The 144,179-nt window shown below is 40.1% G+C and overlaps 2 protein-coding genes across 5 annotated transcripts; one reads left to right on the top strand and one right to left on the bottom strand.

Annotated features, from left to right (window-relative positions):
* The first annotated feature begins 3,058 nt into the window (after positions 1–3,058).
* On the top strand, positions 3,059–8,587 carry LOC104589684 (nucleotide-sugar uncharacterized transporter 2-like). The gene is made up of 7 exons (XM_010248085.3): positions 3,059–3,489; positions 5,484–5,635; positions 5,733–5,941; positions 6,024–6,117; positions 6,924–7,090; positions 7,200–7,370; positions 7,935–8,587. Exons 1-7 carry the CDS (start codon positions 3,399–3,401, stop codon positions 8,218–8,220), a joined length of 1,170 nt encoding a protein of 389 aa, XP_010246387.1. The 5' UTR covers positions 3,059–3,398; the 3' UTR covers positions 8,221–8,587.
* A 35,413-nt stretch (positions 8,588–44,000) lies between these two features.
* LOC104589683 (P-loop containing nucleoside triphosphate hydrolases superfamily protein) lies at positions 44,001–108,159 on the bottom strand. Of its 4 annotated transcripts, none has more exons than XM_010248080.3 (9): positions 107,744–108,159; positions 97,873–98,196; positions 97,558–97,662; positions 97,081–97,158; positions 91,283–91,424; positions 91,088–91,158; positions 65,898–65,994; positions 60,216–60,433; positions 44,001–44,477 (listed from the first exon to the last, which is right to left on the bottom strand). In XM_010248080.3, the coding sequence occupies exons 2-9, from the start codon at positions 98,035–98,037 to the stop codon at positions 44,220–44,222; spliced, it is 1,134 nt and encodes a 377-aa protein (XP_010246382.1). In that variant the 5' UTR covers positions 98,038–98,196; positions 107,744–108,159; the 3' UTR covers positions 44,001–44,219. The 4 variants fall into 4 exon arrangements, with proteins under 4 accessions (XP_010246382.1, XP_088749205.1, XP_088749204.1 ...); XM_088893079.1 differs by having other exon boundaries at positions 97,873–98,263; positions 107,744–108,146; XM_088893078.1 differs by having other exon boundaries at positions 107,792–108,146.
* Between the last annotated feature and the right edge of the window lie 36,020 nt (positions 108,160–144,179).

Raw genomic sequence — 144,179 nt, 5'->3', positions numbered from 1 at the left:
TTCCAGTTTTGCCCATCTATCTCCAAGGTCCAGGGCAATACTGGAATTCTGGTCCGGTTCAGGATTTCAAGAAAACCCACACTGCATGTACCTCAGGTCTCACCTTGGAAGTTGAGACAAGCCACCCCAAACCAACTTGGCGGCACATCAGTGTCAGCCTTGGCAGGATAAATCTCCCCAAATCTATCCAACGGCTGTAAAGATTCTAAACTAACACAAATCTCATATGTGTACAGTTTAAGGGTATTACACAGAAACACACCATAATAACATGAATCAAATATGTACTTTATTCATTTACATTAAATGTCATAATGTACATCATTTTGATTGGAGCTAAGGGCATACACTGTCTAACAGTTACTATTGAAGTTGGTTTCTCTAGGAAAAAAAAGAAAACAATACATACTTTATAAAACAAAAAAAGAAAAGGAGGATTTAAAGTTGCAATTATCTTTGAGCAATTGATATTGAAGGGCAAATTTGAAAAAAGAAAAAGAAAATAATACAAACTTTATACAACAAAAAAAAGAAAAGGAGGATTTAAAGTTGCAATTACCTTTGAGCAATTGATATTGAAAGGCAAATTTGAATAAAAAAAGCAATTTCAGAAAAGTGATTGGAAGGGGTTGGGGTAGTGATTCATATATAGAGAAAACTTAGAAAATAAACATTTTTATCAGAGTAACTGTGTGGGTATTTTGGACATTTTCATGTCTCTTTTTAGAGGATTCTAAAAGAGGGGATCTACTTGCAACTATGTCAAAAAATTCAAGGTAGGTGATTACCAAACTTCCAGGGGAGGTTTTAATAATTTACCCTAATTAATAAAAGGGTAAATTACAAAAACCCCTTTGTACTGTGGGATCAGTGACAAAGACCCCCATGTACTTTTTTTTGCGACTAACACCCCCCTGAACTTTAGCCGTTAGACAAAGACCCCCTCCGTTAGCATTCAGTCAATTAACTTCGAAAAAGATTCTCATCCGATTGTTTTAAGTTTTTTTAAATGCCCAAACTACCCTTTTCTTTTATTTATGCACTTGCACTATTCATTCTCTTCTCAACTAAAGTTAACTAAAATGCGATTGGTAAAGACAAGCCCAATTTAGTTTTCTATACATTTAGAACCTCCAAACTCCATAGCCCAATTCAGTTTTTTGAGATAACAAATCTGTTCATTCTTGTTCCTTTATTGCCTCCTCAAGTTCCACGAGCAACACGTCTTCCAACAATGAACCATGGAACCTGTTCTGTCACTGCTTTAGGGCCATTTCATGTTCTTCCTCTTCCAACAATAAATCACCTTTGGTAGATTCTTTTCGTTTGCAACACGAAGAATTACAATTTTTGGAAACTGCTGGTGCTACAGATAAAGCTTGTTCTCACAATTTAAATCATTTGGGGGGCACTGAGGGTAGAAAGAAGATGGTCTCCCCCACCAACACCACTCATCAAAGGTGACCAAAGACATAAATTTTGTTTTGTTTTCTTCATTAAACGAACTAAAACGCAAATTTTCTTCTGATAGACAAATCCATTATGGTTCCTTAAACACATACTATAGGTGTGGTGGTCAAGCTACGTTCGAGGGGTCTTCTTGAAGGACGAAGGAAGACCGGGTGCAGGTTGGGGGTTTGGAGATTAGGGTAAACGGAAGTGATAAGGGAGCATGGTAGGAAGATTGGATGATTCGAATGATGATCTCTTGTCATGGGATGGACTCTCATTTATAAGGAGGGATCCCAAGGTCCCGAAAGGAAGGCATTGAAAGAGTTTGATTCCCATTAGAAAAGGGAATATTAGATTTATTGTCGGTCATTAAGGAGCATTGTTAGGGTTTCACCTCGTGTCTTATGAGATCTCTTAAGGACTAATTTTCCTTTTGTCTGAGGATTCTCATAATCCACGTATGCTACTTCTTTTCGTGACCTACTTAACAGATGTGGCGCTAGTGACGTCACTATCTAACAAGTGTATTTTATTAAACTTTCATGGCGCCTAATCACGCGCATGACTTAAAATTGCACGTGCGATCAATATTTAATTCCAGTTCACAATGATCCGTGGTTTTGTAATAGTCTTGGGTTCATCACAAAACTCCGCTTGACCGAAGTTCATCATGGAACTATACACATCCGAGGTTTATCATAGAACCGCACACGTCTAAACTTCATCATAGGTCCTCATTATCCATCGTTTATTCTTACTTTTGTCGAGTACAAGTTTATCGCGATCATTCAATGAGTTATAAGCTCATAACAGGTAATCGATGGGTTATGAACTCATTGCAAGAGTCCATGTGGTATCAATTTGGTGTCTTTTGTACTTTGATGGTATGAGCGAGCACTATGTACCTATACATACTTGTACAATGGTTTTTCCTTTTTCGGTGAGATTTTTTTCTTTACAGGTAATTTCACATGTGAGATAACAAAAGTATTTCCTGATGACAAGCAATGAAGGTATTTTTGGATTAGTTATGTTTTAAGAGAAAATGGCAATAAAAAGAAAATAGAGAAGTTTAACATGGTATTTTGATAATTTAATGCGTGACTTAACGGCTGGGGGAGTATTTGTGTAGGAGGTCTTTGTAATTTATCCTTAATAAAATTCTGATTTTTAAAATTTAATTTTATAATCAAATTATAAATAATTATAGAAATATATTATAGCAAATATTTAAAAGATATTATACTATATATAAAATATTTATCATATTTGGTAAAAGAATATTTTCCATTTCTATATAAGATTTCTAAACCGGGCCGGGCCGGGCCATAAATGAACATCCCTTGACACAATGGCCAAAGAAAGGAAAACAGAGGAAAGACAAGTTTGTTTGATGGTATATTGATACAATAAATAAAGTGGTCCCACCGATTTCGCTTATGATCCAAGGACAACGAGAAGACATGGCCCACCAAGATTTTGGAATTTCCAAGATTAAATAAAGCGGAAGCGTAGCCTACTCGGAGGCGTACTCTACACTTCAACAACGAGTCCAAGTTTAAAAGTGAAAGAAAAAATAAACCTTAATTAACGGAAAATTTCTCTTGTCGCTTTTCTCTTTCCGTTTTCTCACACAGAAGAATGCCAGTACACGCGCATTCCCTTCTCTCTCTTACAAGTTACAAGAAGCATCCAGTCATCCACCCAACTGTCGGCGGGTGTGCTCGTGATTCTCCCTCAATCTCTCCGTCTTTCCTCGCTCTCCGACAATTTTAGTTTCTTCCATCATCGCTCTCTAAACAACGCGTGGCACCCAGATCTTATGTCTCGAAACACATTCTCTGAGTTTTGAGTGCTATTTTGATCCTTTCAATTGCTACTGCCTCTTCTTCTGTTTGGGAAGACTGCTGGGTCTAAGTGTTGGAGCAATCCGGGGGGAGAGAGGAATGCTGTGTAGCCGGAAAATGTTTAGCCTTTTTATAAAGAAAGATGTGAGGAAGATACTGAAACGTAAGGACAGTGATGCCGGAGAAAAAGGTAACTACTCTCTTCTTTCCCTTTTCTGTTAACTATAGATTTGCTTGAGTTACGGATGTGGGTATTTGATTTTGGAGTTTTTTAGTTGCTTTTCTATTGTCGGCATTTTGTTTTGTGGTTAGAGTTCTGGGGTTACGTTGATTTGATTTAGAATGCAGTTTTACATTTGAAAAAGGAAGACAAAAAAGAGGTTCCTTTTTACTTGGTGAACTTAGAATTTTTCGTGCTCTCTCCCCTAATCTGTAGTTAGGGTTGATGGGCTTTGGTAGATTCGGTCTAGGAATGGAAGTGTTAGTTGAAAGAACAGTTGCGATGAATCAGAGAGATGGGTCCTTTCACTATGGGGGGAATGCGGTTTTATTTTGTTCTTGGGTTATGGGCTTTCTTTCATTCTTTTTCCTAGTTTATTTGCATTCGGGGTCATAATTTTATTGTAATCATTTTTTACCCTTATCATCTCTAGAGAATGCGATAAGGCGTGCCCTATGATAAGTTAATATCATCACCACCATCTTGGGGGAGGGGGAGGGGGAGGGGGTTCAGTAGGTCTATCTGAATTGAACATTGCAATCTATTTATTAATAGTAGGTAGGTAGATTTCTTTTGAGAGATAAGGCTGGGCAGTTTGTAAACTGAACCTAAGAGTACGAATTTACATTTGGGTGGTGAATTGCATTCTGAACATAAGCTACCTATCATTGAAGGTTAAAATTAACTTAGTTAAGAGTGACTATGAACTTGGATTTTTAGTTTTTTTTGTCAAATTTTCAATTGTCGAAGCCAATCTTTTATATTAACTTTCAAAGAGCTATATGTTCTGTTATTTAGCTCCTAATGTACTGAGTTGGGCTATTTCAAATAAAATGTGTTGTGTTTTTCTTTTTAATTTTCATTTATTGTTATCAAAGTTCTTTTTATGGCCTTAACTTTCAATCTGTTTGAGTACTGAATTTGAATTTGCAAAATGTGATTGAGTTCTTTGGATGGAAAAGTCACCTACTTTCTATATTCTTCTTCAATTGGTCACTTAAATTTTGGGTTCATTAAAATCATAGAATTATTTGGTTATCATGAAAAGAATGTCAACCAACCTCATACTTGTTACAATCTGCTTAACTTAGTAGTTTAGGCTGAATTCTTAAAACAATAGGAAGTACCGGAGTATATATATTTACCATTGCATCATGGACATTACTAATAGGATGTTAGGACGTTAACCCTAATGTTTTAGGAATGAAAGTGATTTATTTGTGAAAAGATTCAGGGAGTGACTTGGGAGAAGATAGAGTTGTAAGTTTCATCGTGCAAACAATCAGGAAACAACCTGGAAGTGATGTGAAAGCATAATTTTGGTAGATATAATAATCCCTTGGGGTAATGGCCTAGCTTGAGATAGAAATTAATGGAGTGGTTTAAAAGATTAAGAAAATAAGGGCAGATAAATAGAAGGGAAATATCTTATCTAATCATCGTTAAATGTGGAGCAAAGAAAATAAAACTTCTTTTTTATATAAGCTGCACCCTTTTCCATGTAGAAGGGGTGGGAAACAAAGTTGTGGTCATAAAAGAAGCAGAAGTGTAACTAATGGATGAGATAAGTTTCTGCCTTTTTATGAACAAACAGATCCATGAAGAAAGAAACAACAGATAAAAAAGACCATCATGGAAACAGGAGCCTTTTATTAGGGAACATAAAATATAATAAAGATATATTACATCACCTAGAGACTCGTAGAAACCTGTTTGTTGAAGCTTAACACCCATTTCAAGAAGATTTTTTGAGCTTAACTTGTTGCTTCTGTTCTATTTGCCTTTTGATTTTGGATTTCCGATCTGATGACTGTCAACGAGTTAATTGTATTTTGTGTAGTTTAAATTATTCAGCAATTTCTTTTCAGGTAATACTTTGGAGAGAATCTTCATGTCATCATTTTCCCTTTCTGTCTCTTCGTATATGCATTTTCTAACTTTTTCTTACTGTCCAATCAATTCAGGAAGAGCCTTGGAAGATCTTCGTGCTTCATTGTATAATGAGCTGCGTTCTTCTGAAGGTGCAAAGCGTCAGCAACAACGAATATGTGGTCCAACCATAGCACTTACATTCAATTTCTTGGTTTCTGTTGGGATAATATTGATGAACAAATTGGTCTGTCTTTTTTACCTTACTATTTAATTTGATTCAATAACACTTGAGTGTTTTAATAGGTTATAACGGACTCGATGCTTTTTTGTTTTATTATTAGGTCCTTGGCAAAGTTGGATTCAATTATCCTATCTTCCTAACATTCATCCACTATGTATTGAGCTGGTTTTTAATGGCTATTCTCAATGCCCTTTCACTGCTTCCTGCATCCCCACCCTCCAAATCGACCCCATTCTCTTCTCTTTTGGCTCTTGGCATTGTTATGTCTCTCTCCAATGGCCTTGCTAATGTCAGCTTGAAGTACAATAGGTGAGATATTGCATTTTTTTTTGTGTTTTTATAACTTTATATTATGTTGACATTTTCTAAGTCATTGCACATATGTTTTCAGTGTGGGTTTTTATCAGATGGCTAAGATTGCTGTAACCCCAACAATTGTTCTAGCAGAATTTTTGCTTTTTCAGAAGACAGTTTCATGCCAGAAGGTAACTAAACTACTAGCATTAACAAATTCAAGCGATATTTGTTTTTTAGATTGTATGGATTCAACTTGGTTGTTGTCCTGGACATGGCTGTAGCTGTCTCACAGGGAGACATTTAGCTAAATAATAAATGAATGTTAAATTGTGCTTGGTGTCTATTTGGCAATGGATGTAATCATTGAGCTAGTAATTGAAATACAACTCAGCAAATATAGACAAATAAAAACAGAAAAATATGGACAACAATAACTTTCTTTCTTATTTTACTATAATTGTTCGTCAAGATAATTAATTACTTTCTAGCTCATTGGAACCAGTATGGTTACTTTATTTATGTTAATTGGATTAAACTATATTTATGACTGAACTAACATAACTTGGAACTGTACACGTGGTTAGACGAATAAAGACAGGAAATGTTTTGTGTGGGTGGAATGTGGAGAATAATTATATATAGGGGTTCTCCTGGTCCTGGATCTCCTATTTGTGGGGCACCACACAGATTAACTGTAACTAACATCATCCCGGATCCTAGCTCTTTAATTAATGTTATTCTATTCCTTGATTTGATCTTAGGCAATTAGATATCTCTTTCATATGGTTATGATCATCCCAGAAGTCCATATTTGGCAAATGGTCCATCTAGCCATGCATATGATGCTAACAAGTATAGAAAATATAAGAGAGCTCCTTGTTCGTGATGCATTTTATTTGTCAGTTTCCTTGCTACTATTATCATCACCTTAAGAAGGAAGTGTCTCCTATCTCCATGAATGTGTGATTAGGGCTGTATTCACTGAATCTTGCAGGTTTTAGCACTTACTGTAGTATCTATCGGTGTTGCTGTGGCTACTGTTACAGATCTCCAATTCCACCTCTTTGGTGCTTGTGTAGCATTGGCATGGATAATACCCAGTGCAGTCAATAAGATCCTATGGTCAAATCTACAACAGCAGGAAAACTGGACTGCTTTGGCGTAAGTTGTCTATTCCATCAAAGTTGTCTTAATATGTTTTTCACTCTGATGCTTATCCTTTCCAACAGAAAATTAATTATATCTTTCCTAATGTGCAACCATTGAGCAGGTTAATGTGGAAGACCACACCAATCACTTTGTTCTTTTTGGTGACTTTAATGCCATGGCTCGACCCCCCAGGTGTTTTATCCTTTAATTGGACCTCTAGTAGCACAGTGACAATCCTTATGTCAGCAGTCCTTGGATTCTTGCTTCAGTGGTCAGGTGCTTTAGCATTGGGGTAAGTCTGTGTTATTTAGTCTGTTTTTATATGATGATAATATCTTTGTCTCTACAGTAGATACTGGGTTATCCAATCAATTAAAGAATGGGTTTAAAGAAAATTGCTGTCTTATGATCAATATAACAAATTCCTGTTCGAAACTGGCCAAATCAACTAAAAACTGAATGGTGGTATGGCCTTGTCCTATCCAAAGATAGAGTTAATGGAAGCATGCACGCAGTTCATATTTGGATAAACTTTGCTCAACTCGGTAACTTGATTCAAGCTTTAAAAAGGCCATTACTGAATATTGTTACCAATTATCTGCAGTCTTATGAGGGGTGAACTGGATATGGACTTTACCCCTGGCATTTTTAGCATGAAGTAGCCACTCCTAGACTCAAATCCTGCCTGATATTCTCATGCTTAACCGAAGTTATATGTTTGTATTTATTTATTATTTAAAAAAAAAAATTATCAATACTACTTGCTAGACTAATCAGGCCTATCTTGCCTCTTTCCCTTAATTTTTCTCTCCTCATGTACTGGTTTTGAAGATCTCTCCCTGAACACTTTTTGCAGGGCAACTTCTGCTACCACTCATGTTGTTCTTGGGCAGTTTAAGACATGTGTCATACTTCTTGGAGGCTTCCTTCTCTTTGGTTCTAATCCTGGCATAACAAGTATATGTGGTGCAGTTACAGCCTTGGCTGGTATGTCTGTATATACTTATCTTAATCTTCTCGGTTCACACCAGCAACCAAACAAGACATCTCCTAGACAAGCATCCTTCTCTTTGGTAAAATCTAAATTGAGCAAAGAAAATGGTGAGATGCATGATGGAGATATTGATGGGGAATCTGTATGAAGTGGACTTGGAAATCTGATTCTGGTGAGGCTGACTTAAACATGATAAGATAAATTAGTTACTAACCCTCTTCTCTGATGTTTATATTACTGTCCTTCACCTTTTCTTTCAGTCTGGAAAATGCAACGACATATGATGTAGATCAATTACCCTTGTTGGGCATATTAGGTTTACCAACATATTAAGGGTCTTCAGTCTTCACAAGGGAAAACCCTTCCAAGTTTTCCAACTTAGGCTTCAAATAGTTATACCTTTTTTTTTGTCTTCGTACCTCAGGTTACAATTGTTTATCTTACATATATATAATTGAATTCAGAGCTTGTGAATACAAAATTCATTTGATTTGCTATTGACACTTTTCCGATTATTCCATCCCATTTCTAGTTGATTATTTAAAGTAGCAGAATTCTTCTGTGATTTGAATTGTTCTGGATGATTTCCATATAAACATCTAAATTCTCATTCAATTGCCATCCACTGGTGGAGCGTGGTAGCCTCAATTCTCATTAAATTGCAGATCAACCGACTCCTTGTACCCTTATTAAGTAGGGCCTCAGTTACAGAATACACATCAAACCATCAGTTTGTTTTGAGGCAGATTAATATCAATTGTGCTGCACTCGATCTATCTCAATCGGTAATTAATTTGTGGTACAATAATGATTCCAAGGCGGGGGCAGAATAGATGGATGGCTATCCATCAATCCATGTGCTTCTGGGGCTGACGCTATAAATTCTCATTACTGCATTTGTTTCATCTGAGGGACATGGTAGAACAAAATCCATGGATTGCAGGTTCCACGCTGGGCCTCTTTGGCGAAATGCTTCCTCAGGGTCGCTTTCTTGCCCAACTAGCAGCACCCTGTTGGATATTGTCTTCAATGTTTTGGTCGTGGTGTAATTGCATGGGGCCCTTGGTGTTTTCACAAAGACAAATCTCGAAGTTATGATCTAGAGTATTGGTCCAAGATTGTCGTCACCCAACCCAATGGTTCAAATACAGGAAGGAGTTCTGGGTTCTGGACTCCTGGGCACTCCAGGCCAAGATTTGTCTTGTCCAATTTGAGTTCTTCACTCGTTCAATGAACGACCAATGCATCCTTTCGCGTGTCCTTGATTCAAATCAGCAGATGTGCCACATCAAGGTGGTGTTTGATAAGTATTTCTGGAAAGAACAGAAGACGTATGCATAGAAAGACCCAAAAATGCCAAATTTTGGAAGTTTCAAATGAAGAAGCATCCCAGTCTTTGTAAATGATAAATAGCCAGACTAAGCTCTTTTGGTCACCTGGGCTGTTGAAAGATCTTTCTAAAAAGACTTGTCAAATCACACCTTGGTAAAACTTAAAAAGAGGACTGGTTTAATTAACAGAGTTCATTGTTAATCTCTGGCATTTCACCTCTAGCTCTCCAAATCTTCTCAACCCATGCTTGTAAATGAGAACGGGTGGCAGTGCCGCAGTGTATTTCTTAATATGTATGATCTCTTTTCCCCATTTCCAATCCTTCTTTCTCTTCCCCTTTTCAGATTCATTAATTATCACGAGGCAGTGCTCAAGGAGGGAGAGCTCAGATTATACAAGTGGGTACGCTGAAATGGAATTGGAATAAGAAGAGACAGAATGAGAAAAAAATGCTAATCTGGGTTCGATTGGATCATATAGAAATGCATTTTTTTATCCGAAATCCGAAATGGAATTGAAATAGGACGAAAGAGAAGGGAAAAAATGGTAATCTGGGTTTGATTGAGATTAGTTTACGGGGAATCCCGACTATGGCATCCCAACTGCTGGCCCCTCTACCTTCCTTGCTTGTCATTCCCTCGATTTGATATGCAGATGTTGCGAGATGGTTTCTGACCATGAATGCAATCCTATCTCCATTGCACACACAAAGTAAGCAATAACAAGAAGATTCAAGAAAAACAGGAATGCTGGAGTTCTAATCACTGAACCTCTTATGAAGGGAAAGGCTGTTTGGTTGGTCAGTTTGGAGGTGATCAAATGAAAGAATTTATAACACACAAAGCACTCTTTTTTGTGTTTAAAATGAGCCCAGATTTCCTACTCACTTTTCCTACCCACTCTCTACCCGCCGTGAATTGCAGCCACATCTCTCAATTCATAATAAAAATGTGTGGCTCCAATTCACAGCGGGTAGAGAGTGGGTAGGAAATCCTGAGTGGTTTAAAATGCCATTTGGGGCTAGAGATCAAATGTAGGGGATAACAATGAAATATGTTCAAGGGTTGGTTGGGCCTAGAGGTGTCAATTGGACTGGATTTGGTCCAACCTGGTCCAGTCCAATGTGAGTCCACTTACAAATGGATTGGACCTAATCCAGTCCAAATCCAATACAAATCCAATCCATTAAAATATAAATGGACTGGATTGGATCCAATCCAAACCGAATGAAATATCAAAATTATATAAAAAACAAAACATATAAAAATTACAAAAAATATTAAAATGAAGAAAATCTAAAGATTACAAAAATATACCCTTTGGCATTGAAAAATCACTTTTGTAAAAGTGCTTTCATAAACGTACTTTAATAAAAGTACTTTCATTAAAGTGCTTTTACAAAAGCACTTTTATGAAAGTATTTTCATATAAGAGCTTTTGATTTGTAAAAGTACTTCCGTAGAAGTGCTTTTATAAAAGTGCTTTTGTAAAAAAGCTTTCATAAAAGTACTTTTAAAACTACTTTCACAAAAGTGTTTTTATAAAAGTGCTTTCGTAAAAGTCCTTTCATAAGAGTGTTTTTATAAAAGTACTTCTGCAAAAGTGCTTTCGTAAAAGTACTTTTATAAAAGTACTTCGTAAAAGTGCTTTTACAAAAGTACTTTCTTAAAAATTCTTTTGTAAAAGTGCTTTCGTGTAAAAGTATTTTTGTAAAAGTGCTTTTATAAAGCTGCTTCTGTAAAAGTATTTTTGTAAAAGCTCATTTTGGAAAGAGTACAAATGCAAATATGTACAACGTAAATATATACAAAATGATACAAAATATAAGGTTTTGCACTACATATTTGCATTTGTACTCCTTCCAAACTCAGCCAAAGTACTTTTCATAAAATTACTTTTATAAAAGTGCTTTTGTAAAAGTATTTTTGTAAAATTACTTTCATAAAAGCGATTTTGATGGCTTCAGTTTTGGTCGGTTTCAAATTGGACAAGGGTTTGGACTCATGATCGCATTATTGGAAATTTGGTTTAGGTCCAATTCAGACCAATAAAAATATGGACCAATTTTTTTTTGGATTGACCCAATCCAATAATTGTAATGGACTGTCCAAATTCAATTTGATAAGGTTTGGATTGGATTGGATCCAATCCAAAACCGGCCGATTGACACCCCCATTCATTTTAAAAAATTAAAGGGTAAATTATAAAGACTCCCCTTGTATTATGGGGTCAGTGACAAAGACCCCTTTGTACTTTAATTTGAGACAAAGACCCCCCTGAACTTTTACTTTGTGACAAATACCCCCTCGGCCATTAAGTCAAATGACAAAAGGCATTAAATAACCAATATACCCCATTAAAGTTTCTCTATTTTCTTTCTCTTGCCTATTTTCTCATAAAACCTAATTGAAGGATTTGTAGGTATCTGTGTTTATGTGCATTGCCTTGCAATGATTAGCAGCTATGGTATTTCTATACTTGTTCACTAATTGATTGCTTGCTCCTCTCTCTTTCTCTCTCTCCATCATTCCTTGCAAACATTAGCCTGGAATAGCAGAAGAGGGCCACTTAGAGTTTCCCAAAATTGCAAGCAGGGCCTGTAGTAATGAGTATTCATCTATCTAGATGCATGATCTTCAAACTAAAATTGCCAAACTCAATGCTTTGTTGATGAGATCAGTAAGGTTGTTAGATGTCCCGATCACTGGAGATTGATTAGCATTTGAGGAATTGTCAATCCATTCCTAGGTTGACAGAAGATACGAGTAGTACTACCATCAATATGAGCTTCCTTGGGTTAATAAGGTGAATGGCCAAAATATAATTCTGATGGAATCTATGTTTATTAAGCAACGTCATCTTATGCCTTCTTTTCCTTCTCAACAGTGTCTAAGCTCATGGTTATAAATGTATAACAGGATTGTTCCATCAACTAGAAGTTAAAAGTTTTCCTAAAGGAAGAGAGATAATGTCAGAGGTTGTGGTCAGCTTTCTTCTCAACAAGTTGGACAGTTATCTTACAGTGGAAGTGAAACTATTGAAAGGAATGAGAGGAGAATTGAGGCAGGGTTGAATTAGAAATCATAAATGCCTTTCTTAGATATGTTGATTCAAGGCAAAAGAGTGACCAAGCAATGAAGGTTTGGGTAGGGCAAATGCATGATGTGGATTATGATATCAAAGATATCCTCAACAAGTTTGTCCTTGGAAAAGAACAACAATCTGACAACAATGACTGCTTTGTTTTACTACATAAATTTGGTTGTAGGAGATACCAGTTTAACAACTCAATTAATCGCCTCCAAGAATACAAAAGATAATAGAAAGAAGTGAGAGATACCATGCCAACATCTCAAAGGGAGACTTAAGTTCTAAGGATGTCTGGTATGATCCATGGGTGGATTGTCTTTTGCATGAGGATACAAGGTTCGTCATGAGCAGAAATGGGTGTTAGGAAAGTTTTAAATGAAAAAATGGTGGAAATGAGAATCTTTTATTCTCTAAGTTATCTGGGAACTCTAATGGAGGGGGCCTTTGTCGCAAATTAAAATACAAGGGGTCTTTGTCACTAACCCCATAATACAAGGGGGTTTTGTAATTTATCCAAATTTAAAATACTATTATCAATAAATTGGGGTGTGAACCGTCCCTGTCCACACTATTTTGTAGATGGGGTGGTCCACCCAAAACCAAACACACCGTTCTATTGTGGACAGGACCAAAGAGATGTAATCCTCTTTTACTAGTGTGGCACATCCATTGACTTGGATAGTTAGACCAATAAGGGTGCATGAAAACAAGGTTCAAAGTATCAACACAGGTCGATATGCCAGTAGGGTGTATCGACCCGTATTGGTACTTTTTTTATGTTTTATTTTATTTTTCAAAACCGGTTCAAAGGGGCCAATTTAAGCCCCGACTACCCTTTGAATGGTCTAACTTGATACAACCGCTATAGGGGTGTATCGGGAAGCTATCAGCCGATACAGGCTGAAAGGTATCGATACTTTGAACCCTGCATGAAAGAGAACATTAATTTGTCCATTGAAGGAGCAAACAACTCCTCCAATTTTATGGTCCAAACCATACTCAGCTAAAGCCTTATATAAATTACAATTTCCGGTTGGGAGGTGATGAGGGATAATTTGGCCCGACTTGTGATATGATAACACGTGGAGTGACCCATTGACCTTGTGACATCTCAGCATCCTTGGACACCTCAACAGCCCAAGTCACCTCGAACACCTCGGGTCACTTAGCTAAAACCGAGGCCCGAGCAACTCATCACACACACTGACCTGCCGAGGTGCCACGTAGCCTTCTTCTAGAAGCGAGCTAGTTGTCTCCGATCTCTTCGGGATCACGTCGCACGCCAATGGATCTTATCGCTATCCTGTCCAAATCGGATGGACTTCGATCAGCCTTATTAGCTTACACGGATCCCATCTTCAGGTGCAAAACAGACTCCGAAGTGCGCAGGCCAAATCTCGGACACGTTTTGTGAGGCCCATGGCAGCTCGCCTATATAAGGGCATTACCTCCAGCCTCACAAGGTATGCACGATTTAGCTCTCTTACTAGCATTCTAAGTTCTCAACTCTCTCAAAAGCCTCCTACGCTAACTTAAGCATCGAAGTGACCACACCGGGTAAAGTACCCTAGGACCTCTATTCTACTTGTCTTGTAGTTCGAACAGACTACACAATAGACTGACGTTCAAGCTACCTTCTAGTAGGGAGCAACCAGATTGTGCTACATCAATTGGCACCATCTATGGTAATGCAACATAGTTCGTTCTCATTACCTAGTTTTCTCACTTTTACTGATCAATGGCTTCCTCAAGCAACAACTAGTTCACCAATGTTAACAACCAAGTCACAGGGGGGCAAGAATAGCCCGTAGTAAACCCTAAAGTCTAGTCTGTGACCATAGGGCAGTTCATAGTGCCCCTGACCCTGCTAGGAGTACCAACAGTGCCAAACCCGACCTTCCCTCTACACCAGGTGAATGCCCCTCCCTTTGGTTGACCCCTTAATGGTTCCCATAGGGATCGATGTGTGGCAATTCCATGAACTGGTGCAATACGTCCGTGGTATGAACCTTCAGATGCAGACTTGGGAGGAATGGTTTGTCGCCCTAGTGCAGTAGCAACCACAGCTGTAGCAACCACCACATCAGTAATAGAACGCAAATCTAAACAACCAACAACAGCAGAACGTGAACCAGAACAACTAGAACCAGCAACATCAGCATTCAGGCGACTAGCAACCCAACGTTATGAATTAGGACTAAGCCCTAGATCCACCTCGCCGCACTAACGACTGAAACCAAGTCCTAGTGGAGGAGCATAGTAGAGGCACGACACCGATCGGAATAGAAGGAAATAGTACCACCGTGGTGTCAAGGAGGAGATGCCGCCGATGCTCACGTCATAACACTAGGAGAAGCCACCTTGCTCCCACCAACAACGAGGAGGCAGAGAAGAAAGAAGAAGTTAGCCAGGTCATCACGTAGCCAGCATCACCATGCATGACCCAAACTTCATCACTGGCACCAAAGATCTTGACAGCCCCATGGCCTAAGGACTTCAAAGCCCCAAGCTAGGAGTCATATGATGGTACGATAGACCCTATAGACCACATTAATAGATTCCACTCCCTGATGCAGCTTCATGGGGTGAATGATGCGAGCCTCTGCATGGCCTACCCGATGACGTTCCGAGGAACAACTCGGATGTGGTACTCGAGATTGGTCTTGGGCTCGATCAAGAGCTAGAACTAGTTCCCAGACCTATTCACTACACACTTCGCCACCAGCAAGAGGTGTCCTAAGTCCGCAACCTACTTGTTGAATGTCATTTGGTGCACCCAGGATGCGTCGTCAAACACCCGGGACACAAGTTTAATAATTTATATTTTTCCAATCCTCAAAACTAAATAAAGAACGTAGTTTAGTGGTGAGGAAGGGGTCGAATCCTTAGGGAAGCAAGGTTAAAAATTATTATTTTGTTCTAGACAAATAAGAAAAAGAAAACAAAATTGGGATTTGCAGAAAATAAGAAAATAAAATTTATTAAAGCTGAAATTTAATATTTAGAATTGAAAAAGACAAAAAATAAAATTCAGAAATTAAATAAAACTGAAATTAACAAGAAAATAAATAAAAATATGCTGAAATTCGGATCCAGTGGTGATAGCTTTCCGGGAAGACAAACTGTAAGGCGTTCCTCCTTCGTTCAACCCTCGAACCCCTCGAGACACCTTAGCCTTGAGCTGGGCAAATTCAAGTATGCAAAAGACAAAGAAAAACAGAAATTAAATCAAACCAAAATTGAAAATTGCAGAAATTAAATTGCTAGAAAAACTGAATAACAAAATGAAAGAAAATAAAACAAAATAAAAATGGTGGATCTGCTCCAGGGGCGGCACTTGTAGGTTGGACGAACTGCTTGCAGGAATCCCTCTTGACAAGAACTAGGCGTCCTCCTTCTTGTAACCCTTGAACCCCCCAAGAAGCCTTGGCCTTGTGAACTGGGCTAACCAACCCCTTCTCAAGGGCCCCTGGGGTCCTTTTTATAGAGAAGGGTGGACAAAACTGGGATTAGAGAGAAAGAGAGGGGCAACTAGGGGACTTATGTAGAAAATGGGCGCCCCTAGGGTTTAGGAATGGAGGGTTAGGATTAAACTAGCAAGATCCTACGACTAGAGTGAAAAGGAGAGGGCACCTATACGTATGGATGGCTGGAATTTAAGCTCCTAGGATTGAATGGTGGAGATTTGGGTGCCTAGAGCTGAAAGGTGGAGATTAAAAGGAGTGGTTGGTGCCTTAGGGTTAGGTTGCTAAAGAGATGGCACCCTAAAATGGAGGGTGGAGATTGCAAAGTGAAGATTTAAGGGTATGAGAGGTTGCTAAGGCTTGGATGGTAGAGATTAGATGTTAGGGAGGAGTGGAAGGTGAAGATTTAGTAGTTAGGGGCGGCTAGGGTTTGTTAGAGGTGAAAAGAATTAGTGGGGAGGTGCCCTAGGGTTTGCTAAGGAGAGGGGAGTATGCTAATACAGTAGGAGGGGCGCCTTTCTGGGTTTAGCAGGTAGGAGGCGCCCTCTTGTGCTCAGTTTTCACAGAAACACTCCCTCTCTCAATTGGATTCTCACTAGCTTCCCAAAATTTGCAGAAAACTTTGTAAAATTCTTAGTTTTTACCTAGAATTTGCACAAAGACCCTCATAGGTCACAACATTGAACTTAACCGGAAAAAGGGTATAGATTAGTCAATCTAAGGTCTAACATACCCCTAAATTGATGCCCTTAAGGCATCAAAATATAGAGTTATGACACCCCCAACTTAACCATTGCTAGTCCCTTACCAATGCAACCTTAAAATTACACTGAGTAAAGAGATCATTCTTATTGCAAGATCATCTATGAAAAAATTAGCCAAATATCCTGATTAAAGAATTCTCAAACTTTGTATAGATCAGTATTGGCTTTAAGGGGTAAAACCATCATGCTTTGTTTAAAACCATCATGCTTTGTTTAAGGTGGAAGGTCATTGCTAGTCCCTTACCAATGCAACCTCAAACTTTGTATAGATCAGTATTGGCTTTAAGGGATTAAAGAATTCTCAAACTTTGTATAGATCAGTATTCACACACATTTTTATTGCTACCTTCCACCTTTAACGCAAATATCGACACTTGACTTAGGTGAAGAGACCCGATTACTAAGTCTAGGGTGTCAATTGACCTTTTATTCTCCCTGTTTTCTTTTTTTCAAATTGTTCAGGGTAGTTCCACTGTCTCTAATGACTTAAAGATTTTTTGTCTGATTTATCAATCTTTCTCTTCTTATCTTTACAAGGGAAAACTTGGGAGTATTTTCAATTTCTAAATGACTTCGACAACATTCAAACAAGACCAATTTAACTATTGTCACTTGCTACCAATCTCTACAAAATTCAGTATTCTTTTATTAGTTTCCTCAACTTTTTCTTATCTTTACAAGGGCAAACTTGGGAGTATTTTCAATTTCTAAATGGCTTCGACAACATTCAAACAAGACCAATTTAACTATTGTCACTTGCTACCAATCTCTACAAAATTCAATATTCTTTTATTAGTTTCCTCAACTTTTTCTTATCTTTACAAGGGCAAACTTGGGAGTATTTTCAATTTCTAAATGGCTTCAACAACATTCAAACAAGACCAATTTAACTATTGTCACTTGCTACCAATCTCTACAAAATTCAATATTCTTTTATTAGTTTCCTCCACTTTTTCTGTTCGGGAATCTCTTTTAATGGAAAAAGTTTTAAATTTTTTAGTGAAATTTTAATTCTACATATTTAAAGGCTTAGCTTCTCAATTTTTTTTTTAAAAAAAAATTTCTCTCAATTTTTCAAAATTTTCTCTCTTTCCTTACTCCCGAACTTAAATGCCATTGTCTTCAATGGCATGACTAGAATGATGTAAAAGGGACTTGGGCCAAAGGGAACAATAAAGAGATAAGGATTCAATAGGGGTTCAGGATTTGCCAACTGAATTCTAAAACTTATTCAAAAGAAAAGATAAACTCTAACAAGACAACTAAGATAAAACTTTGTTGGGTTGCCTCCAATCAGCGCTAAGTTTAACGTCTTCAACCAAACACATTCACTCACTTCTCACATCTACACTTCCAAACTCGCTTTCTTCTTTACATAGACAGGGCTCAGATTGGGTTAAACAAAGGATAGACAGGGCATCTACAAGGTCGTCCACTACATCTACCTTGAACTCATCTTCCCCTAGGTTTGGAAACTTAGTGGCACTAAATACATTTAATCGGACTTTCTGCTCCCCAAATGAAATGTCCATTTCTCCCGATTTACAATTGATGTTTGCATTGGCAATTGCTAGAAATGGACATCCTAAGATTATCGGGTTATGGTTCAGTTCCTCGGTTGGGGTCATGTCTAGGACGATAAAATCCACTAGGAAGTAACAATCATCTACTTTGACAATGACGTCCTCAATAACACCTCGAGGAGTCTTGATTGACCAATCAACGAGTTGTAAAATTATCGGGGTAGGTTTTAACTCGTCGATCCTAAACCTTTCATAGATAATAGAAGGGAGCAGATTTACATTGCTCCCAGGATCCAATAGGGCCCGATTGAAAGTGATTCCAGAGATGACACAACTTATTAGAGGAGCATCGGGGTCTTTCATTTTCTAGGGGAGTTGGTTTAGGAATACCGTACTAACATCTGTCGAGAGCATCACTTTTTGTGGGGCCGATCGTGGCTCCCTCTTTTGAGTACACAACTCTTTCAAGAACTTGGCGTAGGCTGGGACATGTTGGATCGCATCGATGAGAGGGATGTTAATATAAACTTGCTTGAATAACTCTCTGATCTCCTCGTTGCAAGTCTCTTTCGTCTTTCGCAATGGCCAACCTGTGAGTGCGGTTGGAAAGGTAACTACAGGTCGGTTAACTATAGGTTTCTCGTCTAAATTTTTCTTTCCTTTTTCTTCCCCCCCAATTATGGTCTTCTTGCTCCTTTTCTTATTCACTAATGTTTTCAAATTTCCTTTTCTCATACAGGTCCTCTAAATTCCTCCCACTCCTTAAGTTCGTAATAGTCTTGGTATTTTCAAACTAAGGGTTCTTAGGAGGTGGTTGAATCTGCTATGGAGGAAAACCCAGTGGTTTATTTCTAAGATTCACAACTGGTTGACTTAGTAGTTGTCCTACTTCTCTCCTCGCATTAGCTTTGGCTAGTTGTCGTATTCAGCTCTCTAATCTAACGATGGATGCTACTGAGTTAGAATCAGCTGCATGAATTTGTCATCAACTGTACTGGTCTAAGGAGGTTGTGGGTAAACCTGATAAGGTTGGACTGGCTGGTTCCTAGGGTAAGTCTGCTGGAATTGGCTTTGCACTTGTGGCCTCCGAAATTGGTGGGCCATGGAGTCAGATGGATGGTACTGTTGGGACTGTGTGTTAGGTTGATGTGTCCTCCAAGAAAAGTTAAGGTGATTTCTCCACCCAAGGTTGTAAGTATTTGAAAATGGGTCATTATTAGGCCTCAAGAAACTCTGGGTTGTTTGAACCTGTTCTTGGATAAACGGTGGAAACTAGGCCACCATTGGACAATCATCAACTTGGTGGGCCAGACTGGCACAAATGGAAAAAACTTTAGGATAAGGTGTAGATGGGCCCGGTTGCTGGTTATAGGTGAAGAATTGATCAAGCTTTTGGGCTAGAAGATCTACCTTGTCCAATTTTCTAGAGATTGCATTCAGGTTCATTCTTGCCTCGGGCTCTATATTGTTCTTAACTTCATAGAGCCTCGCCCTCTTTGAGGGTCCCACCAACCTCTGATAGGAATATAATGATGCATTGTTGATGGAATTTTCACTTAATGTTTCGAAAAGAGCATATGCTTCATCCTCACTTTTACTCATAAATGCCCCCCCAAAGGATGCATCTACCATTTGCCTATATTGATCAGTCAAACCTTCATAGAAGGCTTGGACAATTTGCCACTTGGACAGGCCATGGTGTGGGCACTTTCTCAACAAATCTTTCATTCTCGCCCAAGACTCATGAATTTGTTCACCCAGTGTTTGGGTGAATCCAATGATGGCTCTTCTCATGGTGTTGGTTCATCCTATAGGGTAGAACTTTCTAAGGAATTCTTGTTGCATTTCTGCCCAAGTTCTAATAGGTCTCCCTATAGTTCCCAAGCAGTGCTTGGCCTTGTTTTTCAATGAGAAGGGGAAAAGAGTTAATCTAAGGGAATTGTCATTAAAGTTTTGGATCCTTACAATGGAAAAGATTTCCAGAAACTCATCTATGTGTTTGTATGGGTCCTCACTCAGGTTTCCGTAGAAAGAGGGGAGCATCTGGATTGTGCTTGATTTAATCTCATACTACAAGGCTTGGGTATCCGACAACTGTATGTAGGATGAAGGGTCATACTAGGTCGGAGTGAAATACTCCTTCAGCTTTTTGGGCTGTTCATCATCAATCCCGGCCATTTGGTTGCATTGCTAGTGATGGAGGTATCTCTTTATCTCAAGTATGGGTTCTACTATTTCTCTTCTCAGAGATCTCCTTCCCAACATACAACTCAGAAGTCCCTTTTTCTTCTTTTTTTGAAATTTGAAATTTAAATTTTGAATTTTAATTTTAAATTTAGATTTTGAAATTTAAATTCTGAAATTTAAACACAATTTTGAATTTTTAAATTATTGATTTTCTCTTTTTTTATTTGAAATCTGAAATTTAAATTCAAATTTAGATTTTGAAATTTAGATTCAAATTTAGATTTTGAAATTTAAATTCAAATTTGAATTTTTAAATTTAAAAAAAATGCAAGCATTTCACACACGGCCTTGGGGCTGACTTAAGGTTTCCTAAACTAGTGGTTCAACCAATATGAATCCTCTTAGGTTCACATGGAATTACACCACTTCCTTTGGTTAGCTAGGTAAGTGGTGGGGATGTGAGAGGCTCCCCTTGCTCTCGCAAGGACCTAATTAAGTAACCACAAAAACCCGCTTAGGCTTAGTCGGTTAACCTCTTTCCTTAGACACCAACCGCCGGTTATGGAACGTAAATACAAGCTTCCCTAAATTCAGTACACTTTTGAACCAAATGTGTGGAGCCTCCTAAAGGATCTTGCTATTCAAATTTTAAATTAAGGTTTAGGGTGAACCGTACGTGAAAGGGTGGTGGTTTTTGGGCCAAGAAAGGGTGATGAAATCCCCATCTTATCTTATTTAAATTAGATTGCCCTTAAATGGATTAACGGAAAAACACAATAAACAAAATAAATGCAACTAATTACAATGCATGAACAGTAATCTCTAATATGCAATTCAGCAATAAAATAAAAAAACAAATTAATTCAGAAAAGAGAGCAATTAAAAAAAATGAAAAACCCTAACACATTAACAACTAACAAGATGATTTCAGCAATTAAATAATCCTATATGATGCATGCTCTTGAACATATCAAACCCTAAACGTTGGAATGAAAATGCAAAAAAATTTAAAATATTATTTTTTTGAAATTCGAAACTTGAAATTTAAATTCAAAATTCAATTGTTGAAATTTAAACACAAACTCAAAATTTAGAATAATTTCCTAATTAACAATTAATTACTCAATTAAATAACTAATTAGATCTAAAGACGAAACAAAAGAAAAAAAATAATCCTAAAAAAAATATAGCCGAATCTATTAAGAAATAAAAATAAAAATAAATAACCAATGATTCGATAACACTAATCTACCAAGATAAATTCGAAAATAAAAAGAAAAATCAGAAATAAGTGAAAGAATGGTAGGATCCATTGTATGGACGCTAAAAGGGTTGCGGAATGGGTGGGCGAATTTCAAAAATTTCCTACCTTTCTTCCTACTGGGAATCGTATTCCCTGATTTTAGAATCAAAATTCAAGGATCCTACTTGAACCAAACCAAACCATATTATAACCAAAAGAGAAGGGAGGGGTTATACTTGATCCAGAGAAGCAGTATATCCCAACGTTGGTGTTCACGCCCAAAGAAGATTTCAAGATCAGCTCCCACTGAAGATGACACAGTGATGATGGAGCCGAACCAGCAGCGTTCATCCCACGAACCAGGTTTTTCTAAATGTGAGCACCACACAAACAATCAACAACCTTTTTTGATCTTCTCTAACTGAGAACTCGAACTGCCAGAAAAGGTGGTGGCGGCTACTAGAGGAGAATGCTAGAGAAGAAGGTGGAAAACTTCTATTTTCTTCACTAGAGTTATCTGAGATCCTATCTCAAGAATGCAGAGAGTGTTATGCTAAAACACCTAGGGTTCGAATTCAAATAATTTGAATTAGGGTTTCCTCCTCTTTCTTTTAGATTAAGAAACCTCCTAATCATATTAGGAGTTGCCCTTATCCAAATCTGTATTTGGATTAGGACTCCTCTTAATCCTATCTGTAGATTAGATCAGCATTTGGGCTTAACCTAATCACAGATCCGCCCCTTTAAGTGACTGATCAAATCAGCCCAGATTGAAATGAGCTTTAGGCCCAATATGTATTAAGTGCTCAATAATCTTCCAAACTGCTGCCCAGTTGAGCTTCTTTGTATGGCGTGGGACCCAAGCATTGATCTACACATCAGCCACATGGGTTCGGCCCAGCCTTTATTACAAGGACTAGCCGAATTCACTGGAAAGCCCAGTGAACCCCCTGAGCCCATCACATGGACCCTATGGGCCCAACACTTACACTAAGTGGTCCCTAGGCCAAGTCATCTTATAAAAACCCAAGGACTGTGGGCAGATGCAAGATTAGCCCATCAGGTATTATCCCAAAATGCCTTACACTTAACCTCTCAGTCCATAATGATCAAGCACTGCCCGACAAGAGAGAACCTCTCCCTCGACTGCAAGGAACAGTGCAGCACTCTCTACTCACATGGATCCCAGGAATTAAAACCATTTGCAAACATTTTGAAGCCATATATAAGTATATATCATATATATAAATTTTTCAAAACAAAATTCCAACGATTGAAATCAACTGTCGGCAGTTTGGTTTCCATCAGAGAGAGTGCATCCCCGATCATTACCTTTATCCGACAAAGGGGCTGATCCCGTCACTATGATCACCCACTCAGATGAATTCTCAGACTGTCCCAACATACCCAGGTTTTGACCCTTGCTAAGGATCTCACTGATTGGCATATCAAAGACATCCCAATCCGACACCCAGTGCAGTACCATAATCGGGTCTAGGGGTTAGGTGTAACATTCCAGTTTTGCCCATCAATCTCCAAGGTCCAGGGCAACACTGGAAATCTGGTCTAGTTCAAGGGTTCAAGTAATCCTACACTACGTGTGCCTTGGGTCTCACCCTAGTGGTTAAGACAAGCCACCCCAACATTTGGCAGCACATCAGTGTCAGCCTTGGTAGGATAAATCTCCCCAGACTTATTCAATGGCAGTGAACATTTAAAACTAACACAAGTCTCAATAAGTGTCCAGTTTTAGGGTCTTACACAGAAGCATACCACACAACATGAATCAAACATGTACTTTATTTATTAACACTAAATATCAAAAGTACATCAAAACTGATTGGAGGTAAGGGCATACAAAACTGTCTAACAACTCCCACTTGCAATTAGGATCAATCTGGTACAAGCCGGAGTCCCATACTTTCCACGTATTTCTCAAACACTTTCTATGTGAGTGGCTTAGTTAATGGGTCTGCCACATTATCCGCTAATGCTACCTTTTGAATCAGGACATCCCCTCTACCAACGATCTCCCGCAGTACATGGTACTTCCTCTCGATGTGCTTTGACTTTGAGTGGGCACGAGGCTCTTTAGCATGGGCGATTGCTCCATTGTTGTCACACAACAATGGGATGGGTGATGTGTTGGACGGAACCACTCCTAATTCGTGAACAAACTTCTTCATCCACACGGCTTCCTTGGCAGCTTCTCTTGTAGCAATGTACTCGACTTCGGTTGTGGAGTCTGTCGTAGATCCCTATTTGCTGCTTTTCTAGCAAACAGCACACGATCCCATCGTGAAATCATACCCAGATGTAGACTTTCTATCATCTGGATCCGACTGGAAATCGGCATTAGTATACCCCAGAATTTGTAGTGAACTACCATCGAATACCAAACAAAACTCTTTTGTCCTCTGAAGGTATTTGAGTATGTTCTTCACAGCAGTCTAATGCTCCTGCCCTGGGTTGGCCTAGAATCTGCTTACCACACTCACCGCCTGAGCAATGTCAGGGCGAGTGCACAGCATGTCATACATGATGCTCCCCACGACTGAGGCATAGGGAACGTCTTTCATGCCCTCAATCTCCTTAGAAGTCTTGCGAGACATCTTCTTGGAGAGAGTGACTCCGTGCCTGAAAGGAACATTTTTTTTCTTGGAGTTCTCCATGCTGTACCTTTTGACTATTTTGTCAATGTAAGCAACCTGGGATAATCCAATTATCCGCTTCGATCTATCTCTATAGAGTCGAAGACTCAGTATATAGGAGGCTTCTCCAAGATCTTTCATGGAGAATTGCTGTGAAAGCCATACCTTGACCAAAGACAACATTCCTACATCATTCCCAATGAGTAGGATATCGTCCACATACAACACCAAAAAGGTGACCTTATCCCCACTGGACTTCCTGTAAACACAGGGCTTATCCGGATTCTGCTTGATGTCAAACGATTTGACGACAGAGTCAAAACGAATGTTCCAACTCCTAGAAGCCTGCTTAAGTCCATATATGGATCTATTAAGTTTACACACCATGTGTTCCTGACCAGCAGCAATGAAGCCTTGCGGCTACTGCATGTAGATATCTTCACTAAGATCTCCATTCAGGAACGCGGTTTTGACATCCATTTGCCAAATCTCGTAGTCATGGTATGCTGCTACAGCTACAAGGATCCTAATGGATTTAAGCATGGCCACGGGCGAAAAGGTTTCCTCATAGTCGATGCCTTCTTTCTGAGTATACCCTTTCGCCACCAAACAATCTTTGTAGGTCTCAATCTTGCCATATGGGCCCTTCTTCTTCCTATAGATCCATTTAAAACCAATTGCTTTTACCCCGGAGGGCGGATCTACTAGAGTCCAGACTCCATTGGCCTCCATCGAGTCCATCTCAACTCTCATGAACTCCACCCACTTCTGGGATTCTATGTCCAACATAGCTTCCGCGTAAGTCACGGGATCCTCCTCACTATTCAAGGCTTCCACCAGGTAACTATCTTGGTCATAACTGTAATGGACTGGTGGCTTGGATACCTGGGTGGATTTTCTAGGATGGTCACTACCTGAAACTTGTGGGACATCTCCCACTGCTCCTGAGCTCTCCTCATCAAGAACTATTTCCTGACGAAGGGTGTCCAAGATGTAATCAGTCTCTAAGAACTGGGCATTTCGGCTGTAGAACACTTTTTGCTCACCTGGGTCATAGAAAAGATAGCCCACCGAATCCTTTGGGTAGCCTACAAATAGGCAACATCTAGTCTTGGATTCCAACTTGTCCGCACTCGTTCTTTTAACGTGCGCAAGACAACCCCAAATCTTCAAGTGTCTGACACTTGGTTTCTTTCCGGTCCAAAGTTCGTATGGAGTTTTTGGAACCGATTTGGTTAGAACCCGATTCGGCACGTAGATAGCAGTCTCTAATGCATATCCCCAAAAGGATGTGGGTAATTTCGAGCGTGTGAGAAGTGACAAGACCATGTCTTATTCCTCCTCTCTGAAACACCGTTAAGCTGCGGTGTTGTAGGAGGAGCCAACTGTGATATTATCCCATTGGCCTTCAAGTAGTCCCTGAATTCGTCAGAGAGATACTCGCCACCTCGATCCGATTGAAGGGCTTTAATTTCTCTCCCTAACTGTTTCTCGACTTCTTGTCTGAACTCCTTGAACTTTTCAAAGGATTAGGACTTCTGTCTCATCAGGTACACGTAACCATATCATGAGTAATCATCGGTGAAGGTGATGAAATACACGTGTTGGTTATGAGTCCTAACACTCAGGGGACCACATACATCAGTATGTATAAGGTCACGTGTGCCTGTACATCTTTCAGGCTTACCGTTAAATGGCCATTTTGTCATCTTGCCTCAGAGGCAAGGCTCACAAGTGGGAAGATCTTCTACGGTTAGAAAATCCAAAGTACCATCCTTTACCAGTCTTGTGATTCGGTCAATACCGATATGGCCAAGTCGGTAATGCCACAGGCACGTGGGACTAACTATATCACGAGTCCTTTTCTTAGGGATTTCGACCGACATAGTTTCGGTAAAGTTAGCTTCTAGAGAAGGATGTAGAACATAGAGATCGTTCTCCAGTTCCCCGCACTCCGCCTTCTGCTTTGAACCCCTACAGTGAATTACATGCATGAGTTGAAGCCCCAGAGTCAACACACCAGGACACATAAGTGACTAACAAATTAGTCTCAATGACACAAGTTTCGAAAGTACCTTTCTTAGATTCTAGGTAGGCAGGACAGTTCCTTTTCCAGGGGCCGACGTGCTTGCAGAATTGACAGGCATCAGATGCCTTGTCTTTCTTTTGTTTCTTAGACTTAGTGGCCTTTTTCTGGGGTTTCCTCTTTGCCCTCCTCTTCTTGCCAGATTTGCCAACTTCAACAAGCATGGCTATCGGCTTATCCTTTCTGATCAGTTCTTTGGCTTGTTGCAACATATTACTGAGCTCTTGAACGCTGACATTCAGCTTGTTCATATTGTAGTTCATTATGAACGGATTGAAGGACGGAGTCAAGGAGTTAAGAATGGCGTCTATCTGTGTGACCAGATCTAGCCCGGACCCAAGGGCCTCCAGCTCGTTAATGTAACCCATCATCCGAAGGCAATGGTCATGAACTTGCTTCCCCTTGGTCATCTCCGCGGTCATGAACTACTTTAGGACCTTTTGGCGAGTACAACGGTTCTGCTCCTCGTACATAGTCTTTAGACTATCCAATATGTCTTTGGCAAGTTCGATCTGATCGTACTTCCTCTGTATTGGATTATCCAAAGAGGCTATGATATAGCAGCGGGCTAAGGAGTTTTTCTCCTCCCATTCTTGGTATTCCCTCCTACGGGCTTCTGAAGCCCTGTCTCCCGGACGATCTGGTGCAGGATTCTTTGCCACTTTATCTAGTTTCTCTGAAATCAGGACCAGCATAAGGTTTCTGTACCAGTCAGCATAGTTTGGGCCCTTAAGTTTGTTGTCGTCAAGCAACTTAGCAAATTATCTGTTTGCCATTTTATGATAAAACAACAAAACGTTAGTCCACAACCTTAGTTTGATTCATGTTACCAACATAGATATGGCTTTTAATCTATGTTCCATTTCCATTTGTTCATCTCTGAAATTTTCCCTCCTATCTCAATGACAGAGATGGCGAAATGTCTCTGGAAATGTGGGAATCACATAGGGTGCGTGGAGCCAATAGTTTCAGTTGCATAACTCCACCACCTTTCTGTGACAGATCATATCCACTCATCATATGAGTTTCCCTTTGGCCTCTATCAGACAAGGTTTAGAGTCATTTTGAGGTAAACCTTTCTGTCCAATGAGTGCTCACCCATCATATTCAGGTTACACCAAGGTACCGTGAGAGAGTTCCCATTTTCTGGTGAAGCCCCTCCCACATCGGTCTATGACGCCCCTATCATCTTATGAAACACTCTCACAGATCCAACAGCAAATGGATAACCCAATTTTATGGTGTGTTTCCTCATTACTAAAGGACCCATCATCGTGCTAATGACGGAAGGCCTTTGGAGAGTCCATCATATGGATCTCCCTATCACGTTCACTCATATTTTCTGGAGGGAACAAAACTACGCCCTAGTTAATCTAGGTCAAACCAAAGTGGCTCCCACTGACTTTCATAAAGTCAGATTTATGGTGGCCCAATTTGGCTAGGGTTTTTGCACGTGTCCCTTTTCAGGGTTGTGGAGCCCACCTTGACAGGAAGGGGTCATCCAATGACCGTAAGGGACACCAAGGCAATGATGTGCATTCAGCCATGGTGTGCGCAAGAGCCACTAACGAATCATCATGGGCCAACTGCTTATGGCCCACAGTCCCAGCACATCAAACATCCACACATCACATGATATGGAAGAATTGATCCAATCAATTACTCCTTGTAAAGCCCATTAAACAGTCTATTTAAAAACCACAACATTAACAAGTAACATCATCTAGGTATATGGATTGAATTGCAGTTAGCAGTTCGGCCGATATAGATTTCATGTAAACTAGGCTTTTGCAGTTTTAACCCCTTAAAACTGGGCTTTACAGGTTGGGCCGAATTGGTTCTTCCAATTAAAAATTGATTTCAGACTTGAAAGTGGGAAAAACAGGGCTGAGAACAGCCCCTTTCGAACCCTAGAAACAATTCAAGAAAGATCTGAAATGGCCCAAAAACCAAAAACCAATCTTTAATTCAAGAAACAATTCAAGAAAGATCTGAAATTAATATTCTGATTTTAGACAAACACAAATCAGTTATGGACTGTTCGCACCACCAGCAAAACAGATGTGAGTAACCAAGGTTGCAGTTTCACAAACTGCAAAACACAGAGTGCGAAGTCATCATCTGCAAAACGCAGAAGGTGATATCACGATCTGCAAATCTCCAGCGCTACCGCCTTCTCTAATCAAGAAAATAAAAAATAGAAATCCTATTTCTATTAAATAATTACATTCTTGATTGAATCCTATACATTCAGTCTAGAAAAAAAAAATATTTTGCAGACTAAATAGAATAGAAACTGCAAATAAAGATTGCGCAGACAATCTGCGCCAATTCTGCACTTCGATCTCCAAGTGCGAACAGTCCATTAAATCAAGAAATAAAATAAGAACAGTTCTAAAAAAATTCAGATTTAACGAAAATTAATTTCAGATCAATCGCCCATACAAGAAACAATTTCTTGAAACAAAACTGCAATATGCGCAATACCCAGATAGAACAGCTTCTACCGAATTGCGCAGGTTCAGATCTGATCTTTTGGTTCAAGATTCGAACCTGTGGCTCTGATACCACTGAAAGAATAGTAGGATCCATCGTATGGACGCCAAAAGGGTTGCGGAATGGGTGGGTGAATTTAAAAAAAATCCTACCTTTCTTCCAACTAGGAATCGTATTCCCAGATTTTAGAATAAAAATTCAAAGATCCTACTTGAACCAAACCAAACCAGCTTTGAACTAAAAGAGAAGGGAGGGATTATACCTGATCCAGAGAAGCAATATCTCCCAACGTTGGTGTTCACACCCAAAGAAGATCCCAAGATCAGATCCCACTGAAGATGACACAGTGATCATGGAGTCGAACCAGCAGTGTTCATCCCACGAACCAGGTTCTTCTGATTTACTCGATGGAAAACTGTGAGTACCACACAAACAATCAAGAACCTTTCTTGATCTTCTCTAACTGAGAACTCGAACTACAAGAAAAGGTGGTGGCGGCTGCTGGAAGAGAATGCTAGAGAAGAAGGTCACGAACTGCTATTTTCTTCTCTAGGGTTATCTGAGATCCTATCTCAAGAATGCAGAGAGTGTTCTCCTAAAACACCTAGGCTTTGAATTCAAGTAATTCAAATTAGGGTTTCCTCATCTTTCTTTGTGATTAAGAAACCTCCTAATCATATTAGGAGTTGCCCTTATCCAAATCTGTATTTGGATTAGGACTCCTCTTAATCCTATATGTAGACTAGGTCAGCTTTTGGGCTTAACCTAATCTCAGATCCGCCCCTTTAAGTGACTGATCAAATCAGTCCAGATTGAAATGGGCTTTAGGCCCAATATGTATTAAGTGCTCAATAGTCTTCCAAACTGCTGCCCAGTTGGGCTTTTTTGTATGGCGTGGGACCCAAGCATTGATCTACACATCAGCCACATGGGTTCGTTCCAGCCTCTGTTACAAGGCCTAGCCGAATTCACTAGAAAGCCCAGTGAACCCCCTGAGCCCATCACATGGACCCTATGGGCCCAACACTTACACTAAGTGGTCCTTGGGCCAAGTCATCTTATAAAAACACAGGGACTGTGGGCAGATGCAAGCTTAGCCCATCAGGTATTATCCCAAATGGCCTTACACTTAACCTCTCAGACCATAATGATCAAGCATTGCCCGACAAGAGAGAACCTCTCCCTCGACTACAAGGAACGGTGTTGCACTCTCTACTCACCTGGATCCTGGGAATTAAAACCATTTGCAAACATTTTGAAGTCATATATAAGTATATATCATATATATAAATTTTGCAAAACAAAATTCCAACGATTGAAATCAACTACCGGCAGTTTGGTTTCCATCAGAGAGAGTGCATCACCGATCATTACCTTTGTCCGACAAAGGGGCTGATCCTGTCACTATGATCACCCACTCAGATGAATTCTCAGACTGTCCCAACATACCCAGGTTTTTACCCCCGCTAAGGATCTCATTGATTGGCATATCAAAGACATCCCAATCCGAAACCCAATGCAGTACCATAATCGGGTCTAGGGGTTAGGTGTAACATTCCAGTTTTTCCCACCATCTCCAAGGTCCAGGGCAATACTGGAAATCTGGTCCGATTCAAGGGTTCAAGTAATCTTACACTGCGTGTGCCTTGGGTCTCACCCTGGTGGCTGAGACAAGCCACCCCAACATTTGGCAGCACATCAGTGTCAGCCTTGACAGGATAAATCTCCCCAGACTTATCCAATGGCTGTGAACATTTAAAACTAACACAAGTCTCATTAAGTGTCCACTTTTAGGGTCTTACATAGAAGCATACCACACAACATGAATCAAACATGTACTTTATTTATTTACACTAAATATCAAAAGTACATCAAAACTGATTAGAGCTAAGGGCATAGAAAACGGTCTAACAATAAGTTGAGACGACCACACCTGAATCGCTACCCAATATTTTTCTTTTTTTTTTTGTGCGTAGTTCGGTAATGTTCCGACACCCTGCCTTCGACTGCTACGTCTTGCAAAAACAAAGAAGAATTATGAGAGTTTTATTTCTAAAGATCAGAAAACTAACGAAATAAAAAAAAATAATGTAAATGGATCCGAAACAAAGAAATAAAAATTTTCAATCCGTTGCTTCCCCGTCAACGGCGCCAAAACCTTGGTGTGCCCAGGATGCATCGTCAAACACCCGGGACACCAATTTAATAATTTATATTTTTCCAATCCTCCAAACTAAATAAAGAATGTAGTTTAGTTGTGAGGAAGGGGTCGAACCCTCAAGGAAGCAAGGTTAAAAATTACTATTTTGTTCTGGAAAAATAAGGAAAAGAAAACAGATTTGGGATTTTTAGAAAATAAGAAAATAAAATTTATTAAAGCTGAAATTTACTATTTAGAATTGAAAAAGACTAGGAATTAAATTCAGAAATTAAATAAAACTGAAATTGACAAGAAAATAAATAAAAAAATATGCTGAAATTCGGATCCAGTGATAGTAGCTTTCCGGGAAGCCAAACTGTAAGTTGTTCCTCCTCCATTCAGCCCTCGAACCCCTCGAGACACCTTACCCTTGAACTGGGCGAATTCAGATCTGCAAAAGACAAAGAAAAATAGAAATTAAATCAAACCAAAATAAAAATTTTAGAAATTAAATTGCTAGAAAAATTGAATAACAAAAAGAAAGAAAATAAAACAAAATAAAAATGGTGGATCAGCTCCAATGGCGATAGTTGTGGGTTGGACAAACTGCTTGCAGGAACCCTTCTTGAAAAAAACTGGGCGTCCCCCTTCTTGTAACCCTTGAACCCCTTAAGAAGCCTTGGCCTTTTGAATGAGGCTAACCATCCCCTTCTCAAGGGCCCCTGGGGTCCTTTTTATAGAGAAGGGTGGACAAAATTGGAATTAAGGAGAAAGAGAGGGGTGGCTAGTGGGTTTATGAAGAAAATGGACACCCCTAGGGTTTAGGAATGCAAGGTTAGGATTAAACTAGAGGGATCCTACGAATAGAGTGAAAAGGAGAGGGCACCTGTAAGTATGGAGGGCTAGGATTTAGGCTCCTAGGATTGAATGGTCGAGATTTGGGCGCCTAGGGCTGAAAGGTGGAGATTAAAAGGAGTGGGTGGCACCCTAGGGTTAGAATGCTAAAGAGATGGTGCCCTAGAATGGAGGGTGGAGATTGCAAGGTGAAAATTTAAGGGTATGAAAAGTTGTTAAGGCTTGGATGGTTGAGATTAGATGTTAGGGAGGAGTAGAAAGTGAAGATTTAGCAGTTAGGGGCGGCTAGGGTGTGTTAGAGGTGAAAAGAATGAGTGGGGCAATGCCCTAGGGTTTTTTAAGGAGAGGGTAGTATGCTAATACGGTAGAAGGGTCGCCTTTCTGGGTTTAGCAGATAGGAGGCGCCCTCCTGTGCTAAGTTTTTCAGAGAAACACCCCTCTCTCAGTTGGAATTCTCACCTGTTTCCCAAAATCTGTAGAAAACTCTGTAAATTTCCCAATTTTTACCTATAATTTGCATAGGGACCCTCAGAGGTCACAACATTGAACCCTCCAACCTCTATGGTGGAATTCCTCACCCAAGCTGACAAGTTTACTAAGGCAGAGGAGGCACTGGGATCCCGGTTAGAGCTGTTTGGGAAGAGAAAGCGAGCAGAAGAAGAGGCGGGGATCTACAAACAACAGAAAAAGAGCAAGTCGCCAAAGAGAAGTCGGTCCTCCTACAGTAGGCAAAGTAGATTGCCACAAAGGAGCAGGTCCCCACATCGGAGTTCTAGGTAAAGCCGATGATCTAGAACTCCATTAGTCCAAAGTTGTAACTACACCGATGCAAAAAGGGACGAGATCCTGATGCAAATCAAGACAACCAAGTACGTGAGATGGTCACCAAGGATGAGAGGCGACCTGCCAACCGCAACCCTAACAAATATTGTCACTTTCACCGTAACATTGGCCACGACCCCGAGAGCTGCAGAAATTTGAAGGACAAGATCGAGGAGCTGATCCATCGGGGCTACCTGAAGAAGTTCATAAAGCACGGCAAAAGAATCTGATCTACCAACCATCCCAGGGAAGCACCAGAGGCGAGCAGGCGTCAAGATCGTGATCAGCCACCTTGGGATCCACCACCAAAGAGGCCAATTCGCAGGGTGATTAACATGATCACCGGTGGATCAATAGTGGCAAGTTACGACACAACAACGGGAAAGAACTCAGTTCGAGAGCTAGAGCATGAGGACGAGAACCCACTGAAGCGCCTTCGTGTGAAGAAGGTCATCTACTTCACCAAGGATGACACTCATGGAACTTAGCATCTTCACAATGACACCCTCGTCGTCAAGATGGTGATCAATGACTTCGAGGTAAAGCAGATTCTGGTAAACTCTGGGAGCTCGACCGACATCATTTTCTTAGAGGCTTCGTGAAGATGCAGCTGAAGCGGAAAGATTTGTAGCCAGCGGATATTTCACTTCTTGTCGGCTTCAGCGGAGATGTGGTAAAGCCCCTAGGCCAGATCAAGGTACCAGTTGCTACGGATCAAAGCCCAACATAGTCCAGTTTGAGCACACCTTCCTGGTGGTTGTCATCCCATCCCCATACAACGCAACTTTAGGTCGACCCGTCTTGCATGCACTCCGTGCGGTAGTGTCGGCCTACTACCTCTCGAGGAAGTTCCTGACGAGGTATGGAGTGGGGGTTGTATGGGGCGACCAATTGGAGTCACGAAAGTGCTACATCACAACACTAAAGGGCAAAGGGAAGCTAGCGGATGACATCAAGCTGGAGCCACCCCCCGAGAACACAAATGAGAAAGCTCGACCTATGGAGGACACCGTCCTGGTCCTAGTCTCTGATATCGAGCCCGAAAAGACGGTCCAGATCGGAGCTCTCCTAACAGATCCACTTCGGTTGCAACTGGTAAGTTTTTTACTTACAAATTTAGATTTTTTTGCAAGGTTGGCAGTAGAGATGCCCGACATAGACTCATATGTGATTACTCAAAAACTTAATGTGGAACCTTTAGTCAAGCCAATCAGGAAAAGGAAAAGGAACCTCACCCTAGAAAGGTGGAGGGTAGTAGATGAAGAGATTGGGAAGCTCCTGGCAGCAAACTTCATTAGAGAGGTCCAGTACCCAAGCCGGGTGGCCAACCCAATGCTCGTGAAAAAGGCCAATGGCGAGTGGTGCATGTGCATCGACTACACCAACCTCAATAGAGCTTGCCCAAAGGATAGTTTCCCACTCCCTAGAATAGACCGCCTGGTAGACGCAACCTCAGGGCACAAGTTGTTGAGCTTCATGGATGCTTACTCTGGCTACAATCAGATCTGGATGGAATTAGATGACCAGGAGAAAATGGCCTTTGTAATCGAGCTAGGGCTATACTTTTATAAAGTTATGCCCTTTTTACTGAAAAACGCAGGAGCAACTTTCCAGCGGCTTGTAAACAAAGTTTTTGCTCCATTAGTTGGCAATAAAATTGAATGTTATGTTGATGACATGGTCGTGAAGACCAAGTTTTTGAAATCTCTTGTGGATGATTTAAATGTTGTTTTTCAAATTTTAAGAAAATTTAACATGAAGCTCAACCCGAACAAGTGTGTCTACGGGGTCACGTCGGGCAAATTTCTTGGCAACGTAGTGCACTGACATGCCATCGAAGACAACCTAGACAAGATCCATGCAATCCAAGACATGAGACCACCTAGGTCAATCAAAGAAGTGCAAAAGTTAACAAGCCATATCATTGCCCTAAATCGATTTATGTCTAAGTCGGCTGGGTGGTGCTTACCATTTTTTAAGGCAATTAAAAAGAATGAAGACTTCGAGTGGACCGAGGAGTGCCAGCTCACATTCAACAAGCTTAAAAGGTACCTAAGTTTCACCTACTATGTTAACCAAACCTAAACCCGAAGATGAGCTAAAACTCTACCTCTCTATGAGTGATGAGGTAGTGAGCTCATCGGTACTAATCAAAGAAGTAGACAAGGTGCGGCGACCTATCTACTACATAAGTAAGGTTTTGCATGCAATTGAGACCAGGTACCTCAACATAGAGAAGTTGGCATTTGCCTTAGTCTTGGCAGCTCAAAAACTACGTCCATACTTCCAAGCCCATACCATTATAGTCCTAATTGATCGACCTCTAAGGCACATTCTTCAAAAGCTTGAGGTCTTGGGAAGGTTGACAAAGTGGACAATCGAGCTGAGTGAGTACGACATATGATTCAAGTCGCACCCAGTAATCAAGGCGTAGGTCCTGGTAGATTTTGTGGTCGAGTGTACGTTCAGTACGCCAACCCCTGGAGTGGCTGAGCCAATTGGTACGTCAGAGGCGTCAACTAGTGCAGCTCGTCCAAGCCAGGGAAGTCCCAACTTGGGATGAGGAGCCCCGAATCCTCCACGTCGATTGCTTGTCTAACTAGCATGGAAGCGATGCTAGGCTTTACGGGCCTAGCGAGGTAAAGTTGGAGTATGCTCTCTAGTTTGGATTTGAGGCCTTGAATAATGAAGCAGAGTACGAGGCGTTGATAATTGGGATGACTCTGGTGAAGTAGGTCGGTGCAAAGCACGTCATGGTGTGTAGTGGCTCTCAGCTAGTCGTAAACTAGGTGAATGGGCAGCACGAGCCCGCCATGTCAACCTATTTGGCCAAGGTGAGAGAGCTCCTGCCTGACTTCCACTCCTGGTATATCCAACAAATACCGAGGATAGAAAACACAGAGGACGATGTGCTTTCAAAGTTGGCAACTGCAACTGACGTCGCAAGGAAGTCAGTCTACGTTGATGACCTGCCACAATCTAGCATTGAGAGGGTGGCAAAAGAGGTTTTTCCTGTGTTGGTAGCATAACCGAGTTGGATGGATCCGTTCATCGATTATTTACTCCATAGGTCCCTACCAGCGGATTGCAAGAGTAGTTGTACAAGAAATCCTTCATGCTCCCCTACCTGCACTGCTTGTGACTTTCAGAGGCAAGCCAGGTGCTACATGAGATCCACGAAGGTCTCTGTGGAGGACATCTAGGGGCAGGGCGCTAAGGCAAAGCTACTATTGGCCTACAATGAAGGCGGACACACTCGAGCTCGTGTAGAAGTATGACAACCACCAGCCTACCGCCGACCTCACGTACCTAACCAGCTTGTGGCCTTTCACCCAATAGGGGATAGACATCCTCGGTCCTTTCCCACCGGCGACCGAGTAGAGAAGGTTCTTGGTCGTGGCAATTGACTACTTCACAAAGTGGGTGGAAGCCGAGTCACTAGTGACAATCACAACCCGAAATGTACAGAACTTTTTCTAGAGGAACATAGTGTGTAGATTCGGACTCCCGAAGGTGCTAATAACTGACAACAGGAAGCAGTTCGAGGATATTAAGTTCCAAAATTGGTGTAACGAGATGGGGATCCAGAAAAACTTCACTTCAGTAGCTCATCCATAGGCAAATAGACAGGCCAAGGTGGCGAACAGGGTGATCCTCCCCAGACTCAAAGCTCGAACCTCCCAAGCTATGGGTTTGTAGGTAAATGAGCTGCCTAGCGTCCCTTGGGCCTATTGAACTACAATCAAAAAGACGATCGGAGAGACCCCATTCAACCTGATGTACGGTACAGAGGCCATCATCCCTGTTGAGATCAAAGTACCAACCTTGTAGTTGGAAGCGTACGACAACGAGTTAAGAACCAACCTCGACCTGGTGGAAGAAGTGCACGACTTGGCATATATCCGTATAACGGCCTACCAGCAACGAGTTGCTCAGTACTATAATGTCCGAGTCAAGAGATGCCACTTCTGAGTTGGTGACCTTGTACTTGGGAAGGTTATGGTATCAGAGCCCGGTGTATGTAAGTTGGGCCCGAACTGGGAAGGTCCCTACAGAATACGATGGGTGATTGATGAATGGATGTACGAACTCGAGATGTTGGAAGGGAGGCAAGTACCCCGTGCCTGGAATATGGACAACTTAAGGAAGTATTACTTATGAGCCCGTGAATTAAGCGTCTGCAACTTCAACCAGATGATCAAAATTCTCACTAAGTATGGAACACCACCCGCTTCAGCGACCCGATTGACCCACCCTGCATAGAGCACATGTTGGCCAAATTACACTTCAAATGGGATGCCAAGTCACTTTATGCCTAAAGCCCCCTTGTGCTGATCTGGTAATGACCTCGACATTTCAATAAAGCCTAGCCGCTTTGGCATATAGACAGTTCGGGAATATCTCATATTATGCCAGTAGGCACATAGACAGTTCATGTTATATCCCATACTATGCCTAGTTGCCTCTACACACAAGTACCTTGGGTTCATTCCATACTATGCCTAGTCACTTCGGGAGTAAGGCACCTCGGGATAAACCTACACTTAGATTTTTAAAGTTTTAAGTTTTAGAAAAGTATTAAGAAGTGATGAATACGAGGTGTGCAGAAAATAAACTTCCATTCATTGAAGCTTGGAAAAAGTTACGTTGTTATCATCAAAAACAAAAAGAGAAAAAGAAGGAAAAGTTCTTTAAACTGAGATTGGAGGCTCGACATAGTACACGTATATACGGGGGGTCCAAGAAAAGAGGCAAAGTTTCAGACATCCCGAGGCTCCTCGTCCCTATCTCCGGTAGCAGCGGTAGTGCCCTCCCCAACGGCTTCCTCCTCAATGGTCTGCTACATCAGCTTCCTCCTCAGCATCCTCATCGGACTTGTCCTCCTCCTCCTCGGAATCTGGCTCCAAATCGACCTAGTCAGACATTTCCTTGGTGCAAGCTGAAGACTTGATAAGTGCGGGATCGAGCTTGGGGTACACTGACATCACCAGCATCCGACAAAGTTTAAAGCCCTAGCAGAAGGCAATGGTGCCAAAGTCATGTTTCTCCTATAGCCAGCTCGACGAAACCTTGAACTCCTCCACATCTTGAACCTTGGCGACAAGAAGTTGTACTTCGCATTCAGCAAAGCGAGCCTCCTTTTCACGAAGATCATTTTCGAGCCTTGCACACTGAAGCTCCAGTTCCCCGACGTGGTTATTCTCAGTTGTCAAATCATTTTTCATCTTGTCAATGAAACCGACAACTCACTCCACTCGGAATTGATATTCTTGTGACGTTGCCTTGGCATTTTCAGCTATAACCAGATGTCGCTTGAACTGCTTGACAAGAGAACGAACTACGGAGTTCGTCTGCAAAAAAAGAAGAAACAAGCTAAGTGTAAAGAAGCAATTCAGGAGCAACACATTAAAGAATTTAGAAGATTAAAAGCATAAGGCAACGCATGGCTTTGGCACTAAGCTCGCTAGACCACATCTTAGACATGGTTCCTACCTCCTTGGGAAAGATGGTCTCCTTGCTCTTGATGAGGGCGGTCCAAAAGTCCATGATAGTTTGCCTCTCCTCGGGAGCCTCCCTAGCAGAGCTGGCCCCAGGTTGCAGAGGACAAGCCTCAGGAGACTGGGCCACCTCGAACTAGAGCAAAGATCTCTCTTTGTAGACCTCCTCGACCAGGTCGACAACCGGGACCTCCTCGACTACGGATGGTGCAACGAGCTCAGAAATGGATGTCTTCACTTGTAGCCCAAGAGTTAGACAAGTCAACATGAAGAAAAGAAATTGAATACTTGAACCCAAGATGACAACCTACTGGGAGAACTCAGCCCGGCTTGAATTAGCTTCTCTTTGGCCAAAAAATCGTCCAACTACAGATCGTGTTCTACCAGGTCTCGCACCCTGGCCTGCATTTGCTCACTCAACTCTTCCCTAACATCTTTGATTCCTTTTCTCTAGTGTGTCGAGAAAGGCCATCTAGTAGCTAGGGTGGCAAAGAAATATTTGCTTTTCCAGTTCGTGACTTTAGAGGAAAGCCCATGAAGAAGTTTGTATCTGAGCCGATAAGACAGGTAATAACTAAACTTGTCTGAGGTGTTGGTAGGGTTTTGTTTGATTGACAAAGGGCAGTGAAGGTTTTCATGTCAAGGGGAAGGTCGAGGTGGAAGAAAAGTGAAATCGGACTGACTAGGGTACGAATAGAGTTCGGATGCAGTTGACTAAGGGTGATATTATAAATGTTCAGGACCTCGGGAATGAAGGAGTGAAGCGGGAAGTGGAGACCAGCCTCTAGGACCTCTTCAAAAATTGCAACCTCGCCCTCCTCATTCTCCCAAGGAAACACCACAAATGGAATGGAATAACTAAAAGGGTCTAGAATTCTGAACCAAGATGTCAGACCATAGACATCGTCGACAATCAGCTGGGTGGGACCAAAGTGGTCCAACAATCTGGGCCTAGGAGCCCGACGAAATGACAAGGTCCTTTTATGGGAGCCACGTCGGTCCTGGACCGAGGTGCCCTCCTTGGCCTAACTGGACTAAACCCTTTCCCCACTAGACTCGCTACCCGACATATTGGAAAGAAAAGCAAAGAGAAATGAAACAAGCAAGGAATACGACTTACCGAGAAAAGAGAAAGACCGACTTGACAACAACACACTCTGCAACCTCTGAATGCACAAGAGCTCGAAATGGGACGAAATGAATGGGCCCCCAAGGACCCTATTTATAGCCTCCTTAACCGGCCACGGATGGTCCAGATTGAACAAGACATGACGGCTCCTAGGGGAATGTCTGTTCGCATTTCGAGGTCGAATTTGGTTAAGCGCGTTTTTGATGTCTACAAAATTTATAGTTCGCATGACATCCGTGCGTACCCAAGACGCAGCCTCGCCCCTTAAGGTCAAGCCGGTTGGATCATCAAGTTTGACCTATTGGTTGGACCTCGGTTGAAGTTGAAGGAGTGAGAGATCCATCGTATGGATGCCCAAATCTTGCGAAATAAGGTGGGCGAATTTCAAAAATTTCTCTTCCTTTAACTGGGAATCGCATTCCCTATTTTAGAAAAATCATATTTTTCTAGGATCAATCTTGAACCATGAATCGAACCAGATCTGAACAAAAACAATAGGAGAGGATTATACCTGATACGGAGAAATAATATCTCCCAACGAAGGTGTTCACGCCCAAGGAAGGATCCAAAGACTGCTCCCATTGAAGATGGCGCAGTGTAGGATGGAGCAGAATCAATAGTGTTCTCTCCAAGAACCTAATCTTTCGCAAGAAATAGCAAGATGGCACGTGAGCACAGCTTCCTATCAGCCCCTTCACAAGGAATTGATGTCAAGATCGAATCTTGATTTCTTCCACTGAACTAGAGGTTGAACTGGCAGATGAGGCAGCAACAGGAAGGAGGCAACAAGAAAGAATTTCGCAGGGTTGCTTAATTCTTCTTTCTGTGAATTCAGCTCTGAAGAGGATGTGAATGTGTGTCTTCTAAAGGCTGCTGCCCCTTCCTCCTTTTATAACTTTAAAGGGATCAACTCCTAATCCCATTAGGAGTTGCTGATCCAAATCATATTTGGATCAGACTTCCCTTTAAGTGATAAGGGTAAACTCTTATCTTATCTGCAGATTGGATCAGACTTCTCCTAATCTCATTAGAAGGTTTCCATATCTGAATCACATTCAGATCTTGACTCTCTGAGTGGATAGGGTTAAGACCCAATCTTATTTGCTAATCCAATCTCAGAATTCGCCCCTTATTTAACTGATTAAAATAGCCCAGTTCAAAATGGGCTTTAGGCCCACTAAGGTTATGTGCTCACTTAGCCTTCCAAACTGCTGCCCAGTTTGGCTTCCTTGTGTGGCGTGGGACCCAAACATTGATCTACACATCAGCCACATGGGTTCAGCCCAGCCTTTATTACAAGGCCTGGCCGAATACACTGTTATGGATAGTGCACCCCCTGAAACCCATCACATGGGCTCTATGGGCCCAACACTTACCCTAAGTGGTCCCTGGGCCAAGCCACCTTGTAACACCCAGGGACTGTGGGCAGATGCAAGATTAGCCTAGGTATTACCCTCAATGGTCTTACACTTAACCTCTCAACCCATAATGATCAAACACTGCCCGACAAGAGAGGACCTCTCCCTCGCCTGCAAGGAACAGTGTTGTACTCTCTAATTATATGGATCCCGGGAATTAAAACCTTTTGCAAACATTTTAGAAACCGTACTATATATACTTTTATATCTCATATAAAATATATTTTGCAAAACAAATCTCAACGATTGAAATCGGTTGTCGGCAGTCTTGGTTTCCATTAGAGAGAGTGCATCCCCGATCATTACCTTTGTCCGATAAAGGGGCTGATCCTGTGACTATGATCACCCACTTTGATGAATTCTCAGACTGTCCCAACATACCCAGGTTTTGACCCCCGCTAAGGATCTCACTGATTGGTACATCAAAGACAACCCAATATGACACCTAGTGCAGTATCATAATCGAGTGTAGGGGTCGGGTGTAGCTTTCCAGTTTTGCCCATTAATCTCCAAGGTCCAGGGCAATACTAAAAATCTGGTCCGGTTCAAAGATTCAATTAATCCTACACTGCATGTGCCTTGGGTCTCACCCTGGCGGCTGAGACAGGCCACCCCAACTGACTTGGTGGCACATCAGTGTCATCCTTATCAAGATAGGTCTCCCCAGACCGACCCACTGGCTGTGAACATTCTAAACTAACATGAGTCTCATTAAGTGTCCAGTTTAAGGGTATTACACTGAAACACACCAAAGGAACATAAATCAAATATGTACTTTATTCATTTACAATAAACTCATAATGTACATCATTCTGATTGAAACTAAGGGCATACAAAACTATCTAACAGAAGTAAAAACCGGGCCAAATTCATCAAGCCCATCGAAAACTCCCGCCCTAAGTCGGTTGCCTCGAGCTCGAGAGTGGGGGCAATTGATGAGGGATAATTTGACCCAACCTATGACATGATGACACATGGAGTGACCCGTTGATCTCGTGACATCTCAGCATCCTCGGACACCTCAGTAGCCCAAGTCACCTCAGGCTCCTTGGGTCACATAGCTAAGACCAAGGCCCGAGCAGCTCGTCACACACACTGACCTTCTAAGGTGCCACGTAGCCTTCTTCTAGAAGTGAGCTAGCTGCCTCCGATCTCTTCAGGATCACGTCGCGCACCAATGAATCTTATCGCTATCCCACCCGAATCAAACGGACTTGGATAAGCCTTATCAGCTTACACGGAGCCCATCTTTGGATGCGGAATGGACTCCGGAGTACGTGGGTTGGTGATTTCGGACACATTTCATGAGGCCCATGGCAGATCGCCTATATAAGGGCATCACCTCCAGCCTCACAATGTACACGCGATTGAGCTCTCTTACTAGCATTCTAAGGTCTCAGCTCTCTCAAAAACCTCCTACACTAACTTAAGCATCAATTTGCCCACACTGGGTAAAATACCCTGGGACCTCTATTCTATTTGTCTTGCAGTTTGACCCGACCATGTAACAAACCAACGTTCAAGCTGCCTTCTAGCAAGGAGCAACCATATCGCACTACATCAAGAGCGCTTTGGTGCAACAACTTGACTTTAAAAGGTGAACCCCACATGAATAGCTATAAGCCATGCTTGGTGAAATGGATAGCAAAAATGTCTAAAAAGCCAAAAAGCATAGCTTTCCAGTTTCCACTAAAACTTCTTTTAGGCTGTGTTTGGTTTGAAGGTAGGAAAAGGTAGGGAAACCTTTACAAACTAAATATAAAGGTTTTCCTACCTTTCCCTTCCTTTCCCTACTTTTTCCTTCAAACCAAATATAGCCTTACTGGCTTATTCAGAGTACAATGCTCCAGCCCTCCCAAATTGGCCCTTCTTTTCTTTTTTGAGCAGGGTGGTGTTGAGGTGTAAAAACTAGCCGAAGGAGATGGATAAAGACAAAATAATTGGATTCAGATGCAGTATGGACCAAGCAGGGTTACTGGATACAGGGAGAATCTCTTGGAGAATTGGTCATTATATCTACATTCCTTATTGCCAAATGCCCCATAAAAAATTTGGTCGGTCAATCAAAGTTTTGTTCATAACACTTTGAAATTGTAACAAACAACAAATTATGGTACGAGTGGTGAGTTTGAAAACAAAAGATGTAGGCCCAGAACTTATGCTTCAGGCATGGAACCTAGGTTGGGCCAACCTAAGCTATAGCATTTATCATAGGTGCAAAACCCAACCCAAGGCCCAACCAGGCCCGGCCGGACCGATGATCAGGCATGTATATGCATATAGATTGATTGGCCATTCAGGGGTAATTTAGTCGTATAAAATACTTAAATGCTTACATGTACTTGATCACTACTGTTGATCTAACAGAAAGCTAACGGAATACACGGACAAGGGGCCGTCTGGAGGGTTTGAAAAGTCATGGTCCCTTTATAAGTAATAAACATTTATATAAATATAAATATATATCATATATTATATATTTAAAAATATATATTATATTATATTACAGGCTGGGCCTGAAATGTTGGGCCCATAACCTCTGGCATTGAACTATAAAAGAAAAGAATAAGAACTTTTGCATTGTTATTCTTATTATTTTTTTTCTGCAGAACGCTATTTTGATTATTATATCTTCCAAAGCATCCCCTTCTAGGTGTAATGTGTGAACCAAGGTTCAAATTGCCGATACTTATCGGCCCGTATCGGCCGATACATATCATACTGGTGGCTTTCCGATACACCCCTGAACCGGCTCCCTTAAACTGATTTTGGAAAAAAAAAAAAAACACTATCGATATCGCCCGATACACTCCTACCGACGTATCAGGCACATCGATATTTTGAACCTTGGTGTGAAGTACAATTTCACCAAAACTCCATGGTCAATTATTATGCAACAGTAGAAGCTAATGTTCATCTGTCAGCAAAATTGCGAACCAAGTCAAATGACTCGGACATTCACAAATTCTAGGAATTACAGCAATTTTGTTGATGGCCAAACTTGGAGGTTGGAACAAAAGTCCTGCTTTTGTAGTTCTGTAACTGAGAAGGCGATCCAAAGCTTCCCACAAAATTTATGAGTTAACTGAACATCAAGTCAGAATTCCATCCAAATAAAGTTTCAATGGACGGATTTGTACATACTCTTGCTCCATGGAATTTTATGCTACCTCTGATCTCCCCCCCACAACAAGACTCAACGCATAAGAAAATCAAAATCGAAAGTTATATTTACATGTAAGCAATAAATTAAAATTAGAAAGGCACATTTAAGCTACAGGATTGTGAGAATCCGGAACATCATCTAGTGTGAAAGGGCCAAGTTTGCCCATCCTGAACAAAGTAAGAAATTTCTTGACCACCACAACAAGAAGACTCAACGCAAAAGAAAATCAAAATCAAAAGTTATATTTACATGTAAGCAATAAATTAAAATTAAAAAGGCACATTTAAGCTACAGGATTGTGAGAATCCGGAACATCATCTAGTGTGAAAGGGCCAAGTTTGCCCATCCTGAACAAAGTAAGAAATTTCTTGGCCACCATAATACGAGCCTCGTCAGAGGCTTTATGGGGTATCTTCATTGCCTTCTGCAGTGCCACAAACTGTTCCTCTATGAGACTCTCCAAGTCACTTTCATCCTCCAAATTACCTTCAAATTCTGCGAATGTGATATAGAGTGCACACTGGACTTGCGTCACTAGATCCTGCATGAAACAAATTCAAAATTAATTTAAGGTTGGTCTACAGTCTACTAAGTGTACACTGTACAGTACAGATTTTTCAATTCTGCTATTCATAAAAACACATGCTATAACAACTTCAATGAAATGGGATGATACAGAAGCTAGAAGCTAGCTAGTACTAAGTGCTGCACAGCACATCATGGATCACTTCTCAAGATAGCTCTGATATTTCTCCTTGTATACATATCAGGTTTTTAGTACAAGTTGGCATCAAACATGAAGCCTTCATGGTTGCGCGCGGAAGCACCATTCCTTGAGCAAGTGCCGGATCATCCATATGACAGTTGTTTCTCATGGGAAGACTAAGATATAACAAACCAACATTAAAATGGAGAGTTTCTTTTAGGGGAGCAACACCACACAAAATGGTCAAATCTGTTACTAAAAACTCATATTCAACTATTAACACTTCTGCTCAAGGCTGAACAGAAGCTTGTCTTAAGATGAGTTAATGTCATTGTAACCCCTGTGTTGAGGCAAATTCAAAGGCAAAATTTTCAATAAATGAACCTGAACCATGGAGTAACATTTATACTGGTTAGACAGTTATGCCCTTAGCTCCAATCAGATTGATGTATCTTTTGTCATTTATTGTAAATGAATAAATTACATAATTGATTCATGTCATTGTGGTGTGTTTCTGGGTAATACCTTAAACTGGACACTTATGAGACTTGTGTTAGTTTAGAATCTTCACAGTCGTTGGATAGATCTGGGGAGATTTATCCTGCCAAGGCTGACACTGATGTACCGCCAAGTTGGTTGGAGTGGCTTATCTCAGCTGTCAGAGTGAGACCTGAGGTACATGCAATGTGGGTTTTCTTGAAACCCTGAACCGGACCAAAATTCCAGTATTGCCCTGGATCTTGGAGATAGATGGGCAAAACTGGAATGTTACATCTAACCCCTAGACTCGATTATGGTACTGTACTAGGTGTCGAATCATGTCTTTGATATGCCAATCAATGAATTCCTTAGAGAGGGTCAAAACCTGGGTATGTTGGGACAGTCCGATAAATCATCTGAGTGGGTGATCATAGTGACAAGATCAACCCCTTTGTCGGACAAAGTGAATGATCGGGGAAACCTAAACTGCCGGCAGTTGATTTCAACCGTTGAAATTTGTTTTTTGCAAAATATATTTATATAAAGATATACATATATATATTATGGTTTCAAAATGTTTTGCAAAAGGTTTTAATTCCCGGGATCCATGTGAGTAGAGAGCGCAGTACTGTATCTTGCAGTTGAGGGAGAGGTCCTCTCTTGTCGAGCAGTGTTTGATCATTATGAGCTGAGAGGTTAAGTGTAAGACCATTGAGGGTAATACCTGATGGGTTAATCTTGCATCTACCCACAATCCTTGGGTTTTCATAAAGTGGCTGGACCCAATGACCATTTAGTGTAAATGTTGGGCCCATTAAGAGTCCATAGTGAATTCGGCTAATGTGTAGATCCCATGTTGGGCCCATCTGCCCACAATGTTGGGCCCATCAGGGATTCACCATCTCCTATAGTGAATTCGGTCAGGCCTTGTAAGAAAGGTTGGGCTGATCCCATGTGGCTGATGTGTAGATCAATGTTTGAGTCCCACGCCATACAAAGAGAGCCAACTGGGCAACAAGTTAAGAGGTTAAATGAGCACATAAACTTAATGGGCCTAAAGCTCAATTCAAACTGGGTTAATTAGATTAATTAAATAGGAGCAGATCTGGGATTGGATCAACAGATAAGGATAAAAGGATAAGTCCTATCCACTTAAAGAGCCCAGATCCAAATAAAGATTGGATCAGGAAACTCCAAATTTGATTAGGATTAAGTTGATCTTAAACTGGAGATAAGATAAGGGATTATCCTTATCACTTAAAGAGTCCAGATCCAAATAAAGACTTGAATCAGGAAACTCCTAATCAGATTAGGATGTTGTCTCTTTAAGGCTATAAATAAAAGAGCAGGGCGGACATGCAAAACATACCAGGCAAGACACAACAAACTGCAGAGTTCTTCCCTGTTCTTGCCGCCCCTACCCAGTTCGATCTCTACTTGTGGGAGTGATCAAGAATTGTTCTTGATATTGCTTCTTGGTAGAAGAAGCAATCTGAAGTCGTGCTCACCAGCCCTCTACTCCATTCTTGTTGAAGAATTCGGTTCTTGTTGAAGAGCCGTCTTGCTGATCCTGTTGATCCTCACACTGTGTCATCTTCAGTGGAAGTAGGTTTTGTTTTTCTCCTTGGGTGTAAACACCTTCATTGGGAGTTACTGTTACTCCGTATCAACTATATCCCTCTCCTCCCTTTTGGCTTCAGATCTGATCCGGTTTGGTTCAAGATTGATTATTGAAAATGCAGTTTTCTAAAATAGGGAATGTGATTCCTAGATGGGAGAGAAATTTTCAAATTTCGCCCAACCTTCCTACAGGGTTCGGCCATCCATATGATGGATCTCTCATCCCTTCAAAACTATGCCTCAGTCCACAATCATCTGTCACATTAACAATTTTTTTCATGAAATGGTACATGAGTCAGAGCCCAACTGTAAAAATTAGAAAAACATTGCATGCACATGTTCTTAAAGCCCAAAATATCCATCACTTTATTCAGCTAAAAGAAAAGAGTACAGAATAAACAGAAGGAAAAGACAAATAAACTCATGCTAAGATGTTATTGGTGAAGATCCATGATTAACAGAAATCTCTAGGCAATGTAATGAACTAGGAACTATATGCAAGAGGATTGTCTGCAAAATCAATCTTCATATCACCATTTAACTAAGAAATCAAGCACAGATTATTGAATCAAATAATCAAGAAATTGGGTTAGGCTAAAGCAAAGGAAATATGTACAAAGAATAAATACAGCATGGAAAAAGTTTGCATATAGTTTGGTTCCAAGAATAAAAGAATGGTCAAAAAGTTGGTTAAGCATACATGTTGTGGTAAAAGAATTTGGTAAAAATGAAGAAGCGTGTTTGATATACTTTCTAAAAATATGAAATGAAAAATTTTACATTTTTTTGAAACATTGTGTGAATGAAATTTCCATTAATAAAACAGAAGAGATAAAAGGCTGAAGAGGGAGAGTTTTCCTCCATAGCCTAGTACAACTATAATATTTTTAAAACTTTAATAAGGCCGTTACACAGAAAAGTTGTCATCCCACAAAGTTCTTGCCCAAGACTGCTTAAACTGGTTGGAATTCAAGCCCCTGAACAAGAAATGAAGAGATACCCATTTCAGAAGAATTCTTTCAACCTCGGCACAGAATTTCTCGATGGGGAGAGACTGATCTTCAAAAGTTCTGTTGTGCCTCTCCTTCCAAATACATCAACAGATCACAAGAAGAATCACATTCCACAGTACTTTACCCCTCTTGCCGAACTCTTGGGATCTCCAGGAAGAGACTAGTGATTCAATATCAGGGGGAAGAGCCCAATATACTCCAGAAGCTGCAGAGCATTAGCCCAAATAGAGTAGGAAGAGCTCAATATACAGGTTACTAATAAACGTTGTATATTTTCTTCAGCCTGACCGCATAGGCAACACCAATTGATGATGTGCAATCCTTTTCTTCTCAGCACATCTATAGTTGGTATTTTACCCTTGATGGAAGCCCACAGCCCAAACAAAGTCATCTTTGAGGGTACCTTCTACTTCCAAATCCACACCCAAGAGGGCTTTCCTAGTGTTTAGAAAACCAGACCAGCCGGTTGAACCAGTTAAACCATGACCCAGCCCCTGGCCAGCTCGATCATACCCCCAAAACCGTATTAGAGAAAAAACCAGCCAAAACCATTGACCCAAATTGTCAAACCGGCCATTTTTTAGAAAACTTGCCTTTTTTTTTGTGCAATTTTTTAGTACATATTGCAAACTTCTAATGGCCATAACTTTGTGCTCGGATGTCTGATTGAGGTGATCTTTTTTTTTTTATTTTGGGTAACTTTTTGAGATCTACGTGTTCCCAAGTCACCAAAAACGCCTTGCCCCACTAGTTTTGCCAAAAAACGCCTTTTTTGGCCTCAAATATTAATTTTTAATATAAAAAAAATGAAACTGAATTAAAAAATATATGTTATAGAAGAATATAATTATATATTTTTAATATATTATAATATAATATATAATTTATAATATATTATATATAGAGATAAATTATAATTATTACACACGCCAAGATATATAAATATACATACATACATACAGTGAACCTCTCCCTTTTCCGGGTCGATGCCCGGTCCGATTCTTCAGATGGCCACCAAAAACAATCTTTGTGCATAGGCTGTGTGGTTTCACCTGTTCAATGATCTGCATCAAGGATAGAAGGGCTTCCATATCCCAATCATTAACATTTCTTCTCAAACTGGGGCAGCAAACAATCTGATATGCAGTCTCCTCATAATAGCTGATAGGAGCTGCTTCATGTGCCAAGGCAAAGATGTTGGGGAAAGTACAACTAAGAGGATCATTTCCACACCACCAATCTTTCCAGAACAAAATGTTCTCACCATTTTAATATCAGCTGATGGTTCTGTTATTCATGATTTCCTTCCACAAACCATGGGGGTCTTTGGGCCATTGCGTTTTTTCAAAAATGCCATTGCACTTTTTTGTGATTTTTGAGAAAACATTCTTTCATGGTGCTGTTTGGTTCCGTTGCTGTTTTCTGAGAAAACGGTGTCACATAGGCAATTCTTTCCAGAAGAAACTGTTCTCGCCTTTTCCTGCTTTACGTACACACCACATCAGCCATCATACCAGAAAACACTGTGGAAAGAAAAAAAACACTAAAAATGATGTTTTCTAAGATGGGCAGTTTTTTTTTTTTTTTGAAAAAATGGCAAAATGTGTTTCTGTTTATTGAGAAACGGCTAACCAAACAGAATATGCTGATGCATTTTTTTGCCATTTTCTCAAAATCTGATGTGGCTCTGACATGGCACCATTTTCTCAAAAAAAAACCATGGGATTCATTAACAGGGCATGACTCCCAGCTCAGCCTCCCTATATTTCTATTTTACTACTTTCCTCCAAAGTTCATTTTCTCTGTGCCAAACTTTCAAAGCCATTTGGAAAGGAGTCTTATTAATCTCTTTTAATGGTTGGATACCAAATCCTCCTTGATGTTTTGGCTTACATACCAGGCCACTAAATGCATTTCTTTTCTTCCTCTTTACCATCCTACAAGAAGTCCCTTCTCAGCTTTTTAATGGTACTCAAAACCGAAGCTGAGGCTCTAAAAAGGAACATAAAATAGGTAGAACTGTTTGAGATAACACTCTGACTTACAATGAGCTCTCAGTGGCAATGCCACAAATTGTTCGGGATCCTACCCTGCAGCCCAAGACATCAACCAGGTCAACAATATTCGGACCTCATCAACTGGAATGAGTGCACCTTTCTGCAAATTTATCTTTAAACCTGAGGCCTCCTCAAAACAGAAAAGAAGGCACCGGAGAAAAACAAAGTCTTGGGTACAAGGTCTAGAGAAAATCAATGAATTCATCCACAAACTGAAGCAAGGTGATTGGACCACTGTCAGATGAAACTTTAAATTCTAAGTAGCCACCTGAGACAGCTCTATCAATCATTCTACTTAATGCCTTCTGTAGGTACATGTTGATCACCACAATTGCAATAGCACAAAAGGTGCTAAACCAATACTACAAAGACACCCGTGGCGAGTTCACGACTCGGTGCAGGCTTGCGATGAGCTCAAAGCCTACACTAGCTTGCGATGAGCTTAAAAGCTACCCAAGATATAAGCACGAAAGGCCATCCAAAACTTGTGATGAGTATAAAACACCTCTTGGGTCCCACAATGAACAATAGGCGTCGACTTGCAATGTTATCGCAAGTCAAATGTTGTCCTTTAACACGTTGCTATTGGGAAACCCATAAGAGGACATAGCCTACACGTGCCACATGAGAATCCTTAAGAGAAAGTAAACTGTCTTTGAAGGATCTCGATGGACACGTGGCGGAACCCTAATGGTACTCCCTTAATAGCCAACATAAAGATAAAGATCCCCTTTCCTAATAGGAAAGGTCTCCTTTTAGATCCTTCTCCTTGGGGTCCTCTCCATAAAAAGGGGATAACTCTTCCCCACGTCAGAGGATATCATATAACCTTGACCTAGGGCTTCTCAGAGGAGGACTCTCCCTTCTCTCTTCTCTTCCCCACGTTCTCTCTCTTTCCGGTCGTCTCTCCGGACCTTCGGAGAATTGACCAACCGCTGGGAGTCCATGGTGATTACACCTTCACAACAATAATAAATAGGAATGGGGATAAGGGATCACCTTGGCGAAGACCCATCTTTACTGCAAAGAAACCTCTTGGCCTGCCATTAACCATAATTGAAATTTTAGCTACAGAAAGACAACAACCCATCCATTTTCTCCATTGCAGCCTGAAACCCATCCCTTAAGAAGGTAAACAATAATTTTCTGGGGCTGGCTGCCGGATCCAGAAACAGTTTTCTGGGGCTACAGGGATCTTCTCAAGAAAGTTAAGTGGCTTACACAAAACATGTCAGTATGATTTCAGTGGGTTAGCAGATCAGCAAATGCTATGGCTGACTCTTTGGCTAAATAAGGGGTTCAAGTGGTGAATTGTTCTGGGCTACTTTATAATTGTTTTTCTGTTAGGAGTGTGATCATTTCCTCATTCCTAAGGGGAGGTAACATCTTGTGCCTCCTCTTAGGGTGATTGTACACTTTCTTCTCTTCTAAATAAAATTACCACTCATTTATCAAAAAAAAGAAGGTAATCAACGAAGCCCCACTGCACATGGTCATGTGCCATTTTGCATATCTAATTTGCATGTTGCTTCCCACATCTTCAGCTTTGAGCCTTAAGTCTATGCATTCATTCGCTACTAGAGCTCCATCTAAATTTGTCTTCCATCAATAAAGGCACATTGAGATGGGGAGATGATGGGACCCAACATACACCTCTGCCAATACAGTCGATGGGTCTGTAATCCACCTCACTTATTCGAAATCAAGGAAATGAAAGTAGCTTTTACAGTGTCCACCAATTCAGAATTGGCATAAAAATCAGCAAAGACAGCCAACAAATCTTGCTTAATAAAAAACCAGCACTTCTTCTAGAAAGCAATAGGAAAACCATCTGGTCTGGGCCCTTGTCACCCACTAAATCATTTCTAGCTTGCAAGATTTCATCCTCTTCAAAAGGCTTTTTCCAAAACATCATTCTCTTGGGTATGAAATTTGAGAGAAATTGAGGCCCTCCAACTGTCATCTGGACACCTCCTTTACTGGAATAACTCTGCAGAATTTAACTATAGCCTCTACTACTTCCTTATATCCTTCAAAGTGTGAACCTGCAAATTCAATCTGGTTCATTGTGTTACTTCTTCTTCTTCTCACATTTGCTATCTTAAGAAAGACTGATGTGTTGTTATCCCCCTCTAACCATTGCACCAGTGACCTTTGCCTCCATGCGATCTCTTCCATACAGAAAAGACAACAGAACTAGGTCCTTAAGTCTTCTTTTTTCATCTAATATAGGGCTTCTTCTTCCTTAGCATCAAAGGCTTTTAGATTTTCTAACCACCGTTGTTTTCTATTCTGGATACAGCCTAGCTCCTGTATGCACCAAACTTGATCTTTTGCTTTAGGGTTTTTACTCAAACCAGAAATCAAAACAAGGGGTGTCTTCAGCTGCAGCTTCAACTTCGCTCCACCACTCCAACTTATCCTCAAGCCTAGAAGCTCGAATAACATAAGATATAAATGAAAAGGGGATCCCTTTTTTTGAGTGTAACCCATCTTCAGGAATCAGGATAGTGGGTCTATGACCAGAGGATGGCCTAGGAAGAGCCTGCTGGCTGATTTCTCCAAATTTATCTTCCCACCTGCTGTCAATAAGAAATCAATCAAGCTTAGACATTGCAGGATTAAATCTTAAATTACTCCAAGTGTACTTTGCACCTTGTAAAGGTAGGTCCAATAAATTCCACCTGTTAACAAAGTCCCCAAATGCCACAATCTCTCTGGTCAGCCTTCGATTACCCTTTCTTTCACAGCAGAAGTGAATGATGTCAAAATCTCCAGACAAGCATCAAGGAGCCCCCACTGAAGGACACCAAGTCGAGCTTATTTAAGAAAATTTCATTGAGGTCCACAGAGATTGGTCCATACACTGCTGTTAGAACCCAAGACTTGGTATCACTCTTATTCTGAAGTAATACAGAGATCAAAAACTCACAGATCCAATGGTCCAAACTACCAAATATTTCTCTGTCCCATGCCATTAGAATTCCGCCAGAAGCTCCTTTCAAGGAAGTAATATCCACTCACACCCTCTAAGAGACCAAACTTCATACATTAACCTTCTATCCCATGCTTCCTTTTTAGATTCCTGCAACAAAATGATACTCAGCCTGCAATTCTCAATCAACTTTTTTGATCCTCTCTTCCCTGGGTCCCTCAGGCCCCAGACATTCAATAAGAGAATTAAAAAATTTATGATCAAAACTGAAAGTCCTACCTCCATGCAAGCTCCTCTTGCCCCTATTACCAATTTGACCTTGGGTACTCAACGAAGGCACATTTGGCTTAATTGTCAAGGTTACCCCTTCATTCAAGGTCCAGCTAAGTCTCTTCTTTTCCCTCTGAAAATGTGGCTCCTTCTTGATCAACTCATTCAAGTCTTCCTCCCATTGCCTGGAATTTCCCTTTTCTATTGTGTAGGAAACTGTGGACCCCACATTAGTGTACTCGTGTGACAGCCTGAGGTGTACTTAGATTTAATTAAGTCATTGATTAGGATTAGCTTTCCTAGTAGGATTAGTTTTAATCTTATTCTATCTTATCTAGGATTAGTTTTTAATTATCTTATCTTGCCATGTAAGCACCAAGTTCTTTTACAATTAGGAAACTATGTATATAAATTCAAAGGGTGGGGTGGCTGTTTTATCACACCAACCACTCTCTTCTCTCAAAAGTCCTTCCACGAGTTCTCCCTCTCTATCTCTCTTCTCCTCTTCACCTCTTTTCTTCCTTTCTTTTATTTTCTGTTCAAAATATAAAGAATATCTGTAGTCTTGTATGACTTCTTGGTATCAGAGCCAAGATTAGGGCTTCTCATGTGAGTTTTGATCCAGCTGATCACATGAGAATTGCCTAGGGCTGGAAGAATAGAGAAAAAGCTCTCTTCGGCTGATTCTTAGAGGTTATCTACAGCAGCAGTCCAAAGATTGGATCGAATCTTTGATAACCAGGAAGAATCAGAGGAAGAGAAAAGGATCAAGATCAGTCCTTGATCAATACTAGAAGTGGCGATCAGAATTTCAGAAGATTTCTGGTTCAAGATCAGACTTTCTCTTCAAGACTGAAGCTGATTATCAAGATCAGAGTTTCTCAGAATTTTTCTGGTAAGTTTTCAAGCTTTTCTTGAAATCGGCAGAAAGAATACCTTGATAATAAGAGGTACGGTTAAGAAAAATTCCTTCCTTTTTGTATTCCTTTTAGGGTTTAAGAGAAAACCCCCAAGTTTCAGGCCTGGTATTACTTCAGGGAGGTAATCAGATTTGTCTCCCTCGATTTCTTTGCTCTTCGGAAGATCCAGTAGAGCTAGGACCGTTACAGTTGTTTACTGCTATCAGTCTCAATAGGCTGACTAGGGTTTCTGAATCAGAACCCTCCATCTAGACCCACTATTATCTGTTACAGACCCAGTAGGCCAATTGGTACAGCAATTAGGAAGTATTCTGATTAATAATGGAGTTTAAAAGCCAAGGGGAGGGTGTTTTTAGGGCTGGTTCAGGTAGCATGGCTGAAAACACCTTCCAGATTACAACCGTAAAGTTTGATGGTTCAAACTACTTAGAGTGGGCCCAATCAGCCATGATGGCCATTGGGGGAAGAGGAAAGCTGAACTATTTGTTGGGAGATGTGAAGGAACCAACCAAGGAGAATCCCACTTATGCTAAGTGGATTCAGGAAAATTATTTGGTGATGACATGGCTATGCAACTCTATGCAGCCACACATCAGCCGAAATTATTTATGGGCAAAAACAGTTAAAGAAATATGAGAAGTTGTGAAAGAAACCTACTCTCAGCCCCTTAATGTTGCTAGGGCTTATGAGCTGAAATGTGAGGTTAAAAATCTCAGACAAGGAGAGAAACAGGTCTCTGTTTATTTTTCAACCATAAAATCTCTGTGGCATGAGATTGACCATCTTGAGACAATTGAATGGGAGAGTCAAAAAGATGCACAGACTTACAGAAGGCAAGTTGAAACTAACAAAGTATTTGAGTTCCTGGCTGGTCTAAATTTTGACTATGATATTGTAAGACAGCAGCTATTGACAAGAGAAAGTGTGACTTTGTCTCAAGCATATTCCCTAGTGCACAGTGAACAGACTAGGAGAAAGGTTATGTTACAGCAGCAGCCTTTCGAATCTGCCCTGGTAACAATTAAACCCAAGTCTAGTGATAAGGAAAGGGATATGAAGAAAGTGTCTAAAAAAGACCTAGTTTGTGAACATTGCAGGAAACCTAAACACACTAAAGACACTTGTTGGATGTTGCATCCACATCTAGTTCAAGCAAAGCTCAGAAACAAAAAGGGGAATACCAATATGGTTGTCAACACTGATAGTGCAGCCTCAACAGCCTCAAGAGGCACTCCTCTGGACACCCTAGCTACTGTACGAGCTGCTCTGACACAATTGGAAAGTGAAGTTAGTAACTCAGTCTCATCTCCTCAGCCACCATCAGCTCCTTCAACCTCCTCCTTTGATCAATCAGGTAATCGGGCCTCAGCTTATCATGCTTCAGCTCCAAGTAATACAGAACATTCTTGGATAATAGATTCAGGAGCATCTGACCATATGACTGGCTTGCCATCACTTTTCCCTACCTATCATTTATCTTCTGGTAAAGACAAAGTGTCCATTGCTGACGGATCCCTTGTTCCTATTTCTGGCAAAGGAGACATCAAGTTGTCTGATGCCATTTCCCTATCCTCCATCCTGCATGTTCCTAAGCTTAATACTAACTTGCTCTCAGTTAGTAGCATTACAAAAAAACAGAATTGTTCAGTAACCTTTTTTCCGGATCGATGTGCTTTTCAGGATCTAGAGACAAGGAAGGTGATTGGGACTAGTCGTGAGACAAATGTTATCTACCTACTTGGAGGAAGTGCTCATCAAGAAGATAGTAAAACTAAGAAATCCTTTGTTTCTCAATCTGTTGATTAGGTTTGCTTTGGCATAATAGGATGGGTCATTTATCCTTTCAGGCTTTGAAGAGTTTGTTTCCTAGTTTATTTGAATTTGTTCAGACGTCTAGTTTGAAGTGTGAAAGTTGTGAGTTTGCAAAACAATGCAGGACAACATCAAGTAATAACAGAAGCAATATTCCTTTGGAAATTGTGCATACTGATGTTTGGGGACCCTATCATACCACAGCCATGGGGGGTACAGATATTTCATGTTGTTTGTTGATGATTATACTCGGTTTTCTTGGGTTTACCTTATGCGTTCTCGAGATGAGATCCCTGCATTAACCCGGATCTTTCATCAAATAATTTTAACCCAATTTGGGGTTAAAATTAAAATTTTTAGATCCAATAATGCAAAAGAATATTTTGCAAACCCATTAGCCTCTTACATGCTTGATCATAGGATTATCCATCAAAGTACCTGCCCACATACACCACAGCAGAATGGGGATGTTGAAAGAAAGAATAGACACATATTGGAGGTAGCCAGAGGCATTATGTTTACCTCAAATGTGCCTATACGTTTATGGGGGGATGTTGTTCTTACAGTAGTTTATCTCATCAATCAGATTCCCTTATGGGTTCTTGACATGAAACCTCCATTTACCCTTTTATACCCTAATAAAGAATTGTTTACCATTCCACTCAAAACCTTTGGGTGCACTTACTTCGTTCAAATCCTTGGCCCTCATCGTTCCAAACTCAAAAGGGATATTGTTGTTATGCCCATACTCAAAAATTTGTTGTTATGAACCCACTTCTGGAAAAAAAATTATCTCATTGGATGTCACCTTCTTTGAGGATAAACCCTATTATCCAAAGGTTTCTCCTCAGGGGGAGAATAGTAAGGCTGGGAGCAACTCATCAGAAGTTCCTTTACTAATCCCATTAAGTGAAGAAGGGTGTAATGGGGAAGGTTGACAAAGGTGCAGGGATGTGAGAGTCTATCACAGACGATGGAGACAGGTTGATTTCGGACATCAGTAGTGCAGGCCAGTCCCAGCCCCTCTGCATATCCAGATCTCGGTACCGCAGTAGCCCCAGTTCCTTCTACAGATCTAGATCCAGGTACCACAGATACTACAAATGAGAGACATCCCACCATGGAGCCTTCACCTTCATTAGATGATCTTGACCTTCTCATAGCAGTTCGTAAGGGCAAGCGCCATTACACCACATCCACAGCTCACAGCATTTCTCAGTTCTTGTCCTATGATCATTTGTCTCCCTCCTATAAGTCTTTTCTCGCATCCATTGCCGATATTCCCATTCCCAGAACAATACAAGAAGCATTGGAAGTACCAGAATGGAAAAATGCAATAAAAGTAGAAATGGATGCCCTCATCAAAAACAATACCTGGGAGATAGTTGACCAGCCTAAAGGAAAGAAACCGGTTGGATGTAGATGGGTATTCACTGTGAAACATAATGTTGATGGTTCTATTGAAAGGTATAAGGCCCGGTTAATTGCAAAAGGATTTATTCAGACATATGGTATTGACTACTTAGAAACTTTTACACCAATAGCAAGATAACCACTATCAGAGTCCTATTTCTCAATGGAGACTTGTAGGAAGAAGCTTACATGCAGTTGCCTCCTGGATTTTATGGTACAAAGACAAGAAAAAAGGCTTGCCGGTTGAACAAATCTTTATATGGACTAAAATAGTCTCCCAAAGCTTGGTTTGATAGATTCAGACGAGCCCTTGATACGTTCGGATATGTGCAGGCCCAATCAGACCACACCTTGTTTATTAAGAGAGTAGATTCTTCCATAACTTTGCTTGTTGTGTATGTGGACGATATTGTAGTAACAGGGAGTGATACTAGTGAAATTGAGTCTCTTAAGCAACTTCTTCATCAAGTGTTTGAGGTGAAAGATCTAGGGAACTAACGATACTTCTTGGGCATTGAGGTAGTTAGATCCAAGCATGGGATTTTTGTCTTTCAACGAAAGTATGCCCTTGATCTGCTAAAAGAAACAAGAAAGTTGGGAGTAAAGCTTGCGAACACACCTATTGAACAGAACCACAGGATTAGTGCAGAGGGTGGAGAGCCTCTTGAAGATAAAGCAATGTTCTAACGGTTAGTTGGAAAACTTCTCTATCTTTGCCTCACACGACCTGACATCAGTTATGTAGTCAGTGTAGTAAGTCAATATATGCACTCTCCTAGAACTACTCACCTCCTTGCAGTTAAGAGGATATTAGCATATTTGAAGAGGTCCCCAGGCAAAGGCATTTTGTTCAAGAAAAATGACCACATGAAGATAGAAGTCTACACAGATGTTGATTGGGCTGGGTGTGTTGATGATCGAAGATCTACCTTTAGATATTGTGCCTTTGTAGGAGGTAATCTAGTCTCCTGGAAGAGTAAGAAACAAAGTGTTGTCTCTCGTTCCAGTACTGAAGCTGAATATAGGTCCATGGCAAATGGTGTGGCTGAGATTCTATGGTTAAGATCATTACTTGAGGAATGGGTATTGTTTATGAGAAACCCCTCTCTATCTCTCTTCTTCTCTTCTCCTCTTCACTTCCTTTCTTTTATTTTCTATTCAAACTCTAAAGAATATATGTAGTCTTGTACGACTACTTATTGCATCAAATAAAGCAATCACATCTTCCTCATGGCCATCAGAGGGCACTCCTAAAAATTTGCTTATAAATGTTGGATCTCACCCAGTTTGAAATAACCCCCTGCCTTCCACTGATTCGTTTTCTCATGTTCCCCAATCTCATCTACCCAATACAATCAGAAAAGTTCTTGAATAGGAGCTCCTAATTTGCCAACTTTTGTAGTCAATCTGGACATTTTCACCATCAGCTCCCACCACTACATCTACGGGTGAAAGTTGCAAAACCGACATCACTTCTTCTGCCTTCTCTGGATCCACCACCACTAATGCTTGTTTGTCTTGCTGCTTATCTTTTGGAATTAGAGGCATCATAGATCACACCATCCTTTTCTTCTGATACCATAACTGGCCAACTATCCCAGTTGCAGTCCTGCAAATACTGGTCAAGGGAACTGGGGCCTACCTCCTGGCCAATGTTTTAAAACATGATGGCGTGACGCGAGGCATTCCACTACCTAGAAGCATGAGGTGTAGTTCAAAACGTAAGAGGCATAATCCTCCTTAAGAGGAGGGGGGGTTGAGAAGGAAAAAGGAGGAAGAATCTCATTTTTCTTTATTTTTAATAAACATAAAGATTTTATATAAAATCTTTTATACTTTTAATAAATATATTTCCCCTTATCTTTTCTTCCCTTGCCTTTCTTTTTCTCATTTTTTCCTTCTCTTTCTTTCTTTTTCTTTCCCTTCCCTTTCCTTTCCTTTCCTTTCCTTTCCTTTTTTTTTCTTTTTTTCCTGTCTTTTTACACGAGGTGTGCATGAGGCATACGCCTCTTGCACCTGAGGTGTACACCTCAGAGGTGTTAGCGCCTCTGGCATACGCCTCAGGGCATTTTGGGGGCACCTCACCTGGAGGCGCACCTCCAGGTGTACGCCTCCCATGCCTTTTAAAACACTGCTCCTAGCTTAATATCATTTTCTCTTGTCACCACTAGATGGAGTTGAGGAAAACCAGACACCACCTCAGTAGTTTGTTCTCTGCTCACTTAACTTTTTTATTTTTAAGATATATAAAGAAGAAAATTTTATTGCTAAAAAAATAAGTACAGCATATCTAGGTGACGAGGTCACCCCCACCAAACTACAAATGAAGCAAAACAGAAACCACAAAATACAAGCTAAACTTCATAGAAACAAATACATAGACATCAGAACTCCTTTTATGAATTTGGAGAACACCAAAAATCAGCACTAAACTTCTTTTCTCAGTTAACCACACGACATGTAAATGTATGTATAGTCTACTAAATATAATATAATTCCATCCATATATTGCTAAAAAGATATGTTAAAAGATGAGATATCCCTTCATTTTGGCCTCATACTTTCCAGTACAATTTTTCTACTAAACATGAAGGTCATTCTTAATGATGGATTAACACGGTAGAATCTTAAGTAACATGAACTAGCATTAAATCTATTATTACACAGAGATCAAACCCAAAAAGGGAGGTGTTTTACGCATTGCAATTATCAAATCAATTGTCAAAGGTTATCCCCACTCCCCTTAATGAAATAATAGATAAAGGAGAGCAAACGGACCGGATCATGATCTGATTCAAAATCGAATCTGATCCTATTTAGCCAGATACAGGTATCCCCCTGTCAAAATTTTGAATTGGATTGGATTGAAAAGAAAAAAAAGATCCATTTAAAAATTTGATAGGATCAGATTCAGATATCCACCACCCTTGACAAACTCGAATTCAGATTAATCGTTGTAAGACCGATTGGATAACTGGATCAGATCAGATTTGGATATACCCCAATTTGAATCCAATCCGATCCACTTGCATCCCTAAACAGATAGCTCTTACCTCAATATGCCAAATATCTGATTCAGTTGGTAGTTTCCTCCTTTTCGGGAGCAGGTCTCTAAGAGTTTTCTCCTTTGTTTCCTTGAATTCAGCACGAAGCCCTTCCAGTCTTCTATTATTCAAGTTCCTCCAATGTAGAGGTGTACCTCGACTGTTTAGAACAGCTAGCAAGTACTGAGCAAGACGTTCCTCACCTACAACTGAATCTTTCACAGCCCCTGCAAGTAATATTTAGCATTATGTTCCATTGAATATGATTCCCCGAACTGTAACACCACAAGTTACATAAACAAGTTTTAACAAAATGCTGCTGGTATTTAATTGACCAAAATGAAACTTACAACAAATAAAGAGAATTATTGAACTCCACAACCTGCAATTAAGAAACTCCATATACTCAAAGAACTTGCTTTCAATGCATAGTTGAGATGTGTATAGAACAGTCATTGGTTTGTCCTCTCAGATATTATTTTATTTTCTGCTACATTTTTAATATAGAATTTAATACTTTTCATTTTATCTGGAATAAGTTCAAGATGCCTAGTTATGGACATTACTGTGTGAGAGAGAGAGAAAAAGAGAGAGGTTAGGTAACAGAAAAAGAAGAGTAAGGGCCCATTTGGCACGTCTTCCCGTGCGATCTTTCAGCTGTCTACAAGCCGGGAAGACCAAAAATCGGTCTATTTCCATTTGGCACGTGGAAGATCTAGCCGCCGAAAGACGGGACGCCGAAAAGATGTGTGAAGCCCATTTTGGGCTGATTTCGGGAAGCTCCAAAGGAAGCTTCCCACGTCTTTCGCGTTTTAATCTCACACAGAAAGACCCGAAACAACGCACAGAAAGATGCGTGTCTGCCAAACGGTCTTCAGGCTGCACAGATCTTATGTCAAAAGCTCAATGCATCTTTTGACTGTCAGAGCTACAAGAAGATCTTCTCAAAAAGACTTGCCAAACGGGCCCAAAATAAAGCTGCCAAATAAAAAATAAACTGCCTCATCTGCTGGGGTTTTCATATTCTCATATGTAGTTTTATACCAAGTGCCCACTTACAGGTAAGCACATGGACATTACAGTTACCAAAATTTTATGATTTCTGATACAGTTTATATTTGAGTCAACTCTAATATGACTTTTTTTATATTAATACAATATACTTTACATTACCTAACCAAAAAAATATTACGTTTTTAATCCCATAATTTTTTTGAAACTTATGATTTAGATCAATTTGTTTGAGACCTAGTTTTATATTTTGTCATTCATTTCTTTCTTCTAAAATTTTAAAGGGCTCTTGTTTTAAAAACCTTACTAGAATCTCATTTATTTAGATTATTTAAGACCTATTTGAAAAGCCTTGTTGAGTTTATTTTCCATCATATGTGGGTTAAACCATTAAAGAGCCACAGCATGCTCATTAGTTGACTTTCAAGCTAAAATCAATCATATCATCTTGCACTTTTAGTTTGCAAGTGGTAAACTCAATTGTATTATGCTAAAATGACTTTTCTATATATTTAAGATTTTAGTATATCTGTTTTTGATTTTTTTTGACAAATTTATAAAAAACAAAAATAATCTTATTATTAACAATAAGATTCCCAATTTGATTTGACTCAGCACTCTCTATGATCTACAATACAGTTATGATTTTCAAAGCACTGATAGACGTCGATATTGGAAATGGGTTATGCAACCTCATTTCTCAGATGCCTACAATAAGGCATTCTTGGAGGGTTGCCTTGCCTAAACGCCTACATATTTATATGTAATACACCACACAATATTTTCATATTTTATTTTATTTTATTTTATTTTATTTTATTTTATTTTATTATTAGTAGTACAATAGATATTATTAGACTAAATTATTTATATTGTGGGTTTATAGTATTAATATTAGTATTCTTATCCTAGTTTCTTTTTATTATTTTCTTACTTGTTTGGGTTCAATCTACACACAAGTTAGTGACATAGTCTTGAACCCTTTAGGACTTTAAAACCTGAATTGTAAGTAAGAACTAACTTGAAAATTGTTAACAGATGTTATTTTATATATGTATAGTACCGCAGGGGTACTATTGTACTTTTCCTTTTCTTTATGTTTAGTTGTTGTCGCCTTAGTATAAATATAACATACTGCACCGCCTGCAGTATCTTTTTGGGCTCTCAGTCCTCTCGTCTCTCCTCTCCTCTCTCCCTTTCTCTCTTCTTCCTGTACAACATGGTATCAGAGCAGGACGTCCAGGTCTGAAGGGTGAAGTCGTACAGTCTGTCTTTTCCTCTTCCAGCATGTAGAAGACTTTGTTTCGAGGGTGACAGACTTTCAGAAGTTATCTTCTGTTGTTCATCTGCTGTTCGGCTGTCCTGATGTTCAACTGAAGTAACCTTCTTTTACTTTGTTCTCATCTGCTGTTTGGCTGTCCTGATGTTCAACTGAAGTATTTTTTTTTACTCTCTTCTCTTTTTTGGTCGTGTGCCTGCACTGGACCTGTACTAGGTCTGCCGATTGGATGTGAGGTGAGCTGCACCTCTTTCTTTTCCTTTTTTGTGGGGTCGTTTGATCCCTGTGAAACTGTAGGTCGTAAGGACCTTGTTTATGTGCTGCAACAGCAGCTTTTTTGGTGGACTGAAGGTCTGGAAGTGGCTGGTACCTTCTGTAACAACTTTATTAAGGCTGTGTTCCTCTTTTGGGTGTTGTTTTTGAATCTGAAATCATGAGTGGTGAAGATTCTGCTACATCCGGAGTTTCCTCAACGCTTAATGGAATGAGTGGGGGTGTGGACCTATCCTTTCCAATGGCTGTTGTCCCTCTTGATGGTTTGAATTATTTAGAGTGGTCAAGAGGGATCAAGCTGTACATCACTGCAAGGGGGAAGATAGGTTATATTAATGGGAGAATAAAAGAACCACATTCTGGGAGTGCTGAATATGATAGATGGAATCAGGAAAACAACATGGTTATGTCTTGGCTTTTAGTCTCTATGCAACCTCAAATAAGGAGGAATTTCATGTGGGCTGAAACGGAAAATGAGATCTGGGAACAAGCAAAATCAACATATTTAGAACTGCGACACTAAGCAAAAATCTACCAACTACAGGCAGAATCGTCTACTTGTAAGCAGGGGGAGAGGTGTCTATCTGTATATTACTCTGACTTGACTTCTATCTGGAAGGAGTTGGATCATTATCAGAGTGTGGAATGGAAGTGTGATGAAGATGCAAAACTGTACAAAAAACTCATCTCCCAACAGAGAGTGTTTGCTTTCTTACATGGTTTGAACCCTACATATGAGTTTATCAGGGTCCAGATCCTCGGTTCTAAGGATCTTCCATCAGTTCACGAAGTTTATGCTCTTGTACAATCTGAAGAAAGCAGAAGGAATTTGATGAACAGTTCTGGTGGAGATGCAGTTGTGTTGGCCGCAAAAGGGAGTGTTACTACTAGTGGAGGAAATTCTTCCAAGAAAGGAGATCTTCAGAAAAAAAAATGGATGACAAAGATAAATTGTGGTGTACTCATTGCCAGAAGCCCCGACACACCCGAGAAACATGCTGGGATCTTCATGGAAAGCCGAAATGGGCTCAAGATCTGAATAAGAAGCAAAGTTTAGATGTGAATAAAAGGTCAGGACAGCAAGGTACAAAGAAACACACTATGGCCAACATGGCTACTCGAGAGAATCAGCCCCCCATTCAATTGACACAAAAGAACAATTAAAAGGACTTGTTATTCTTCTTCATCTTCCTAGGACCAAAACAAGGGATCAACCCTTATGTTTTCTATGTTTTCTTTCATTTCTTATTTTTCTTCGCATAAATATGTTGGTTCTCTATCTTTTTATATGGGGTTTATAACATGAGGATCATGGTAATTATTAGTTAAAGATCAGTACTTATTACTATGAAAGTATGAAACCTAGGGAACTACCCTATGATTTATATTTTTTAATTTTAAAGAACTCATTGCCTAGGCAACTAGGCAACAAGGCGCTCCCCTATCACCTAGCTTTGCCTTGGCACCTTGAAACTATGACTGATACATTCAATGATATTATAACATTTTATTAAATTTCTTACAGTGAAACTTATTGAAATCTGTCATTTATATCTATTTTTTTATATAAATGTGTCATTTATATCTATTGACAAAGCATATACAATATTATTAATAGTTAGGAGAAAATCATATTAAAATGAAAAACTTCTGTCACAAGATCCATTGCAGTATCTGATATCTTCAGCTGGGAGAACCACTGCATATATTCTGTTATGTACTTTTTTTGATGGATTGTTGCATACTCTTTTTTAATATATTCCCTTTGTTACCTATAAAAAAGTCAAGGTATTTTTAAGTATGTTCATATTTCCTGGTACTATAGATTCTATAAAATGTCTTCTACATCCCAAACATGGTCAACTGGCAAGGAGCCATGAATCGATGCAATTGTAGACAGAAGAAAATAACAGTATAAGATCTTCAACAATGACAGGACCACCAAGAAACAATTCAGAAAACTCTTCAGCCTGTGAGGTGGCCAGAGAAGCAAGTGCTTCAGGTTTGCTGGCATTTGATGTCAAAACAAACTGGAGAATACCATGAAATTGAACCCAATAAAGTTTCTGCTGAATCCAACAGCTCCAGGATTGCCGAGGAAAATCCAGCAGAATGTGTTCAAACCTGGCAACCTAAAGAATGACCAAATGAAGCTAAGCTAGCCCACATATATATATATATATATATATATATATATATATATATGTGTGTGTGTATATATACATACATACATACATACATAAAGATAGATAGATATAGATGTAGATATATATAAAGAAGCCATTACCTAATGTTGGTCCCAGCTATTGGGGAGTCATGGGAGGGTGGACTGGATATGGTTTTAACCTTTGACTTGTTTTTCTTTTCTTTTTTTTTTTTTCTTTTGCACAAAGTGGCCTCTCTCAGACTAGGACCTGCATTCTTATGCTTATGAGGTTTAGCAGCCCAAGTTAATAATATAACTTCTACCATTCACTCCAAGGACACTCAATAATAACCTTTCTAAAGCAGGGAGTGCAATAGCATCTGAAATTCCAACTCTTCTCCAAAGTGCAGACATCATTCCATATTAAGACTAGCTAATGGTTTTTTTATTTGTTCAGTCATTTCATATTGCAACATATTAGTAATGAAGTACTGTCCCCCACCCCACCCCTAGGAATCTAGCCAGTTATCCAAACTTATCAAGGCTAATCAAAACATAAAGAGCATGCATGAGGTCTGATTCACCAGAAGATGAAGAAAGCTTATTTATTTGGCATAACCCATACCTTCAGTCAAAGAAATGTTCTAGTTACTATCTAATGAGTAATTAAAAGAATTTCAATTTTCAGATATATTCTGATAGGGCCCAACCCAATCCACCTGCTGTGCATGCTCCAAACTATAGCCCAAACAAGGACAGCAACGAATGCAGTAAACACAACTATAAGTTAAACATAGTCAGAAAGAAAAACAACAAGCGTCTTTAACTTGAGAGGCAATCTTCTTGTGGAAACAAAATGCATTTCCTCAAAGAGTCATACAAGTGAAACTCATTTCAGAAGAAACACATGTTCATACAGACCATAGAAATATGCTGGCAAGTAGATGAAGGAATAATTTACATTGAAAGAGGATTATTATACCTGTCAAAGCTAGCTTTAAGCCTGTCTCTATATCTGGGATACTTGGGACTAATATACCAGGTGTATCCAGAACATATATGCTCGGTTGGTGTGCAATCTGAAAATTAATTGTTAGTTACACATAAAGGAAAGAAGCATAATATACTAAACGTAGCCTCAAAAGAAAGAGAAGCTAACAAATTGACAATGAACCACAAAGGAAGAAACTAAGTTCAACAGAATATAAGTTCCAGTTGCTCCACATTGTTATTTTGTCAGGTGCCACTGGTATGTACTTGGTTGGGGCAAAGGACAATAAATCATAGAATCAGAAAGCACTATAACTGGTCCAATCTACCACTGGCATGTTGGCATACCTAATGCAACAAAAAAAGGAGATGATTTTGAAACTACCATGTTTGCAGCTCTTCGATGCAACCTAATGAGGGGTAATTTGGTCCTCCCAATCATATAGCGACACGTGGCCTTCGGATGACACCTCAGTGCTGAGTAAGTGAATCATCTCGGCAAGTTAGCTCAAAGCACCTCATCCAAGCCGACTTCCACCTCGGCAAGGCCGAACTAGTAGACCCCGTAAGATTACGGCGACCTGTCCTAGGAGCCTGTCGAGCTGTAGGAGTCCAAGGCGACCTACAAGGAAGAGCTCGCTAGCCACTCCTTGCAATACGCTACCAAGCCGAGATCCCCGAAGCGCTGATATCTCAACAGTTAGACCGGCCTACCGCATCGCACACCTCGGGGTTACTCGAGTAGATCATAACCCCCATGCAGATCTCGCAACCGGCACATTAACGCGTTTAACCAAGCAGAAATAGTTCCGCAAGAAACTCAAGCCCGTTACAAGAGGGTTCTGACCACTGGTACCTATATAAGGCACTCACTTCTACCTAAAAAGGTACGCGCGACTAAATACTATCTAGCTCTCTCAATCTCTCAAAGAATCCTCAAACAACTCCTGACTTAAGCATCGGAGTGCCCTCCCCAGGTAAAAGACACCTGGGCACTCTAATTCTCCTTCTCTGGCAGCACACTTCAGCTCGACCAACTTTCAACTCGGCCTTGACCAGGGAATATTTGAATCAGAGTCTGAGTCATTAGACATGAGAGAGCTTCCAGATTGCATGACATCACAACCCTTCCACTTCTAGAATCCCAAGAGCAACAACTACCCTACTTTCAAACCTTGTAGTAAAGGCAAAATCTCCACTTGATGGTAGTGATTTGAATGCATGAGACCTTAGTTAGATTGACCATAGGGTCCAAGATATTACAGAAGGGGCAAGGTCACTAGCAACTGGAACAAAAGGCTCATTTAGATGGACAATCCAACTTTAAATCAAACTCCTACTTCTAACAGGCTTCTAACAGAACTCAGTTCTTATCTCTAATAGATAAGTAAGAACAGAACTCCTACTTCTAACAGATTTCTAACAGAACTCAGTTCCTATCTCTAATAGATAAGTAAGAACAGAACTGGAATAAGTAATCTATTGGCAAGCTGGCAAGAAGAGCTGATGTGGCAAGATAAGCTGTTGTGTGGGCCCCCCTCTCTACTGCTGCCGACGGCGGTAATTCTTCCCACGAATGCATCCACAACACATGAAGTGTGTGTTTGTTTGAAACAATGAACCCGGACCATTTTCTAGTTATGCCCTGAACCTTGGAGACTGGTGGGCACTGGAAAGTTACACACAACCCCTAGACTCAATTATGGTGCTGCACTGGGTGTCGAATTGGGTATGTTGGGGCAGTCTGAGATATCTTGGACCCTGGTGGGCTCGGATGGATCCTGGGTATGTTGGGGCAGTCTGAGAATTCACTCGAGTGGGTGATCATAGCGGCAGATCAGTCCCTTTGTCGGACAAAGTGAATGATCGGGACTGCACTCTCTTTGATGGAAACCAAAATTGTCGACAGCCGATTTCAACTGTGTTTGAGATTTGTTTTGCAAAATATATTTATATGATAATATATATACTATGTTTTATGAAAAAGGGTTTGCAAAAGGTTTTAATTCCCAGGATCCATCCGAGTAGAGAATGCAACACTGCACCTTGCAACCAGGGGAGAGGTCCTTCCCTGTCGGGCAGTGTTTGATCATTAAGGGCTGAGAGGTTAAGTGTAAGAGAACATTGAGGGTTGTTTTACCTGATGGGCTATATCTTAAGTTCATTATCCTTGGGCTTCATAGGATGGCTGGACTCAAGGATCATTTGATGTAAATGTTGAGCCCATTAAGAGCCCATATTGATTGACTCAGGGGTTCACTGTGTTTGATAGTGAATTTGGCCAAACCTTTTCACCAAGGATGGGTCGAACCCATATGGGCTTATGTAAGGTCATTGTTGGGGTCCCACGCCATACAAAATGAACCTAAATGGGCCAACAACTACATAGGAACGTGAGCTACTTGCTTAATGGGCCTAAAGCCCATGATTAATTGGATTAATCAGGGTGTCACATGATAGCTTAAGCAGTCATGTGCCTTGGGCAAATCTGGGTATGGATAAGGGTATGGAGCACCCATTAAGATAAGAGGATAAGTGGTCCACTTAGAGAGTCCAAATCCAAATAAAGATGTGGATTAGGAAGCTCCTAATTCGATTAGGAGAGGTGCTACTTAAGGCTTATAAAAAAAGGATCGAGCTGCTCCAGTTACACATCTGCTCTCAGTTCTCTCTCTGCTCTTGCTGCCCCAGAAACCCTAATTCAACCTACACTTCTTGGACTGATCTTGATCAATTCCTCGTCTGATTTTTGCAAGAAAAATACAGAGAATTCGTGCCCACCTCCCTTGTTCGATCCAAGGAGTTGGATTGCAGTTTTGCTTAACCGGCTTCAATTCAAGCTGCGCCATCTTCAGTGGAAGTTGGTTTTGGGATTCAGTTTGGGCATGAACTACCACTTTGGGAGCTACATTTGTGGAATCTGTATCAAGTATTCTTCTCCCTTTTGGTTTCAGATCTGGTCTGATTTCGGTGCAAGAACGATCCTTGAAAAATGCAGTTTTTCTAAAACTGGGAATATGATTCCCAGAAGGTTGCAAGAAATTTTTGAAATTTTGCCTGACCATCTAACATGGTTCGGCCATCCATATGATGGATTTTACCTTCCTTTAAACATAGATTTAAAAATAAAATCACAAGATATTATGAAAAAAATTAAAAAAAAAAAACTTACCTATTTTTGCAACATTTTTCAAAACTTGAAAATCTTCAAAATCCTTGATGATTCACACTTGTTCCTTGTGTTTCTTTTTTTGCAAATCTAGAACTCTAGGAACGAAGTTTGGAGTTTTAAAGTCGTTTGGGGGTGAAAGAAGGCTTATTTCAAGGGAAAGAAACCTTCTTTCCCCCTTTTCTTTTTCATTTTTTGTCTATATCTTCTTCGTAGCATATATCGACACCCGATACGCTACTGAATCATGTATGGTTCAATATGGGTCCGATACGGTGGAAAAAAAGACAATACCACCTATTTGCCACCATATCTCATATTGAATTTCCAAAGATATGATATGATATGCCCTGTATTTGGTGTATCGTGTCAAAATTTTAAACCTTGGATAACAAGAAACAATTGCTTTGTGTGCCAAAGGGTAGGGAGAGAAAAGGATGGAAGCTACTCTCAAATAAGTTACAGGAGATCTTAGTTAAGATGGAAGAGGATCACGGTAAAAAAATAGAGCAGATTAGTAACAGAGTAAGGCACTAGCAATGAGAAAAGCTTGACCATCATGAGTTCAAACAAGAGCGATATGAAGAAAGGAGACTGTGAAAGCATAGCTCCACAAGTAATGGCAGCAAGTTTAACCAAAAGCATGGTTTCAAATGTCGCAAAATGTCGCTAATGTCACCCGACATATGTCGATGTCGAGGCTCACCGACATGAAAATGGATGGTAATATAAAAATTACATTATTTCGATCAACATTTCCTATATTTCATAAATGTCAGCCAAATCGGTCCAAATAACCAAAAAACATATATAGTTTTTCCTATTATGTCAATAGGATGTCGATAATGTCAACAATATGTCGACTAATGTACATTAAAAATATATTATATTAGTATATTACATTATTATAATACAGTATATTAATATAAATTATTCCATTAATAATTTCTATTTAATATTTCAAATAAAATATTTATAAAAAAGAATTAACAAAATATAAAAACAAAAGAATAAATTAATTACTTTATAATATAAAACATAAAATATTTTTCAAGTAATAAAATATTAACTAGTTAGTATTTTTTTAAATATTTATTAAAATCAGAAAATGTTTATTAAATTTTATAATAAACCATATTCTACATTTAATATAAAAAATCAGAATAAATTTATTAAATTTTATACTAAATCATAATTTATTATAAGTTTAGTATTAAAAATCATAATAATTTCATTAAGTTTTATACGAAATCAGAATTTATCATAATCTTAATACTACAAAAAGGAGAATCAGTTTATTAAATTTATAATAAAACATAATTTATTATAACTTTAATATTTAAAAAATCAGAATAAATGTATTTCTATTTACTAGCATCAAATTAATATATTAGAATTTATAATAAATCAGAATTAAAAATAAGAAAAGAAAATATCAGATAACCTTGTAAAAACATCAAAATGCATAATAAATCAGTAAATCGTCATTTACTAATTTGTTATTGATTTTAGTTTCTTAGCTTTATATAATGTTGGGAATGAGATAATAGTCTAGAAATATGTATTAATGCTTCTTTTATCATTTTACAAAATATCATTGCATATTTCCACATATTTCATAATATTTCCACAATGTCTCTAATTTTTACAACATTTCTCCTCGACATTTCTGACATTTCCGACATATGTCCTATATTTTGGTAAACAACATTTCCATCGACATCGACATTTTAAACCTTGACCAAAAGCCAGAAGCTGTCATTGGATGTGAAGAAAGGAGTTAGGGGACAAAGATATGTATTAATAGCAACACGATGAAACGTAAAAGATTGGAGGATATTATCGGGCACAATTAGTTGAAAAACTTAAGTTGCAGGCCTTTCCGATCCTTAGGACTTTGACAATAGAAAGATAGTGCTAGAGATTGAAGAAGATGAAGTAATTCCTTTGACAACTGAGATGGTGGAGACAATCGATGGTGTGGTCAACATGGAGAGCTGGCATGTCCTGTAACCAAAAGACTATTTCAAAAGAAAGTTTGTTACTAAAACTGGTGGATCTTCCTCTTATTTTATGGAAAGAAGACTTATTGGACAGGATTGTTAGAACTTTGGGAGTTCTCATAGCATACAATATCCTAGATCTACACACTGCAAGGCTTCAGGTTGTGGGGATGAAGGCAAACAACGTCCCTCGAGCCATTAATCTTCTCTCAGATGGCCTGTGGTGTAAGGTTTGGGAACTGATGGAAGGTGAGGCATCTCTGTGGAGTAGCTGCTCCAAGTTTGAAGACGACAGAATCTTGGAGGACTAGTTGACACGTGGAAGAAGGGGGTTGGGGGAGGAAAAAAGACAAGAGTTGGAAAATTGGAAACGAAACTGAAAAGCCTCAAATCGAGACCTCACCGATGGACCCATCGAATATGGAAATTAATTGAAAAGTTTTTAAACTCAGCAATAAAGGGGCAAGCTTTAAAACATTTGCAGAAGTTTTAAGAGAGGACACATCAGATCCTAGGTGGAGACAACATGTTGAGAAGGTTAATAAAATATAAGAAGAATGGGGATCAATGGGGGAGCACGAAGGGTCTGGGAAGAGATTTGGCTTATCTGAAGTGAACCAATTGAACCAGCGGTTCAAGACATGTCATTTGACTTTTCAAATAATCACGTCGAAGTATCAGAAGCAAGGGATGAAATCCAAGGCTTGTAACACCAACACTTAAGTTTGAGTCCAACAGGGAGTGTGATAGACCTTAAACTGGGTCTATCATCATCTTCATTCAAGGTTACCAAGCAAATTGAAAACCGGAAAGAAGGAAACAGTCTTATGTCACAAGTTTTTCAGTCCTCAGTGCAGAATAAAGACAGTTTTGTGTAGTGCACAACAAAATACTTTTACAGAGAGAAAGAGGCAACCCTTAATGAGAAGAACAAAGGGATCCAGCTGCGCCTAAATGAGAGGTTACCAGAAGAACAGTCTTTTGATGAGTGGGTTTGATGGTGGAAAAGGGGAAAGAAGGAGAGGTCCATCTGAGCAGTGATGGTGGTGTGACAGCAGTGGAGATGGTTGAAGATGTGGAGCAGATTGATGAGAAGAGAGATCAACCTAAGAAAGACGATAGAGTGCAAAAAGAAGATGAAAGGGTTTGCAAGGACGGAGCTGAAGAAGAATAAGTTGAAGTGGAAGGAGGAGAGAGAGAGTAAGAAAGGTGTTCCTGGAGAAGGAAAAGGATAGTACTGATTTAAGAGAGGAAGGGAAGAGTACGAAAGTAATGGTTTTATTGGGTCAAAAGTCTATACAAAAAAGGAATTTATAGAACAAAACCACTCGGAGAAGAAAATGAAGAGGAGAAAGATTTGGATTCAATTGAAGATGAAATTATGATAGATGAAACTCATGAAGTTGAAGGTTCTATCGGTATGGAAACAGTGATTAACAATGAGGTGGAGGTGAGCAAAACTCTGTGTTCTCTCTACCAATGCCTGCTATATAAAAATAGATAATGCCTTAGCACTGATTGGTATTTTAGGTAAATGGAAAATTGTCCACATGGTTGCATCTTTCTCATGGATACCTTGCTCTGCTGAACACTTGCTGATTCATTAGTTTGTGAAAGAGTTAACAGACAAGCAGTGGTGTGTGGTGGATATCCTTTGCAGTAAGGATAGAATATAGCAGAACTTTAGAAGTAGTTAGAGTAGATGGAAAAGAGTGAAGGTTTCTCACCGGTGGCAAGATGGAGAGAAATGGAAGTAGAAGCTAAGAAATTTAGATTTGAAGAAGAAAAAAACAATGGAAAATGGGCAGTTATAATCAGAGAAGAGAAAAGAACCACCACTTTTGTAGTTGTGGAAATGATTGGATGGCTTAAGGGATTCATGGATGGGACAATTTACTCCATTAGAAAACAGGGATAGAAGAGTTCAGTGGGATTTAAAGGTAAGAAGTATGAAGTTGAAATGAGGATAAATGTGAAAGGATGGTTTGTAGTGATAATGGACACCTTTGGTAATAACAGGAGACAGATGATATCGGTGTCGGAGGGTAGGAAAAGAAGAGAGTGGATAATGTTTGTGGCTGGGTTACAGGAGTTGTTGATGAAGATGGAAGAAAGACCAATACAAAGACAGAACATTGATCCAGAGATAAGCGCAAATCAGAACAGGGAGTTGAAGGAACAAAAACCAGAAGATTTAAATCTGCAAATAACTGTGATTAGCTTTACCAGGAGCCAGAAGATGCTTATAGACATGGAGAAAGGAGTTTGGACGAAGAGATTGGAATTAACAGCAAGAAAAAAAAATTATAGACTGGGAGATCTTGGAGGTGATTGTGGAAAATTTCAAGTTAAAGGCTCGTGTTAGCATTTAAGCCTTTCAATGATAGGAAGGCAAGCCTGTTTATCGAAGATGGAAATATTGATATCTCTACCATTGAAATGGTGGAGACTGCAGAAGCTAGGGTAATAGCAGATAGCATATGTTGTGTAACCAGAGGTTTATTTTTGAGGGAAGCCTTGTGCTACAATTAGTGGGACTTTCGTTCAATCTCTGGAACAAGAAGATTCTCGACAGATTAGTCCAATTTCTAGGTGGAGTTCTGGTAGACTATAACATTCATGGTCTCCATGCTGTGAGACTCAACTGGGGGGATTAAGCCTGAAGATGTGCTGAGATCCTTAAACTTGCTTGCAGATGGTGTCTGGTTCAAGGTCAGGATTCTGCTGGAAGCTGAAGCGTCTCTATGGAAGGAAGTCTTCAAAGGTTGAAGACGAAGGAATATTCAAAGATAGGGTGACACGTGGAGGTGAGAGATTATCTAGATAAGGGGAAGAAGCTTGTTGGCCAAGCCTCTAAGGAAATTGAAAAGTCTTGAATTGAAGGAATGGTATTTCCTAATAAAGAAGTTAATTCAAAATTATTTGAAAATACAGAACAAGTGGCAGTTTGCGGATGCAGAAGTCAAGGTATCTTGATAGGAAAGAGGCCCTTAGAACTATTTCAAAAGAAGAAAGAGAGGAAAGATGGAATCAAAAGAAAAAATTGGAAGAGATTTTACGAAAGGAGGAAATTTGTTGGAAGCAGTTTTTTCACTCTCTTGCAAATGGAAGGAGAAAGAAGAATTTAATCCTCAGTTGGAGGAGGGTCAAGTGGTAAGAGAGAATCAGGAGATTTCAAGGATTTTTGTATCACTTTAAGGTAATCTTCTCAAGCCCAAATGGAGTGGTGTCAAACTTGCCAGAGCTGGAAGGGATGTGCTTTCAGAGGAGCAATCTCTCTCTCTAGAAAGGAGGTTCTCCATGGATGAAATCAAGGAAGCAATTTTTTCAATGGATAGGTCTAAAGCCCTTGGGCCAGATAGATTCTCAATGGCCTTCTACCAAGAGTGTTGGGATATGCTGAAATCAAACATCTTGGAAGTCTTTAACGAATTTTTTTCCAAAGGGAAGGTTTCACTAGAGGTGTAAACTGAGCCATGCTGGGCCGGCACAACCCAGCCAGCCTGCAGCCTGTGCAAAGAGTGGGTCGTGTTGTGTCGGCATGCGGGCTGTTCTGGGCCGGGCCATGCTTCCCTCCCCTGGTATAGGTTGGGGGATTGGCCTAGCAAGGCTCACGGCCCAAGCCTGTCGTGCCGTGCTGTGAGCCTAGGCCCTGCTGATCCTGGGCCGAACCAGGCCATAAAGGCCTAGACTAACCTTTTTTTTTTTGCTAACTTCCCTTTTGGGCTTTGCCCACTTTGGGAACAAATTGAAAAAATAAAAAATCTAACAAAGAAATGAAAAAAAAAAACTTACCAACATACAAAATGGACAACAAATTGGAAAAAATAGGAATTTTATTTCATTTAAAATATAAAAAATTACAAATTGAAAATAAAAAGTTACATACTTACATTGTTGAAAAACAAACAAATAATTTAAGTAAAATTGAAAAAATTACTCCATCTCCTTGACATTAATCATCTACTTCATCAGGTTTTGTAGTGTTATGCCCTTCTTTGTCTTGTAATGTATCCTCAGCATCTAACAAATCTTTAAAGTATATGTCTTTTTCCTGTTTCTCATGGAAGAGCAAATGTCTGGCCAAGTGGCCAATACCACCCTTGCTACTAAAGCTAAAGTCAATCCAAATTTTTTGGCAAATGGCTCTTTTTCCCTTCCCCTCAACCTCCTCTAATTTAAATATTTTCTAGATCGGGCTAATTAACTTAACGTTGGGGAATTGGTTTTGGGAGGAGGAGCCAGCCATTTTTTTAATTCTAAAAATAAAAATTAATTTAATTGCACTTAACCAAATGGTCAGATTACCGATTCAGAATCTCAACTTGATTTCAACGATTGAAGCCTCTCAAAACCTCCTAGCTAAATTGCTAAGTGCCTAACTGCCTAAGTGTATGGCGGTATGACAGTATGAGATTGTATGAGAATTGAGAAGAGAGACTAAGAGAGTACAAGAATTCAAAAGAGAATTGTTGAATTGGTGTGATGAGAATGGTGGGCTGGTGTGGAGGATAGGGTTATTTTCAATTGCCCAAAATACCCTAAAAACTAGCCATGTTGTAGTTGTTGGGAGGGGTCTTTTGGTCATTGTAAAGCCGAAATACATAAATACCCCCCTATATAGCTATTTATAGACTTATTAGCTTATAGCTATTGATTAATGGGGTATTTCTGTAAAAAAACCCTAAAAAAGCTGAAACTAGCCATTTGGGGAGTCCCCCAACCAAGGGCCCCAACGGGTAGTTTTGTTGAACGGGCTGCCTCAACCCGTTGCAGGCCCATGGGTCGTGTTGTTCCGTGTGTCGTGCCACGTGTTGGGTCAGGCCAACAAGTGGGCTGCAGGCGGCACGGCACGCACAGCCATGTCGTGTCGTGCCAGCCCATGGACTTGAAACCCCCAGCCCAGCAAAGCCCAACAATCATGCCATGCCTGGCACAGCCTATGTGCCGTCATTGTAGGTTGTGTCGAGCCGGTCCAAAATCGTGTCAACGGGCAGCACGACCTAATTTATACCTCTAGGTTTCACCGGGAGTAAATGCAACATTTATCACTTTGATCCCAATGAAGAGGGAGACCAAAACTCCTAAAGATTTTAGGCCGATAAGCCTTATTGGGAGTGTTTACAAAATTATTTCAAAGGTCTTATCAAAAAGATTAAAAAAGGTGTTACCATTGATCAATTTCTCCTTTCCAAGGTGCTTTTGTGAAAGAAAGGCAAATTGTGGATCAAATCATGGTGGCCAATGAATGCGTCGTTGAAAAAAAGAAAGAGGTTGGAGGGTAGAAGTGCTAAACAGAATGGTGACAAAAGCTGATCTTCAAGGCCTTATTAGAGGTTGGAGGGTAGGTAGAAACAAGGTGGTTGTTACACATCTCTAATTCGCAAATGACACCATCTTTTTTTGTGAAGGAAATAATGAGGAAGTGGTGGCAAACTTGAAGGTGCTATTGAATAGTTTTGTGGAAGTGACCAAGCTGAGGATAAATTGGATTAAAAGTGGTATTGTAGGGGTCAATTTGGAGGAAGGAGAACTACTAAGATTTGCTAAGATATTGGAGTGTGAGACTAGAAGCTGGTCAATCAGTAGTTACCTAGGACTACCTTTAGGAGGAAACCCTAGGTCTATTGGGTTTTGGAAACTCGTCATAGAAAGGTTTGCTAGGAAACTAGCCCCGTGGAAGAGGAATTGTATCTCGTTGGGTGGAAGAATAACCTTGATTAGAGCCACACTAGCAAACCTCCCCACCTATTTCCTATCAACTTTTAGAATCCCTGCTAGGGTAGCAAGGTGGTTAGAGAAATACATGAGAATTTTCCTTTGGGATCCAGAGAGGAAAGAAATGACCATTTGATCAAGTGAGAGCAGGTTAGCAAACCTAAGGAACAATGAGGTTTAGGAATTGGAAACTTCTTAAAAAGGAACACAGCCCTACTAGGTAAGTGGCTTTGGAGATTTCCCTTTGAGAATGATAGACTATAGCACAAAGTGATTGAGAGTATTCATGGGGTGGATGGAAATGGTTGGGAGGAAAAAGTCGCCCCTCGTAGTACTTCAGCTTCTCCGTGGAAAGCAATTCATGAAATCTATCCTATTTTCCTCAATTCCACCTAATTCAATGTGTGTCAAGGTACTAAAGTTCGTTTCTGGAAAGACCTTTGGGTAGGGGAAACCTCAATGCCAAGAAAATACCGCAACTCCCATAAGTCTTTGATCTCAAATTCAGAACTAAGAAACTTCTTGAGAGCACTAACTTCTATATCACTGCCAGTAAACACAATATCATCTACATAAACAATAAGAAATGTCACCAATGTGCTTCTTCTCTTAACAAAGAGGGTGTGATGTGATTGAGTCTGAGTATAGCCAAACTGAACAAGAGCAGCCCTAAACATGTCAAACCAAGCATGTGTAGATTGTTTTAGGCCATAAAGTGATTTCTTCAATTTGCACACCTTACCTTGCATATCCTTGCCATATATAGTTATATACCAGGAGGAAGGGACATATATACCTCTTCAATGAGATCACACCATTCAAGAATGCATTCTTAACATCAAACTGATACAGAGGCCAATCATAGCTCACTGCTATGGATAAAATAACTCTCACCAAAGTCATTTTAGCAACTAGAGAAAAGGTCTCAACATAATCTATCCCATATACCTAGGTATATCCCTTAGCAACAAGATAAACCTTATACCTCTCAATTGACCCATCTACACGATACTTGATAGTGAAAACCCACTTTCACCCAACAAGTTCCTCCCCAGCTGGCAAGTCAACAATATCCCAGGTATTATTTTTATGAAGGGCTTCTGTTTCAATCCTCATGGCATCCCTCCATTCTGGTGTGGCTAAGGCTTCTGAAAAAGACTTTGAGATGGGTTGAGAGGAAATGGAAGCTAGAAAGGCATAGTAGGATAGGGACAACAAGCTGTAGAAAAGGTCTTTGGAAATACAATGAGTTGTACATTTCCTCTTACCTTTTCTCAAAGCAATGGGTAGGTCAAGGTCTAAAAACGATAGTGCTAGTAGAAGAGGTGATGGACATGTCCTCTCTTCGGTAATTGGAAGCGCTTGAGACTCAACTAGAGTTGTGGAATCAACCTGTGTTTGCCTTAGCCTTTGTCGCTAGTACCACCTCTAGATAGGATGAGTGGTAAAAACTGGAGGACTAGCAGGAAGAGGGGGAGGAACAAGAATGGAAGACCTCAAAGGAGAGGATCCCTCCACGGGAATGGGAGTAACTGTGGAGGGCTCGATACAAACTCAACTAGAGTTGGCAAAGGAAGGGATGAAGAAAACAACTCAAGGAGAGGATCCCTCTCCCTCAAAAGAACAACTATAAAAAGGAACTGGCTCTAAAAAGGTGACATCCATGGAAACAAACCGGGTGCCGCTAATGAGATCAAAACAATAGTACCCTTTCTATGTGGAGGCATAACCAAGGAAGATACACTTCTAAGCCTTGGGGTCAAACTTATGTCTCTTAGAATTGGGAATGTGGATATAACAATTGCAACCAAAGACCCGTAGAGGAATGGAGAAAATCTCAACACCAGGAGAGAGGACTCCGAAAGGAGATTTTAACCCCAAGACTCAAGAAGTCATGCGGTTAATAAGGTAGGTAGATGTTAAAACTGCATCACCCTAAAACTTCATAGGAACATGGGTAGCAAAAAGAATGCTCCTTGCAACTTCCATAATATTTTTGTTTTTCCTCTCCACTACTCCATTTTGTTGTGGAGTGCAAGTACAAGAACTCTGATGAACAACCCTAAACTTCTCAAGATAGGAGGTAAGGTCCTTCTTAAAATATTTCTTAGCATTGTACAATCGGAATATTTTGTTGCACGCGTTAAACCGAGTATGTGTTCATGGAACTGTTGCACAAGTTTAGGCACTTCAGCACTAGAGGGCCTAAGGTAAATCCAAGTATATCGCGAAAAATCATCAATAAACAGGATGAAATATCTATAGCCATGCATACACGATAAATGGTAAGGCCCCCACACATCAAAGTGAACAATATTAAAAGGAATAGTCGATCTTTTATTACTTGAAGGATAAGTGTTCTTACAATGCTTTGAGAACTCAACAGACTCACAATGTAGACTCAATATAGATTGATTCCTTTAAATAACTCTAGAAACAATTGACTCAATGAAAAAAGAGACAAATGACCCAAACGGCTATAACATAACATAATACGACTATTGGATCTGAAACAAATGTAGTTCTAGCGAAGACCTCCTCACCACATAAGACCTAGTCGCCTCTTCGGCATGGGCAAGATCAAGGAGAGTGAACTGCGAGTCGCTCCCAGAGCCTAAGGGCCAAAATACTGAACTAGCGAAAACCTCCTCACCACATAAGACCCAGTCACCTCTTCAACATTGGCAAGATCAAGGAGAGTGGATTGTGAATCGCTCCCAAAGCCTAAGGGCCAAAATACCAAACTAGCGAAGACCTCCTCACCACATAAGACCCAGTCGCCTCTTCGGCATGGGCAAAATCAAGGAGAGGACTGCGAGTCGCTCCCAGTGAAGGGATGAGAGATCCATCGTATGGACGCCCAAATCTTGTGGAATAAAGGGGCGAATTTCAAAATTTTTCTCTCCCTTTCAATTGGGAATCGCATTCCCTATTTAGAAAATCATATTTTCAAAGATCAATCTTGAACCATAAACTGAACCAGATCAGAACCAAAAGGAGTAGGAGAAGATTATACCTGATACAGAGAAAAAGTATCTCCCAACGAAGGTGTTCATGCCCAATGAAGGATCCAAAGACTACTCCCACTGAAGATGGCACAATGCAAGATGGAGCAAAATCAGCAGTATTCTTCTCCAAGAATTTTGTCCTTCGCAAGAAATAGTAGGATAGCACGTGAGCACAGCTTCCTATCAATTCTTTCTCAAAGAGCTGATGTCAAGATCGAACCTTGACTTCTCCCACAACTGGAGATCGAACTGGATGTCTGGCGGCTGCAGGAAGGAGGCGGCAAGAAAGATCTTTGCAGGGATTGCAGAAATCTTTCTTCTATGATTTCAGCACTGAAGAGGATCTGATTATCTGATGATTCTAAAGGCTGCTGCCCCCTCCTTTTTGTAAACCCAAAGGATCAGTTCCTAATCCAATTAGGAGCTGCTTATCCAAATCATATTTGGATCAGACCTCTCTTTAGGTGATAAGGATAAACCCTTATCTTATCTGTAGATTAGATCAGCCTTCTCCTAATCTCATTAGGAGGTTTCTAGATCTAAATCATATTCAGATCTGGACTCTCTGAGTGGATAGGGTTAAGACCCTATCCTATCTGCTGATCCATCTCAGAATTCGCCCATATTTAACTTATTAAATAAGTTCAGTTCGAAATGGGCTTTAGGCCCATTAAGCTTATGTGCTCACTTAACCTTCCTAACTGCTGCCCAATTGGGCTTCCTTGTATAGCGTGGGACCCAAGCATTGATCTACACATCAGCCACATGGATTCGGCTCAGTCTTTGTTACAAGGCCTGGCCGAATACACTGTCATGGACAGTGCACCCCCTGAAACCCATCAAATGGGCTCTATGGGCCCAACACTTACCCTAAGTGGTCCCTCGGCCAAGCCACCTTGTAACACCCAGGGACTATGGAAAGATGCAAGATTAGCCCATCAGGTATTATCCTCAATGGTCTTACACTTAACCTCTCAGTCCTTAATGATCATACACTGCCCGACAAGAGAGGACCTCTCCCTCGACTGCAAGGAACAGTGTTGCACTCTCTACTTATATGGATCCCGGGAATTAAAACCTTTTGCAAACATTTTAGAAACAATAATGTATATATACTTTTATATCTCATATAAAATATACTTTGCAAAACAAATCTCAACGATTGAAATCGGCTGCCGGCAGTCTTGGTTTCCATCAGTGAGAGTGCATCCCCGATCATAACCTTTGTCCGACAAAGGGGCTGATCCTGTCACTATGATCACCCACTCAGATGAATTCTCAGATTGTCCCAACATACCCAGGTTTTGACCCCCGCTAAGGATCTCACTGATTGGTACATCAAAGACAGCCCAATCCGACACCTAGTGCAGTATCATAATCGAGTCTAGGGGTCGGGTGTAACTTTCCAATTTTGCTCATTAATCTCCAAGGTCCAGAGCAATACTGGAAATTTGGTCCAGTTCAAAGATTCAATTTATCCTACACGGTATGTGCCTAAGGTCTCACCCTAGCAGCTGAGACAGGCTACCCCAACCAACTTGGTGGCACAACAGTGTCAGCCTTATCAGGATAGGTCTTCCCAGACCAACCCACTGGCTATGAACATTCTAAACTAACACGAGTCTCATTAATTGTCCAGTTTAAGGGTATTACACAGAAACATACCAAGGGAACATGAATCAAATATGCACTTTTATTCATTTACAATAAACTCATAAAGTACATCATTCTGATTGAAGCTAAGGGCATACAAAATTGTCCAACACCCAGAGCCTAAGGGCCAAAATACCGAACTAGCGCCTAAGTCCTAGTCGCCTCTTCGGCATGGGCAAAATCAAGGAGCGGACTGCGAGTCGCTCCTGGAGCCTAAGGGCCAAAATACCGAACTAGCGAAGACCTCCTCACCACATAAGACCCAGTCGCCTTTTCGGCATGGGCAAAATCAAGGAGAGTGGACTACGAATCGCTCCCAGAGCCTAAGGGCTAAAATACCACATAAGACCCAGTCGCCTCTTCGGCATGGGCAAGATCAAGGAGTGGACTACGAGTCACTCCCAGAGCCTAAGGGCCAAAATACCGAACTAGCGAAGACCTCCTCAACACATAAGACCCAGCCGCCTCTTCGGCATGGGCAAAATCAAGGAGCAGACTACGAGTCGCTCCCAGAGCCTAAGGAATTGAATCGACGCTTACAAGCTCCTCGAATTATTCATTCCGGGCCAAAAGGAGAAATCTACTCCCTTCGCCGAGTTACTTTCAGCTCGGAAGTGGGGGGGAAATGATGAGGGCAGATTTGGCCCTCCAATGATATTGTGACACATGGCACCTCGGAACAACTGGGTGACACCCGGAACCACTTAGGCAACAACTTAGCCAAGATGATGGTGTCCCGAACTGGCGACCTGGCACTGGCGCCGACCTGGCGACCTGGCACTAACGCCGGCCTGGCGACCAGCCTTTATGCCGAACTAGCGACCTAACTAGTAGGATAACTGCTCAGCTTGACATGCCAAGTCCACAACGGATCGAGCTCGGATAACCAGACCACCTTAGGACAAGTCTACCTCGGTGCAAGGTCACATCAGGACCACCTCGGTCCCAAGGCACTTCGGCATTCATATCAGGTCGGATCTAAAGAGCACGAGCTCAGGCAATGCTGACCGACCACCGCTTGGCAACCCCGGGGATCTCGCCACCGTACTCCGCGTCTTACGAGATCATACCTTGTAATGGCTAATATTATCTCCCCACTCCCTGATTCAGGCGGAAATGGTCAGCCTTACCGATTGGTAGCGTTTTCCCCAACTAACATGGAAACGGATCCTGTCGCAGCGAGAATTCTAGAACTCTACCGAACCCGCAAGGACTCCAATATATAAGGGCTTCACCCCCCGGGGGTGAAGAGAGGCGTAATCTCAGCTCTCTAGCTCTCTCACAATCTAATATCATTTTCAGCTCGCAACCAAGTGCTAACTTAAGCATCGGAGCGACCCCGCCGGGTAAACAACCCCGGGTTCTCTGGTTCATCTCTTGCAGGTTCATCGAGCCCGTCATCACTGGTAGTCAGATCATCTCCTGTAGGGAGTAGCCGGATTGCGCTACATCAAGAGCCAACAGCAAGGGATATCTTCGCCAGAAAGGAGTTGGTAAGAGGTGAATAACTGTGAAACACTAATCATATGGTCAAAAGCACCAGAATCAATTTACCAAGGGGTTTTATGAGTACCTGAGACAGAAACATGATGTGTAGTGGCACGAATACCTGAGTAAGCATATGTAGAGGAAGGAACAATCTCTGAAGGAGTTGTAGCAATGGACTCCAAATGACTAATTATTCGGCCATACTTCTTATATTCAACACTGGCGACTACAAACTATTCTCCCACTGACTTCTCTACACCTTATCCTTGTTCACCTTGTGAAGAGGTGGCTACATTTGCATTTCCACCTTTTTCCACCATTTTCTTTCTTGAGTCTGGCAAGAATGAGCTCTAGATGCAACTTCCAACAGGTGTCTTTACTGTGTTTAGGCTTCTTGCAGTATTCACAAATAATATATTTCTTCCTAGTGTTAACCTTCGGCTTCATCCTGGCATTGGCATAGTGATCAACCTGTTGCTCGACAAACTAAACCTGTCTTCCGCTATCCTCACCGCTCACCATAGCATATGCTTGAGACAAAGTCACCTCATCCTTTACTAAAACATACTACCTCACAATATCATACTCTCAGTTGAGTCCGATGAGGAACTCAAAGACCCGATTTCTCTCCACCAACTTCCTATATGTTTCTGCATTCTTTGTGCAACCCCAAACAACAGTCTCCATCAAATCAATCTCTTGCCAAAGAGATTTCAGCATAGAAAAGTAAACAGCTAAGGGCTTCTCCCCCTATCTTAGATTATTCACATCATCCACAAGTAATGCTAACTAACGTGTGGTTGCATAGAATTCACTAACCAACCCACTACTGCGTAGTTTTCCTGCATCCACCTTTCATAGGTAGGATCATCCTCCTCTGGTTTCTTCTTGCTCCGGGTAATGTAACTTCATTTTCCTCTACTACACACATGTATCTTAATAGATTGAGACCAAGCTAAATAATTGGTCCCATCTAACTTCACAATAGTCACAGCCCCAAAAAGATTCTCTACTGACCCCCCATGTCTAAACCTAGAATATGTGGAATATTTGGTCTCTCCTCTAGTTTGCTCCATTGAGTGAATGAATGCAAATGAAAATCAAATTACAGTTTTACTAGGCTAGATTTACTGTTCTAAGCAAAGAACAACCCTTCAACCTCCCAAAAATAGGGTTTCACAAGACTCAGCAGGATGGGGAGAAAGAAAGAAACTTCAACTGCTCCTACCAGAGGTTCTAGGACTCAATTCAACCAAAACCACCCTCAATAGAAATCAAAAGGCTTACCTCTAATCCCCAAGCACCTAGTTCAAACTATCTCTACGACCTGTAACAAGATTTCTCCAGTTATTTTAGGTTTTCAAGAAAAATCTCCAAGAGCCTGCTTTGGGCTTCAATTAAGGATGAAAACCTCCACAAAAACTCTCCAAAAGCCCCCCTAACTGGCTGCATAAGTTGCTGATTGATCAACCAGTCAATTCTCCATACACACTGTGTATGGGCAAAGAAAAGAGAAAGAAGTTGAAAGTGAGAACCTACTCTGATACCAAGTTGAGAAATACACTTGTAGTAATTCAAAAAATATAGGAAAAGAAAGAAAGGAAGAGAGAAGAAAGTGGTTTCAGCAGTAGGTCGTGGAAGAAGAGAAGGGAAGAGAGAAAAGAAGAGTTCGAACCTCTCTCTCTAGCCCCCTTGATCTCTTTTATTAACTTAATTCTAAAATTAAGGGATTGTTCGTTTCCTCTTAACTCTTATCTCTTAAGATGAATCTTTTAATTTTAAGAGAAAATTGGGTGTTTGTTTCCTCTTATCTCTTATTTCTTAAAGTGCAACCATACAACTTTTTGTTTTCCAATGATATCCCCAAAAAGACAAACAAAAACTCTCATATATAGGGTCAAAATGGATATTTGATCATTTTCAGAATTTAGAATTCAGAATTCAGAATTCAGAACAACATTCTCTGCATTCAGAGTTCAGAGGGAAGAAAAATTCACCAATATCAATATACCTCTTAATATAATTATTGCACTTTCAGATGTCAGACTTCAAAGCAAACAAACAGACCCTAAGTACAATTACTTGAATGCCCTTAATGGGGTGGCCAGCACTAAAGAAATAATTAAAGAAAACAAAAAGAAAGCCCATAACCAACAAACATAACCTTAAATGCTACTGAAAAAAGAAATAAAAAACACTAAGGCCCATTCGGCCCATTTTCACTACAAAAACCTCACTAGTGGGGACAGTTTTGTCCAACCAAGCGTGCAGGGAAGAACAATAGCGCCTTCAGTTCTAGCTGCTACCTCCTCTTTTCACTCAGTCTCAGGTACTATTGTCCTTTCGATTTCAGATACTAACTCCTGCTTTGTGTCTACTAGTCCTTCACCAGGTTCCCAAACAGTTGTTGGGTTGCAAGCCCCTAAAAACACTGCCTATATCACCTATAGGAGGGAAGGAATTGAGGATGGAAAAGGGAAGAAAATAATGGTAGAAGAGAAGGAAGGATTAAGAACTTGGCAGTTAATGGAAGGTTTTTTTAAGGAGTTGAAAAGGAAAGAAACTGAAGGAGATACTTGTTTAAAAGAAAAGGAGGAAGGAAACAATATGAGAGAGAAGGAGGAGGATAAGGGGGAAAACAGTTTAAAAGTGACAAAGAAGGAAAATGGAGATAACAATAATGAGGAAACAATGGAAAATTTTGTTGGGAAACTTGGGTATAAGGTGAAGGACCCGAATGACTTGAGGACTTACTTGAGAAAGTATAAGGAGGAAGGAAAGGTTAAGAAGAAGAAATTGAGTGAAGTAGAGAGATTAAGGTGAAGAGTAAATTGAGTGAAGTAGAGAGATTAAGGTTGGATGTAGAAGGGGACAAGGAATTTAGTGGGGGAAGGGATAGGATAAAAGGGAAGTAGGTAAAAAAGGAACAATAGGGAAAACAAAGTAGTGAAATGAAGATAATCAACTAGAACGTTAGAGGATTAGGGAGTGCTAGGAAAAGATCAATCATAAAAGAGGTAATAAGAAAAAAAAAATCTGGATATAGTTCTGCTTCAAGAATCCAAGTTGCTAGTGTTTGACAGAAGATGGGCCAGAAGTTTGTGGAGGGCTATGAGCATAAGTTGGGCAACGGCTCCATCTTGGGGGTCCTCAAGAGGCATAGTGACATTATCAGGAGATAAGGTGGTGGTTGGAATAGAAGAGTTAGTGGAAAAATTTACAGTTTCTATAAAATTCAAACAAGTGGAAGATGGTTTTGAATGGATGTTAACAAATATTTATGGACCTAATGGGTATAGGGAGAGAAATGAATTGTTGGAAGAGTTGGGAGATACTAGAGGATTGTGGGAGGGACTTTGGTGTATAGGAGGGGATTTCAATGTCATTAGATTCTTAGAGCAGACAAATAACAATAAACAAGGTATCACTACTAGTATGAGCAGGTTTAATCAGTTTATAAAAACATTTGAACTTAAGGAATTGCCTCTCACACATAGTAGTTTTACCTGGTCCCCTCCAAGCGAACCCGATTTATTCAGCATTGGATAAATTATTATTCTCAATGGATTGGGAGGTGCATTGAGAGGTTTAGTTTCAAGATTTCTGCCAAGGGTAACATCTGATCATTGGCCAATTTTCATCTTTAAGGAAGAACAAGGAAGGAGAGTACCAATCATCCAGAGTCTGGGCAAAAGATTAAGGAGTAGTGGGAGAAAGTAATCCAAGGATAAAGTGGAATGCAATGAAATTGCAGGATCTAAAGGCTAAAATTAAAGAGTGGATCAGTGGAATATTCAACATTTTAGGAGATTAGAAGAAAGGAAGCAATCGGTGATCAATCAAATAGAGGAGTTGGATGACAAGGAAGTTTGGGAGAATTTTGAGGAAAGGGAGAAAGAAGTTAGATGGGAGTTGAGGAAACGATTAGAGGATATACTATATAAAGAGAAAACTAGCTGGAGGCAAAAATTAAAACATAAATGGGTAAAGGAGGGTGATAAAAATACAAAGTTCTTTCATGTAATAACTAATGACAAAAGGAGGAAAAATCATATATCTGCTTTAGTGGTGGATGGTGTAACAGTTAAGCAGCAAAATGAGATAGATATGGCTTCTAAAGAACACTTCAAATCTATTTTCAGAAGACCTTTGCACAATAGGATTTGGTTGATAGGGTTAGAATGGTCAAGGTTAACAAATGAGGTTAAAGCTTAGTTGGAGAGGAAGTTTTAGCTGGGGGAAATAAAAGAGGTAGTGTTTTCCATGGAAAGTTGTAAAGCTCTTGGGCCAAATAGGTTCACAATGGCATTCTACTAAGATTATTGGGAAATCTTGAAAGAGGACTTGCAAGAAGTTTTCAATCAATTCTTTGGGAAAGGAATAATAAATCCAAGATTGAATTCAACCTTCATTGCTCAGGAGCCTAAAAAGTCTGATGCTTTGCATGCTAGAGATTAGGCCCATTAGCTTGGTAAATAGCTTATATATGGCTAAGGTTCCATCTCTAAGGATTAGAGCTGCTCTTCCCAGTATTATTTCACTAAATCAAGGGGCCTTCGTGAAGAATAAACAAATCACTGATAAAATTTTAATTGCAAGTGAAAGCGTGGAGTAGTAGAAAAGGAAAGGAAAAAATAGGTTTTTTATTTAAATTGGATTTGGAGAAAGCTTATGATATAGTGGATTGGTCATTTCTATTAAAAGTGATGAGAAGCTTTGGTTTTGAGGAGAGATGGTGCAAGTGGATAAAGGGATAAAGAATAAACAAATCACTGATAAAATTTTAATTGCAAGTGAAAGCGTGGAGGAGTAGAAAAGGAAAGGAAAAAATAGATTTTTTATTTAAATTGGATTTGGAGAAAGCTTATGATATAGTGGATTGGTCCTTTGTATTAAAAGTGATGAGAAGCTTTGGTTTTGAGGAGAGATGGTGCAAGTGGATAAAGGGATGTATTCAGACTTATCATTATTCTCTATTGGTGAATGGAAATGTGGTGGATTTCTTTCAACTTTGAGAGGAATTAGACAAAAGGACCCTTTACCCTTCCTCTTCACTCTACCAAATGTGCAAAGTTTGTTTGCCATGGCATTCTTTAGTTGGCAAAGAAGGGATGATTGTTGTGGAGTTGTGTAGGAGCTGCCATAGTCTGGACCATTTTGGAGAAAAGGAATGCAAGGGTATTTACAGAAAAAAGAAAGAAGAAAAGAGGCCATTGTTGAGACCATCACTGTTAGGATAGTGCAATGGGCAAAATCCTTAGTTATTTGCTGATTTTTCAGTGATATTATGACTCCGAGTGGCTCCTTCACTGTTAGGATAGTTCCATGGAGAACTAATGTGGAAGTGTGTCAGAGCAGCTATTTTGTGGACTATTTGCAAGGAGAGGAATGCCAGAATATTCCAAGAAAAGGAAAGAAGCCTAGCTGAAGTAAAGGAGTGCACATTGGTTATTGACAAAGGCAATTCTTTGGTTGAAAACTTCATATCTTTTTGCGAATTTTTCCTCTAATGATTTTCAGAAAAGCTGGGCAGAAGTGGGATCCACATCCTCTAAAATGAATAGATTACAAAGCAGAATGGATACCTCCTCAAAAGGAGTGGTGAAGTTGAACTTTGACGGGAGTAGTAAAGGTAATCCAGGGCTCTCAGGTATAGGAGGGATTCTGAGAGATAAGGATTATCATTATTTTGAGGACCAGTGTGAGTTGTGAACTCTACAAGGGCTGAGATACTGGCTACAGTGCAAGGAATACAAATTAAAAACCAACTTGGAGTGGAGCACTTGATAGTTAAGGGGGACTACAGGGATCTTCTCAAGAAAGTTAATTGGCTTACAAGGAACATGACAATTAAATTCAATGTGTTAGCAAATCAGCAAATGCCATGGCTGATTCGGTTAAACAAGGGGGTACCAAGAGGTGAATTGTTCTGGGCTACCTTATAATTGTATTTCTGTTAAGAGTGTGATCATATTCTCATTTCTAAGGGGAGGTAATATACCGTACCTCCTCTTAAGGTGATTGTACACTTTCTTCTCTTCTTAATAAAATTACCATTCATTTATCAAAAAAAAAATATTATGAGAAATTGGAAGGAGGTGGCAAGTTCAGATAGTCATAAGCTTGTATTAAGTCTTGGTTGGTCCCCACCAACGCATGGCTTCACTAAGTTGAACTTTGATAGGAGTAGTGCAGGGAATCCAGGTCCCTCAGGTATTGGTAGTGTTTTTAGAAATGAGGACAGCATTATTGGCATATTCTCTAGACCAATGGGTGTAGGAGTTTCACTGAGTGCTAAGATGGCTTTGATGGAAGGATGGCTTCACTAAGCTGAACTTTGATGGGAGTAGTGCAAGGAATCCAGGTCCCTCAGGTATAGGTGGTGTTTTTAGAAACAAGGAGGGCAGCATTATTGGTATATTCTCTGGACCAATAGGTGTAAGGGATTCACTAAGGGATAAGATGTTGGCTCTGATGGAAGGAGTGCAAAAAGCAAAGGAGATGAACATCAATAAGTTGATTATAGAAGGAGACTCAAAGTTAGTGGTGGGTTGGTTACAAAAGGAAAGAGCCACAATGTGAAACTACAGCAAATGAAAGGAAGAAATTTAAATGGTTGACATGAGGCATGGATGTAAGAGTTAATTAAGTTAAAAGAAAGCTAATGGTTTTGATGATGCTTTGGCAAAACAAGGGTGGGAAGAAATCAGTTGTTTTGGGCTCAATTGTAACTTTATTCATAAAATTTGGGGATAGTAAAGAGATTTTGGGGCCGTTTGGCAAGTCTTTTTCAGAAGATCTTCTGGCAGACCTGACAGTCAAAAGACGATGTGAGCTTTTGCATTAAGATCTTAGCAGCTTGAAGACCATTTGGTTAAGGCATGGCTCTTTGCGCATCTTTCTTTGTGAAGAAGAGTTGAAAAAAAAAACTCCATTTGGAGCTTCCCAAAAATAGCCCAAAACAGGTTTCCCACGTCTTTTCGGGGCTGCGGCTTTTGGCGGCTAGATCTTTTCCCAACCAAACAGGAAAAGATGAAAGTGTGGGCTGTCGGGCTTCTAAAAAGCCGACAACCCACGCGGAAAGATGCGCCAAACAGGGCCTTTATTTTTCCCTCTTTATAATCTTTTTTTCTGTGTTAATGAAATTTGATGTTATTGGTCAGAAAAAAAGCAAAACCCTAGGTTTGTTCTTTCTTGGGTGAGAGGAAATCACAAGGAAGTCTTTTAAGGAGGTGGAAGAAATGCCTGGTGGGCCTTCAAAAGGTAGAAAGAAGAATAATTTGACACCCGAAGGGGATGTTTCAATTGTAAGAAACATTGTGGAGGAATATTGATGTATTTCAATGAAAGTTGCAAGGGCTGTTTTGAAGAAGGGTGCTGAGGTGGCAGCAGAGCAAGTGTTTAAGAAGAACGCTGTATTTGAGTTAGATAGGATCAATGCTAATGTTAAGATGATAGAAAATATTGAGGTTCATCCAAATGCAGTAAGAAGATTCAGGCATCAAAGAAATAATTGGACTATTCTGGTGTCAAAAGTTTTGTATAGATTGAAGGGGTGATCATTTGTGAACAAGAGGGTGAAGAAGACAAAAAGAATTATAAAGAAAATCAAAGAGATTCCTGTTTCAATCTATAAAGATTTAGCATGATTTGTTTTTTTGCATATTTGTTGGGGGGGCTTTTCAGTTTAGTGGGTGGAGCCTCTAGGTTTGGTTGTTGGAATGGAGAGCTGGGGTTATGGTGAGTTTTGTTTTGCTTTGTTTCCCTTGGGTTTTTTGTGGGTAATTTTGAGGTTTCTCGTTTGGGTTTTGAATTGTAGTTTGTGGGATTAGTGGGAGAGAAAGGGTGCCTGTTTTTGTTTCTCTTGGGAGGTGATGCCGTATCACCTATTTGTATTCTTCCCTCTTTTTCTTAATAAATTTTCTTTTTTATTGATCTTCAAAACAAAGGATTAACAGTATCTGCAGAAACTACAATGCTATGCTCATGACTCAATATTTATTATGATATAAAGCTAACGACTGTAAAATATAAAACAAAAGATTGAAAAAAAAAAAAAAAAGAGATAACAAGAAGGAAAGAAGGAAAGCCAGAAGTAGGTTGCTGTGGATCAAATTAAAAAGTAAAACATGATGAAATTTACCTTATATCCTGCAATATCTTGAGTTACACCCGGCAAAGGTCCCACGGTAGCTCGCTTGATCTTCTCCTGCACTATGAAAAAATTCTCCAACCAATCATGCTTGATGTGTTGTTTCACAATAGAAAATACTGACATATTGCTTATACAACCTCCTAATAATGGTTACCAGTATTGAGAAGCCCAACAAAATATTACCAGGAAAACGAGCAGAGGTAATTTGGTGGATGGAATTAATAAGAGCTGATTTCCCTACATTAGGCACACCGACCACCATAACAAGGAGAGTGGGTTCCCTTGAAATCACTTCCTTCAATTTCAGCTCCACAAGTTCAAGTAGCTTTCACAAATAGACCACAATTCAGAAGAATATACAGCTAGCATAGAACGATATAATATTGGTTTAAAAGTAATTCCAGAAACTAGAAAACATAAATCTTGTTATTGAGGAATCAGGTTTGAGACTAGATGGAGATAGTAGATAAGACCATATGGGGCTTCATTTTATCTTCCCACTTCTGAATTCTAGTAATGTATTATTCAGATGATTCTTTAAATCAGAAAGGGTTAGGGGATGTGATAGATCCGTTTAGAATTCTATAACTCTGAGCTGGTTCGAGGGAGCTCACCTTCCTGAAACAGATTAGAAGAGAGGAAGAAGAGGATGGAAGAAGGAGAAGAGGAAGAAGAAGGGAGGAGAATAGTAGGGTTTTCTTTCTTGCCTAACAGACGAGGTTTACAATTATTTATACTCTCCCCTCTCCTGCACATGGATTCGACTGCGACTGGTAACTAACTGGAGGGACATGCCTCCTCACGTAAACGAACCTCAGTGAAGGCTGCACACGGGTGATCAGGTGCTTCTCTCGTGCAGGGCCTGGTTGCTGAGTGTCTTGGGCCTGGGTCTCCTGGCATGGGCCCGAATGGGTAGTTGAGGGCCTATCAGGATGGGACTCTGCACTCCTCATTCTGGTTCATCCTTGAGGGGTTGTCTTAATCAATTTACTGTGTGACAACAATTATATGAAGTTCCTCAATCACATAATAGTAATTGGCACACTTCAGAGTGCTAGATTGACGAAGTATAACATAGTCATTTGTTTGGGGGCACTTGAATACGATCTTGACAACAGAAAACTAGTAGTTAGTTTCCATCACTAGAAGAGCAATTTTGCATCCTCAGGTTGTGTACTTTTTTCATCTGTATTTTAGTCCTTATGGACTGAAAGAAAATAAAGAATTTTGGAGAACAAACTTTAACTCAGAAGGAAATGTTACAACATATGCATGGGGAAGAATTCATTCTAGGTATGCACGTCATGGCAGATTTTAAAATGTCCCTTATGATTCCTTTTTTTTTGAGATAGTGGGACTCTTTGTATCTGATTAGAAAGAATAATCTGTTCAGATTGGAGTAGGTCCTGCACATTGGCTCATTGTGCAGAGCATTGTAATTTTTCCACATATATTAATACAATACTCAGTTGGATCAATACAATTATATCATTCTTCTATCCCTTCAAAATCCAAAACCAAGGTCAAGGCTTTATTTCAACAAGATAGAAGATGGAAAAGCTGCCCATTCTTTTCATAGAGACTAAATTAGGAATACAGAGTATAGATCGTAAAGGGATGAACTTCTCCTGACCATAAGTATCCATAAACAAAACCTATGCAAATAGTCACATCAAGCCATTAGATATTCTTTTCTTATAAGTGGTTAAGATGATTGTATTAAAACAACCATAAAAGAGAAAGAAGCCCTCAGCATATACAAAAAGAGTGCTTATAATATGCACAGAAGCATTTAAATGCAGCTCACTATACATTTATACAATAAATCAAAAAATGACGGAGATCCAATTGTCAGTGAAAGAATCGGCTGAAGTTCCCTCAAAAAGTCTTGAAACACTAGCCCATCTCATCAAGGTCCATTCCACCTTGCTAATGACAGCTTCAACTGGAACCAATTTGGACTAAAAAAACTCTGCAATTCCCTTCGAAGCGATCCAACAGATTGCAAATGGCAAGCAATTCCAAAGAATCCCCCTCGCCACGAAAGGTCCACATCCTCAAGAAGATAACAACTCAATCAAAGTAGGAAGAACCCATTGCACACGGAACAGCTGAAAGAAGTGACACCAAAGTTGATAGGTAAAGGAGTGGAGTAGCAGATGGTGAACAGATTCTGAGCCCACACCCCAAAGGCAACAGATGCCGTTCAACTCCATGCCCCATCTCACTAAAGCCTCAACCATTTGAATCCTATCTCTTCCAGCTAGCCACACACACAAAAAAAACATTTGTAGGCACCTCAGACTCCCAAATCCAAGGACCCAGCAAAACATGATAACAAGATTTAGTAGAAAACAACCCATTCTCATCTCCAGCACAAAGCTGAACATCTCATGATCCTGGAACAATCTCAACCTTGCAGCTTGGCATCAAATCCAAAAGAGAGGGGATCTCACAATCATTCAAATTCCTTCAGAAAGTAGGAGACCAGACCACCTGTTCATTGATTAAATCCACATAATTGCAAACCGCACCTTCCTTGGTAAAAGTGATTACAAAAGAAGGGAATAAATAACAAAAAAGTTGACCGGAACACCGAGAGTATCTCCAAAAGGAAATAGCATCCCCTGTTCCAGGCTTGAATTTGATGTTCTTTTGAAACTTGGGCAGGCTAGCCATGATTCCTTTCCACACACTAGTGCCATAAGACTGTTGAGGCTCAAGAGAAATCCAATCCATTGGTACTCTTCCACACTTGCTTTCAATCACTTACCACCACAGATGAGACCTTTCTTGCCCATATCTCTACAGCCATTTACAAAGAAGAGAATCATTCATAAGTCTCAACTCTCAAGTCTCGTACCTGTCCCACCTTTCTCCTTGGGTTCAAAAACCATATCCCAAGAAATCAAATGAACTTTCATTTCTTCGTTAACCCCCTCCCACAAAAAATCCCTCTGCAACTTCTCCAGCACTTTGGCCACTGACGCCAGCAAAGAAAACAAAGAAAGATAGTAGGTTGGCAAGCTGGACAAAACACTCTGGGTTAGTGGACAAGAATCTTCTCTTCTCCCGCGGGAATAATATGGCTCTATCTTAAATTCACTTTCAAGCCCGAAGCAGCCTCAAAACATATCAAAAGTGTGTCATCAGCATATTGTAATAAAGTCACTGACACCCCTCCCCCAACCCTACTGAGAACCCTTAAAGCTGTCTTACTTCAACTGCCTTGTTAATCAGTCTCCCCAGTGGATCCACTACAAGTGAGAAAAGTAGGGAGAAAGCGGGTCGCATTGCCCAAGTCCTTGCTGACCCTTAAAATACCCCTCTGAAGCTCCATTGGTGATGATTGAAAACATAGGATCATAAATGCAGCAAAAGATCCAACACCTCCAGAGCACTCAAAGCTCATTCTCCTCAAAATATAGTCAACAAATTGCCAATGAACATGATCATAGGCTTTTTCTAAGTCAAGTTTGCAGAGGAGACCTGGCATACTTTGCCATAAGTGGGAATTAATGCATTCATTTGCAATAAGAAGCCCACCGAGGATTTGCCTCCCATCCACAAAAGCTCCTTGAGAGGGTAGAACCAATTTCCCTAAGACTATGCTCAAATGGTTTTTTTTTATCGGTAACAAAAAACTTTATTAATGATGTGAATATTTATGAAGCTTTAGATACAATAGGGGAGGTAAAAAGTCTTAACTCCCCATCAACAGAAAGCAATGACATAAAATTAAAAATTAGCCCAAAAGATAACCTCCCTATTCACCCCCTGCTTGGCCAGCCCATCTGCAAATGAGTTAGCAGTCCTCTTCGCCCAGCTATATTGTATCTCAATGTCTCTGCCCAACCAACAGAATATTTTCTTTTCATTGTTATAGCTCCACAAGCCACTGTCCTCTTCCTTCAGCCAGCTAATCACCACCCCAAACATCTGATATTTAGTTCCCTTGCTCTTTGAATTCCTTACAGAGCTGCAAGGATCTCAGCCCTAATAGATTCTCCTTCCCCTATGGGGCCTGAGAACAATGCAAATAACATCCCCTTCCTCATTCCTGAAAACTCCCCCAATCCCAGAAGGCCCTGGGTTCCTCAAACTACTGCCATCAAAATTCAGTTTTATAAATCCAGAGGGAGGAGGGGACCATGAGGGACTAGGAGTCCTCTTACGCAAAGCAGAGGTAGCTATCTCTTTCCAATTTCTTAGTAAGTCAGCCACTGGAAAGTCTGAGGAACTATCCTCAAATGGTTTGCCAACAGCTTAGAGATAATCTTATAGAAACTTCTAATGAGAATGACTGGACAGAAATCTTTGAGATCAGCAGTAGGGGTGATCATTTTCAGCCCGGCCCAGCTCAGAAATTCTGAGTTTGGGCCTAGGTTTTTGTTCAGGCCCAGGCCGCACTTGGGTCTAATACTTCAAGCCCCCATATATTTAATTATATGTATTATATATATTTTATATATATATATGCACACAAGTTATTTGATGCCACATTGTATTATTTATATATAAATATTATAATGTACCATTTACAACATATGTTTTATACAATATTTTACATTATATAATATATAAAATAAATTTTGTGTGCATATTATATATATAATGTAAAATATTATGCATATGTAATATTTTATACATAAAAGACATAGGCCCAGAATCAGGCCCAGCCCAACCCAGGCCTTTGGGCTTATGTTTCAGGCCTGGAACCTGGGTCGAGCCAGACCTGGACCCCGGGTATAGCTTATAATAGGTGCAAAGCCCAGCCCAGGCCCAGCCTGACCCGGCCCATGATCACCCCTAGTCAGCAGATGAAGTTAGATTTTGCACCTTGAAACAGCTTAGCATTTCTCTAAAAATATTTTTTTTGATAAATCATTTCTCTAAAAATATTTCGCTGCCAGCAGCAGGTCTGCCTTCAAAAAATCCAAACACTTAGTGTAGAAACCTATTGGAAAGCCATTGGGGCTCAGGGCTTTGTCCCCATTGAGCTCCTAAAGTGCAGTCCATACCCTCCCAAAAATCTCGTTCAATCCAATCCCTGTCCAAGTCTCCAAGCTAATAAAAAATAACACCATCTAACTGTGGCCTAATTACCTCTCCTTCCGCATAGGATCTTTGTTAAAAGCTACAATCCCATTTCTCACTTCCTCTTGAGATTCCAATAGCCTCTCATTCACCTTGATTGTAGTGATAGTGCTCTGCCACGAACCATCTAGTGGAAGAACTTGGTGTTTTTATCCCCCTCTTTCAACCATAACACCCTAGATTTCTAATGCCAAGACACTTCTTCCATGTGGCACAACATGCAAAAGACTACTGCAAGCTTCCTTCACATCCAACTTTGAGATTATAGTTAGGGTCCTTTCCTTGTGCGACTACAGACTCCCAAAGTCAATATCATTCCACTCCTTTATTCTTAACTTGACAAATTTTACCTTCGGAACAAAAGTGGCTGAGGCATCTACACTTGCCCACCAATCCTTAACCTTTTAACAGAAACTAGGGACTTCAAAGAACATCATCTCAAATCTGAATAAACTTAGATATTCTTAGAAAGTAAAGTAAAAGAAAGAAGGGCATTTGTCCTCATTCAAGGTGACTTTAGTGAAATCATTTTCAAAATTCTATGTTGATAGACAAACTTCCTGAGATAGCAAGTGGTGCTTGTTGTCAATTACAATGCAACACTAAATCAGTATGTATAAATGACACAGAAACAGGAGCAGAAGATTTGTGAATTCAAACAGCATATACTTTACACATTTTGCAATCCTACTTTCCATATTAAGAACTAAAAGGAGAGAGCTGCCCATGGATAGCCATTTCTTTGTTGGGGGTCACAATAAGAAAAAGAAAAGCAGCAAAGAAAAAAAAATAACATCTTGCATGTGTCTCATGCCATGTTAAAAATAAATAAAATAATAAGCCAAAAGATTAGTATAACAGAACCATATTAAAAATCAACTAACCTTCTTGACAGAAGTCTTGCTGTGTGCATTTATTGAAAGACAATCTTGCTTGTGTGAATCAAAACATTGAATCCATTTCTGCAAAAAGCACAGCACAGGGTAATATTCACTGAAGAAGCAACAAATTTGAGAACATATTGTCATAGTGGAGACAAAAATGGCTTTAACTTCACAAATCCTAAAGGGGTAAGTTGCAAAACGCAACTTCAAGAAACTCCTTACATTTGCCACATTCAAGGTTCTCTATATGCTCAACAATTAAATCTGCTGATTAGGAAAACTACTAGGTAATTTTCACTGAAAAAGCTTGATTTTATCTTCTCAACTACTAAAGGCTCGTTTGATAACAAATGAAGTGACTGAACTGAATGATTTATTACTTTTTCTTTTTAGGAAGCTCCATAATGGCTGAAGCTAAAGTTGGGTTGATCACTTCTGTCAATATCAAACGATCATGAGTAGAAAAAATCTGCTTACTTGCATTATATTGGGATTGGCCAAATCCTTCTTATTGAGAGCAATTACACGCCTTTTGCTGGAAAGAACAGGTTGGAGATCTTCATTCACGGAAGATAAAGGAATCTGTTTTCCACAAGGAAAAACAACAAAATAATCACAAATAAAATACTTGGATTAAGAGTAATTTTACTAGAAGAAAAAAAAAACTATCAGTGATGAAATCGCCTGAAATAGTTTGAGGTGGAGAGAAGATATTTTCTTTTTACAGAAGACACGATTAACATCATTTAGCAAGAACTAAACCAGATAAACAGAGAGAGAAAGAGAACTAACACGAGCATCACGGACTTCAATAACAAGGTCTGCGAGCTTGAGACGGTCGCGAATGGCTCGAGTAGCTGTAGCCATGTGACCGGGGAACCAGTTGATGATTCCACCACCCCTGTTGAACCCCATATCTCCCAACGCCTTCTTCATTACTTTCCCCAATGCACCCATCTCTTCTTTCTCTTACTAGCTTGCTCGCTCCATTCGCAAATTCTCGCTCCCGCGCTCGCTCTGTACGGGGAAGATGCAGTAGGGAAGGGTATTGTTGTTTGGTAGCCCAGTAGCTTGAAGTGCGGCTGAGACGTCTTGTGAGGTTGGTGTGAGGAGCGCCTGTTTAGGAGCAGATTCGGGCTCGTTGTTATTCATGGGTGATGTTCCCAACAGACTGGGGGATGTGCTGTTAGGAGCAAATTATGGTTCAACTAACAAAACTACTACTTATTAATGGTGGAGCATTTCTTTCAAATGCTAGAGTTAAATCCCCATGGTATGAGTGTTTATGAAACATTAAGCCAAACCATTTCCACTTTGCTCTTGTACCTTGTTTTTATATTAGTAGAGTAATTGGATTGTTGTTTGTAGTTACATACATGATAATGGTACTATTTTTTTTTTATAATTCAGGTATTATGATAATGGTAATATGTCAATTATAACATTGGTCTACTTTTAATATACTAACCATTGAGGTCCTTGTGAGATCAATAAGTGGGTGTGTTAAAGCATTATCAGAATGATATCTAAGCTAGTAATCATTATGATAGGATCTAATGCTTTATGAGACAAAGAGAATATTCCTAACATACTCTGATGAAAACTGCAAAACTGCTGGTAGTAGATTTTAAGTTGTTTTAAAATTGGTTTGCAAAATAAATATTGTATATAAGTAAAATGTTTATTTTGGAAAATTATTTGTAAAGTTTTTTTTCGCAAGTTCCATCATTAAACAGAGTGTAGCATTGGGCTCTTTTTTTTTTTTGATATAAACCAGAGATCCAAAACAGGAGCTACACACAATGGGGGGTAGCCCATCCCCAAATGTCAGCACAAGAAAGACACTTAAGAAAGAAAGGCAAATAAGAAATCGAACTAAGATTTGAAAGAGCACAATTAGCAAGCCAATCAGCAACTCGGTTCCCTTCCCAGAATGTGTGTCTGTCATTTTCCAATTCCTCATGTTAGATATTATTAGGCTCTTTTACTTGACTAGTAAGTGTGCATGTTCTTTGCACATGGCAATTCTAGATGATGATGATAATGATGATAAACACCTCATCCAAATATGTAATAATCGGAAAAAGTTATGAAGTTTTAAGTATCATTGACAGTCTTATGAGATTGGCTAGACTCTTCTTTTTGTAATGTTTTTTTTGTTCATTTACCAAAAAAAAAATGTAAGATTTAAATAGAGGGAATTGAATAATGTGAAAAGTAGTAATTCAATTTACAATTTAAACCTCACAATTAAATATAGACTAAATTTAAAAATGAGTATTCTAATCAAATGAATGTTCCAAAATCTTATTCATATTTCTAATAGTGGTGTAAATATAGAATTATAGATGTGTTCAATTTTTTTCTATATTTTTTTTTGTATTTCTGTGTGTAAAAATAATCAAATGAATTATAGATACCTGAATGTTTTTTTTTTGCAAAATTTATGTATTTTATATTTTATTAAGCTTTACTATTTATTTATGACATTAAAAGTTTAATAACAAATTGACCCAAAAGTTGAACTATTGATCTTTACCAAATAGTAAAATAATTTCATTTTTGGTCAGTTCTAAATTATGTATTGCATTTTCATTATCAATAAAAATAATTCTTGTTTACACTTATTTTTTAATTTGATTAATAAAAACATCATAAATGTCTAATTATTTTTACATTTTTATAATTATCTATATTTATTTATAAAAATTTTATTACCTAACTATGACTTCATAGGTTGATCAATTTAATTCAAATGGTTGAATTGCTTAGCCACCACTTGGGTAAAGAATGTTTTTGTTTTGGAGTCGTTTTAAAATATATGGGTTTGTATATTAAAAATATTGACATAGATCTAATTAGTAGCATTTATTAGTGAAAAATAACTTAAATATAGGATTTAATAAGAGAAAATGGGAATTAATAGCTTAGTTATAAAGACTTAATGAGAGGGGATTAAATGAGGTGGAAAGTAATTATTGAAGTTAAATTTTCAACCCTTATAATTAGAGATGGATTAAATACACAAATATGGGCATTTTAGTAGCTATTAAGTTGGCATTAAAGTTGTAATAAAAATGACTTTTATACCCTTTCTCAAACAAAGAAATAGAGGGTAATTTTAGTCCATAAAAACTTTCACTCTACATCTGCACTAATTATAGATAAAAGACTACATTGCAAATATTCATTTAGGCCCTTTTACTTGATAGATATTTTTTTTTAATTTGGATCATTGTGCCCAATTTCTTAGGGTTGTAGACTTGGGCAATTTATGTTAGACATAATGGGCCCATTCAAAGCCCAATTACTTGGGGCAACTTCTTTTTGTGAAGGGAGTGAAATTGGCTTAGGTGGGTCTCATCTCCTCTTAGAGAGGAGGTGGCCTAAGTTGGTTTTAGACTTGTACACGAGCCAGCTAGGCCAACCCTATAATGTCTCGGACCCGAGTCCAAGCTCAACCTAACCAACAGACCTAGATCTTTAAGCCTAAGCCCGAAGCTCAATCAATATATTGGGCAAGAAGAATTTTTTATTTTTATTCAACAAGAAAATTTATTTATGTATATTAAACAGTCTTAAAACCTAAAAGTACTAAAAGATCTCACTATAACTCAAAGAAAAATATGATAAGAGCAACAAAGATATATAAAATAGATTTTTTGAGAAAGCACATGTCCGGCCCAAGAAAAGTCGAGTTTAGTGTTTTAGGCCCAAGCTCGAGCTTGTGGATCTCAAATCTTGTCCAAGCCTGACCATGAACAGGTAAAGCTAGCCAGGCATATTAGGCTACCCCGCCCATGAATTGGTTTAATTCATTCAAATTGAGAAATTATGGGTCTCATGTGACATAAGTTTTTCCTTTTCACACTTATCTTGAAAGAATTACAAAGGTTATAGAATTGTTAGTTGCTTTTGTTGGAGGACTTCTAATGTTATTAAAAGTTGACTAGACTGACTAGTCAAAGAGAAAGTTGAATAGGAGTCTAACTAATTAAGAGCTCTTTCTAAATTGGATTAGGGAATCCTTTTGGCAATTAATTAGAACTTTTGGGAACTTGTAAATAACTACAATTAGATCAACCCTGGCCCCTAACTATGGTTCTAAAACTCCCAATTTTTCTTTTTTTTTTTTGATAAATGAGAGTAGTTTTATTAATTCAAAAAATAGTAGTACATTCAGCCTAGGAAGAGGCACGAGGTCTTACCTCCCCCTAGGACTGAGTCATAAACACTAAACAAACACAAGCCTGAAACATAGTTACAAAGTGGCCCAAAACAGATCTCCCCTTGACACCCCTTGCTTAGCCAAAGAATCAGCCATTGCATTTGCTGATCTGCTGACCCACTGAAACCTGAATGGTGTATTCCTTGTCAGCCATTTAACTTTCTTTAACAGATCCCTGTAGCCCCAACAAGCTGTCTCTGGACTTGTCAACCAGCCCACTACTACCTTGGAATCCCCTTCTACTATCAAATTATTCACTCCAAGTTGACTGGCCATCTGTATACCTTGTACCGCTGCTAGTATCTCTGCCCTTACAGAATCACCAACACCCACTGGTCCTGAAAATAAAGACATGTTGCTATCTTTGTCTCTCAAAATCCCTCCTATTCCAGATGGCCCTGGGTTACCTTGGCAGCTACCATCAAAATTCAGTTTTACCACTCCATCCGGTGGGGCTTCCCATTCAGCTTGTGATTTGTTCTTTGTGGAGACTGTAGAAGCCACTGCTACCCAGTTTCTCCTTAAGTCATCAAAAGAGCAATCTACCAACAAGTGTGAAGATTTTAGCCACGAGACTGTCCTTGTCATTATGCATTCCTTAATTTCAGCAAGACTTCTTTCCTTTTCTTGAAATATTCTAGCATTTCTCTCCTCCCATAAAGTCCACAAGGTAGCGGCTCTGATATTATTCCACATTAGCTTCCCTCTTTTTGTCATTCTCCCAAAGGCAGCCGGAATGAACAGTAGCTTTACTTCGGAGGGCAAGTTCCACCTGCACCCAAATAGTGCAACAACTCGATTCCAAATATTGGCAGCAAAAGAGCACGATATCAGTAAATGGTTACAGTCCTCACCCTTCACTCTACACAAGAAGCACCAATTTGGGGACAAACACAAGTAAGGTTTCTTCTTTTGCAAGTTTTCCACCGTATTGATCTTACCCAAGTAGGCTACCCAACAGAACACTGCTATTTTAGGAGGAATTGGCCTTGACCAGACCTCTTTAACAGGGAACACCTGAGAGGAGGGATTGGAGCAGAGGGCTTTAAAGAAAGAAGCACAAGTGAAGGAACCAACCGAGGTTAGAGACCAAACCCTTTTATCTAGGTTAGGGGGGTCCAAGCACACTGAGTCTAGAAGCAACAAGAGCTTTGAAACACAAAGAAGTTCAACAGCCCTTAACCCTCTTCGAAACCCAAAATTCCAGTTTAAATCCAAAGGGCGAACCGGGGGGGAATTGGTTTCTTTCTAAAGAGGGAGATGGAATAGAGAGAAGGAAAGCGGTCTTTTAGGGGTTGAGTGCTCACCCAAATATCTTCCCAAAAAAGAATGGAGTTTTTAGAACAAACATCATACCTTACAAATCTGAGGAACTTTGGGAGAATGCCATAAATAGCCTTCCAAGGTGTTGTGAGCAAAGCCCTTCAGGATACCTCCGCGTTCCAACCAAATTCAGAACAACCATGGATACTCTTCACTACTTCATGCCACAACCTCTCCCTCTCCAAAGGCCACCTCCAAAGCCGCTTACCTAAAAGAGCTTCATTCTTACTCACCACATTCCCTAAGCCTAGGCCTCCTTCATTTTTGCTTCTACTCACCATCTCCCACCTAATCAAGTGATCTTTTTTCTCTTCCCCGGGTTCCCATAAGAAATCCCTCATCAGTTTTTCCAACCTCTTTGCCTCCCTTTTAGGAATTCTAAGACTGACAGGAAGTATAAAGGCAAGTTGGCTAGAGCTGCTTTAATCAAAATAACTTTACCCCTAGGGAAATATAGTTTCTCTTCCAAGTTGTCAATCTTTTTTCGAACTTTTCCACCACCGGGTTCCAGAACCTACTTTCCTTTGGATTTGCGCCTAAGGAAAGTCCTAGGTAGGATAGAGGCCACTGAGACCATGTGCAATCTAACGAGGCTGCTATAAATTCCATCTCCCCTCTACTCAAATTTAATCCCACAACACAACTTTTCTCAAAATTTATCTTCAAATTTGAGGCCCTCTCAAAGTGAATTATCAAATCCTTCAGATTTCTTACCTCCATCAGATCACAACCTTCACAAAAGATTATTATGTCATATGCAAATTGAAGATAGGTTACTGAAACTCTATCTCTACCTATTCTCCACCCTCTTAAGGATCCGGCCCTATCCGCTTCTGAGAGAAGTCTACTAAAAGCATCAGCAACTAAAGTGAATAGGAAAGGTGACATGGGGTCACCTTGTCTCAGACCCCTGCTAGCTGGGAAGAAACCGTTAACTACCCCATTGACTAGGATGGAGTAATGGCAAGAGGAAAGGCAACCGTTTATCCATTTGCACCATCTATCCCTAAACCCACACTTCCTTAGCACGAGAATTAAGAATCCCCAATCCACTAGGTTGTAAGCCTTTTCAATATATAGTTTACAAACATAACCTTTATGACCCGATCTCCTCATCTCCTCCACACATTCATTTGCTATTAGGATCTAATCTACTAATTGTCTCCCCTTAACAAAAGCTCCTTGGGTTTGGCTGATAAGACAAGGAAGAACCTTTTCAATCCTCAAAGATAAGACCTTAGCCAAATCTTGTATACACTAGTCACCAAACTAATAAGTCGAAAGTCCTTTGGATGCTTGGCCTTTTTCTTCTTGGGAATTAAGGCTAAAAAAGTAGCATTAACTCCACGACTAATCACTGAATTATCCTCGAATTCCTTGAAGACCTCAATCAAGTCTTCCTTGTTTATGTCCCAACAATCTTGAAAGAAAGCCATTGTGAAACCGTCTGGCCCTGGTGCTTTAGATCTGTTCATGGAGAAGACAGCTTTTCTTATTTCTTCCTCCTCAAAATTCCTTTCTAGACAGCTTCTACTCTCTTCTGGAAGCCTCTGCCAGGATAGCCAATTGTTTTGTTGACCATTTCAAAACTCCCAATTTTTCATCCCTAGAAAGATTCCATTATCACTATATTTGATCTTGGTTATTGGACTTCATCTTCTTCCACCTTTGCAAGTTATTCTAGACCATTAAGGGAGCACTTTACAACATGAATTGTTTTTTCTTATTGTCAGTTCCAAAAAGAAATCAAAACCTTTTGGTTTGAAAACAAATTATTTCTCAAAACAAAATTACAAAAAAAAAAACATATTCTTTGTTATGTATTTGTTTCCAAGACTAAAACCAAAAACATATTCTTGAATTTCTAGTTTCAAAAGTATGTTTTCATATAGTTATTTGATATTATGATCCATAAATCATATAAGTTCTATATTAGAAAGTTTGTTTTTGTTTAAAAAACCATTATTTTGATGGTTCAAAAAAAAACATGTATTGTTTTTTGAAACAAAATCAACTTGTTTTTCCCTTTGAAAACAAAAACCAAAGTTCAAGAACATGTTTCTTGTTTTTTTTTTTTTGTTGAAGTGACGATTCCAAAAACCAAAAACATTCATGTTGTAGAGTGCTCCCTAAGTTTTTGGGTTTTTTGTGATCAAATCAAACTAAGAAGAGCAACTATTGTTGCAATTTGTTGTAGGTTTCAAGAAAATACAGCTAGATCAAGTAAAGGTGGTGCCATCTTCATCTTTTACATCAAATTGGTGAGAAGCTCAAAAAGACTTAGACATGAACTTCACACCTGATGCTACATTTGTGGTGACCATTTTTCATCACATTAAGGTAATTCACTTACCTTATTTGGATTTGATATAATGTGGTACAGCTCCATATTTGATCCTATAATGGAGAAATTGTTTATCCTAGGTGAAACATTTCATCTTTTAGAAGTTTTCTCATACAGAAGTTTTGTACTTTTATATTTGCTAAAGGCTAAACTTTGTCATCACTTTTAACATTACAACTTTCAAACAAAACAAAGCACAATAAAAAAGTTATATGATTAAGCACATCAAAGGGAACAATGCAAAAGTAATGTGAATTAGAAGTACTTGGGTTAATGTGCTAGGAAGGACCAAGGATGTATGGAGTTGGAAGGTCAAGGGGACAATAGTACAATTGACTAGGTTCTCCACATACATATATGTGATATCAACAACTACTACTTTCAGACCAGATATTAATTGAAAGCCCATAATGAACCTAGAATTTGATCAATTGCTACAAAATTAATGAGATGATCAATTTCCATTGGTTATGGTTGTGTGCGTCGGAAAAACCGGCTCACTTGCCACTTGGGCTGGAAATGGAGTCGCCACCCATCAGATTAGGAAAAAGAGGTGATGGGACCTCCGGGAATAATTACTCCAAAACCCAAGGCACCGATCCAACCCAATCCGGGTAAGACTCGGATGGGAGAGGGAAGGGGTTAGGCACCCCTCTCCCAGGTCCAAAGGTGAGACCCACATGGGATCCCAAATGAACATAAACAACAAATAAGCAATTAATAAGGAAAACAAATCACAAGAGAAGCCACCATAAAAGAAAGAAATATTCCTACATTTATTTATCTATTTATTTTATTTTCAATTTTTTTACTTTATCCTTTTTATCTTTTTAATTATTTTTAGCTATTTGGTTTTATATAACTTTTCAATTAATTTTTTTATTTTTTTTTTCATTTTGTATTGGTGTACTTTTGTGATTTTCTAAATTTTTCCTTTCTTTTTTATTTTTATTTGTTATTATATTTTTTGTCATTTGTTTATGGAATCCTATTGACTTATCTGATTTATGGATTATTTTCTTTTTTGATATATTCTTCTTTTTTATATTTTTCATATGTTTATTTGTCTTTCCTTTTTTTTCTTGATTTATTTTTTTATAATTTCCTTTACTTCATTTTTTTATCATTATTTCCCTTTCATTGGCCTACTCTTCCCCTTGTCACGTAGATGAGCTTTATTCTAGCCATCTCACTACACCCTTTCAGCCAACTCTCCTTCCCCTTTTGGTTTGGTATGCATGTATCCTATCTGTCAACAAATCTTCTCAAGCTACTTCCTTTTCTCCTCTTTTCCACCCCTGCACACACACCCCTTTTTTATCTATCATCGATCTACCCATGACTACCTGAAGCAACATTACACATTAGAGTACACCAAATAGCCAACAAGAAAGAACTCCCAACACACAGCGATCAATGGCCATGTGAACAACAATACTCATCAGATCACAAGGTTAATTTCAGAAAGAGAGCTTAGGATAGCACTGTTAATGTTCAACAATATTCGTCGAAGTATAGAAACAAGCTATGCATTGTTAAATCTACACACTGACAATACACTACAGAGGGAATCGACTTCAGGGAGGAAGTATAACCACAAAAAAAAGGTTTGCACGTCATCATCAATTTATCAGAGAACAATAACGCATAGAGAAAAATGAGTAACGGGCCAAGGGATATGGGGAAGAAATTACGAAATATGATACTGAAACTTTCAGTCTGTCACCAATTAGAAATCGTTTTTTAAACAAAGAATGAAACAGAGCCGACGAAAAGAATTAAAAAAAAAATGCTAACAACTTTAAGAAGGGAATGCAGTGCTGATAAAAAACATAAACTAAAATTAACAATTAAAACTAATAGTGACAAAAAAAGAGCCATCGTATGAGCGAGACAAAGAAAAGAAAAGAGAAAACGAAAAAAAAAAAAGAAAAGAAAAGAAAGCAATGGTCCAAGCTTAATCGATTATGAGAACATAATGATTCAAGACAAAAATACGGTAAAACAGCAGGTCTAAAGGGTTTCAGGGACTCTACAAGAGTCGATTTGGTGAGATCTCACCAACAGCTCTTTATTCCTTCCGGCTTTCATTATTTTCCTCCTCTCTTTTTTTTATTTTTTATTTTATCATACTCTTCTTTAATTATGGTAGCTAAGCCTTCATTGTATCGGCAATTCAAAAGAGTCCTGCTGATAATCCTTTCTAATTACAGAGGGGGTAGAACATCTGAGTTCATCCGCCATTATCTTGGGTAACAAAGAAAGAAAACCGGCACACCTTGCTTATTTAAAACAATCCATTTAATCGGTTTGAAGCATTAGCATACCGTACGATTAATCTGAATAGTAGTGGAGGATTTTAAGTTTAAACCGAGCATCAACTAAAAAAGACAGCAACATTCATATCGAAAGGATAAGGCAGGAAAAAAAAAAAAAAAAACTACTAGTAAAAATAACAACGAGAAACTAGGTGATTAAGGATTGAAGGAAAGAGAAGGGAAAGAAGGAAAGAAAAATAAAAAACAGGGTAACTTGAAATGTATCAGAATACTAGAGAAACATTCAGCGTAAATAATGATATGTAAATCAAAAAAAAAAAAAAAAACACATCTCCCGTCCTAACACTCGCCATCAACCTTAGAAATCATAGAGACAGCTCAACCAATTTTCCCTGCTGTCTCCCCTGATTGATGATCGAATGTGGTCTTTGGAGAGGGAAAGATATCAGTCGAAAACACAACAAAGAAATGAAAAAAAAAAAAGATTACCAGATGAAGTTGAGCTTCAACTGGTTCGGTATCTTGGCCTGAACTTGCCTGGTGCTGCTAATGGTGAATGAAGACAGAGGCTGGTGAGAAACCTTAGAACGTGGTACACGGAGGTGATAGTGAGTCGCCGGAATCCGATGGGCGACCAAAACCATTCACTGCGGCGAGTTACTCTTCGTTCACCGCCACTGTGGCACAGGGGATGAACAGCTTTCTCTCCCTCCCAGAGTTCTCCTCCAAATTCTTCTTCTTCTCCCCCCTCTCTGATTCGCTCTGTCTCCCTTTTCCTCGCTCTCTCCCAGAGCTCTCTTCTCCGACCTTCGTCTTCGCTCTCTCACAGAACTCTTCTCTCCGCTCCTCCCCTCTCCCCTTTCTTTCTGCTCTCTGCCCGAAATGGAGCGCTTATCGAGTCAGGCAGCTTTGCTCACACGGGTCAAAGAGGGCTTATTGAGTCAGACCGGGGTTTGGATCGATGATGGTGGTTCCGGGTTAAAGAGAAATAGAGGGTTGAAACTGGTCCGACCACAAATAGAGGGTTGTAAGAAGGGGTAAATGATGGTATGTTTGATTGAAATCTGGTAAGGGCTCGATTCAGTTAATCTAGAATCTCAGAATGGAATCTTTGTGTGATCGAAGGGTAAATAAGGTCTATTTTGGGTGAAAATTCATAAGGTAGGTTTTTTGGGTAGATTGAGGTGATTGGTAAGGTTAGATTGAACCAATTGAGCCTGAATTGGGCAGATTTCTAATCTGGTCAATCTAGGACCTTGAAATGGAATTTTGGTGCGATTCAAGGGGAAACAGATGTATTTTGGGTTGAGATTTCATGGATTGGTATCTGGAGTGTCCAGGATCTGATGATGAGATTTGATCAGTCTTAGAGGGTCATGATCGTAGGAATTTGGGTCAACATGATGTTTCATAATGAAGTTTTGGTTTTATGGAAGGGCACATGGGGGTATTTGGGGTTGAAACTTTATGAATAAGTGTTTTGATGTATCCAAAGTTTAATGGCATGGTCTAATTGGTTCGAATATGTCAAGATCAAAGTAATTTGGGTTCTGAGTGTTTAGGATAACGAAAGGGGTCGAAATGGAACCTTTGCTTGACAGATGGGTGAACGGAGGAATCTTGAGTTCAAATTTCATGGATAAGTGTTTTGGGAGAGGTTCTAGGTCTGATAGTGTGTCTGATTTAATGATTGAGGCATAAGTGGGGGGATCAATCGAGGCCATTAGATAGGTAGCAGGTGGGTTTAACGGTGGATCTGAGAGCTCTTGGGGTAAAATTTGGATTTTTTGAGTTTTTGAATGTTTTGGATGGATCGGAAGGACCTGATTGGAGATTTGGTATGAATTGAAGGTTCAAACGACAGATCGAGCAAAAACTGAATGCTGACAATGATGATTGCTAATGCATCTTGTAGATGGATATTTATGGTTCCATGTGTCTCTATTGACTTCGAAATAGCTAAAAAGTTCATCATCTTTTCCTATTAACAAGTTTTGCTTGTTCATCTCTAGGATATATTTAAATTGCCTTCCACATTTCCTCGTAATCATAAAATTATTAGCACCTAACCCACTTTTCTTTGTATGCCTTGCACGTGGGACTTTATAGGATTTTCTATGGATTCGGATATATTTGAAATTAGAAATTTATGCGTAGGATTATGTATCATGGAGCAATGATGATCTTGGTAGTGTAAATTGTAATTTGGAATAAATTATTTTAAAATTTCTAATGGTCTATTGTTTGAAAACAAAAGATTTGATGTCATGGCTTATATAAATTTGTAAAGTGGAAAAGTGTCATCATTGTTGTAGAATTGTAGTTTATTCTTTTTCGATCTTTGTTTTGTTCATTTTCCTATACTCTATCCAAGTTGCTTAAGATTCATCGACCATAATTATATTTATTACTATAACCATTGCAAAAGTATGTAGCATATTCGTTATTTTGGCTTAGTTTGAAAGGAGTACAAATACAAATATATGTACAATATAAATACATATAAAAACAAGGGTAAATTATAAAGACACTCCCTATATTATGGGATCTGTGACAAATACCCCCCTATACTTTGTTTTGCGACAAAGACCCCCCTGTATTACAACTGTGAGACAAAACTCCCTTTCGTTAGCTTTCCGTTAAAATCTGTTATTACAATATTTATAATCTCCATATTACCCTTGTAGATAATTGGGAGAAAAATCTATTCATCTTCCCCAACCTCACGATACAGCAGCGGCAGTAATCCACATTTTTCTCTCTCCCTCTCTCTCTTCCCGATCTCTTCTTCCTCTTTCATTTGTTCTTTTTTTCCCCTTACTTCATCTTGTTTTCCTTTTTCTTTTCGCTGGAATTGGGAGATAGACCGTGGTGTACGTGATGGGGTAGCAGTGATTTGGTTTTGGGAGAGTACTTTCTAAACGAAATTGGTCTAAAAATTGATTTGGTCTAAAAAATTTTCAAACAATAATTTACTTGTTTGATATGAAATTTTCTCTAAATGAAAACAATATATTAATTTCAAAGGAAAAGTATTTTCTCTGATTTGATTTACCTTGTATTTTTTTTCTCATATATTCTTTTAAATTTGAACTTGGATTAATGCCAGGCAAAGCAAATATTGTTTTATGTTCATTTTATTGCTACAATTAACCAATGTTCCGTTCTGTTGTAGTGTCAACATAGAAAAACCCCATCTCATTTGCACGATGAACCCGAAGAAAGTTTGTAGTCAAAACATAGGAGAACAAGCCATGATTTTTTATAATCCTGTGTTTGACATCAAGCACACAAACAGAGAAACCAAGGGAAACCATATTCCATTTTCTTTAAATCAGTAGCGTAACTTTCTATACAAGTTGCACATGCACCATATGTACGCATTCTATAAATTCAAACCTTCTTTTGCTCTGTGTTGTCTTTTCTGGTTCTGAATCATACCAAGTTTTGAAGATGAAGTTTCTCTGCAGCAACACCTGTTCAATACTCTCTCTTTTCCATCTCTATCTTTTCCTCGTTTTAGCTTCTCTCCCATTTCTCACCCTCTCCTCTTCTGTTCATTGCAATCCGCATGATAAAAAGGTCCTTTTGAGAATCAAGAAATCTATAAACAATCCCAGCGCCCTTGTCTCCTGGGATCCCGAAATCGATTGCTGTGATTGGGACTACGTCGTATGCAACCCTCAAACCTACCGAGTTACCCAACTCGCCTTCTTCCAAGCCTACATCCCCGGCCAAATTCCATTTGCTATCGGTGACCTTCCCTATCTCGAAACCCTCTCCTTCGATGAAGTCACCCAGTTCAACGGTTCCATCCCCTACTCCATCACCAAACTTCGGAACCTCAAATTGTTTCATCTTAACCGGATTCCGTTCTCCAGCCCCATCCCTGAATTCCTCGGCCAACTCAAGAACCTGGAATACCTCGATTTGGGTTACAACCATTTCTCTGGTCCAATCTTGGCTTCCCTTGGTGATCTCCCAAAACTAGAAAATCTTTACCTCAACCGGAACAACCTCACAGGAAAAATACCAGATTATGTAGAATCTGCTGCATTTGGGTTTTGGAGAGGAAGAAGAGAGGGAGAAATGTGGATTACCGCTGCTGCAGTTCATGTATCTGAGGTAGGGGAACATGAACAGTGTTTTGCAGAAGAATAGTCTGGGATTAAAAAATATTGCAACGGTAGATTTTAAGGGAAAGCTAACGGATGAGAGTTTTTGTCTCACGATCATAGTATAGGAGGGTCTTTGTCAGAAAACAAAATATAGGGGGGGGTCTTTGTATATATATTATGGATCTTGTACGTTAGGCACAACCATGAAATCACCATGCAATGGCATAGCGATGCTACCATTGCAAGTAGAATATGAACAATCACAACAAACCACATGCAATAGTACTAAAGGTACACGAATCAACATTCTCTTTCATTAGTGATAAGAGAAATAAGACATTGTTAATAATAGGACCATCCTAAAGAAACTATGAAATGCTATGATGAAGTTCACATGCCTCCTAAGCACATGCAAGACTCAAATGGCGCCATGGAAGAACCCCTGGAAGAAATTGACATGGCCACCGAAGGAATGTAAAAGAGGTTGTTGTATGTGTCGGTCAAGTTAGACCCTAAAGAAAAGACAAAATGGTTGGACCTCTTAAAAGGTACTAAACTTTCACCCTAATCGTAAGATTGGAAGACTTGTCAAACGTGACTAAACTATTTCCTCTCCCATTAGTAAAATTCCAGGATGTTTTCACCTAGTCATACAACCAGATGCTTGGACTAGACTTGGCACTGGTCAAGCATTCGCTTTGTATTGATCCTAAGTTCAGGCCTGTGAAACAACCGTAGCGTGTTTTCAAACCAGAAATTGCCCTGAAGATCAAAGAAAAAGTCGAATGACTCCTGAAGGTGGGCTTTATAAGGCTAATCGCTCATCCACAGTGGTTAGCGAATGTTGTCCTAGTTAAGAAGAAAAACGGCCAGTTAAGGTTAGTACCTAGATCCCAACATACTAGCCCATAGTTATTAGTAAATGTATAACACATTGACTTCCTTTCTCTCTCACCCTAGGTGTTGTGTAGACTTTAGGGACCTGAACATAGCCTGCCCTAAGGATGAGTTCCCATTGCTGAATATGTTGATGCTATAGTTGGGAATTAGTTGTTTTCTTTCTTAGATGCATACAATGGCTATAATAAGATTTATATGGACCCCATATAGCATTTTAGATGCCAATAGGGAACTTCTACTACAAAATGATACCCTTCGATTTGAAGAATGTTGGGGCCACATACTCGAGAGCAATGTCAATTGTCTTCCATGATATGATGCACAAGGAGATAGAGTGTTATGTGGACGACATCATAATCAAGGCCAAGAAAAAGGAGGATCATTTTAAAGTATTGAGGAAAGTTTTCACGCGATGTCAAGTCTTCAACTTGAGGCTTAATCCACTTAAGTGTGCATTCGGAGTGCAATCAAGAAAATTCTTAGGTTATCGAATCGACCACACTAGAATTCACCCAAATGAAAAGAAAGTAAAAGTAGTCCTCAACTTACTGTTAGATAGTTTTATATGCCCTTAGCTTCAATCCGATTTGATGTACTTTTGTTATTTAGTGGAAATAAATAAAGTGCATGTTTGATTCATGTTGTTTGGTTTAATTCTGTGTTAGACCCTAAAACTGGACACTTATAGAGACTCGTGTTAGTTTTAAATATTCACAGCCGTTGGATAAGTCTGGGGAGATTTATCCTGCCAAGGCTGATACTGGTGTGCCACCAAGTGTTGGGATGGCCTGTCTCAGCCACCAGGGTAAGACCCGAGGCACATGCAGTATGGGATTACTTGAATCCTTGAACCGGACTAGATTTCTAGTATTGCCCTGGACCTTGGAGACAGATGGGCAAAATTGGAAAGTTACACCTGACCCCTAGACTCGATTATGACATTTCACTAGGTGTCGGATTGGGCTGTCTTTGATATGCCAATCAGTGAGATCCTTAGATGGGGATCAAAACCTAGGTATGTTGGGACAGTCTGAGAATTCATCTGAGTGGGTGATCATAGTGACAGAATCAGCCCCTTTGTCGGACAAAGGGTAATGATCGGGAAAGGCACTCTCTCTGATGGAAACCAAACTGCCGGTAGTTGATTTCAATCGTTGGAATTTTGTTTTGCAAAATTAATATATTTATATATATATGTACGGTTTCAAATTGTTTGCAAATGGTTTTAATTCCCGGGATCCATGTGAGTGGAGAGTGCGGCACTGTTCCTTGCAGCCGAGGGAGAGGTCTTCTCTTGTTAGGCAGTGCTTGATCATTAAGGGCTGAGAGGTTAAGTGTAAGACCATTTAGGATAATACCTGATGGGCTAATCTTGCACCTGCCCACAGTCCCTGGGTTTTTATAAGATGGCTTGGCCCAGGGACCACTTAATGTAAGTGTTGGGCCCATAGGATCCATATGATGGACTCAGGGGTTTACTGAGTTTTTCAGTGAATTCGGCTGGGCCTTGTATTAAAGGCTGGGCCGAACCCATGCGGCTGGTGTGTAGATCAATGCTTGGGTCCCACGCCACACAAAGAAGTCCAACTGGGCAGCAGATTGGAAACTAGTTAAACACTGGACATCTAATGGGCCAAAAGCCCATTTCGAGTTGGGCTGATGTGATCACCCATTTATGGGGCGAATATGAGATTAATGTTAGTAAAAGGATTGGGCCTTTAACCTTATCCACTCTTGGAGACCAAATTCAAATTAAATTTGAATCTAGTAACCTCCTGATAAGATCAGGAGTAAACTAACTTTATCTGCAGATAAGATTAAGATAATCCCCTATCCAAATTCTGATTTGGATTGGGATAACTCCTCATTAGGAGGTTCCTTAATCAAGAAGAAAGGAGGAGAAACCCTAAGAAAAAAATATCAGAATTCGAACCATTTTTTTGTGAAAAAGAATTCTCCCTGCGAATTGAGATTAGATCTCATTCATACTCCAGAAAGAAGAAAAGCAGTTCAGCCATCTTCGCCCTTGGAGTTCTCTTCCTGCCGCCACCATTTACTTTTGCAAGATTCGATCTTTGTAGAAATAAGAAGTCAAGAAATCAGTTCTTGACATCAGTCTTGGAAGAAAGACTGAAGAAGATTCGGTGTTCAAAGTTTCCATAGGATTCTTGCGAAGGATCCAGTGTGTAGGACGCACCCTGCTAGTTCCGTTCCATCCACAGCTGTATCATCTTCAACAGGAGCGGATCTTGGGTTCTTCTTTGGGCGTGAACACCAACTTTGGGAGATACTGCTTCTCTGGATCAGGTATAATCCTCCCTTTTACCTTTTGGTTCAGATAAGATCCTTGAATATGGTATTCTAAATTTAGGGAATACAATTCCCAGTTGGAGGAAGGTAGAAGATTTTTGAAATTCGCCCACCCATTCCGCAACCTCTTTGGCTTCCATTAGATGGATGCTACCATTCCTTCACTTACCACCCTCGAGCATAGAGTCACAGTTGAAGACATTCTTAGGAAAGGCCTCCTACCTTAGAAGGTTCATCCCTGGTCTAGCACACACAACATTGCCTCTCCTTAAGCTCTATAAAAAATCCATGGAGTACAAGTGGTCAGTACAGCATCAACATGCTTTCAACCAATTGAAGCAGACCCTAGCTAAAGCCCCAACCATGTCCCCTCTAAAGAGAGGTCAAGAATTCTAGTTGTACATAGCATCCAACTCATAAGCTATACGTTGTTTGTTAGCTCAGGAGAATGACAAAAATGTCGAGTACCCCATCTATTATGCTAGTAGGACTTTGAAATCAGTAGAGAAAAACTACTCGAATATGGAACAACAGTGTTTAGTGTTAGTCTTCGCTGCATAGAAATTCAAGCATTACATCTGATAGCAAGGAGTGATCTGATCAGGTACTTCATCGATAGGCCCACACTCTCTAGAAGATTGGTTAAATGAATGATGTAGTTAAGTAAGTATAGTATTGAATACACCCAACCTAGGGCAATTAGATGTTAAGCAGTCGCATATCTCTTAGTTGCCTTCCCTACTAGTGACGACTTCCCTATCTCTGAAGAGATACTCGAAGACCTCCCCCTCATCGCAACAGTAGAGGAGGTAGAATGGGTCTTAACCTTTGACAGCAGTAGCATTAATTCCTCTGTGGGAGCCAGAGTTACATTGACCTTTCCTACCAGGCAGACTTCAGCCTACTCCTTCAAGTTGCAATTCCCCTGGTCACACAACATCGTAGAATACTAGGCACTGGTGCTAGGTCTAACAGTAGCAAGGGATTCTTGGGCAAAGAAGGTAAAGGTCGTAGGAGATTTTAAACTAGTAATTGGATAGATGGGAGGTAGCACGATAGTGAAAGAATTAACAATCTTTTCGTACAAAAGACTGATCCAAAACCTGACCAAAGACTTATAAGTAACATATGAACATCAGAATAGGGCAAAGAACAAGTATGCTAATGCTCTAGCCACCCTGGGATCTAAGATTCAGCCAAGCAATAGACCAATTACCATAACAATTCAGATGCAGTATGAACCATCAATAGAGAGATTGGGGCACTGGGTTGAGACCAAGGATGATATTAAGGAGGGTGATTGGAGGTACGCTATGATAGAAAAATTAAATAACTTGACGACAGCGATGAAGGATGGCAAGGTGCTTTTGCGATTTCAACCAGTGAATGGGGTATTGTATCATTGGAGGGCAGATGGAGTAAGGGCGAAGTGCCTAGGACCCACAGAGGCGGTGTTAGTGTTAAAAGAAACTCATGAGGACTATTGTGGAGACATAATGGCAACATTGTATAAGAGGCTGCAAAGGTTGGGGTACTATTGGTCAGAGATGAAGGCAGACTCAGCTAAGGTGTAGAATGATTGTGACAAATGTGTATTGGAGGTTGATAAGAAAGAGTGTCTCGTGGTGGGTGACATGAGCCGGAGTGATACATATATAGACTACATCAAAGATGGTGTTTCACCAGCCGACCCGACATTATGGAGGAAACTCCTGACCAAAGTCAAAAGATTTTACTTGCAAAATGGGGTACTCTATTGGAAGTCCTACATGGGGAAGCCTTTACACTACCTAGTCAGTAATGAAGTGGAAGAAGCATTGGATGCAGCCCATAGCTCCGAACTAGCCTCACACCAAGGATAGATGACCTTACACAACTACATTTTGCACTTAGGCTTTTACTAGCCAACCATGCTAGAAGATACTCAAAGGCGTGTATGCAGGTGCTACACATGCCAAGTACATGGTTAGCGAATAGACTAGCCAACAAACAACCTCCACCCTGTTATAACACCATGACCTTTCCATACTTAGGCGGTAGACCTAATAGGTAAAATACACCCACCATCTATGGGATATTGCTTCATTGTCGTGGCCATGGATTATTTCATGAAATGGGCACAAGCCATACCATTGAGAAGAATCTGCATAGAGAATATAACAAGCTTCTTAAGGTAGAACATAATCCATCGGTTTGGGGTCCCGATGAAAATACTTATAGATAATGGACTATCTATTAAGAATCAAGAAGTCTAAGATTTATTGCGGTAGTATGAAGTGTGATTGGGGACATTGACGACTTACTACTTGCAAGGGAATGGATAAGCAGAGGCAACTAACAAAACTCTATTAAGGATGTTGAGCAAGATGGTGGCTGAAAACTAAAGGGAGTTGGCCGAAAAGTTATCTGAAACACTTTGGGCCTATCGCACATTGATTAGAGAAAGTACACAGGTGACTCCTTATTCCTTACTTTATGTCCAAGAAGTAGTCTTTGTTATGGTCACACCATTCGGCAAGGCACCGCGGCGCAGTCATAGGCAACAGCACGCACAACAGGCCGCACAACAGTGGGCACCGCCTGGCAGCACTGCACAGCAGCATGCACCGCTGATAGTGCGCAGCACGCACCATGCACACGCCCGGCACCGCACGGCAGCGGCACCATGGCGCACAGCACGCATTGCCAGGCAGCAGTGCGCACCGCACGCACTGCATGCCAGCACACACCGCGCACACACCCGGTACCGCACGGTAGCAGCACCATGAGGCGGGCGCACGGCAGCGGCACCCTGAGGCACGCACACGCACTGCGCGGCAGCAGCACTGCGCGCACGCACCGCGTGGCAGCCAGCAGCAGCAGTAGAGCGGGGCTCACACGACAGCTCATAGGGGTGGGCCCATCCTTATCTGGAGTCATCAAGCCAACTCGCCACCAGCTTACCTTATCCTTATCTTATCCCTTATCCCTTATCCTTATCTAATCTCATCTTTATCTTATCTTAAGTAAGAGTGAGTTACCAATAGGAGTAGGAAATTAGGAGTTTGAGTTCAAATTGGAGTTTGAGTTTAATTAGGAATTTTCTTCTGTAATCTCTTATTTAAGGAGCTACGAATTGAAATAGAGCATTCAGTTTTCCAGTCAAGAAAAGAGTGGGGAGAGTTTGGGTGGTTTCTTGGACAAACCACCCCCTTAGGAGAGTTCGGGTGGTCTCTTGGACAAATCACCCATTCAGTTTCCGTAATAGGGTCTGCAAGCAAGGGAAGGCACAAGGGGAAGCAGGGCTTTCGCACCGTGGACCGACCTGTGACGGGATCCTATGTGCGGGACCATAACAGTCTTACCCGTAGAAATACAAAAGGTGTCCGCTAAAGTAGCTTATGTAATGGGAAAGTATTTCTAGACGGAGGACATGAACCAGTTACTTAGTGACAAATTAGAATTTGTAGAATAAGCTAGAGAGAAATCATTGCAAAAATAGATAAAATACAAACAACTTATGGCTTCTAACTTCAATAAATTGGTAAAGCCCCGCAAATTCAAAGAAGGGGATAAGGTACTAAAGACGACACTACATGTGCGATAAGGGAAGTTCGCCGGTAAATTTGCTCCTAACTAGGTTGGACTGTATATTATTAAGGAAGCACACCCGACTAGCTATTACGTGCTTTGGGATATAAACACAAACGAACAAGATGAGACAGTAAATTGACATTGGCTAAAATTGTACAATGAATGACAATGATATTTGTAGTTGATATGTATATGTTAATAAGATCCCTTTTATGTTTTAGATCTATATGCTAATTATGTTTCCTTTAGTGATTATTAAATTATTTCCTGCTGCTTATGTGATTATTGTGATTCACTAACCGTCCTTTGCGATTGTACCAACATCGCAATCTCATATTCCTTGGCAACCCCAGACACAATTTTCCCTAGCAACCCCAGGAAGGCCTTGGCATCCCCAAGCGCAATTTCATATTCCATAGCAACCCCAAGAAGGCCTTGGCAACCCCAAGCGCAATCTCATATTCCGAAACAACTCCAGGAAGGCCCTAGCAACCTTGGGCAGGATCTCATATTCCCTAGCAACCAAAGGAAGGCCCTGACAACCCTGGGTACGAATATCCCTGGCAACCCCAGGCACAATTTCATATTCCTTGGCAACCCCAAGAAGGCTTTGGCAACCCTAAGCGCAATTTCATATTCCCTGGCAACCCCAAGCGCAATCTCATATTCCCTAGCAACCCCAGATGCGACCTCATATTCCCTAGCAACCCTAGGCGCAATTTCATATTCCCTGGCAACCCCAAAAAGGCCTTGACAACCTGAAGTGAAATCTCATATTTCTCTAGCAACCCCAAGAAGGCCTTGTCAACCCTAGGCATGATTTCATATTTCCCAACAACCCCAAAAAGGCCCTAGCAACCTCAGACACAATTTCATATTCCCTGGAAACCTTAGGAAGGCCTTGGAAACCCCAAGCGCAACCTCATATTCCCTGGCAACCCCAGGCACAATTTCATATTCCTTGGCAACCCCAAGAAGGCTTTGGCAACCCTAAGTGCAATTTCATATTCCCTGGCAACCCCAACCCTAAGTGCAATTTCATATTCCCTGGCAACCCCAGACGCGACCTCATATTCCCTAGCAACCCTAGGCACAATTTCATATTCCCTAGCAACCCTAGGTGCGATTTCATATTCCCTAGCAACCCCAGAAAGGCCCTGGCAACCCTAGGCGCAATTTCATATTCCCTGGCAACCCCAAAAAGGCCTTGACAACCTGAAGTGAAATCTCATATTCCCTAGCAACCCCAAGAAGGCCCTGTCAACCCTAGGCATGATTTCATATTTCCTAACAACCCCAAGAAGGTCCTAGCAACCTCAGACACAATTTCATATTTCCTGGAAACCTTAGGAAGGCCTTGGCAACCCCAAGCGCAACTTCATATTCCCTGACAACCCCAAGAAGGGCCTAGCAACCCTAGAAGGCCTTGGCAACCCCAGGGAGGCCCTGGCAGCCCCAAGTGCAATTTAAAGTTGCCCTGACAACCCTAGGGAATCCTTGGCAATCCTAAGCACAATGCCCCACTACCTTGGTGACGCTATGAGTGATCTTACGGAACCCTAGCAGTTCCAGGCATGGCACACTACTTATGAAGCTTGCATAACTAGTCCCAAACACTAGTAAGCTAACTTATCTTTGTCTATGTCACAAACAAACATGAAATAACAGATTGTAAGGTTTGTCATAATTAGATAGTTGCATAAAAACCATATACTTATTGACAATGTTGTGTAGTCATCTTGGCGTCTAAGAAATTTTAGGCACGCATCCATGCGACTAGGATTCTATGTGTATACCTCTCAAAAAAACATGCTCATCCCAGACTCAAACACATCCATGTGATTGGGGGATGCATTCATTAAAATCTAAAATAGGCATACAAGTAGAGTTCCACCCTACGCGAATTGGGGGATGCATTCATCAAGAAGTAGAGTTCCACCCTACGCGAATTACCCATTGCAAACAGATAACAAAATGTAAACGATGATGGCATACAAGTCATGACTTGACCAGGGGGGCTAAGTTATAGCCTAAAATTGTGACCACTCTTTCACTCATTACAAGTTTTCGGCAAATAACAAACCTGACCAATGAAGGTAACAAAATATATACACAACATAGAATAACAAGAACAAAACATGGTACACATAAGAAAAGGGTTGCTTTCATTAAGTGGTATCAATAGTTGAACATTTACATAGCAACAACAAACTACCATATACAAATTTTCTATTCATTAAATCACTCATTGCGTATCTCGTTGATCTTCTCTAAACTTGCCCTCTGTTCTTGAATCCTGACAATTTCCTAATGCTCTTCCCGCAATTGCGATAAAACCTTCTATTAGTGAGTAGTTTCGTCAAGAAGGTCCGCTATCTTCTCCTCTGTCTTCAAAATACAAGTGTCTACAACTTTTAATCGCTTGTGAAGTTCATTCAGGCCCTTGGAAGAAATTGGTTGGATTTCTTATAATCGATCTTCTAGAACATGTGAGCCATGCGAATTATCCACTCTTCAATATATTCCATCCTAAAGCCCATTGCAATGAGAGAAACACACGTCTTCAACCACCGGACGAACAGAGACCATGATGGTGACTTGATTGACTATGACATAATAGCATTCATTAAACCCGCCACCGTGTTAAAGGAGGCACTCATAACCATAGGCGAAAATTTAGTAGAAGGCAAGCACCCCTTCTGAATAACTAATGACACTGTGTTAGCAATGCTACGGGACGGGATGAATTGCTCCCGTCTACAAACTTCTTGAACCACGACAGGATTAAACACTACAAACCCAATAGGCACCATATCTCCCCTTTCGTAACAATTTGTCATCTCTTGGCGCACTGTCTCAAGTTTAGTAGTAATGTCCAAGTAACCAGCCTATGAGTCTAGCTCAACGACCTTTACTTGTGTTAGCTCGGCTATGACTTTTGGATGATCTAGGAACTCAACTTGAACATTCGCTGATGAAGGCTGAACCCCTAAGACATCCTCGCTAATGGTAGTTATCACATGTTTAGTGGGAGAAGGCTCCTGCTCATGCCCCAAGTCATGTACAATGGGCGCGAGAGTGCATTCTCCTGCAACAAGGCCCATGGGGGCTGCTCTGACTCTATAACGGGGGCCTCATCAATTACATCGATGTCAGCAAGAACACCATCCATCAGGAGCCTCATTCCCCTGACAACCATATGAACCAACGATCGGAATACTCATGTCACCAGTGTCCTCCCTTGACGATTCTTCCTCCTGGACCACTGGGTGAAGAGATTTCAAATCTTCCATCAATCTTGATAATAGGTGTCATAGGCACACTAATAGGGATGACACTAGACACTCCCTGCGACAACAAATAAAAGAGCATGGCATCACAAACACAGACAAAGCAATAGTACAAGGGAATACTGCCCACTAGAAATAGACATGCATACCTCTTCATTAACAACATCCTCATGTGGTGATCGTGTGGCGATAGGCTCGGGATGACCTTCTCTTACCCCTACCCGTTTCAAAATAAACGATTGTGAATACACATTTAATCTAAATGAAAAAAATGAAATTTAAATGATAAACCGAGTCAATTCAATTATTAGCATGCTTACCAATGCAGATGATTTTAAACCCTTTTTGCGGAGATGAGGGGCTATCTTCTTCACATGGCCACCCATGACCGGGATTGATATATTTGAAACAGGTGGCAAAGAATCCCTTGTTGATTGCCCAAACCCCACTTCAACTTGGGTTGGGGCACCATCTTTGTGGGGTGCATCAACCAGAACCAGGACCAAAATACCCTTAGTGCTGGCTCCACGAATAGGGTCCTATACCCTAAGTTGAGGGCCCAACACTAGAATACTTACGTTCATCACTCTTGATACTAAAGCAGGATAGGTCTGCTTACCTAACTGAATGAAGCTTCTTGGGGATAGGAGGCTGGCTAGTCTCCCTTTCCTTGACCACGACTTGCTTCCCTTTGTGCAATCACACTTCTATGTCAAGTGGGGCCATTTGAGCAGATGGGTGTAGCAGCTCTACACACTAAAAAAACCTGCCTCGACTTGCTCTACAACATGATCCAGTGGGGGAGCCATTACATGCCTCGGGTGAGGCTCCACCACCATGAACAACTGAAAGCCATCGAGCAACGCACAAAGGTACCCATGGTGGAGTGAGCTACAAACTTTAGTGCGCTTATACCCCACCAATGAAAAACAAGAAACACTGGCAAACTCAAGGCCATTGCGTCGTTGCTAGAATACATCCTCACTCCCATATATGAGGAACTGTGAGCCTAGGCTATCATATTTGAATTGTTGCAAGAGGCAGTTTGGATGGTAAACCTTGGATTGGGCCTCCTCTAACCTATCCAAATAAAAGAGGACTTCAGGCAATAGACCCAGGCGAGTGGCCCAGATCACAAGGTTATAAACACCAATGACACATTACTGATCACCCCCTTAGCAACATCTATCCCCACACAAAAAGGCATTGAATGAGGTACATAATCAACATAAGGGCGGGCCGTGAAGCTGTCCAAACTAGCAAACCAAGCTTCTATCCTGTTGATACCAAAGTCTTGCCCCTTTTCGCATTCAACCATCATTTCCCTTGATAGATGTCAAAGGAAACCTGGCCGGATTCTTTTTCATCTAGCGAGACGACATGCACACAGAAAGGGAAAAGCTCGCAAGGCACGACATCCAAGCCAAAATGCTCGCAAAGAAACATGAATAGGAATGGGAAAAATACATACAAAGATTGGTGTGCACATATAGGGCCCATAATCTGATGGATAGCGTCCTCCATCTACTCGTTCAAGTAACTGACAAACATCGATGCCAACGACAGCTGACGTCCACCAACAACCAAAATTGTCAATGTCATGAGTCGGGTGCGTAGTCCATAGTCAGGGGCACTAGGGAAGAGGAATTTGCAAGCCATATAAAGAATGAAAGCAGCCAAGTGACACTGATTGTTCATCTTCCGCACCATGAAGTTACTACCACCATGGTACTCGAACCAGTACTTCATCCACCTGTCAAATGTCATCTAGAAACATGCAGAGGTGGAGTCTATTTTCAACTTAAAATGGTCTGTCTTGGCCACCAATGCCATCTTCCAACACTTTCCGGGTGCTGGAGATAACACCCTTAGATTGCTTACGCGGTGCCATCGAACACAAGAAATGCAGTAACCCTGAATAGAAAACACAAAGAGCAGATGGGAATGAGGGTCACAAAGCAGTCACAACGATGGATGCATAACAACTTAGAAGAAAATGAATGAGAGTAGACCACCCTAAATCCGCTTTTAAAGATGATTCGGAAACTATCTAGCAACCAAAATGACACTGCAGAAAAGTGACAGCTGCCCGGATTACCCATCACCTTTTCATTGGGAGATGTACCATCACATTAGAATCCCAAATAAAAAGGAAGCGAGTTAAAATTGCTATGATTCAAATGTAACTTCTGAATGCTTGTACCTGTAGCCTAAATGATGGCTACACACTATACCATCCGACATACCCACCAACCATCAGCATTTGATTATCAGAACTCAAACTGACAATAGAATTCAACACCATGCACGACAAAATAGTTACATATATACATAGTGTAAACAAAACATGGGAGATAGCTCACACCCCCGGTACTGCATTAAGTATAACATAGACACAGACATCCCATTGCCAAAATATTGGGGGTTGTTGCCCCATCAATCAAAGAAAACATCACTGCAATGTACCATTTTCGAAAATTGGAACATTTCCACAACTTTCCCAAGTAAAGACATGTTTCTTTCAGGGAAACCTTCTATCTAAAGTCATGGGGAGGCTGTAAAACAAGAAATAATGACACCTATAACTTTTGACTAGACCTGTTTATGGGCCGGGCTCGGGCTTGGCTTTTGTCAAAATTCTAATGAGCTTGGCCCGAAGCCCGAGCCCGAGGCAGTGTAAAATCGGGCTTGAAGCCCGGCTCGTGAACAGGTCTGCTTTTGACAGAAGCCTTCTGGCCTAGAAACAGGGGGACTAATAATGCAAGAACTGAGTTATACTTTAAAGCCAAAATAGACTAATAACATCATATTAAAAATCCCCAAAGTTACAATTGCATTTTATTAAACCCCCCCCCCCCCCCCCCCAAATTCAAAACAAAATTCTCACCCCATTATTGCCTTTTAAAATGTGCCGATGACACAAATGCTTGTTGATAAGCCTACCCTTACCAATAAGTAGGGGGCTAATTGTAAGTACTTGTTGTTCACCACGGTTACGATTGCAATGAAGGTACCAAATCTGAACCACAAAAACTCCCATGGCGACATGCAGGCCGATGTGGATCCATGACGAGTGCATAACTCATCATGGACCTATGATGAGCTCAAGAATCATGAACTTGTGATACATTTAAGAATTGAAGTGCATCTACGATAAGCCAAAACCCTTTGCGATAGAACAACTAGTCGATGACAGAACAAGAAGGCCAACACGTCAGACTAACTCTGAGGTCACCCACACCATGTTAATAGAGGGGACCCGCGAAAGGAAGTAGTACACGTGCACTAGGAGAATCCTTGGATGAAAGGAAACTTAGTCCTAGTAAGATCATGTGTGACACAAGGCGAACCCCCGACAGTGCCCTCCTAATGGCGATATCAAATTGAAGATCCCCTTTCCAAATATGAGTAAAATCCCTTTTGGCTCCTTCCCTTTGGGGCTTCGGAATCTCCCCTTATAAAAAGGAGTGTAGACCATAGCAAACACATAATTCTGTCAATAGAAGATCCTAGCCTTTCTTTGTCCTTCAAGGAGACCACCACGCTTAGCCTTACTATACCATTTACAGATTTAATAAAATTTCATAATATGAATATAAAATAAATTATAAATATCATTACAAAAAAGAAAATATGTTAAATAATTATTTAAAGTTATTGAAGCTTCCAAATAATAAAAACATGTAATAATTTTCAGAAAATATTTTTAATTGATATGAAAAAATGGAATAATAATTAAAATTATTATTGTACTAATAATATAACATTATTTCACTTATATCAATTAATAATTGTAGAAAACAATTTTTTTTAGAAAAACTAATATTTACTAATAATAGTTTTAAAATCTTTATCTACATCTATTATATGTTTATATAAACTTGAATTATTGTTTATTGCATTTTTAGTAATTATTTGTTGTATTTTTATGATAAATATATTTTCATAATTATGTATAAATCTATTTTTGTTTTGTCATTTAATAGTAAATTTTTAATAATTATTGGAGATTAAACTATTTTTGTTTAACTTTTTAAAATTTAATTTATTGTACTTATTAGCATGGTTTTCGAACTACTGTTGATTTAGACAGTTTGACCGTTCGGCCTAAAAATCATCTAGGCAACTAGTTCCATTTCACCCTTGACCTGATCTTTTGCCAAAAACCATTTTTTTAGTTAGCGACCTACTGACCTAAGCGATCGAACCATTGATCCGTTTGACTCGGACAATGGTTTTTGTCCATTTTTTATTTTAATTAATTTTTGTTTTTTAAATTGTAATGGGTCATCCATTTGAATCAGATGGTTGAATCGTTGACTTGAAAACCGGTAGGCAAAGCTGTTTAGATTCTGGGTCGGTTTTTAAAACATTGCTTATTGGGCTTATTTTATTTTTGCTATAAATTTATTTTCAGTAGTTATGTATTTTCGTTATAATTTATTGATTAGTATTTATTATAGATTAGATTATTATTAGAGATTCTAGAAAAGAAGAAAGTTGTAGAAAACCAGTCATCTTGAGAAAGATTGTTGGTTTTGGGGAAAACCACAATGTGAAAATTGTAAAAAACTTGGGCATGTAGAGAAGGATTGTCGTCTTAAGGAAAGACATCAAGCTAATTACTCTGAAGAGAAGAATAAAAATAATTATCTATTCTATGATTGCTATGTTTCTTCAGAAGTAAAGGGCGATACTTGATATTTGGATAACGACTATAGTAATCACATGATGTCTTTAAAGATATCGACAAGTTAGTCAAGTCACAAGTCAGGCTTGGCAGTGGAGAATTAGTGGAGGTTAAAGGTAAAGGAACTATCACTATTAAGACAAGGAAAGGGACACAACTCATACAAGATGTGTTGTTAGTCCCAAGACTAGAGGCAAATCTATTAAGTGTTGGGCAAATGGTGGAAAGAGGGTATTCTCTACTCTTCAAAGGAGACTCATGCACGATATACGACAATAAAAATAAAAGCTTGGAGATCGCTAAGGCAAAGATGCAACACCAATGGAATTTTCCAATCATATGGCAATACACAAGACAATGATGAAGGCTCAAGAAGATGAATCATGGATTTGGCATTGAAGATTTGGTCACTTCAATTTGCACGGGCTAAAAGTATTCCATCAAAAACACATGATGAAGGATCAACCATCCATTCAAGTGATGAACGACATATGCGAAGGATGCTTGCTTGGTAAGCAACATTGGAAACCATTTCCATCAAGCGGTGCATGGAGAACCAAGGCAATCCTGGAGCTCATACATACAAATGTTTGTGGACCAATGAGAATGACATCCTTTGAATAAAGTAGGTACTTCATTCTCTTCATGGATGATTTTACAAGAATGACTTGGGTTTATTTTATGCGTGAAAGGTCAGAAGTCTTTAAGATTTTAAAAGATTTAAGAATTTTGTTGAAAAACAAAGTGGCCAAAGCATAAAAGTGACCAGAAGTGATAGAGGAAAAGAATATACTTCAAATGAGTTCGACAAGTCTTGCAAAGATGAAGGCTTGGAGCATTAGTTGACTGTCGGCTATGCGCCAGAGCAAAATGGAGTTTCAGAAAGGAAGAATAGAACAATGATGAAGATGGCAAGATCAATGCTATTAGAATAAGGCATGCCTAAGATGTTTGAAAGAATGGTAAGATCCATCATATGGACGCCAAAAAGGTTGCGGAATGGGTGGGCGAATTTCAAAAATTTCTTGCCATTCTTCCAACTGGGAATCATATTCCCTGAATTTTCCAGGATTTATCTTGAACCAAAACTGAACCAAAAGAGAAGGGAAGGGATATACCTGATCCGGAGAAACAGTATCTCCCAATGTCGGTGTCACGCCCAAAGAAAATCCCAAGAACTGCTCCCACTGAAAATGACACAACAATGATGGAGTAGAACCAGCAGTGTTCGTCCTACGAACCAGGTTCTTCTGAAGAACTTGATGGAAGTAGTGAGCACCACACACAATCAAAAACTTTTCTTGATCTTCCCTCACAGAGAACTCGAACTGGTAGTAGATGGCGGCTGCTACTGGAGCAATGAATGTTCCAACTTCTAGAAGCTTGCTTAAGTCCATAAATGGATCTATTAAGTTTACATACCATGTTTTTTGACCTGTAGCAATGAAGCCTTGCGGCTGTTTTGACATCCATCTGCCAAATCTCATAATCATGGTATGCTGCTACAGCTAGCAGGATCCTAATGGATTTAAGCATGGCCACAAGCGAAAAGGTTTCCTCATAATTGATGCCCTTTTTCTAATTGTACCCTTTCGCCACCTAACGAGCTTTGAAGGTCTCAACCCTACCATCGGGGCCCTTCTTCCTCTTGTAAATCCATTTGCAACCGATTGCTTTTTCCCTGGAGGGCGGATCTACTAGAGTCCAGACTCCATTGGTCTCCATTGAGTCCATCTCTGCTCTCATGGCCTCCAGCCAATGTGTTACCAGATCCTGCCCGGATCCAAGAGCCTCCAGTTCGTTGATATAACCCATCATTCGGAGAGAATGGTCGTGAACTTGTTGGCCCTTGGACATCAGCGTGGTCATGAACTATTTCACGACCTTCTGCCGAGTAGAACGATTATGTTCTTCGTACATTGTCTTGAGACTATCTAATACGTCCGTGGCAAGTTCGATCTGATCGAACTGCCTCTGAATTGGATTGTCCAAAGAGGCAATGATATAGCAGCGAGCAAGGGAGTTTTTCTCCTCCCATTCTTGGTATTCTCATCTCCGGGCCTCAGAAGCCCTATCTCCCGGACGATCCGGGGCAAGATTCTTGCCTACCTTATCCAACTTTTTAGAGGTTAAGACCAACATAAGGTTCCTGTACCAGTTGGCATAGTTTGGACCCTTCAGCTTGTTATCATCAAGCAGCTTTGCAAATTGTCCGTTTGCCATTTTCTGATAAAAGAGCAAACATCAGTCCACAACCTAATTTGATTTATGTTCATTACATAGATATGGATTTTAATCTACGTTCCATTTCCATTTATTCATCTCTAAGATTTCCCTCCTTTCTCAGTGACGGAGACTGCGAGTTGTCTCTGGAAATGTGAGAAATCACATAGGGTGCATGGAGCCAACTATTTCAGCTACAAAATCCCACCACCTTTCTGTGAAGGATCATATCCACTCATCATATGAGTTTTCCCTTTGGCCTTTGTCAGACAAGGTTCAGAGCCGTTTTCAGGTAAACCTTTCTGTCCAGTGAGTGCTTACCCATCATGTTCGTGAACGCCAAGGTACCGTGAGGGAGTTCCCATTTTCTAGTGAAACCCCTCCCACATTGGTCTATGACACCCCTATCATCTTATGAAACATTCAGACAATCCCAACAGCAAATGGATAGCCCATTTTCTGGTGCGTTTTCTCATTACTGAAGGACCCATCCTCATGCTAATGATGGAAGGCTTTTAAAGAGTTCATCATATGAATCTCCCTATCACATGCACTTATATTAGCTGGAGGGAATAAACAATTACGCCCTAGTTTGATCTAGGTCAAACCCAAGTGGCTCCCACTGACTTTCATAAAGTCAGATTTTGGTGGGCCCGAATCGGCTAGGGTCCCACACGTAACCTCTCCATGAGGTGGGGCCCACCACTGAGGGAGGTCATCCAATGACCAAAAGGGACACCATGGCAATGATGTGCATTCAGCCATGGTGTGCGCAAGAGCCACTATCGATTGAGCATGGGCCAAGCACTTATGGCCCATGTACGTAGCACATCACACATCCATACATCACATTCAAGGATAAATTGATCCAATCAATTAATTATCTGTAAGGCCCATTTGAATCCCATTTTAAATCCATAATATTAACTATTAATATTATCTAGGTATATGGGCCGAATTAGAGTTGATGGGTTCGGCCCATATAGCTTTATCCGCAGAGTGGGCTTTTAGCAATTTTAACCATTTAAAACTGGGCCTTTATAGATTGGGCCGAATTAACCATTTAATTAAATATCAATCCTCAGGCCCATTAGTGGGAAAATAGGGCTGACTTTCAGCCTTGATCGAACCCTAAATTCGGTCCAAACAATTTGAACCAATCTTGATTCGAATGGGCCTAGGGTTTGATCTTTAATTAAATCTTTAATTCAAGAAAATAATCTAAAATTAAATACTGATACAAGAAAAGAAATAATCAGTCTCATAGGGCTGTTCTAACACTCCTTCCTGCAAAACAGAGGTTAGATCACAGGTTGCAGTTTCATAAACTGCAAATCGCAGATTGCAGTTCTCCCATATGCGAAATCTCCTTCTCTGCGCCGCCTTCTTCGATCCAAAATAAAAATAGAAATCCTAATTTCTATTAATAATTACATCAGATCGAATACCTATACATTCAGTCAAAAAAATAAAAAAAAATTATTTTATAGACCAAATGTAGTAAAACAATCCAAAACTGCAAAATCGCAGGTTCCCTGCGCAAATCAAGATTTCAATCTCCTCTTGTACGAACAACCCATAAATCAAGAAAATTATAAAGAACAATTCTAGATAATAATCAGATTTATGTAAAATTTAATTTCAGATTATTCGCCCATAATTTGGGGAACAAATTCCCAAAAACCCATATCTGCGCAAATTGGGTAGAAGGCTTTCTGCCCATTTGCGCAGGTTCAAATCTGAAATAAATTGGTTCAAGATTTGAACCATGGCTCTGATACCACTGAAGGGATGATAGATCCATCATATGGACGCCCAAATCTAGCAGAATAAAGGGGCGAATTTCAAAAATTTTTCTCTCCCTTTCAACTGGGAATCACATTCCCTATTTAGAAAATCATATTTTCAAGGATCAATCTTGAACCATAAACTGAACCAGATCTGAACTAATAGGAGTAGGAGAAGATTGTACCTAATATAGAGAAAAAGTATCTCCCAACGAAGGTGTTCATGCCCAAGGAAGGATCCAAAGACTGCTCCCACTGAAAATGGTGCAGTGCACGATGGAGCGGAATCAGTAGTATTCTTCTCCAAGAATTTTGTCTTTCGCAAGAAACACCAGGATGACACATGGGCACAACTTTCTATCAATTCTTTCTCAAAGAACTGATGTCAAGATTGAACCTTGACTTCTCCCACAACTGTAGATCGAACTGGATGTCTGGCGGCAGCAGGAAGGAGGCGGCAAGAAAGATCTTTGCAGGGATTGCATAAGTCTTTCTTCTATGATTTCAGCACTGAAGAGGATCTGACTATCTGATGCTTCTAAAGGCTGCCGCCCCTTCCTTCTTTTGTGAACCCAAAGGATCAGTTCCTAATCCAATTAGGAGCTGCTTATCCAAATCATATTTGGATCAGACCTCTCTTTAGGTGATAAGGATAAACCCTTATCTTATCTGTAGATTAGATCAGCCTTCTCCTAATCTCATTATGAGGTTTCTAGATCTCAATCATATTCAGATCTAGACTCTCTGAGTGGATAGGGTTAAGACCCTATCCTATCTGCTGATCCATCTCAGAATTCGCCCATATTTAACTTATTAAATAAGTTCAGTTCGAAATGGGCTTTAGGCCCATTAAGCTTATGTGCTCACTTAACCTTCCTAACTGCTGCCCAATTGGGCTTCCTTGTATAGCGTGGGACCCAAGCATTGATCTACACATCAGCCACATGGATTCGGCTCAGCCTTTGTTACAAGGCCTGGCCGAATACACTGTCATGGACAGTGCACCCCCTGAAACCCATCAAATGGGCTCTATGGGCCCAACACTTACCCTAAGTGGTCCCTCGGCCAAGCCACCTTGTAACACCCAGGGACTATGGAAAGATGCAAGATTAGCCCATCATGTATTATCCTCAATGGTCTTACACTTAACCTCTCAGTCCTTAATGATCATACACTGCCCGACAAGAGAGGACCTCTCCCTCGACTGCAAGGAACAGTGTTGCACTCTCTACTTATATGGATCCCGGGAATTAAAACCTTTTGCAAACATTTTAGAAACAATAATGTATATATACTTTTATATCTCATATAAATTATACTTTGCAAAACAAATCTCAACGATTGAAATCGGCTGCCGGCAGTCTTGGTTTCCATCAGTGAGAGTGTATCCCCGATCATAACCTTTGTCCGACAAAGGGGCTGATCCTGTCACTATGATCACCCACTCAGATGAATTCTCAGATTGTCCCAACATACCCAGGTTTTGACCCCCGCTAAGGATCTCACTGATTGGTACATCAAAGACAGCCCAATCCGACACCTAGTGCAGTATCATAATCGAGTCTAGGGGTCGGGTGTAACTTTCCAATTTTGCTCATTAATCTCCAAGGTCCAGAGCAATACTGGAAATTTGGTCCAGTTCAAAGATTCAATTTATCCTACACGGTATGTGCCTAAGGTCTCACCCTAGCAGCTGAGACAGGCTACCCCAACCAACTTGGTGGCACAACAGTGTCAGCCTTATCAGGATAGGTCTTCCCAGACCAACCCACTGGCTATGAACATTCTAAACTAATACGAGTCTCATTAAGTGTCCAGTTTAAGGGTATTACACAGAAACATACCAAGGGAACATGAATCAAATATGCACTTTTATTCATTTACAATAAACTCATAAAGTACATCATTTTGATTGAAGCTTAGGGCATACAAAACTGTCCAACACTCTTGAATGCTGACATTCAGCTTGTTCATATTATAGTTCATAATGAACGGATTGAAGGACGAAGGCAAGGAGTTAGGAATGGTGTCTATCTGTGTGACCAGATCTAGCCCAGACCCAAGGACCTCCAGCTCGTTTATGTAACCCATCATCCAAAGACAATGGTCATGAACTTGCTGCCCCTTGGTCATCTACGCGGTCATGAACTATTTCAGGACCTTTTGGCGAGTAGAACGGTTTTGCTCTTCGTACATTGTCTTTAGACTATCCAATATGTGTTTGGCAAGTTCGATCTGATCGAACTGCCTCTGTATCGGATTATCCAGTGAGGCTATGATATAGCAGCTGGCTAGAGAGTTTTTCTCCTCCCACTCTTTGTAGTCCCTCCTGCGGGCTTCTGCAGCCCTGTCTCCCGGACGTTCCGATGCAGGATTCTTTGCCACCTTTTCTAATTTTTCTGAAGTCAGGACCAATATAAAGTTTCTGTACCAGTCGACATAGTTTGGGCCCTTATGCTTATTATCGTCGAGAAGTTTTGCAAATTGACTGTTTGCCATTTTTTGGTAAAACAACAAAATGTTAGTCCACAACCTTCGTTTGATTCATGTTATCTACATAGATATGGCTTTTAATCTATGTTCCATTTCCATTTGTTCATCTCTGAGATTTCTCTATCATCTCAGTGACGGAGATGGTGAAATTTCTTTGGAAATGTGGGAAATCACATAGAGTGCAAGGAGCCAATTATTTCTGCTGCATAACCCCACCACCTTTCTGTGAATGACACATCCACTCATCGTATGAGTTTTCCCTTTGGCCTCTGTCAGACAAGGTTCATAGCCATTTTAGGGTAAATTTTTCTGTCCAGTGAGTGCTCACCCATCATATTCAGGTTACGCCAAGGTATCGTGAGAAAGTTCCCATTTTCTAGTGAAGCCCCTTCCACATTGGTCTATGACGCCCCTATCATCTTATGAAATACTCTGACAAATCCAACAACAAATGGATAGCCCAATTTTATGGTGCGTTTCCTCATTACTGAAGGACCGATCATCGTGCTAATGACAGAAGGCCTTTAGAGAGTTCATCACATGAATCTCCCTATCACATGCACTCATATTTGCTAGAGGGAACAAAAATTACGCCCTGGTTGATTTAGGTCAAACCAAAGTGGCTCCCACTGACTTTCATAGATTTATGGTGGCCCAATTCGGCTAGGGTTTCCCCATGCGACCCCTTTCAGGGTTGTGGGGCCCACCGTGAAGGGAGGGGTCATCCAATGACCGCAAGGGACACTACGGCAATGATGTGCATTCAGCCATGGTGTGCGCAAGAGTCACTATTGTATCATCATGGGCCAAGTGCTTATGGCCCATTGTCGCAACACATCAAACTTCCATACATCACATGAAATGGAAGAATTGATCCAATCAATCATCTACTAAAGAAGTTCAAGATGCAAGGATGCAAAACCTCGCTACACCACTCATTACAAATGAGAGGTTCAAGAAAGAAGATGGTTCAAAGAAGGCTGATGCCTTAATGTACAAAAGCCTTATTGGGAGTTTACTCTATCTCAAAGCTATGCGGCCAAACATTATGTATGCAACAAGTTTACTCTCGAGGTTCATGTAAAGCCCAAGTCAAGTTCACTATGGAGCAACGAAAAGGATACTAAGATACTTGTAGGGCACAAAATAATACGACATTTAGTACAAATCCACTACTAACTTAAGATTGATTGACTATATTAACTGTGATTGGGCAGGATCAGTGGGTGACATGAAGAGTACCTCAGGCAATGCCTGGAGTATTCTCTTGGGCATCAAAGAAGCAAGCCCCAGTAGCACAATCATCTGCAGAAGCTGAGTACATAGCAGTGGCAGCAACAAGTCTGCTATAGCAATGGAAGAAATCAAGTATACCACAGTAGGATGAAACGCATTGCAATCAAGTACCACTTTTTATGAGAGACAACTAGCGAAGGAGAAATTGAGCTCAAGCACTACAAGTCCGAAGAACAATTAGCAAACATTTCCACAAAGGCATTACCGCATTCAAAGTTTGAGTTGTTACGGGAGCAACTAGGAGTTACAACAAAGTGTATTAAGGAGGAGTGCTAAAAAATAATCCACTTTCTATAAGTTTTCTGGAAGTTCAAACTTCTAGAATTAATTAGCACCTAGAACTTAAATCTCTAAGCATTTAGAAAAAGTAATACACTTTCTAGAAGTTCTAACTTCTAGAATGTATTTGGGTCTAGAAGATGATGATTTCAGGAAAAGGTAAAATTGTAGAGAGAGATGGCTAGAATGTTGGTTGGCTTTGCTCCACCTACTTGGCTCTACAATAAATAGGGCTAAGTTTGTACATTTGAGAATAAGCCAATACAAGTTCCCATTTTCCCAACAACTTGAGCCTTTATCATTTTCTACCATCCTATCTTACCTAGTCTATTCTCTCTCACATCCCAAGTCCTAACAACTCTACTCTCCTCCATATCCCAACAAGTTTGATATAGTTGTCCATTTTGCAGTTTTAGTTTGAGTAGAACGACATGTAAATTTGTGACTTTGTATTAGAACGGGATATACTAGGAAGCCTAGGGAGGAATTTTCTTGTGACCAAGTGATCGAAAATATCCAAATGGCTCACGACTAACTAAAACAGTTTTCTTGCTGCTCACTCTCTCACCTCCATAAATCTTTTGGAAGTTTCATCTTGTAAAGCTTTCAATTTGAATGGCAAAAGAATATGCGACTTTCATTGTCTATTTTGGAAGTTTCATTGCTGCTTACTCTTTGTGTCTGTGAACATAGAGAAACCTTGGATGTTTACTCTTTGGAGTTAAAAGTGCATATAGCTAAAGCTCTACAAATAAAAGCTAAGGAGATGAGAGTGTTAGACAGTTTTGTATGCCCTTAGTTTCAATCAGAATGATGTACTTTATGAGTTTATTGTAAATGAATAAAAGTGCATATTTGATTCATGTTCCCTTGGTATATTTCTGTGTAACACCCTTAAACTAGACACTTAATGAGACTCGTGTTGGTTTAGAATGTTCATAGCCAGTGGGTCGGTCTAGGGAGACCTATCCTGATAAGGTTGGCACTGTGGTGCCACCAAGTCGGTTGGGGTGGCCTGTCACAGCTGCCAGGGTGAGACCCCAAGCACATACAGTGTAGGATTAATTGAATCTATGAACTGGACCAGATTTCCAGTATTGCCCTGGACCTTGGAGATTGGTGGGAAAAACTGGAAAGTTACACCCGACCCCTAGACTCGATTATGATACTGCACTGGGTGTCGGATTGGGGTGTCTTTGATGTACCAATCAGTGAGATCCTTAGTGGGGGTCAAAACCTGGGTATGTTGGGACAATCTGAGAATTCATCTGAGTGGGTGATCATAGTGACAGGATCAGCCCCTTTGTTGGACAAAGGTAGTGATCGGGGATGCACTCTCACTGATGGAAACCAAGACTGCCGGCAGCCGATTTCAACCGTTGAGATTTGTTTTGCAAAGTATATTTTATATGAGATATAAAAGTATATATATTATGGTTTCCAAACTGTTTGCAAGAAGGTTTTAATTCCCGGGATCGTTATAAGTAGAGAGTGCAACACTGTTCCTTGCAGCCGAGGGAGAGGTCCTCTCTTGTCGGGCAGTGTATGATCATTATGGGCTGAGAGGTTAAGTGTAAGACCATTGACGATAATACCTGATGGGCTAATCTTGCATCTGCCCACAGTCCCTGGGTGTTACAAGGTGGCTTGGCCAGGGACCACTCAGGGTAAGTGTTGGGCCCATAGAGCCCATAAGATGAGTTTCAGGGGGTGCACTGTCCATAACAGTGTATTCGGCCAGACATTGTAACAAAGGCTGGGCTGAACCCATGTGGTTGATGTGTAGATCAATATTTGGGTCTCACGCCATACAAGGAAGCCCAACTGGGCAGCAGTTAGGAAGGTTAAGTGAGCACATAACCTTAATGGGCCTAAAGCCCATTTCAAACTGGGCTATTTAATTAGTTAATTATGGGGCGAATTCTGAGATGGATTAGTAGATAGGATAGGGCCTTGGCCCTATCCACTTAGAGAGTCCAGATCTGAATGTGTTTTAGATCTAGAAACCTCCTAATGAGATTAGGAGAAAGCTGATCTAATCTTCAGATAAGATAAGGGTTTATCCTTATCACCTAAAGAGAAGGCTGATCCAAATATGATTTGGATAAGCAGCTCCTAATTGGATTCGGAGCTGATCTTTTTAGGTTAACAAAAGAAAGAAGGGGGCGGCAGCTTTTAGGAGACACATATTCAGATCCTCTTGAGTGCTGAAATCACAAGAAGAGAGAATTCTGCACCCTGGGAATACTCTCTTGCCGCCTCCTTACTGCCGCCGCCATTACCTTTAGTTTGATCTCCAATTCTTGGGAGAAATCAAGATCTGATCTTGATACCAATCTTTTGCGAAAAGATTGATTGGAGCTGTACTCATAAGCCATCTAGTTGATTCTTGCGAAGGGTCAAGTTCTTTTGGAAGAACATTGCTGATTTTGCTCCATCCTGCACTGTGCCATATTCAGTGGAAGCTGATTTTGGATCATTCCTTGGGTGTGAACACCTCCATTGGGAGATACTGTTTCTCCATATCAGGTACATCCTCCCTCCTACTCCTTTTGGTTCAGATCTGGTTTGGTTCATGGTTCAAGATTAATCCTTGAAAAATATGTTTTTCTAAAATAGGAAATGCGGTTCCCAGTTGAAGGGAGAGAAATTTTTGAAATTCGCCCCCTTATTCCGCAAGTTCTGGGCGTCCATACGATGGATTTCTCATCCCTTTAGAGAGAACTACTTGAAGATGGGATACTAGTTCAACAAATGGAATTCTATGCTCAACTATCCTCTTTGACAAATGACAGAAGAATAGTTTGGAGGAGCACTATTTAAATTGAGACTGGTTCCATTAACTGATCAACACTTCCTTACTGAATCATAGTCATGGCATCAAAGATACTAACACTAGGAAGTTCCCTCCCAGTACCTAACATCAAGCGTTGGCCAAATAGCCCATATTCATAGTCCCACCTCGATATTTGTGCCCCAATTAGGAACCTCCTATCATCTCTAATGCCTATTCTCTTCCTACAATCCTTGTCATTGACTTGAACAACTTGCTTTTTGCAGAAAGAGATGGATATTAAGCATTTTAACTCTCTTTCTCTCTCTCTCTCTCTCTCTCATTTTAAAGAGACACCCTAGTCTATGGATGGGAAAGGAAGGAGTCAGACAAATTTGAAAATAGAGCTAGAGCCATGGCCCATGGTTTGTGGGTTGTATCGTATGTATCATCTGGTGCTGTGCTTTACCGGATTTGGTAGGCACAACTGGTGAACATTGGGAAATAAGAGAGGTGTGTCATTGTTGCAACTCCACTCAACTCTTTGTCTTAGGGTTGAAGATGATAAATAGATCACAAGAAGGGTATTTTAGGAATTTAAAAAAATTATCAGTCACGTGATCTTACATGTGGACAGAGTGTGATAGAAATTTAACGACAAGGGAGGTTTTAGATAATTGTTAGAAATAGTAGGGGTACCTTAAGACAATATGTAAATAGTAAGGGTAGAGTTAGTTAATTAGCTAATCCATAAGGGTAGTTTAAGAAATTTGCCCATAGTGAAACAAATGGAAGCAAAGATAGAAAAAATAGTTTTTCCAGCTTCATTCATTAGAGGACCCCATGATATGTGACATAGGTATATGGACACAATGGAATTAGTGAGGCGATATGGAAAACCATATTTCTTCATCATAATGACTTGCAACCCAAAATGGAAGGAAATTCAAGACTTGGTCAAGTTCCTTAAGAAAAACCAAATTTAATTGCAAGGATTTTTTAGATCATAATTACAAGACCTTAAGGAACAATGTTTCAAAATATAATTTTACCACATGCACATTAATTGATTGATATGAAGCCAAAATATAAGATCACCACTCCAGAACAATATGATAAACTTGCTTGTGTAGAAATCCCAATGTGAAAATGAAAACCACTACTTTTCGAATTGGTCAAAAAGCATATAATGCATGGGCCTTGTGAAGAATACAACATGAAGAATTCTTGCATGGTAGACAATCATTGCAAATATCATTATTTGAGAAAATTCTGTGAACAAACAACTCAAGGTATGGATTCGTACCTAATATTTAGAAGTAAGTTGGACGCAAGGTCCTTATGTGAAATCAGAACTTGGATAATTGTTGGGTGTGAAGAGATGAGAGATCCATCATATGGATGGCTGAACCCTATAGGAAGGTTGGGCAAAATTTAAAAAATTTCTTTCTCTCCCATGTGGGAATCGCATTCCCTATTTTAGAAAACTGCATTTTCAAGGATCAATCTTGAAACCAAATCGGACCAGATCTGAAACCAAAAGGGAGTAGAGAGATATACCTGATACGGAGTAAGAGTAAACCCCCAATGAAGGTGTTCACACTCAAGGAGAAGACTAAAGACTGCTTCCACCGAAAATGACACGGTGCGAGGTGAAGCAGAACCAATAGGACGGTTTTTCATCAAGAACCAAATTCTTCAACAAGAATATGATGGAGGGCTGGTGAGCACAACTTCAAATTGCCTTTTCTAGCAAAAGGCAATGTCAAGAACCATTCTTGATCACTCCCACTGGTGGAGGTCGAACTAGGTAGGGCGACAAGAGCAAGAAAGAACAAGAGCAGAAGACAAGTGCAGTCAAACTATGTTGTCTCTCTCTATAATTCAGCAGACTGTGAGATCAGATTGGAGGTTCGCCTTACTCTCCTATTTATAGCCTTAAAGAGAGGTTCTCCTAATCCCATTAGGAGTTTCCTAATCCAAATCTTATATTTGGATTTGTACTCTCTTTAAGAGATAACGATAATCCCTTATCTTATTTGCATATAAAGATCAGCCTTCCTAATCAAATTAGGAGTTTTCTGATCCAAATCTTTTATTTGGATCTGGACTCTTTAACTAGATAGGGATAACCCTTATCTTATCTACTGATCCAAATCCCAGAACCACCCCCTTTTAATTAATCTTATTAAGCCAGTTCGAATTGGGCTTTTGGCCATTAAGTCTATGTGCTCACTTAACCTCTTAATCTGCTGCCTAGTTGGCTATCCTTGTATGGTGTGGGAGCCAAACATTGATCTACACATCAGCCACATGGGTTCAACCCAGCCTCTGTTACAAGGCCTGGCCGAATTCATTGTAGGAGACAGTGAACCCCTGATTCCATCACCATGGGCTCTTAATGGGCCCAACAATTACATTAAATGGTCCTTGGGTCCAGCCACCTTATGAAATCCCAAGGACTGTGGGCAGATGCAAGATTAGCCCATCATGTATTACCCTCAATGGCCTTACACTTAACCTCTCAGCCCATAATGATCAAACACTGCCCGACGAGAGAGGACCTCTCCCTCGGCTGCAAGGTACAGTGCTGCCCTCTCTACTCACATGGATCCCGGGAATTAAAACCTTTTGCAAACATTTTGAAACCATAATATATATATGTATATCTCTATTTAAATATATTTTTCAAAACAAATTTCAACGGTTGAAATCGACTGCTGGCAGTTTTGGTTTCCATTAGAGAGAGTGCATCCCCGATCATTCACTTTGTTCGACTAAGGGGCTGATCCTGCCACTATGATCACCCACTCAGATGAATTCTCGGACTGTCCCAACATACACAGGTTTTGACCCCCTCTAAGGATCTCACTGATTGGCATATCAAAGATAGCCTAATCCAATACCTAGTGTAGTATTATAATCGAGTCTAGGGGTTCGGTGTAACATTCCAGTTTTGCCCATCTATTTCCAAGGTCCAAGGAAATATTGGAATTTTGGTCCGGTTCTGGGTTTCAAGAAAACCCACACTGCATGTACCGCAGGTCTCACCCTGGCAGCTGAGAGAAGCCACCCCAACCAACTTGGCGGTACATTAGTGTCAGCCTTGGCAGGATAAATCTCCCCAGATCTATCAAACAAGTGTGAAGATTCTAAACTAACACGAGTCTCATAAGTGTCCAGTTTAAGGGTATTACACAGAAACACACCACAATGACATGAATCAATTATGTACTTTATTCATTTACAATAAATGTCAATAAGGTACATCAATTTGGTTGGAGCTAAAGGGCATAACTTTCTAACAGCTCCCACTTGCAATTAGGTCCAATTGAGTACAAGCCGGAGTCCCATACTTTCCACGTGTTTCTCAAACACTTTTTGTGTCCTTGAGTTAGTCAATGGGTCTGCTACATTTTCCACTAATGCTACCGTCTAAATCAGGACGTCCCCTCTTCCAACTATCTCCCGCAGTACATGGTACTTCTTCTCGATGTTCTTCGACACCGAGTGGGCTCATGGGTCCTTAGATTGAGAAATGGTTCTAGTGTTGTCACACAACAATGGAATGGGTGTTGTGCTGGATGGAACAACTCCTAATTCCTGAATGAACTTCTTCATCCAAACGGCTTCTTTGGTAGCTTCACTTGTGGCAATGTATTCGACTTCGGTTGTGGAATCTTTGATGAACCCCTATTTGCTGCTTTTCCAGCAAACAGTACACGATCCTATCGAGAAGATATAACCATATGTAGACTTTCTATCATTTGGATTTGATTGGAAATTGGCATCAGCATACCCCTGGATCTGTAGTGAACTACCATCGAATACCAGACGAAACTCTTTTGTCTTTCGAAAGTATTTTAGTATGTTTTTCACGACGGTCCAATGCTCCTGCCCTAGGTTAGATTGGTATCTGCTTACCACACTCACTGCTTGAGAAATGTCAGGACGAGTGCACAACATGGTATACATGATGCTCCCTTCGGTTGAGGCATAGGGAACCTCTTTCATGCCCTCAATCTCTTCGGGAGTCTTGGGAGACATACCCTTGGAGAGAGTGACTCCATGTCCGAAAGGAACATTTCCTTTCTTGGAGTTCTCCATGCTGTATCTCTTGACTATTTTGTCAATGTAAGCAAATTGGGATAATCCTATTATCCTCTTCGATCTATCTCTTTAGTGTCGAAGACCCTGTATGTAGGAGGTTTCTCCAAGATCTTTCATGGAGAATTACTGTGAAAGCCATACTTTCACTGTAGTTAACATTCCTACATCATTCCCAATGAGTAGAATGTCATCTACATATAGAACCAAAAACGTAACTTTATCAGCACTGGTTTTCCTATAGACACAGGGTTCATCTGGATTTTGCTCAAAGTCAAACTATTTGGTGGTAGAGTCAAACCGGATGTTCCAACTCCTAGAAGCTTGCTTAAGCCCTATATGGATCGGTTGAGTTTACATACCATGTGTTCCTGACTTGCAGCTATGAAACCTTGCGGTTGCTGCACATAGATATATTCAGTGAGACTCCAATTAGGAACTGTAGACTTAATTTTCAGAGAAGGAACTATTGTACTGAAAGATTGTCTTTATGTACAGAATTTGAGATGAAATTTGATTTCTGTTTCAAAACTGTGTGCGGATGGATATTCTATTCTTTTAGTAATACAATTACTATCAAAAGAAATAACAAATTCCTCGCATATGGAGAACTTGAGAATGGTCATATGTTCTCCATCCTTCTCTGGAAACTAACATAACCGAAACTACATCGGTTGACATGCCCAAGAAGAGAACCCGTGATACAGTTAATCCCACGTATCTGTGGCATTACCGACTTGGCCATATTAACATATATCATATCACAAGGTTGGTAAAGGATGGTCTTTTGGATTTTCTAATTGTAGAAGATCTTCCAACCTGTGAACCTTGCCTTCAGGGTAAGATGACGAAACGACCATTTAACGGTAAGCCTGAAAGATGTACAGGCACGCTTGACCTTATACATACTGATGTATGTGGTCCCATGAGTGTTAGGATACGTAACCAGCACGTTTATTTCATAACCTTCACCGATGATTACTCTCGGTATGGTTACGTGTACCTAATGAGACACAAGTCTGAATCCTTTGAAAAGTTCAAAGAGTTCAGACAAGAGGTCGAGCAACAGTTAGGGAGAAAAATTAAGACCCTTTGATCGGATCGAGGTGGTGAGTATCTCTCTGACGAATTTAGGGAATACTTAAAGGTCAATGGGATAGTATCACAGCTAGCTCCTCCTGTTACACCACAACTAAACGGTGTGTTAGAGCGGAGGAACCAGACTTTATTGGATATGAACCGATCACTTCTCGTACACTCAGAGTTGCCCAAATCCTTTTGGGGTTACGCATTAGAGACTGCGATATACGTGCTGAACCAGGTTCCAACCAAATCAGTTCTGAAGACTCCCTATGAGCTTTGGACCAGAAAGAAATGAAGTGTGAGACACTTGAAGATTTGGGGTTGTCCGGCACATGTTAAAAGAACAAGTGCGGACAAATTGGAATCCAAGACTAGCCGTTGCCTATTCGTAGGATACCCTAAAGGCTCTGTGGGTTACCTATTCTATGACCCAGGAGAACAAAAGGTGTTATGTAGTCGAAATGCCCATTTCTTGGAGGATGATTACATCTTGAACAATCATCATCAGGTAGTTGTTCTTGATGAGGGAAGCTCATGGGTAGTGGGAGGTGTCCCACAAGTTCCAGGTAATGACCAACTTAGAAGATCTACCCAATTTTCCAGGCCTCCAGTCCATTTCGGCTATGACCAGGATAGCTACTTGGTGGAAGCCATGACTAGTGAGGAGGATCCTGTGACTTATATGGAATCTATGTTGGACATAGTTTCCTTGAAGTGGGTAGATGCCATGATAGCTGAGATGGACTCAACAGAGACCAATGGAGTCTGGATTCTAGTGGATCCGCCCCTGGGGTAAAAGCAATTGGTTGCAAATGGATATATAAGAGGAAGAAGGGCCCCGATGGTAAGGTTGAGACCTACAAGGCTCGTCTTGTAGCGAAAGGGTACACTCAGAAAGAGGGAATCAATTATGAGGAAACCTTTTCGCCGGTGGCCATGCTTAAATCCATTAGGATCCTGCTTGCTATAGCAGCATACCATGATTATGAGATTTGGCAAATGGATGTCAAAACTACATTCCTGAATGGAGATCTTAGTGAAGATATATACATGCAGCAACCGCAAGGTTTCATAGCTACAGGTTAGGAACACATGGTATGCAAATTAAATAGATCCATATATGGACTTAAGCAAGCTTCTAGGAGTTGGAACATCCGGTTTGACTCTACCGTCAAAAGGTTTGACTTTGAGCAAAATCCGGATGAACCCTATGTTTATAGAAAATCCAGTGGAGATAAGGTTAGGTTCCTAGTCCTGTATGTAGATGACATTCTACTTATTGGGAATGATGTAGGAATGTTAACTACGGTGAAAGTATGGCTTTCACTGCAATTCTCCAAGAAAGGTCTTGGAGAAGCCTCCCATTTACTAGGTCTTCAACTCTATAGAAATAGATCGAAGCGTATAATAGGATTATCCCAATCTTCTTTTATTGACAAGATAGTCAAAAGATACAGCATGGAGAACTCCAAGAAAGGAAATGTTTCTTTCAGGCATGGAGTCACTCTCTCCAAGGGCATGTCTCACAAGACACCCAAGGAGATTGAGGGAATGAAGGACGTTCCCTATGCCTCAGCCGTATGGAGCATCATGTATGCCTTGCTTTGCCCTCATCCTGACATCGCTCAGGCAGTGAGTGTGGTAAGTAGATTCTAGGCCAACCTAGGGTAGGAGCATTGGACTACTATGAAAAACATACTTAAGTACCTTCGAAGGACAAAAGAGTTTTGTCTGGTATTTGATGGTAGTTCACTACTGATCCAAGGGTATACTGATGCCAAATTTCAGTTAGATCTAGATAATAGAAAGTCTACATCTGGGTATGTTTTCACGATAGGATCGTGTGCTATTTATTGGAAAAGCAGCAAACAGGGGTCCACAGCGGATTCCACAACCAAAGCCAAATACATTGCCGCAAGTGAAGTTGCCAAAGAAGCTGTATGGATAAAAAAGTTCATTCATGAATTGGGAGTAGCTCCATCCAGCACATCACCCATTCCATT

Source organism: Nelumbo nucifera, chromosome 8 (genome assembly GCF_055504915.1).
Source record: "Nelumbo nucifera cultivar China Antique chromosome 8, China Antique-T2T, whole genome shotgun sequence".
In the NCBI taxonomy this organism is placed as follows: Eukaryota; Viridiplantae; Streptophyta; class Magnoliopsida; order Proteales; family Nelumbonaceae; genus Nelumbo; species Nelumbo nucifera.
This window is presented reverse-complemented; position numbering and strand designations above follow the sequence as displayed.

What these genes read in the sequence shown, in the direction of transcription:
- LOC104589683 (XM_010248080.3), bottom strand. Translation starts at nt 98,037, where the DNA reads ATGGGTGCATTGGGGAAAGTAATGAAGAAGGCGTTGGGAGATATGGGG. An exon ending in TTGAAGTCCGTGATGCTCGT is followed by an intron (nt 97,663 to 97,872) that starts GTTAGTTCTCTT and finishes TGTGGAAAACAG; the next exon opens with ATTCCTTTATCTTCCGTGAA. An exon ending in CCAATCCCAATATAATGCAA is followed by an intron (nt 97,159 to 97,557) that starts GTAAGCAGATTT and finishes TGCTTTTTGCAG; the next exon opens with AAATGGATTCAATGTTTTGA.
- LOC104589684 (XM_010248085.3), top strand. Translation starts at nt 3,399, where the DNA reads ATGCTGTGTAGCCGGAAAATGTTTAGCCTTTTTATAAAGAAAGATGTG. An exon ending in AGACAGTTTCATGCCAGAAG is followed by an intron (nt 6,118 to 6,923) that starts GTAACTAAACTA and finishes TGAATCTTGCAG; the next exon opens with GTTTTAGCACTTACTGTAGT. An exon ending in TCAGGTGCTTTAGCATTGGG is followed by an intron (nt 7,371 to 7,934) that starts GTAAGTCTGTGT and finishes CACTTTTTGCAG; the next exon opens with GGCAACTTCTGCTACCACTC.